Source organism: Cynocephalus volans, chromosome 6 (assembly GCF_027409185.1).
Source record: "Cynocephalus volans isolate mCynVol1 chromosome 6, mCynVol1.pri, whole genome shotgun sequence".
NCBI lineage: Eukaryota > Metazoa > Chordata > Mammalia > Dermoptera > Cynocephalidae > Cynocephalus > Cynocephalus volans.
In genome coordinates this window covers 60648072-60784449 of record NC_084465.1, presented here as the reverse complement: position 1 = coordinate 60784449, position 136378 = coordinate 60648072, and the positions used below count along the sequence as shown (strand labels likewise).

Sequence of the window (136378 nt, the reverse complement as noted above, 5' to 3'; positions counted from 1 at the left end):
CAATATACCAGGGAAAAATTGGTCAACTTTTGGCATAAGTCCCAAATCTGGCATGCTGTGGTAACCTCTTCTGCAGAGAAATAGAGTTCTTTATGTTGTGCCCAGTGTAGAGCAAACACATTGTTATGTTGGGCCGGATCCATTCATGCAGAATTTGCAAAAAGTTTGGTGCCTACACATAGTGCAGTCTCTATAAGCAGCTTGATTCTATTTGATTCATCTTTTCATAGGATGGGTCCCTATTGTGGGCATCTACATGAGTGACACAGATGATATGATCAGGAGCTGAGATTTATTTCCAGAGCTGTGGCTCCAAAGAGGGGTGATTTAAATATGACAGTCTGCAGTTTTCCAAGTGGCAAACAAAATAGCTGGGCCATTGGTAATAAATAGCTCAAGAGTTAGAAAAATATAACAAGGCTTACCAAGAAAAGTATTGTTCATATCTATGAGAATGCCTTTGAGTTCTGTCCGCTGAGGTGGGCAATCTCACTGGTTTTTAGTAATGTGTGCATGAGGCTGGGATTGAACATCTCTAGCAGCCAGTGGACATCACTGAGTTTCAGTTCAACCAGTCGTCAGTGAACCAGGCCCAGGTGTGTAGTAGAACCTTTATGAAGAAAGCCAGAGGCTCTGTTATGGGCCATGGAGTAGGGGATAAAGTTTCCCTCCAAGGGTATACTGACATGTTTTCCTATGAGACCGAGATGCCACTTGGGCAAGAACAACTGCATTCTCAAATATATGCCATTTAAATATGACAAGTGAGGCTTATGGGGCCCTTCCTATCTGGTTGACACATCATAAATGGAACTATCAAGCTATAGAGTTATAAGGTCTACAGGGGAATGACATTCAGTTTTGACTAGAACTCAGTAACAAGCTAATAACTGATTTTCAGAAGGGCCATACCTGGTAGCCATGTCAAGGAAGTGATGAGTCTAAAACTCCAAAGGTTGCCTCTGGGGTGAGGCTGCCTCCTGTTGCCAGAGTTTTCAACTGGCAAAGTCATTAATCACAGAGGATTATAGCACAAAGTTAGTTGTCATTAGGGTTGTGAGGGTAGAGAGTGTGCCTCAGCTTTCTGAAGAGCTTTTAACATAGCCAGTTAGTTTGGGCCCAATTCAAAGGATACCATTTTGTGGGTTAGCTGATATATAAGGAAAAACTTCAGAAAGTTTGTGGAAAAATATAGTTAAAAGATAATGCAGGTTTTTCTATGAACTTTTTGAAGTACCCACATAACAGAGCTAGTAGAATATTCAAGTGAGGCCAATACTGTCTCCAATAGCAAAGAGTTAAGTAAGGTGCTGGCCGTTTTTCCTTGACTGCCGGGTACATTTAGTATCACAGATCTGCCTACGTAGTCCCAAGGAACTTTTCTTAGTTAGCAGGTCCCTGAATTTTGTGGAGCTTTATCAGCTACCTCTGCTCGTGGAAGTTTGATAACACAGGCAGTGCTCTTGAGATGAAGGCTTCTGACTTGACTCTTACAAGACGTCGTTTATATAGTGACCTCTTTGGGCATCAGAAGGTAGATGAACTTGTGTGAAATCCTGACTCGCCCAATTGTTGCAAATGGAGGAGGAGTTAGGGACCTCTGGGGTGTTCCAGCCCTTCTCTAGGTGTGTCTGTCCTTGATCAGGGAATCTCCTGTATGAGGTGGAGAAGCACAACATCAATTCCTGCTGTATATTCAGATGCAGAAGCAACAAGACAGTATCTCGAAGGGGCACACAGAACCCCTCTGCAAGGTCTCATTATCTTCCCCTCCCTGCTCTAAGCCATGCTCAAACCCCATTATTTACATGCCCCTCTCTTGAGGTTCAGGTAGAATGGTGACTTGTATGCTGCAACCAACACAGTCATGCATGTTCGAGAACCTCTCTCCAAGGTTCCCTAGCACACTCAGATGGGCGTATATGGTCTTCAGTCTCTCTTGGTGACGGGATAAACTTTGGTCCCTCTCCTAGTCATCTCCTTAAAGCAGCTGAAGTCCAGGTAGACGGGGAGAGAGGGAGTAAGAGTACAGAGGGAAGGAAAATCTCTGTCTTTTGTATCTGTTTTTGTGTTCAAGCAGCACATCACTGCACATGATCCAACCAAATTTCCAATGTTTTTGGTCCACACAAAGTTCTATATTGAATGGCAAGGTTATCATTACTGACATCATCTATTTCAGTTTTGGGGGCCCCTTGACTTAGAGGCCAAAGCAAAATTGCTTTCCACTGAGACTGCAAGTTTTGTGTTCTTTTGTTGATTTGGATTTGACTTACGTATTGGCCCCCCCTTTTTTAAAAATAAAGAATCCATCTTGAGCCACAATTATTTCTTGCTCTGTTGTCATGACATCTTAGTAATGTCTAGTTTTAACATTAGTTTTAACATAAAGGATAGAGGAAATTTCCATGATGGAACTGACCATACTAATTTATCTAGATTCCTTTGGGTCAATTTCTCATTGTCCAGTGACCTTCTTCCACCTTGTAAACCCAATCTGGGGCGATGAGAGCTCAAATAGTAGTCAAAGCCTCACTAAGTTTTTCCTGTGGGAATTAGTCTCAGGAAACTCTCCCAGAGGAAGCCAAAGCTCTGTTATTGTAGTCAGGACCCACTTCAAAACCTCTGAGACCTTTTACTGTCGTCTTTGAATGGCTCTAAAATTGGCATGATAGATTGCAAGATGTATTGAGCCCCAAAATGGCCCAGCTATTGCCATTCTTCCTTAACAATCAGAGTCCTGCCACATCTCCAAAGTGAACCAGCCCAAATTCTAGCAATTCACCAGTTTCTGATCATAAGTGGTTTCCATTCTCTCCCCTTAGTGCTTGCCCGTACATGTCTCTGTAACCTTTGTTTGAAAGAGGTTAAAACTTTCTTTTACTATCAGGATAAATTTTAGTAGTAGTTATTACCATCAGGCATACCTGAGGCGAATTGCCTGGTTAGCTAGGAAGTCCTCCTGCCCAGGGGAGAGTTAACAACATTCAGGGCACTGTTCAGGCAGCTGAACTGGGAACTCTTTAACCCATTTCCTAGTACTCAGCCTGCAGCTACCTCTCCAATTCCTCTTCATTACCAGATAATAAAGTGGAGAACTATTTATTGCTTTTTTAACCATATAATTTGGTCAACATGTTTGCCTCCAGTTCCCATGGAGTCTTTGTAATTCTTGTTGCCTCAACTCTTGTTAATCACCGTGTGAATCTCTCACACCTCCTCTCTCAGAAAGCCGTGTCTCTGTCAGTTTCCCAACCTTATCAAGCAAAACTGTGAAGAACTCTGAGTGTTTTGAAATTTCACTGTACTTGTTAGCCAACAAATTGGCCTAACATGTTTCATGGACATGAGTCTCTTGGGTCAGAGACGAAACAGTTTATTATTCACAGCATTAGCGTTAACCAAAATATCAGTGTTTGCTTGTTCCTCAAGCCCCACTTTCCACAGAATGAAGAGGACTAGGTAACATCTGCACACACAGTGGATTGCATTATGAAAGAGCAACCCTTAGCTTAGGGAGCCTGAATCTTTTGTAACAGGCAGGAAGCACGTCTACCGTTTGCTCCACAGGGAAGACTCTATCTCTAGCTTTCAGGTCTGTTTCATAGTGAAGGGAGCATTTAGGTGCCAGGAATGATTTGTAAGAGAAAGTGATTCCTAAGCTGAATCTTAATAAGTGGAATTATTCAAGGAGAGAGAGTAGGTTAAAGTATTACATAAACTTTTGTTTCTTTATATTACAGTACCTCCTCTGTTGTTATATTATACAGACCATTGAAAACTTGAAAAGTTCTTGAAAACAATCACAGGGAACAAGATAGAGGATAGAGTTTTTCTCCCTGAGAAGGATCAGTGTACCACATTTTGATTTAAATAGCAATTTTAGTCAGCATATATATTTTTTTACTTTTTAAAATAAAATTTTGAAATATTAAATTGAAAGAATTATACAGTGGTCCAGCCATACTTGCACAACCTACATTTTACTATATTTGTAATAAAGAGCTCTCCTCTTCATCTCTCTATCTTTTTATAAATCCATCTTCTTTTTTTTTTTTATATCTTTCAAAGTAAGTTGTAGACTTCAATACACTTCACCTCTAAACACTTCAGGGTACATATCATTCATGGGAATTCAATACTTTAAGGTTTTTTAAAGGTGAAATACACACATCACAAGTATACAATTGGATGAATTTTGAGAAATTTGTATACCTGTATAATCCCAAATCCTATTAAGATATAGAACACTAGCATCATCTCTGGAAGTAAACTCATGTTCTTTTGCATATAGTTAATCCCTTAAGTCCTAATGGAAACTATGATCTTTTAAAACCACAGATTAGTTTTGTCTGTTTTACAAATTCATATAATTGTAATCACATATAGTATAGTAATTAGTGTAAGTTTTCTTTCACTCAGAAACATGTTTTTGGGATTTATCCACCTTTTATGGTAATCAGTAGTAGATTTCTTTTTATTCAGGAGTTGTATTCTATTGTATGGACATACCAAAATTTGTTTATTCATTCTCCTGTTGAAAAGATACCTATGCGATTTCCAGTGTTTGACTGTAAATATCATTGTATAGTCTTATTGTGTGTTCCATTTTTTTAAAGTTTGTTATGTATAATTTTACAGAGCAAAAACATTTATAAGTTTCTTGACTGCTGTGTTATGTAGGGTTTGCTTTATCTTATATATCTCCATTCATGTTCTAAAGGCCATACCTTATTTGGTATTTCCCTAGCACTGCACTGTGTTTATGGGGTTTTATTTATGGATCTCAACATTAAAAACAAATCTTCAATTGATTTTTAAAAATTCGTTTCTTTTATTTGTTTATTCCACAGTCACTTATATGAGACACTTTGCTAGGTTTTGAAGATACATCAAATTAGACATAATTTATTTTGGGGGAGGACATACACACGCGTGCGATCATCACATAGTATGGCAAAAACAAGAGTAGGGCCTCTTGGAGCTCAGAGGAGAGGCAGTACAGCAGGCTAGGTAGTGACAAGGTAAGGAGAAGCTTCTGGGAGAAGTTGGATTTTGAGTAGATTCTTGAACTTAGAGCTTAGAACGATCTCCCTGTGTGGCATCATTTATTAATGCATGAGTAAATGAGACCTAGAGAGGTTCACTTATGTGTCTAAGGCGGCGTAGGTAGGGATGAGAAGCCACATCTCCTAAGTTCCAATCTAATATTTTTCCATCTCCAATGTGGTGTTTCAGTCCATTTTTATAACCATTGATTGACAACTTCCCATGTGCTAGGCCTTATGTTGTGTGTTGGGAATTAAAAAATGAATGAGATACAGTTCCTGTCATCAGGAAGTCCCAATTAGTGGCACTACTTACCTTACTAACTGTACATATACACATACAAATACCTGTAACATATGTGTATGTCCCACTATACCAGCAAAAGGAGCAAAATTCCATGTGAACCTATAGGGCATGGAGACTAAAACACTGTGATCCCAACATGATTTTATAAAGCGTTTTCAGTGTTTTATTTTAAACTTGTTGAATCAAATCTTCTCAAGGAAAGGTCGCAAAAATCTCAGATTTCCTTTATAGGTTATTGCTGATACCCTGAAGTTCTTTCCGTTAGCATGCTGTGAGCTCCTTGAGGGAAGACATTCTTTTGTACTCATTTTTGTATTCCTAAGGTTTAGTCCTATTCCTGCTACACAGTGGGTGTTTAATAAATATTTGAATTATCAATGATTATTCTAAAAAAATTGTTAAGGCTGATAAACATGAGACCTCTGAAAAATTCTTACAGTGCCAGTCAGCTAGAGCGCTGAGGACATCTACATCTGTGCTCCCAGAGGTTTGTCATCTCAGCAAAGGCAGGGGAAAAGTGGTATCTTGGAGTTTATGCTGTGATTTTTTTTCTATAACTCTGTCCCTGTAGCCCTAAAGCTCTTTGACTTCTTTGCTCAAATGAAGACAAACACAGAAGCGAACTTATCCTTTCTGACAGCTCTCAGTATGCACTTTCTGTTATTTTCTCATTTCACTCTTCTTTAGATCTACATCCATTTGTACCTAGGACTAGTTGGCCTCCTATTTCCTTTATTTATTTTTATTTTATTTTATTTAAAAAATAATTCTAGTTCTCTTCACCTTTATTCTCTTTAATAGCATAGTCCCCCTGCTCCATTTCAGCAGCCTTCAGAAAGCTTTCTCTAAATTAAAACAATTAAAAGGTTGGGAGAAATCCCATCTCCTATTTCTCTTTTTCCCCACTGAAGAAGAATTTATTTTAACAGGCTACATTTTGAATGTATTAAATGACATATACCAGGAATGACATATCTGATTTAAAATTCTGATCTGCTATCTAAGACGAATCATTTAATATCTTTAGTAGGAATATACCCCAAAGATTTTGCTAAAACACATCAGTGACCCCAAATGATCTTATATCTTATTGGTGTTCTTCTTACTTCGAGTGTCCTTTCTCTTATTATAAGCCTACGTTATCTTGAGAAGATTTAGTTTCTGTCAGTTCTATTTTGCCCACAATTAGCATGGCGAGGTCACTGGTTTCAGCACACAGGTCAGGTATGCCCTTAGGAAGGGTCTCAGTGGTTTCTTCAAAAGAATCACAGCTACATCTTTTGGTATCTATTGCAATCATGTGTTTACTTCTATTTTCGATTTGTCTGTCTTATCTCTTGGACATCAAAAGTACCCTGAAGGGTAGGCATGCTATTTGTTTTATATCTGCCATGTTAATTTAAATGTAAAGTCCTAATCACAAGTGTCAGGTATATAGATTAAAATGATTTCTGGAATTTTCCTTCTGGACATGTAAGATCCTAAAATCCTATTGGAATTTCAGTGAGTTGATTTTGTTTTTAATATTTTGTTTTAGGAAAAAGAAGACCATTTTGAGTCTGTTCAGCTGAAGTCCTCAAGATCTCCAAATATATGAGGAAACAGTCCTGTAGCCTTTGAACTAATGGACAAAGATACCTGCTCTCTATTTTTACAGGACCCCTATTTTAGGGCCTGTCCTCATCCCCGTCACGTTGGTGATCTCACAGAGGAGGGCCATGCTGCTGAAAAGGGAAGGAGGTTGAGATGTTTGATTGCCTTATTACATGGTCAAGTATCTTGCCAAAAAAAGGAAAGCAAATGATTTGGGTCTCAACTGAAGATGAAGCTCAACTCAGGAAGAGATTAATCTGTATATACACATGACTGAAAACCAAGTTTAAGCCCACCAGCACACTGCTGATGCATGCCATATAACCAATGGGTAACTTTGATTCTTTATAATGTCTACATAAAAAGTGTGCTTTGGAGGGCAGATGTCAGCATATGCATTGTGATCCCATTTTTTTTTTTTTTTTAATATATTTTGGGGAAGATCTGAAAATTTTTTTAAGGTGTAGTTATTTTTCCCATTATTTATTTTTCCTGGCAGAACTTATAGCATCTTTTCTATTAAAAATGGTAAGCAATGAAAGACAATAATTTTTTCATTTTTCCATAGGGTACCTTCTTTGATTTTAGAAGCTCAAGTAATCAGTGATATTTTAGGAAGAGTTAGCATGTGCTTGGGTTATCTAAACTTATAATTGCCTTTGAAATTCCATCCCTGTTGGAGCTAGTAAGAAGGGCTTCACTGAAAGTTTGAAGGAATCATTAAAAAAAAAAAACAAGGATAAGCCTTGACTTTATATTAATACAAACAAACTGGTACTATCATAGAACCTAAATGGCTTAAACAGTTTATGTCATGTTTGAAAGATAATTTAAAGTGGGAAAGTTTATCAAACTGCTTGCAAAATCATGAAGTAGAAAGTGGGATGGCTTGTGTGTAAGTACAGATAACTGTACAAAGAAAGGTATTGGGGTAATTTCATGAACTCCAAAACATGCCAGTGGGATATTCACCCCATGTCTCCATGTCAGGCATCAGAGGTTATATTATTATTTTCCTGATACAAGTCTTTAAGGATTATGACTTTCTTGGAATATTTTTTTAAAGCCAATAAGGCAAGAATTCACTTTTGGAAAATTTCATATAATTGTATTCATAATAAGAATGTGGTTGTAGCATAAGCAGTTATGAAACATGTGTTATTCTTATTTAAAAGTGATACAGATAATTGTTATATTTCCTATGATGGGTTACTGATATTAGCACGACTTGGATATTATTTGTTGAAAGATGTTTGAATGAAGTTGGATTTGACCAATTTTGTGTAAACTTTGTTTTAAAACTGAGAGTTTCCTGGCCATTGGTGATCTAAGGTGCTCTGGTTTGTTTCCAATAAACAGTAATCTTTATAGATCTCAATTCAGATTTTTAAAAAGACTCATGATTGGCTGACAGAGGCAGGGCATATGAGTAGGGTTTGTTGGATATTTTGCACCGAGCATTTCAATGAATTATGACTTGTAACTTTGGATTCTGCGGGCAGTGTCTTAGTTTTTGTGGAAAGTGGCAGAAAAATGAATACATAATTGCGTTTGTTTGGCTGGTGGGTAAAACACTGGACCGTTCTTTTATTGAATGAATGTTTGTTTTGTGTACATCTCCACTGTTGCCATTATTTTATTGTTTGTTGTGGGATTAAGGGATGGTGTCACTTAGCATAAATCTTTTTTTGCATCTAATTTCTTGAATCTTTTTCTAAAGAAGAAATTATTTTGGCATTGCTCATTTTTATCCCACTACCAGAGTGCTGACGAGACTTTTTCCATCTTGATCAAAATTTGAACAGAAGAATGAAAATACATTTGAAATTCACCCTTTCAGAGGAACCCTGGCAGAGTTGTGTAGACTGGACAGTCAGAAAGTTTCCGCAGAGTCACCTGTCACCTATCCCTTCATCTTCGGCTGTGTTCAACATGTATCTTCCAAGCCATAGAGATAATTGGGATTTGCACCCAGGTAGCTTCTTTTTTCTGCTGTCACTGGACTAAAATCTCTGACATGTCAAAAATGCCTTAAATTTTAATGAACTCTCTGAAAATGTAGTTGATATTGAAGAATTTATTTTATTTCTAATTTTAGATATTAAATAGATTTTGTTAGCTCAGTCACGTCTTTGGAAAGGAGCTGCCTTTTTCCTTTGGATTTCAGTGGTTTGTCATTTATTCCAAGCACTGAAGAAGTATGACAGAAAGTATATTATGAGGAAAATATTCAGACCAGTCCTGGCTATAATATTCACTAGTTTTATGTCTGGCCTTTGCAAAGCTTAGTGAAATATTGAAAGTCATAAACAAATTAATCATGTGTATGTGACTTTTAGTTGACATTTGTTGTTCCTTTTAGCCCCCAAAAGTGGTATGAGAAGAGGTTATTTTTCTCAAAGTCACAGTTTTGAAGCCTTAAATACTTCATTAAGTCAGTTGTCGCCTATAACATCTCTCAGCACTCTGCCAAAACATATTTAAGTCAGTTTTCCATTGGATGAGAACATGTCTTCTGTGGATAAATTATGTCATTTGACAGTGTTAAGCAATTTGATATGTGTTCACTTAATTAAAAATACTGAATTTTATTATTGATTATTGACTTTCCCCCTCTTCAGCTATTAGTAATCAAATCCTTTCTAGGATTAAAAATATTTCATAGTATTTTTGTGTAGACTTTTGTCATTATTTTATGCCCCTAACCTCCCCCTCCCCCACCTCAAAAGGTGGTTTAAATTGGTTATGTGGAAGAATTACTTGGGTCTGGTCATTTATCATCTGGGGTATCCGGGTCCCAAGGTGGTGGGTGATGATTGATGGGTAGATCATTTCTCTCTTCCTCATGAAAGTAAATTTCCTGGGGGTTGGGGTGGGAAGATGACTCCACAGGTCGAGTTTAAAGTCAGCATATTGCTCACATTTATCTTTTTATACTAATGACATGTAGAGTAAATCTACAGAGGACCTAAAGTTCCCTCACATCTATTTTATAGTAATCATGAATATCATCCCAGGTTTATAGGCCCAAGTCCTAAATTAAGTTTGCCCTAAAGAAGAGGTCCTAAGCAGAGTAAACTTAAAAAAAAAATCTCAACACCTGAACTCATTCCTTGGAAACTAAAATGGAGTTCACATTCATAGTAACTGGCTGGAGATTACTTTCTTTTGGATTTTATTCTTTGGGGCTAACATTTTTAGATGGGTTCAGTTTAGGATCATAAATAGAAGAAGTAAAACTTCAAGATGGTGATGAATAATTGAAAGGAAAATTAATTACTATAAATATTGCAATTGATATTCATTGGTTTTACTATTGAAATTGTCTAGATCAGAGGCTGTTGAGCTTTTTTTTTGTAAGGGGTCATATAGTACATGCAAGAGTACTTCAAAAAGTTTATGGAAAAATTAAATTGAAAGATAATATGAATCTTTCCATGAACTTTTTGAAGACCCCTTGTATTTTTGGCTTTGCATGACTGTGGTCTCTTGCAACTGCTCACCTCTGCCATTGTAGTATGAAAGCAGCCGTGAACGATATGTAACAGGTGGGTGTGGCTGCATTCCAATAAACTTTATGGACACTAAAATTTGAATTTCACTTAAATTTCATGTGTCATGAAATATGAGGGTACTTCAAAATGTTCATGGAAAAATAGAATTAAAAGATAATACAAATCTTTCATGAATTTTTTCAAGGACCTCATACTCTTTTGATATTTTTCCAATTATTTAAAAATGTAGAAGCATTTTAACTCACAGGCCTTATAAAAACAGGTGTAGGCTAGGATTTGGTCTGTGGGCTATGGTTTGCTGACCCTTGGTTTAGATCACTGCAACCGACCACAAACAAAACTGTTCAGAAGAATCTGGTTTTCACACAGGTTCTTTGTTCTTTAGGAGCTTAGCACCTTGAGTTTGTCAGGACTCTAGAGATGTTCAAGAAGAAAATAACCCATCACCTGCCCTTGATAATTTAATCATCTACTTGAAGACAGAGCCAGATACTCTCCTGACTTGTAGTTCTGGTACTCCATTATGGATATTGATTGGCAAATGATAAAACCAAATCAAGTGAATTGGCTCAACATAAATTAGAAAGATTGCTTTAAAAGCCTTCTCTCTTTGGGGTTTACATAACATTTATTGCTAAGGTAACTGGATTTGGAGATAATATTCAATCTTATATACAAATCCATTTAAAGTAATCATGTGGAAATAGGGAATCTTGATGCATAAAAATAGATTCAGTATAAATTCTTGAGACCTAGCACTGGAGAGGGTCCCCTGGTCTATTTGCATTCATTCAGGCAGGGCATATCTCAATCCACACACATTTACCAAATCCTATTTTAAGACTTATTGAGCTATAAAAGATGTTTAAGATTCCTTCAATGATTGGTGGTTCAAGAAACAGATTTCCAATTTCCTTGAACAAATTGTCCCAGTAAGGATTTTAATTTGCAGGAATTTTCTTCATTTTATTAATGACTCCTGGAAGGAGAGTTCTGTCTAAAATAGCTTGTGAATATCAGTAAATTTGGCTTGGAGGGGGGCAATATTTCCTTTATCTCAGATGACTGTTTTCAGATTACCATTGGTTGCATTTCAAACAAAAGAATTAAACCAGTGGGAATTATGCAAATCTAAACCTCTGTTACAGACCAGTGATAATTGCCTTATTCATGGGTTCCTCCTTTGTCCTTAGAGCTGTGTTTATAATTCATACTGTTGTTCCATCTCCTGGCACCTCACTTTTCTTGGCTTCTCCATGTTCATAGCCCTTTACTGAAGAGCAGGTGAATAAAGCAGGGACTAGCCAAGAGAAAGTATGGAATTGAAGACTGTAAAGATATACTGGCTGAATTTCCTCCTTTATCATTCTCTCTTAATATGCCCTCTGAGTGGTCTACAAGCCAGCTTGACTCACAGTTTAAAAATGGGGACTGTTTTATTTTACTGTGATAAACCTAAATGTTCAGGAAAACTATTAATATTTACATTAGAGACGATACGGAGCACTTCACAAGCTGTGAACACTCAAAAAACCAAGGATAATCAGGCAGATAGTTAGGTTCTGATATGTTTTCTTATGAGTAAGATATATCATTCTGCTTGGGTTCCTTAAGTTCAGGAAGTTTTTGCAAAGATGGATTGGCTTAACCAGTTTTATATTCTGGAAGGATGAAATGTTACTGGCTTAAAAAAAAATTAACTAGAAACCTATTTGTTTGAAATGGCTTATGTAAAAAAAGGATTTTATAGCTGCTGTTTTCCATACATATGTTGGACATTTTTTAAAGAATTATTTCTAGGGATCACATGTCAGATCATGCATTTTCAAATGGGAAACAAGGCTTGTGGCAAGGAAGGAGAAAATGATGCGAGCTGTCAGTTAATGCATTTTCAGTGTGCTGGCAGGACACGAGATATGGTGGTCATAGATCAAAACCCAGCTCTCCAAAACACAGTTTTCTCAAGATTCATACGCAAGCCTAATTGTCTTGTTTAAAAAGATCCATGATCAATTTGATTGTTTGAGGCATCAGCTGTGTCTTTGCACAACCCATGTGATATTGTTTTTCTTAGACTGTCAGATTCCATCAGTGGATTGTGTTTATTTTCTCTCCCATCAGCCTTGCCTCAGCCTATATCTTGAGCAGATGCTCATTCTGAACACGCTAATCTAGAACCCCTGCCAGTTTCAGTCACAGCAGAATTCGTTTTTGATATTTAGTGCTGTTGAATCTATTACCCAATCTACCTCATCTACTCCCCGAATTCCAGGTTCTTATTTGAATATGAAAATTCAGGGACCGGTGAGCATTGTTGTCTTTGAGCATCTGGTGGGTTTTAGATTAATTGATTAGGTTGCTGATTCAAATGCATCCAGAAAGAAGAGAAGAATTTCTAACAACTGACTTCTTTATTTCCTTCAGTCCTGTTGGCCTTTGTGCACCTGTTTGTGACTTTTGGATGTTTTAAAAATAGCAGCAGTATGTCTCGATTATTCAGACCCTGACTATTTAGCCTGTGGGTCCCTCATATTCTCAATTCTCCACCTTTCTTTTCTTTGTCTTTCTTGCTCACAATCTCCTCATTAAAATGTTTTCTAGTCTTTATGCTTGTTAAAGGCAGGGACTACATCTTACTCATCTGTCATGGGCTGAATAGTGCTCTCACAAAATATATTCACGTCTTAATCCCTGGAACCTGAGAATGTTACTTTATTTGGAAAAGGGGCCTTGACCAATATAATTAAGGATCTCAAGATGAGATCATCCTGGATTATGCAGGTGGGCCCTAAATCCAGTGATGAGTGTCCTTGTAAGAGAGACAGGGCAGGACAGAGAGGAGAAGGGGAGATGAAGATAGAGGCAGAGACTGATGTGGCTCCAAGCCGAGGAAGGGGACAACCACAAGACACTAGAAAAGGCATAACTAATCCTCCCTTGGAGCCTCTGAGGGAGCACAGCCCTGCTGACAACTTAATTTTAGACTTCTGGCTTCCAAAAATGTGAGAGAATCAATTTTTGTTGTTTTAAGCCACCCAGTTTGTGGTAATCTCTCGTATCAGCCATGGGAAGCTAATGCACTCTCTATCCGTGGTACCTGTCAGAGGATCTAGCAGATAGTTATGTTCTCAGTGAATTTTCTTACATTAATAAATGATTTGTGACTAAAAGGTTGACAGAAACATTACAGTATTTGGTAAGACTAGGCCAGTTTTAGTTTATTCACACGTTCTCTGTTCACTTCTTTATTTGGGTTGGTAAAATAATTCCAGTTTAGTGAGAAGCCTGTGTGCCCAAGCATGTTACTGGGACTTTGGAAAAGCACTGGAAAATAAAATGTCCTGCATTTTTATTGCATCATTTGACTATAAATGGTGAGAGTGATTTTTCCGATGGAATGACATGATGCTTTCCTACTAATTAAGGTGGTTTTTGGAAATGAGAACCACTACACCTTCCCTGGCAGGCCATAGTCTTTGCCTTTAGAATGTAGGCACTCTTTCCTTTCTGCCTCAGAACCCTATCTGGACAATTCTGGGCCATCATACAGATGTGGCTTAAGAAAACCAATATGTGTATTGTCATCTGGCCACTGAAATGTCCTGATATTTACAGTGTCACTGCCAGTCAATTTCTGGTCATTGTGATCTGTGAAGAAGTCTGGCTCTGCTCACAACTCTCCAGCAGGGTAACAACTTCAGTTCAAAGTGTATAAGGATATCAAGAGAAGCATAGTTAGAAAATTTCTTCCAACATTAAAGGTAAAAATGATTGGAAGTCCACATATTCACATTACCTTGAAGGATTCAAAATGAGCAAACCGTTATCCACCATGCTGGAAAACCTTGACGGTTTTATTCTCAATATCTTTACATTAATACAGATGCTTTTATTTTGTGCTCAGAAAAACAATCTGTTACACGTAATGTAACTTTAGTATACAACATAGAAACTCATCCTAAGTTAGTTACAACAAGGACCTACAAAAAACTTCATAGGAAAAAAAGTTACCTAATATTGCCACCGTATTTTTTTAGTAGACTGATCCTGTCACACCCTGTCACCAATGCTCAGCTCTGTAAACAATGGTTATTTCCATGTTCTGGGGAATTGTTAGTAATGGGGGCACTAAAATCAGCCTAGAAAGTTCTAGCACGTCACTATATACTGTACAGTCCTCAAAAATAATTTATTGTACTGTTTCTAAAAAAAAGGTACTATGGTTCTTTTGTTCTGTTTCCATATTCTGGAGCTGCACGCGAATACTTCTGTCTAACAGTCTAAAAACACAAGAACTGAACTGCATTTCACAATCACAGAGATGAGGTGGTGGAGTCGAGGACTTCCCGCCCATTGCACACTGTGGGGACATACATGCTTGCAGAGGCTGGAAAACAAAGTAGGACAGAAAACATAGAGTTAGTCAAATGGGTTACATAGGTAATGGAATGAATAATCCTAGACACTTGATTAAAATTAAGTGAAAAACTCATTTTAACTTTTTTCTTTGGAAAATTCTAAATGATTTAATGCTATAATAAGTCAACTTTCTAAATACATTTGGCTCAAAATTAGTTTGCATCCTGGAACACACCTCCACTAATGTCATATCTCTTGGAGAGAGAATTTATAACCATAATTGTTGTTTAAAGAAGTCACGTGTGTGGAAGATTAGATTTGGTAATCTGTAATCTGGTTAAAATACAATGTGCAGAACTGAAAGCTCAGTCCAATTTTCTTATAGATTGCTAAATTATTTACCATTTTGATTACTTTAGTTTTGTTTTTATGGTCAGTGATGACTCTTATGTAGTCCCATAAGTCATCTGTGAACTCCACTGCCTTAAAGAATGGCTTGATATATTTTCATTGTTCAAGTGGATAACCTCAGTAAAAATAACAGCAAGGGCTGGAGTGCTGAGAGCTTCAATTTTATAATATTTCTCAGAAAAGAAGACATTCCAAAGTGATGATGCCCTTGTTAATGACAACAGTGGCAACAGGGGCATGATGTGCATATAGTATGGGTATGTGTATTCATTACTTTTATGACATAGTTTTCCCACATACAGTTCTTAGCTATTAACTTGTTAAAGTTGTGTTTTTATGAGAAATCTAGACACAGATAAGTTACGTCTATTTCACCCTTAATGCTTTTTTCCCCCCCACGGAATGAGGAGAAAAGCAAGGAGCCCCATGCTGCATGGGATGAAACCTTGTAGACAAAAGAATAGGTTAAAGAGATGGCCTTACATTACCTTTAAGGCCTCTCCACATCCCATCACTTGGCCTGGCTATCTGGGCATCCTCTAATAGTAGGAGCTGATCCCCTTGGCCACCTGACCACAGACAGCCCAGATCAAATTGGCCAGTCATCTGTCCCATTCTTTAATGGCATATCTCTCAGTTAATAAGCAGATAAACTAATCTTATGCTGAAGTGTTCATGCCCGATAGTGGATGTAGTCTTGCCCCACAAATTTGCATTTTGCATAGAAGTTTCCTTAAACACAAAGGAGTAACTATGAAACTTGAGATTATGTGGGGGAGCATTCACTGTATATTTCAGGTGCTGAAGTCTTTCAGTAGGTCCACCACTAGGGAAATGACAGTCCCTTACTTTTGCGTTGATTACTTGGCTAGGTATGTGAGAAAATCTATAAAGTCATGTCTGTGTGGCTTCCTAAAGTCACATGTGACATGTTGACTCTTTTGAAGATTTTTGTTTTCCTTTTATAAATGTTAGGATCAGATTCAATTTTCTTTACAGTATGAGCACTTTAAAAGCCATAATACCATTGAGGACATAGATGAGATAATCTACTTTTCTTGAAACTTCTACAATGAAGAAAATTTTAATACAGGATGTGCAGGTTAATACGTGATGGGAAGTGGTCATGATGATAATTCCAAATGTGAGGCAGGGTTTAATTTTGTTCTTTGAAAATGCTGTAATTAGATAAAGTATTTTCATGCATGTTATCTAATTCCAGACTTGTCAAAGCTAGGTAAGAGCAAGAACAAGGCAAAGTGCAGTTCAAAACATAGGTCACTGGAAAGCTAGGACAGACCTCTAGGCCAGTCCATACATACAGCAGTCCCCCTTATCTGTGGTTTCAGTAACCTCTGGTCAACCATGGTCTAAAAATATTAAAAGGAAAATTCCAGAAATAATTTATAAATTTTAAATTGCTTGTTTTTTTGAGAAGAGTAATGAAATCTTGTGCTGTTCTGCTCAGGATGTGAATCATCCCTTTGTCCACTTTATCCCCACTGTAGATGTTCCCCGCCCTTAGTAGTTCGTCAGCAGGCATCCTGGTTATCAGGTCAACAGATCACAAGAAGAAGGGTGAGCACAGTAAGATGAGAAATTTTGAGACAGAGACCATATTCACATAGCTTTTATTACAGTATAATTGTTCTATTTTATTATTAGTTATTGTTCTCAATCTCTTACTGAGCCTAATTTATAAGTTAAACTTTATCATAAATATGTATGTATCAGAAAAAACATACTATATGCAGGGTTCATTACTATTTGCAGTTTCAGGCATCCCTTGGGGTCTTGGTATGTATCCCCCATGAATAACAGGGGACTCCCGTATGTGTTCTTTCTGCAGTCCCCTTATACCCAACTTGACATCTTCATGTGGATGTTTAATAGACATTTCAAAATCGGTAGCCAAAGCAGAATTCTTGATTCCCTAATCTGTCCCCATTTAGCCTTCCTTTCCTCAGTGAATGGTCTTATCATCTGGCCAATCATCCAAACCAAAAATCTAAATTTTATGCTTCATTCCTTTTTTTGTCCATCCCCCCCATGTGAAACCTATCATCAGGTTCATTGAACTCTGTCTCCACATCCAAGAGATACTTCTATCTCTGCATACACCACCCTGGGCCAAGCCACCAATATCCTCTCCTGACTCTTGCAATAGCCGCACCACTGGCATCCCTGTTTCCACTCTTGGCTCCTGGCAATATCTGTATATTCTCTGTACAGCAGTGAAAGTATTTTAAAATATGTCACCTATGTACATGCCTCCAGTGGCTTCTCTTTGTGCTCTGACTCCTGACTTTGGCTTATAAATCCCTGTGCGCTTGTCTTTCTGTGGTCACCTCATTCCACATTTTTCCCCTTTTTACTTTTGTCCTCAAACGCAGCAAGTCTGCTTCTCAACTTTGCACCTTTGCAGTAGCCATTTTCTCTGCCAGGAATGCTCTTTCCCCTGATCATCACATGTCTGGCTTCTTCTTATCATTCACATCTGAAATGTCACCTCCTCAGAAGGGCTGCCATCAGGCCACCTAATCTAAAGTAGCTGGTAACTTATTCTCTGTCACATCACCCAGTTTTAAAACTCAGTTTAGCCCAACTGTGCTGCCTGCTTTTTTTCTAGCTTATTTCATTTTTTTGTTGTTAGTATTCTGTGTTTTTGACCAGAACATATGCAGAGGCTTTGCTTGTCTGTTTCATTGTTTTATCCCTAGTAATGGTCATGTAATAGACCCTCCATAAATATTTCCCGAATGATCATATTAATGTTTGCATAGAGTGAGGAAATGAATGGAAGTTTTAAGAAGGAAAATATCTTTTAATCTATAGAAATGACCAGCAAATGAGAAGGATGCAGGCACCTTGTTTTGGGACAGGTGGGTCTTTCTGCTTCTCAAGCCACATTGTGGCAATGGCCATCAACTACTCTTGCGAAGAGAACTGGCTCAGGCTGTGAGCTTCCCAGAGCAGGCATGCTGCCTTTGACATTTTGACTAATCTCTTTATCTTTTCCAGGATCAAGTTTTATTATTTCTGTGTGGGTTTTCATTTTCAGAGATTGAAGAGGAAGGACGTGTCATGGGGGTAAGTCTAGCAGAACGAAGGGCTGGTAGGCAAATGCCCCTCTCTGTCTACCTCGGACTAATACCCTCCCTGTCTGCATTTATTAAGGTTGTATCAGAAACCTACTCTGATGCTCCCCATACTAATGTGGAACTTGGTGTGATGCTATTCTTTGAAGTGTACTCTTACACTGTGTTGCTCACTGCATTCTAATTTCTTAAAAATTGGACATATTTTTACTAAGAAGTACAGAGACTGCAAAGGCTAACTGCATGGGAAACCTCAAGTTCTAGTTTAACATAGTTTTCTACTATGCACCCCATAGACATCTTTATAAAAGTTCATAGAATAACTTTGAGTCATCTGCCTGCTTCATAGAGACATTAAGGGGAATACCCTATGTCAGAATGTCTGAACTCACTGAGGAAGATAATACAAATTCAAGTTCTCCTTACAAGAAATAACAACACCAAAAACACCCACAAGATTCTTTCTGCAGCTGTTTTCCCCCTAAACACTTTTTAGCATATAGAAGGGAACTCTAACTTGTATTTTTCCACTTCTCTTTTACTATTTCACCTGGAGCTTTTGCCAGTGCATTTTATTATGTAAAAAATATTCTCATTTTTGCACATGCTGCTGAATATAGTAGAGGAAATTATTGTTTTATGAGTTTACTACCTCAATTACTCTGCTTTTCATAAATATTTTACATATGCCCTCTGGATTAGCTCATCTGTTATTCCCCAAGGTGGTAAAATATGTGGAAGAGCAAAGTACTATCATTTGTGCGTGTGTGTGTTTGTGATGAGCTTTTGCTATTAGACTGATGAAATTCTCACGAGATTTTTAATGGTGTAAGTTTAGCCCACTTTCTTAAGTGTGGTTAAGCAGATTTCCATAATCATCCTTTCTGCCAGAAATAAGAGGTATGCAGGCTTATTTTTGACTTTTCTGGGACTTGGGGTAAATAATATTTATTAGTTACTGTAGGCTAAGGTGGTGCTTTTTGCCCTTCAAAGTGAAAACTGAAGACAGCTGAACAAGACCTCATAAGTCCCACTATTGATCACAAAAGGGCAATTCACATCCATCAAAAGGCATATTTTGCTTTACAGACTTGGTGAAGCATTGGAGATCAACGCAGTCCAAGTGGTAGCTTTGTCTTGCTCTGTGAAATCCGCTTCTTTTTTACCAGTAATTCACGGACTGGCTAGGCTTTGGAGAAAATGACCCTCTTTTTTCAGGTAACTGTGCCCTCAGTCAATGCTAAACATATTTATTTAATAGATTCTTATGGATGCCAAGTCTGTTAGTCAATTTAGTGGCTGAGACTGGATCCTGAGAATCAGTGTGTTACTGTAACTGTGTAATACATAAGACTCGGAGAAAAACATTCCAACAGAACAGATGTTCCAGTTTGCCCCCATCTGTTCCATTTCCTTGCTCCTGGTGACCCCAAATAATTTTCCCCAGGATGTATGCTTGTTGAGATATTTTAATGTTATGGTCACGGAGTCCGGTTTCCACCAGCTGGTTGTTGCCCTCCTGCTTTGTCACTCAATCTCTCTTCTTACTCATCATCTTAATTCTGCTTGTGTTCCATTCCAGAAGTTCATCAGGTGATTAATATATATTGTCTGGGCAGCTGATGACACTGCTATGCACTGGTTTGGTAGTCTTGCCATGTCAGAGATTTCACAGTGGGAGGCAGAGAATTCATTATTAAGAAATATAGACTGACTTCTCAACAACTGTTTCTCCTTTATGACCCAAGTAATGGTCTTGAACTCTTCAGCAGACTTCATATAAAATCATATTCATTATGCTGTGGGATAAAAATCTACAAACCCAATATTTAGTGTCCAAATGTGGAGTTAGAACTATATGAAAGAAAAGATTTCCTCATTCAGTGATTCTGTTCTTGTGAGACAAAATTCATGGAAAGAGAAGATACAGCATGTGTCTTTTTTATGACTCATAATACAGCTTAATTACCTTATTAACATAAATTCCACTTGGTCTTCAACAAAATACCTCACTGCATTGTTGCCACATCATTCATGCTGTTTTTTAAATCACGTTCTTTTACTCTCTCTTCCCTCCCTCAGGAGGAATAAAAGTGGATGCTCAATAAATAATTGGTAAATGAAGGGACTCAATTTTGGTACTAGTGTACTGATTTTGCATTCTTCTTACTGTCTCTTAGTTGCCCCAAATTTCTGGTTTCTCCTTTTTTTCTATCCAAATGTGGTTTCAGACAATGATCAGACACTCATTCACTTTGAGGCTCAGGTGACTAGTATGAGCCACACATGCTACTATGCCTAGGGCTCAAGGTCTGAAGCTGAGTGTTAAACTCTAATAAAATAATGTCAGGCATTAGTCCCCCTTTCTAGTGGAGTTAATCCTGTTAGCTTCACCTTCAAATTACATACAGCATCTGAACTCTTTATTAGCTTCCACTGCTACCACCCTGATCTAAGCCACCAACATCTGGACTGTACAATAACCTCCTAAGGAATCATTCTGCCTGTCCCTGTGTTATATTCTGCCCACACAGCCAAAATGATGCTTCTAAAGTCAGGTCATTCCACACCTCTGATGAAATGCTTCTAGTGCTTTCCCATTTCTTTCAATAGAAAAGCAAAAGTTGTTACAATGATCTCCAAAGTCCTACATGATCTGTTCCCCTCTCTGTCCTCATCTCTTCTCACTTTCACCCTTATTCACTTTCTTCTAGCCACATGGCCCTCTCATTTGCTGTTCTACGGCTTGGTGTGTCTTTCCCTCAGATGTCCTTTCTTCATGTCTCTGCTCAAATGTCACTTTATCAGAAAGCCCTTTCCTGGCCACTCTATAAGAAATAGTAACTCTCTCCATTCCTAGTGTGCCTTATTTGTTCATTCCCCATGTTAGTTTCTTCACATCACTTGTTGACACCTGATATGTTATCTGTTATTTGTTTGTGTGGGCCCCTCCTCTGGCCCAATTAGAATGCAAGCACTATGAGTGCAGAATTTGTTTTGACACATCCCTGGTCCTAGAGCTGAGCCTGGCTCCAAAATTTCTTCAATGAATGAGTGAATTGAAGATTGGTCACATTTACTTGGTAAGAAGGTCTTTTCCCAAAGCCTCCAAAATTATACCAGGTAGGGCAGGCACCCCCACCCCCCAACTTTTTTTTTATATGGATAGGGATTTTAATGTTACATAGGCACACAAATCCCTCCATTTAAGGCTGTTCTCCAGGGAATGTCACTTAAAGTGAAAAAGAAGTAGGGAAGAAAAATAGAGTATAATAAGTTGATGTTAGACCCTCTGCTTCCTTTTTTTTTTTTTTTTTTTTTTTTTAAGATATTAAGCATCTGAAACCAATGTATGGGCAATAGTTGATTATTTACATATTTCCTTTCCAAAATAAGTACATAGTTTCTGAGCATAGTACCATATTCCCAAAGACATTTCATACATTTGGGGTTCCAGGGAAATGTGTAAGACTGTAGGTATCTCCCATACGATATTGAACTCTTGGTTTAGAAACTCTTTATGAATTTGCATTCTATTTAAGTGTATAAGACAGAAGGAGGAACTATGCACTGTAATTTAATTCAAAAAAGTCATACTTGCTTTTAAAGAACAACTTAATAAAAATTATGTCTTTCACATAAACATTTAGCCAGTTACCACTAGCAATATTCCTTTGTCTTCATCATATCACATTTTCTGAGAAGTTTTGTGGGAGCACCTCTGGAAGATCATGCTTTCTCTGTGTGCAGCCTGGTTGCATGGATCACTAGTGTCTCAGATGGACATGATTTATGCTGTTGAGCTCCCTGGCATGGGACACAGTCTGCAGCCATGCTGATAGAACAAGATGCTGTTGGGTGTGGCGTGGAATCGAATTTGCAGATGCTAAGATTCTCATTCTCAGAATAGTCTGAATCGAATTTTGAAACTGAGCTAAGGCGGAAAAGCCAGAAGCTGCTTTTGAGGGCTTTGTATCTCTATAATTTCACTTACTAAATTCCTTAAAATATATAATAGATAGGGCCCTAGTTTTCTCATCTAGAAATACGGTTATTAGAATAAATGATCCTTAGCAGCCTTTTTAGCTGCAGTCCCTGTGGACACATTTTTTTCTATTTTTTTAATTGTGGTAATATATATATAAGATTCGCCATTATAACCATTTTTACACATACACTTCAGTGGAATTACTTACATTCATGATGCTTTGTAACCATCACCTCTATTTCCAAAAACTTTTTCATCGTCCTAAACATATGCAGTCACTGTTATTATTGAAGGAGGGCTATTATTCATGTCCTGATTAAACAAACATGTCTATGATAGTGCCCCCAGCAGTATCTACATTATTGCATGAAAAGTTTCTGAAAATTTCCCAGTGGTCAGATTCCAGTTGCAGACAACAGAATCCCCTCTGTCTTAGCATTTTTTAAACCAGGGTATGTCTGCTACTCTTTCCAAGACATGGAAAGTTCTAAGGGAATCAATGGCTACTTTCTCATTTTCCATATGTACTTTTGTAAAATTGATCTACCTGGGGTTGTGGTGTCCATTTCTACTTTCTCATTTAAAACTGTTAACTACTTTTCAAGAGAAAATCATAACATTTCATGCACCAGTGAAAGGTACAAGTCCAAATGTTTGCATCAGGAAGCCTCCTTAATCCAGGGTATATCAAGACTGATACTTCCCATCTAGCAAGTACATCAGATAAGGGATGACTGTGGCATTAGAAATAAGTATTTGGCCTGTGCTGAGGTGCTCTCATATATTGTAGAGTGGGGAGAAGTGTCATCACGACCTTACTGCTTGTATTCCCTGGCTCTTGGTAAAGAATGTATCAATTCTTACGGAAAGTGCCATGAAAACAAAACAAAGAGCCTATATGAATAAGAGTTACGAAAGGTGGAGGCATTTGATTTCACCTAGGTGGCAAGCTCCCAGTGAGGATCCATGCTTTATGCTACCTTTCCGTGTATCTTAGACATAGAATTCAGAAGTTAAATGGCTGTCATAGGGATGCATAATAAAATGCTTATTTGAATTGCAAAAGTCAGTATTTCTGACAGAAATTAAGCCTGTAAAAAAAAAAAAGAAGGTGGACTATATTTGCTTGGGGTGAAACTAGCAAAATATTAGAGGTAAAGAGAAAATGATTTAAGGGTCAGAAAAGAGCAGTTGTAAGACAAGTTCAATGGCAATATTAAATAGACGAAAGGAGAGGTACTAAGCATCACTTCTCTAATCCAGGTAGGTTACCTGTTACAGCTGGAGACTCTCCTTTCTCCATCCCCAGTGAGGAAGGGAGTGGAAGGGAATGGAATGAGGTTCTCAGGAGTGCCCTGCTTTCCAAAGGGAAAAACAGATTGACATCTGTCTGATTTGGAAGCATTAGGTATATTTTGCCTGGAAGCAGCTGACTTCACTTATTCCTCCTGCCTTGTCCATTAAGGACTTATGTTTATAATGTACTTATGCCTGTGGCCAAAGACTGTCAATTCAGTCTGTGTTACCAAATAACTTGCTAATTTGCCTGGCCAGACTAGTACATAGTGTCAGTATGGGAATCCTTGAGGTTATAGTACAGACATAAGCCTATAATATTGTTTCTCTGGAGATGCACTGTCAATAAGAAACTTGGGCATTATGTGGTATTTTTTTTTTCTTTTATAAAGTCATATTCAGACTTCAACAATGGCTTAACCCCTGCTAACTAGGATATATTCAAAGGCTCGGCTCTTGATAAGTGCAAAGTCTGGTCCTCATGTGCTTGCTTTCTGTTGCTGTAGCTCTGGGGAAAAATTATGCCACGACTCTAGAAGACTGTTCACTTGATCTTTTTGTACTATTGTGTAGTGGATTGAATTATGTTCTGCCAAAACTCATTGAAGCTTGAGTCGTGTCCCCCAAGTTTTATGTATTAGAAACTTGGCCCCACTGTGACTGTTGTGAGAGTGGGAAATCCTATTATGGTAAATGAAAGGTGGAGCCTTGAAGAAGTGATTAGATTGTAGGACCATGCCATAGTGAATGGATTAAAAATGGTGGTCAGGGGCGTGGTTCTGAGGGCTTTAAAAGAATAGGAGAGTCTGTTTTTCTCTGTCTCTGCTCTCTCTGCTTCCACCATTTTTACAATGTGATACCCTGCTGTCACTGCCACCACCTCCAAGGCTCTCACCAGAAGTGTTCCCTGGACTTTGGACTTCCCAGCCCTAGAAACCATAAGCAATAAATTTCTTTTTCTTTATAACAAAATATCTGGAACTGGGTGATTTATAAGCAACAGAAATAGACTAATACATGTTGCTTTCTTTTTATAATGTGGACGTACTCCGTAATAAAGAATAATTCTATTAATTGAGCAGCTCACACACTACCACCTAGACAAGATCACCATCAGCAAGAGAAACACGTATCCCAGTAAGAGCAAATCTAGGTCCATAATGGCTCTGAAGACTATGGGGCATACTTCATTTCTCACCTCTCTCCTCAATCTGTTCTGATATAAAACCCACATCAGTGCCGACACTCTGTCCTGCATGTAATCTCACATGTACATCCAGCCTGTCTCCTTCAATGATACCAGTTCCACTTGCATTCCCAGCATATATTCTTGATTGCCTGTCCTTGGGAACCAACTCATTGTTTCTAAAGCAGAACAGTATAAAGAATGACCTGTTTTCTTTTTCATCCAAAGACAAAGGACGTTTGCTTATGTGTGTGGGTGTGGGAGCAGCACTACAAGTATGAATTTAGGATTTTAGGATTTTTACTGCCATTGGAAGAAGCACGTCCACTTTCAGCAAATATTTTCTGAACGGCCAGGTGCTTCTATACTGGAAATGCCTTCCCTGGAGGGTTCCAGGGGGAGCTTGGGAAAGAACTGCACAGGATGTGGCCATTGGCATCATGAGGCAAAGGATGGATGTTCAGAATACCACTACCTCTCTGAATCCCACGTCTCCTTCCTCTGTGGTCATTAAGAAGACTTCCCTGCACTGATCTCAGTGGATGACATAGACAAGGATGGTTTGTGCTGAGTTTCTCAAAATGTTTTCCTTGGATCTCCATTGAATCAGCTGGGGTATCAGTTATAAACCAGATTTCTGGCCTTTGCCTCATGCCATAGTAATCAGGGATTCCCTTTTCAAGGAGGTTATTTCTTTGTACACAAATATTTGGGAACCATTGGCCTATGGCTACACTCAATGGAGAAAAGTTAAGGTGTCATTTATCTTTATTATTCTGACTTCCATTGTATATAGTTAATCAGACACAAATTGAATTTTTCACTTTTCCACATAGCAATGTGTAAAACATTTCTCAAACAATGAGTCTTCTAAGATATCCTTAACCACATGTTCTTTCTTTCCTCCCCGCTTCTGAGTTTTGTCACACTTTTCCATCTTTTTGGAGGAATTGCTCAGCTTTAAAATCCAATTCCAGTACTCTTTCTGCTACCAACCACCTCAGCTAGCATCAGGAAGCTCACAGAGTCTCCAAAGTCATGTGATATTTCTGCTGCTCTCTGCCAGAGGATTAACTGGGAGTTAATATGCCTGCAGACTTCTAGTCTGGATGACTTCTTGTTATCACATGGAATTAAGTGTAAGTAACTGTAATCCTTGATAGGGGTGTAGTACTGGATTAATTTAGGATTTGGATACTGTGGTATAATAAAAATGGCTACGGATTCTTTGAGAGGTGGATCTATGTCCCTTCCCTCAAATCTAGGCCAGCTCTGACATAACTTTAATGAATAAGTATGGTACCAGTCACACTGTATCAATTTTCTGGCCAGGCCTATTTCTACTTCGTCTTTTATGAAGCATGCTCTTTGGGAGCCCATATGGAGAGGCTTCCTGCCAAGGTGTAAAGAATAAGAGTGAAATCTCTGTGGATCTTTTAGATCATCTCAGTCTCTGCTGAAAACCACAGGAAGACCCCAGTCAAGGCCTCATGGAGCAGGTGAACTGCCCACCCGAGCCCTGCCTGAATTCCTGACCCATAGAACTGTGAGAGATAATAAAAGGGTTGTTGTCTTAAGCCACTAAATTATGGGGAAGTTTGTTATGCAGGATTAGAGAACTAAATGTGAAGAGGAGGAGATAACTCTGTTGCTATACTAGCTTACTCTCATCTGTACATGCAGTTTTTGTTTTTACCTCTTGAGAGAACAAGTCGGAAAACCAGCAGAAATATCAGTAACAATCACTTAATGGAATAAAGTGCCAGCATAATACTTACCAGAAGAACATAAATTATGTACAACCTAAGTAAAACATATGCTTAATCTAATTAACTCGCATTTAAGGATTTTTCTTGATTTATAAAACAACATACTCACCTGTATTTAGGAAGAAAGTGGATACAAATTGAGCTGAATATATAATGGAGGAAAAAGGCACTCAGATATTAAATGAGTTGTGTAAATTCTGACCACAGTGGGTCAGTAACATGTTCAGGCATAGAACTAGATCCCATAGACCAGTGGCTTTCAAGGTTGTTTCATTGTGATTCATAGTAATAAACACATTTTACCTGGACTGGGTGCATGCAAGTGACTCTTCATGACTTACCCTTATTACATGTAATGCACACTAAGGTTTTCTATTCTATTTTCTTCTTAAAAATACTTGTCAAACACACTAAATGAAATTTATGACCCATTAATGGATCAATGGATTTTAGGCCATAAGTAAATCAAGGATGTTTCTTATTAATCTCTACTTCTCAGTTATGTAAACTAGGCAAACTATACAGTATGAAAACCACTGCCCTAGACACTAAGCTTTCTGGGATCAGGGACCCTGTACTATTCACTACTGTGTACACATTGCTTAGAAATTTCTGGTGTATGGTAGGTACTCAAAAATTTAAGGAATGAATGAATTTCATAATAGTTCCAATTTATTAAAGTGGGAAGGATATTAATCACAAGTCAGTAAATCCAGGGTCAACTCTTGACTCTCGAATCATTGAATCCTGGACAAGTAACTTCAATTGTCAATTTTCTTACCTAAAAAACAGAACTTGTGATATCTCGTACTCGTGAGGATAAAATGAACCCACAAATATAAAACACTTTGAATAAAAGATATTGAATTACAAATAACAGATGAATGTATTTGTTACTTATGCACTTAAAAATGTCTAGAGATATTGTATAAATTCTTCACTTTGTTATGTAATACTATTTCATTTCTTTGGATTAATTAGGGGAATAATGCTGAAACAATGAGGTCTGAATTTAGACCTTTTTAGAGAAAGAAAATTTAGTTAAAATTTCATTTAGTAACAAAATAGTCCAACTTTGTTGGGTTGGGTAGACACTTTGAAATATTAATTGAGCCACTCTCAAATTAGCATAGTGAACTCCAGTTTAAGCAGGTACATTGTTTTTGTGTAAATGGATATTTCAAATATTCTGAAGAAACTTCATTGGGTAAAGTGTCTTTGTTATCTCTTCAGGAATTTATTAATTCCTAACATATGTATTATAAAATACTGCCATTTCTAAATTACTGAGGTCTAGAGATACACAATTTGGAACAAGGTCAGCAGAAGACATATGTACTTTGCTAAATTGTTCTAATAACAACTAAGAGCTCTGAGCTATCAACAGGACACTTTTTGCCCAGAGGTAAATCTTATTGCACAGACTAGGGTAACCTTCCTTCTGTTCTCCCTGTAAAGCCCAGCAAGTACCTAGTGCAATGCGGACTTGCCCAGCTTGCTTTCTGCTAGATGTAGTGGTTATGAGCACTGGCTTTGAAATCAGAGGAATTCTGGTTCTTCCATTTTCAAAATGTGGGACCCTAGGCAGGTTTCTTCACCTCAAAGTTGTGAGCATTAAATAAGATATAGCACACGTGTACATGCGTGCACACATACACACATAAAATACTTAGCACAATGCCCAGCACATAGGAAACATTCAACAAATTATAGTTCCTGTTAGCTGTTATTCTTGTTGTTTTTATTAGTTATTGCCAGTTCTTTCTTGTAGCTCCCCCACCCCATAGCTGCTTACTGCCGAGGAGCAGCACATACTGCCGTTCAGCATCACTGAACACATGCTCGCAGCCTGTCAGTCTTCCCTCTGCTCGCTGGGGGAAGGGTTGCCCTCTTAAATTCTGTACTTTGTTGGAGAAACTGGGGCACTAATGCGATTGCTCACCCCGTGATGCTGAGCTATTTTGAAGTATCCTTTCTAATTGACTCGAGGCAAAATTGTGAAGTAGTCATTTGTCTCTGTCACTTTCAGTCCTCCCCCCCACTCTGGTGGCTCCACACCCCCACATCTCCCTCATCCTTCTGTCAGTGAATTTCTCCTACTCCATACCACAAATTAGCTGAGAACAGCTTAAAAGGTTGTCCCCTTTAGGTATATTTGTGCTTTAGGGAATTCTAAAGAATCAAATCAATGATTCTCTGAGGATAGTGTTTCAGACATTTGCAGGCCAGGAAGAGAGAGAATTTTAGACTGGGAAGTTATCCTAGAATCCTTCAGTCTACACTGCCTCCTCAGCTGGTTCTCAGTTGAAAAAACATTGTGTCATTGAAGTAGTAAGTACTATTCTAACATTTTCCAAGGTGCATTCCATGAGATGTTAGTTGGTTTTCCTGTGATCAAAGACTTCTAGGAAACTCTGTGAAGAACAAAGTTAGACAGGATTCCTTGCTGTAGAGATTCTCAAAATCTTTAAATGCTCATGTTAAGGGAAATGCTTTAAACTTCTAAGGAGGTATTTAGGATGTAACAATTTTCATCTAAATATATTTGATTATCTTCCCCTTTTAAGTTCTCATGAAGTACCTTCAGCATCTGTGTAACACAGAACATACTGTATAGAACACTAGTCTCATTCAACCCTCTAGTCAGATGAGTAAACTGAGGCAGGGAACAATAGAGTGACTACTTAAGATTACTTATTAAACTGATTATAGAACAGGACTAGAGACCAGGTTGTCTCACTCTACATCATGGTAAAAACCCTAACTGCAGTTACAAATTTGATGTCTTTCTTCCCTGCTAGACTTCATGTACTGCCCAAACAAACTTTGACTCTCCTGCTCTCTGCTGTATCCCCAGCACCTAGCACAGCATCTAACACACAGTGGTTGAGCAGGTACTAATTAAAATTGAATTGAGATTGTTCATGGGGACAGGTGTGTGTTGTCTGTCCATCCCAGCTTGTCCCTACTACAATGCTAGGTATGATGGAGCCCACTGCTTCCCCTCCCAGCCTGTCCCTATGTCAATGCTCGGTATGAATGAGTCAGTGCTGAGTTCCATACTTACACTGAGAATATGTGGTCCCAGTTCCGCTGACACTGAACCTGTTGAGGTGCAGTCTGTGTGTGACCACATTCTTCTGGGGTTGGAACAGGATGATATGCACTTTGGGTGCAAACAAACAGCCCAACACCACAAAGCCGCTCAGGCTGACGGAGATGCACATGGTTGTGGTCTGCACCTACAAGAAAAGGTTGCCTAGTAAGAGCTGGGCTATAAATTCAGTAAAGTGGCCAACTAAAGAGAGCACTGAAACAAGAGCATACTGAAAAATCCAGAATCACAGCCAAATCAATACAGTAATTTATTGAGTCTTCTGTGTTTAGGATGTCCATGGAAACATTGCTCAGGGTTTGCAAGCAAACACCATTTGTGTGGGGTACTTCTGAATGCCTGCCAAGACTTCATATGGATTTTCTTGTTTGTTTTCTTTATATTTGTGTAAAGATATTTCTGCAGAACCACTGAAGTTGGAATCTTAAATAGTAAAACATAAATAATTCAGTGATGAAGTGGCCAGACTGCTGATGGTTTCAGTCAATGAACTTGTCTTGTTTAAGATTCACTATATTATGAACAAATTTGGGCCTTTTACGTTTTTCCGTCTCCCTTTCTTGCTAGGGGCTCTGTCTATCAGCTACTGGCTTCTCTGCTCGATACTGGGGGGCATCATCAACTTTATTCGGTGGTATTTTTTCTTATTTTGTTGGGTTCTCTCTGGAACTTTGTTACATCTGGTAATCACCATCACCGTCCTTGACAGAGAACTTTCGCTTTCTCCCTCTGCTCCTGAAAGTGAACCTCAGAACTGGGGCTGATCATCTCTTCTCATTCTCTTGTTCTCCCTCTTCTCTGATCTCATCATTTGTCCTGGCTTCAGTTCCCATAGATTTGCTGGAAAATTCCAAATTAGACTCTACATATTTTATCACCTTCAGTACTGAAAAATGGAAGTTAATGATCTCTTCTATCAGTTTTGTGAACATTTACTGTAGATACTTAGAAGCTCCTTGAAATCCTATAGTAATTTTAGATTTTTTTTCCTTTCCCTCTAGGCAAATGCTATTACCAAATAGCATCATTTTTAATGCCCGAAAGTCTCTTATCTTCCTCTCTCATCAAAAAAAGCTGAAGACTAAACAATTAACTGTAGCAGCCACAGAACTTAGGAACGCTTCATTCTATTTTTGGTAAGAAAATTCAGGCTACACTTGTGGCGTGATTCTTCAGACCCTAGTTTTATTGTAAGTGCTAAAACCATCATCTATCCTCATCATTGTAAAGTTTTTGTCTTCCGTAACTAATCCGGTGCCCTCCAACTTGGGCACCCAGTTGCAGGCTCCTTTTCCTTTTTTAGCTTCTCAGAAAAGAGGCTACTATCTAATCCTATCATGTAAAAGCCTTGATAAAGCTGGTATAATTTGTTCTGTGTGTGTGTGTGTAATATTATGTTAGAATTCTACTCTTCCTGTCTCAGTTTCGAGTGAAGTCAATAGAGATATCAGATACAGTGGGGATGAGAAAAGTTCAAATGTGCAAATTTTCAAGGAAAACTTTTCTGAAACCATTTCTATAACTTGAAACTCCTCACATACTTTAAGACAGTATAAGAAGAGGAGAGGAGGGAAGAGGATTTGGGGAGGAAGGTATCTTGGAAAAAGCTGTACTCATGTTCTATCTCCTCACTTAAAGCCTACACAGGAGTATTTCTATGGGGCTGTTCACAGAAAGTTCGAGGTGTTTCTACAGGAGGAGGATGCCCCGGATTGGGAACTGATTTCTGCCTTGGAAATCTAGATGGTGAAATGTGCAATGCTATTAAAGCAATTAACATTTTGCAAAAAGCAAAATGTGGCACTGCACAGAGACTTACTACGATATTCAGATAGTCCTTTCCTCCAAGAATTAATCAAAGCAAATCATATTTGAGTGGCATGCATGGACGAGATGGGCCACACAAGGGCCTTCCTGGGTAGTCTTGGGCCTACATGGAGGAGCCTGAGACCCTCACAGAAAGGGGCTGGAGGGGTACAGTTCGGTGCCCTGGGACTGAGCATAGAGAACAGAGAATTACCAGCCAACGCACTCAAGGACCTGCAGGAGAAAAAGACCAAAGGGGAACTTCTGAAGATTATATGAAAACATCCTTTAATCATCTTCCAGGCATCCCAGGGATGTATCTTTAACCACTTGTGGACTTCGAAATCATAAAGCCATCCAGCCACATAAGAACTGTCCTACCTCTTCCTTATTACTCTTTAATCAGAGATGAAAGGGAAATAGCAGTAGGTGGGTCGGGGAGCATGAACAAGGAGGAGGGAGCAGCCAACCACTGCAGGCTCTCAGCCCGAGGCAGGCCAGACCTCAGGAGGAACGAGATTTAATGTTAAGACACGGTTTTGATAATTCCATAGAACTAGACATTTCAATTTCTTAATAGAGAAGATTATCAATTAAAAATAATTGTAGGACCTTATTTTACCTAAGAGCATACAAATTCTTGAGCCTACAAGGTCATGAGCATTTTTGTTCATTGCTTTATCCCCTGCGCCAGAATGGTGAATACTCAGTGTGTGAATGTGTCTTATGGAATTTCTATAGGGGGGGAGGGGATGGTTACCCTTACTAAATATACTAAAGGGATAATGGGAGGCAGAACTAATTTGCATTTTGATCATAGTATATGGACCATATGTATTCAATATACCTCTTATAAACTTGAAACACTTTAACCATTTTTTCACAAAGCCCAAGTCATAGTCTCACAGTTATTTCAGTAAGTCACACTACACACTAGTTCGCATATATCCATAATTCTGTGTTCTGATGCTTTCCACACTACTGCTCCATGCTGCTCTGTTTTCATTTTCCTCAAACTCCCAGCAACATGTGACATGGCTAATTATTTCCTTCTTTTTGGCTTCTTGGACACATCCTTCCCTCACTGGTTATTCTCTGTCTTAGTTATCTCTTCTACCTGAGCTTTACATGCTGGATGGAGTGTCCCACTCCTCAGTTTTGGACTCTCTCCTCTTTACCATCTCATTGAGCTGCATGGCTTAAATGCCTCCTTTGTTGATGATGTCCGAATATTACTAGTTCTGACCTATCCTTTGGGCTTCTAAACCTAAATATTCAACTATTACCATGACATATTCTTTTGGGTATGTAATAGGCACATCATAATTAATATGTAAACAAAACTTGGTCCCTTTTTCCAAGTGTCTCTAATTGAGGAAGTGACACCAAATGGCATCCAGTTGTGCAAACCAAAAACCTGGGAGTCATCCTTGATTTTGCCATTGCTTTTATACCCACACATCCATTCTAATAACAATTTTATTGGTTCTGTTAGAAGATAATTGTCTTTGGGTCTCTCATGTTATCTTGCAAACAAGGCTCTGACTGCTTTTGTTCCAGACTTTCTTTTCAAGGGTATTTGTATAGCAAAGAGTTTTAGAAGATAGAGATAGTGCCTACCTCTAGAGCAAAAGGCCAGCATACCATCCATTATGAAAGATTCAGCAGAGTTCCACTCCTGTAATGTAGCCCACTGACTGTGCAGGGGTCACCTGGCCCACCTGCATAGGCCTGTGAGAAGTGGAGCTCAGGGAACCAGGGTAAATGCTGACACTCTGCTACTGCTGTTGCTGTGAGTCACCAAGTCCTTTTTTTTTTTGTCAGCATCAGTAAAACTGTTGCAGGCTAACTTGGTACCTTGCAAGTAAAATAAAATCTCAAACAAGACAGCCTTTGACAGTTTTGGCAATGAGGATGGAATGCCAATAGAGACACGGCTTTTTCAGAAAGGAAGTATGAGGGCCTCAAGGGCTGATTAACGAGGCTCGAGGGAAGTCCATGGACATTTGGAGCAAATGTGTTAACCAAACTATATGGCCAACCAGAAATAAATAGTGCTCCACTTTACTGCCTATTAATGAGGAGGATTTGGGGAGGGGCCTAACGCTGCATAATAGTAAGTACGTTCAAAGAGAGTTGCTGAACTGGTGCTCTGATCATTGCTAAACCTCCTCTGGTGGGCCAGGGTGGGCAGATTTCTTCCCCAATCAGATTTAAGCCCACCTGATTCTAACAACTAGTATTAAGATTTGTCCTGAATAGGCAGAAAGTTCCATTCCCTTTCACACAAAATTTGTAGAGACATGCACCTACACTGAGCATGAAAAGAGGGACTTCAGAGAAGGCAGAAACCAGCTGAATCATTTGAACTTGGGCAGAAACCAGCTGAATCATTTGAACTTGGGCTGGTTTTCTCGGGAAGTTGAAGAGGCAGGGCACACAATGCTGGTGAAGGAAGAATGGCAACAGCTGGGCCCTCCTAGGGCTCATGCCCTGCTGAAGTCTCTCATGCCAAACTTAGATCCATTTCAAGATGATAGTTAAAGTATCACACTTTTTTTTTTTTTTTTTTTTGCAGTGGAACCTGCAAAAAATAAGAGCTTTGCTCCTCTCGGTGAGACTTCCCTGAGACAGAAAGACTCTGGGAAACCATAGATGAGGCACTGACTAGTGTTTGGGTGCTTACTCACCTGGATTGGGTTTACAATGCTGACAAAGGTGCTGTGTTAAAGAATGAGAAAATGATTCAAAGAAGTCTAGATAACTTCTTGCAATTAGCAGCAACCCTGGAAAACTTCCCTATCCCTTATATTAAAACCAAGCAAGACCTTGAGACATATTACCATGATGAGATAGCAAATGCTGGATTAAGGTGGACTTCTTTAAAAAAAAGTTACTGTGTGTGAGTGAAGGCCAAGTTAGTTGAAGTGCACAAGCTGTGAGTCCCAGCCAGAAAGCTATAGGCTCTGGCTTCTGAGTTAACGAGTTGCCAAAGTTGAAATGAATGACATTCAAGATGAGCTTGTTGTCTGATTTAGGCTTTTGGGTGCACAAAAGCATTGGACCTTGGCTTGGTTGAGCCAAGAGTAGCTGCTGAGTGCTTAAAACTGAAAGCAAATGTGTGTTGCTTACTGACCTGGAGCTGCTCTCTCCTTCCATACTGCCTGAGTCCTCCCTCACTCTCCACCCAATTTCAGCTGCTTTAAGGAGAAAGATGCTCAAGGTTAGGACCAAGGTCTCCCTATCCTTAAGGGTGGCTGAAGTCCATGCACACCAGACCAAGTATGCTGGGGAAATTTAGAGAGTGGAGAAACTCACATTTTTATGCTCTGTTGGTTACAGACACCCAAATCATCATCTATCTAGAGTTGTCAGAGGGAAGGCATGGTTGGGAATAGGGTGAGACAAGTGAGGTACTTGCCACTGATGCAAATTTTAAGGGGGCACCGAAAATTCAGTAACCAATACAGATAATATTTTAATGCAATATTAATGCACAAATAAAAATTAATGCTAAAACCCATGATGAACCCAATATCAACATTTAAAATAAGGACAGGATCAGTAAAAGTGCTGTGTGTGGCAAATTCGATGTTAGGGCAAAGAGAAAAATCAGTAATACTGATCCTGTCTCGATTACTGCTTATGCAGGTGTTACCTAGCCCACTTCGCATTGCCTTGTGGAAAATGGGACTTGGGGAACCGACATGAATGCTGATCCTCTGGTTACTGCTGTGTGGCTGTGAGTAATGAAGTCCTTTGTCTCTGAATCAGGAGTCTCGTATCTTCTGCCAACATCCCCCAAAATGTGGCAGGCTAACCTGGCAGATTGCAAGTAGGGTAAAAACCTTTCACGGTTCTTGACAGATTCTATCTCTACTTCTAATCATTTCCACTGTTAACATCCTATTGCAGCTGTCAGAGGTTCTGATCAGAACACCTACCACAGCAGCTTAGCCAGTCTTTCCATTCCTACCTTTGCTTTTCTGTCATACAGAATCTTTATAGCAGGATTTTTTTCCTCTCTAAAGTGTGAGATCATAATCTCCTCTGCTTAAAAACCTTTCCATCATTTCCTTTTCTATATAAAGTAAAACTAAACTCTTTGCTATAGCCTGTAAAGTCCTACATGACCTAGCTCCCCTGCCCATCTCTCATATCAAATGACTCCAAAGTTGCTGCCTCCTGTAGGTAGTATATTGCTTCACCTGCCTCAACCGCAGTAACAATCCAGAGTCTTGACACTCAAAGTGTGGTCCTTTGTGTGTCAATTAAAAACAAACAAAAAAAAGCCAAGAATCTAGATATTTACGTAAAATTCTCTATTTTCTAACTTTGACAAATATTGCAAAACATTTCAAAACTGTACAGGCCAGACTAATCATATCTGTGGGACAAGAAGAACATGTGATTGTTGAGGGCAGTGGTTTTCAATCTTTGTTGCAAATTAGAGTCACCACAGACCAGGCCAATTAAATCAGAATCTCTGGGGCTGTGTCCCAGTTATCAATATTTTTTTATTGCTACTCAGTTGATTCAATATGTAGCCAAATTTGAAAACCACTGTGTTGGAGGCTCAGTCCACTTTCTCACCTTTCTCATTTCTTTTGTAAACTTAGGATTGGCTTTATTTGTGAGGAGTGAGGCCTTAGATGATCTTAGAGTGATGGATACCTTAATTAGCATGGACCTTAAAAAACACAATTCCATAACCTCTTCCCCAATTATTTCCTTATGACTTCTGCCATGTTTTGAAACCTCTGGAATCTTCAGTTAATTCCATTCAATCAGTTGCTCTACTATATTACTAGTATGTAAAGAGAAAAAAGTCATTTTTTAAAGAAATGAATGCCAATTTACTCATTAAAAATTGTTTTTATGTTATTTATGTTTATTCTCAGTAGTAGTTTCTGCTCTATTTTTGATTCACCAGCTCTTTTGAGAATGAATACTTTCAAATAGCATCCAGGGCAAAATAATTACCATTGCAACTGCTTTGCAGTCCCAATACTCCAAAAATCATGTCTTCTAAGGTTGGCTTTCTAAGAAGCAAAAAAAAAAAAAAAAAAATCCCTGCTGATCTATGGGCCTGGATGTGTATATAAAGACAAAGGATAGAGATGGGGCATTAAAATACATTAACTATAGTTCTCCATTTTAATCCCCATCCTCTAAAAGTTCAAACTCCTCTGTTGTTCATATACCTTTGATTTTGCTTATCCAGTTCTGATGCTACCTGTTCTTAAAGATTTTGAAATTTCTTTTACAGGTATTCTTACAATGCCTGACCATTACCCCAGCATTGAACTTATGTTCTTCCTTTTAATTGTTTATCACCTAATGTAGCCCATAGTTATCAGTCACATGGTCGTGAATAATTTAAATAGACTAAATACAAGCTTTGCCAGTCTCTTGATCCCATGCTTTAAATAGCCTTCTCTTTTATAAAAAAAATTATTTAATTCACAAATAAAAATTTTATGTCTTGTGTACAACATGATGTTTTGATATATGTATATACATTGTGGAATGGCTGAAGGAGATAATTAACATATGCATTACCTCACATACTCATTTTTTTGTGGTGAGAACACTTAAAATCTCTTAATGGTTTTCAAGAATACCACTACAGTCACCATAATGTATAGCACATCTCTTGAACTTATTCCTCTTAACAAATTTTGTATGTGTTTCATCTTCTTTTTGGGCTGCAATTTTCTAGATTTTGGCACTTTAGGAATTGCTGGTAAAGAGAAGGTTTGGGAATTTTCAACCTATGGAGGCTCTTCATTTTGTGAACTTATGCTGTAACAAGGAAACCATTATGCCTCTGGAAAACTGTTATCTATGACCACTTAAGAAATGTACAGAATAAAAACCATTTTTTTTCTGACAAGAAAATAATTTTATACTCACTCATTGTAAGATACTAAAGTCAAAAACATAAATGCAAAAATACCTGATAAATGGTTTTAACAATTTGGGAAATTGTGATGGAATGATGAAGTCTCTTTCAAAAGAGATGGCAATTATGTGGAAGCCCAGAAATTTGAATTCTATATTATGAAGACTTTATGAATAATGACTTAATTAGGTTACTTGGATATGTACAGTAAAATTTAAATAGTTCAAGGACTATATATATATATAATTAAAGTTACAGAAAAGGCATAGCAAATTAACATTGTATTTTAATCTGTTTTAGAGAAGTAAGAAAGCATGAATGAAATTTTTTAGATCTTTAAACAAATCCTGACTTAATGTTGCAAGTGTATTTTAATTTACAGATCAATCTGTGGTAGCCAAGTCCTCTTGTGTCTAAGTTGAAGTATTCTCATTAGGTTCTTACAGGTTTATTCTCTTGTCAATCACTTTTTAAATTAAATTAAACTTTTTTATAATGTATGTGTGTGTGTATTACATTTTTTCTCCCATTAGATTATAAATCGCTTGAATGTCATTTACTTTTATCTTCCTCTCTGTGCCTAGCACAGTGCTCTGCACATGGTAGGTATTTAAATGATCTTAAAACACTGAATTCATTTCTACATATAATACAGAGGTTCACGATGGCATTTGTAATTACCCAATCATTGCTGAGATGAAATAAAAGGAATCTATTTTAAATCCTACAAAACATTAGCAGTTCACACAACAAAACACTGGCAGGATAAAAGAACAAGGAAAAGAAGACACCAATCAAAGACTTACTCTGTAATCACTCGACGTCACATAAAATATAGGGAGGAAGGCCAACCAGATGATGCACGTGGTATACATGGTAAAACCTATGAACTTGGCTTCGTTGAAGTTTTCTGGGCACTTTCGCGTTTTGAAGGCGTACACAGTGCATAAGATCACCAGGATCACATCATAGGTGAGAGAGATCAACATGCTGGAATCTTTGACATTGCATTTTAAAATGACTGTTTCCCGCTTCTCTGGAAGGGTGTACCTCCTGGTACCTGGAGCCTCCAGGATGAGCCACACAGACACCACCACAATTTGCACCAGTATCAGACCCAGGCAGATGAAAACCTGAGAACTGGGGCTGATGAATTTTGGCCTCTGAGCGCCATTCTTGACCCCATCAAAGATGCGGGCAATGCAATTTGTCTTGGTCAGCAGGGCTGAGTAACAGACAGCGAAGGAGGTCCCCAGTCCAAGTCGGCGCAATGCACAGATGACTGGTGATGGCCTGGCAATGAAGAAGAATGTCATGCAGTATGACAGGCCAACCCCAAACAGCAAGATGTAGCAGAGTTCCCGGCCTGATGCTTTGACCAAGGGTGTGTTGTTGTGCTTGATAAAAACAGTTACAACAGTACATGTACACATAAAACCCAGGCAGGCAATAGTGACTGGGCCAATGGCCCAGGCATCTTCCCACTTGATGTAGTCCTCAGGAAGGTCAAAGCATCCAGATAGGTCTGTAGTGGGCCACTGCCCAGGTCCACAATCCATACAGGTAAATTCATCAGCCAGGTATTCATAGGGCTCACAGGGAATGCAGATCCAGCAGCAGACATCCCCTGGCTGCATGTTCTTCATTTCATTGGGGGCACAGGGGTCACTGCACTGGGAAGTAGGGATTGAGTTCCGGGACCAGTGGATAGAGTCGACATCTAGTGATAAGGCTTCAGACCAGTGACCAACCTTCAAGTAGGAATACTTTCCACCCACGTACTGGAAATTGAACACGTTGTATCGCCCCATTCCATCTCCAAAAGTGTCAAACTTGACAATGCTATCTGCATCTTTATTTGGGTTGAATGGAGCTGTGATATGTAAAGTGAAAGAAAAAAAACACAACACTTGTTTAGGTGTCTTATGTGTCATCAGTCAATTACTTTATGTCATACACTTAAAAACTGAAATAACAGGCAATGGGAATTTAAAGGCTGAAATAATTTATCAGTTACCATTGAAAGTTACACATCAAAAGCTTCTAGAGTACTCATGCATTTATAAATTCATTCACTTAACATTACCGAGTAGCTACTACGTACCGAGGACCAGTGATATAATCATGAGCACAATTCAGTGCTGCCTTCAAAGGAGCTTATTATGTAACAGGGGTACTTGCAAACATGTAGTCATATTCTACGTGGTGTGTAAATATTCTTTTCTTGAAAGATCTCATGATAGGAATTGGCAAAACTTTGTGTCTTATTCTCATTACCTATTTATGTACAGCCACCAAAATATTTCTCATCTTAAATATTTTCATAAAAATATAAAATTAACGGAAAGAATTTTTCTCCTTCAAACTAAAAAAAATTCTCATTGTATATGTGTGATATGCTTCTTTTAAACAATTCAGATGACTCAGAAAGAAAAAAATTAAAACCTACCCATAATCCTCAACCCTGATATTTTAATGTTTTAAAGGATGTGTTCTGACTGTATATGCATACATCTATATATTGCATACTCTTATCCACATAAACACATACAACTTGGATATCTTCAAGGAGGCAACACTATGTAGAATCTAGGTAGATATGCTTTAAAGTTTGTTCCTAAGTGTATAGGGTCAGTAGTTCTCACTCAAATGGCCCGCCCTCAACCCTGTCTTTTTCTTATCTCTCTCTGCAGGTCTCCAGGAACAGCGGGTCTCTGAGCATCTGCGCTTCCTCTCTTCCAACTGCTGCTCATCATATCTCTCTTGCCAATGTCTGCTGCCACTCTGATTAACCCTTTAAAAATTTTTTCTCCAGTATAATTTATTCTCATTCCATCCTAGTTTACATTTATTAAGTGCCTTGTAAATATGACACCCAAGGTAATAGAGCTCCAGAGAGAGACCCTTAACTAAGAGAACAGTCTTACTTTTTTAGTGTGTCAACTTCCTGGTCAGCCAGTTCACCTACCCCTACGGATGCTTGCTCTCTTGAGGTTATTACTGTATGATTGTCTTCAAGATGTGACCGAAGCTTGAATTTACATTTGGTATTGAACCAAGTCTGTGAATCCGAGATCAACCATTATTATCCCACCTACTCTGGTCTACTGTGTGCTTACTATTTCGCACTGGCAGTCTTTACTCTTTCCTTAGACCCAGAAGAAGAATGTTGCTGATGTCCATGTGATGCCCAACAAACTCTATTAGTCAGGGTAGGCTGGCCTGTGCTGTCAAGTAGACCCAGAATTTTAATAGTTCTATCATAACAGAAGTTTATTTCTCCCTCATGTAGCAGTCTAAGGTCTTGGTTGGTGGGTGTCTTTCTCTTACATGACAATTCAAGAACCCAGGTTCCTTCCACCTTGAGGGACTGCCAATTCCTAGGGCCTCCTTATCAGCAGCATCCATCAAATGGAAGGAGAGAGTAGGAAGGACATATATCTGCTGCTTAAAAGTATAAACATGGAAGTGGCACATATTTTCATTCACATTTCATTGATTAAAAATTAGTCACAGGGCTACAAACAACTTTAAGAGAGGCTGTAAAATGTACTTTAGCTAATGTGCTCAGCTACTACCATGATATGGAATGAAAGACTGGAATTCAGAGGACACTGAGGTTTCTGACCCTGTGGGTATCTGCTGTCTTTGTTGTCTCCCCAGTGGCTCCACTCCACCTTATCTCAGGCTCATGTTGCTCCAGGTTACAGGGAAATACTGTACTCCTCTTGGGTCCAGTCATTTTATGCAAGAAAAGGATCCCTCAATGAATTACTTGGGTCCTTGGTAAAATAGGACGTCACATTTTAGAAAATAACCCTCTCCTTCTAAAGCCCATAGGTGCCCCTACAGGGCTAGGTTGGGTAATTTATAATAAAGCCACATAACACATATGTTGCAAATGTAGTGTAAAGTGCCCAATTTATTCCTCACTTATTATGACTTTTTTTCCTCTTAATGTTCTTATTACCTCAACCTGCAATGTGACATTACCAAACTCCTCCTCCTTTCTGCCACATTCCACAAATCCATCACATATGCATGTGTGTGTCTGTACTCCAGCTGTGGATTGGTGTCAAGTTCATTGTAAGACAGTAGTACTACTACATATGGAAGATGGGTGCACAGCTTTTGAGTTAGGTGGATATTGTATGATTCTCATCTATTTTTAATAATTGTGTTTCCTTGAGCAAGTTAACCTTTCTGACTCTGGTTTTTAATTTGCAAATTGGGAATAAGTTGTTTTGAAGATTTGATGAGATAAGCCATATAAAATCCTGACCACAATGCCTGGTACACACTGAGCACTTAACATATATGTTAGTGATAATAATGATGATGATAAAAATAACAAGATAAAACAACTTTATGAAAAAAGGAGAGCTACTCATAAAAGTGAAATATACTGAGTGATGGAGAGAGTGAAGATGAGAGGGGGGAGATGTAATTCAGTTCTACCTACTGCTTTATCTAAACCTCACTTCTGACCCATCCCCTTCCGTGCACTTCCATTAGGAAGCAGGATTAAACTTACCTATTGCTTTGTGATGTATAATTTTACTTAATGAGGTTCTGAGGATATTTTTCTCTTTATATTAATATATATCTTTTTTTAATGGCTACATACTATTTATACCAAGCTACTTAAGCATTTTTATGATTTAATACTTAGGTTGTTTCCAAGGTTTTGCCTTTATAAATCTCATTATCTAAGTATCTCCTTAGAGCAAATTCATAGAAGTAAAATTGCTGGGTTAATCAGTATGTTCTTTAAAATATTAGCTACAGAGTACCAGGATGCCATCCAGAAACGGTTTTTTACCAACTCACCCTCCCATGAACATTGTACAGGAATGCCCATTCTCCACAATCTTACCAACTGTGAGGATTATTGATATTTTTAATCATTGACAAACCGATAGGCAAAAATATGATCTAATTTTAATTTGTATTTCTTTAAAATTTAGAGTGACTATTTTAATATTTAAAAAATTGTATGTATTTATTTTGTGAATTGCTGGTTCATGCACTCTTCACTTATTTTGGGGGGGGTTTAATGTTTTTCTTTTTAGTATGTAAAAGCTGTGTATAGATTGAAGATACAAATCACTGAAGATACATACATACATTTCCAACATGTCATATATGTTGGAAATATTCATCTCTTTTAACTTTGTTTATGCTATCTTTTCCCAAACAGATTCTTAAAATTTTGGGTAACTAATACTATCAATCTTTCCCTTGTAATTTCTTGTTAGCAGCCCAGAAAATCATTTCTTACTCCAAGATTATTAAAGTATTCTTTAATATCTGGTAGGACAAGCAAACATAGGAGTTGAAACATTATTACTATATTTTCAGGTGTAGAAATCAATATCGCAATTCTTAGGTCACTTAAAACTTGAATAAACATAGAATAAATTTGTTTATTCTATGCTGTAAGAAGACTCATTAACATTTTAGGAACGCCTTTCATATGTTACAAATAAGAAAACCATTTGGTATTTTATCACAATTTATACAAGGTGCAAGAGCCTGAGATGTGTTATTAATTTTGCTATCCTCAAGTAGGCAACCAACCTCCACCAATATTCACTTGATGGTAGTAGATAATTTCTGGAGAGTATTTCTAAAAGGAATATGTTTTATATCTTTAAATATTTCAATATTTTCACAGCAATTCTTGAATATAAAGTTTCTTATAACTGATTGTTTTGTGTGTTTTGAGTTTGTGAGGGTTATTGATAAAGTTATTGGCATGTGAGCTAATAATATTGACATTAAAAATGTAAAACATATTCCTTTATAAATCTTTTTTGGAAATCATTTAATAACATCAATGGAGTATTGATGGAGACTGGTTACTTACAACATCAATGGAATATTGATAGAGAATAACAAAATTAACACATCTGAGTTTCTTACACTTGATGTACTGTAATGGATAGATTCCTTGTCCTTCCCTTTCTTTAAATCCTTATTTTTACCTCTGATTTAATTATGTTAGTTAATATTTGCCTGTATGTAAGTTTTATCTGCAGTGTGTTAAGTGTTAAACAGCTAAATGCATTTCCGCACTCTGTAGCTCTGTGGTCACAAGCTCGTTCTTGTGTTAGCAAAAAATCACAGACTGCTAGCTCTTTCTTAAGTAGATGAGAGACAGAGTTACTCTCTAAAGCAAGCCCCTCCTCAAGTAACCACACTTTCTGCCCTTGCACCCAGGTGTGATAAAGACCCTTACTCAAAACTACGTACCCACTGTTTGGAAACAGTCTCGCTCCTTGACCATGCTTCCTGTTGTGCCCAGCTGTCAAATGGTTGGGCCAGATGCAATCAGCCCCTTACCCAAAATAACCACTTGCTTAAGACCCCTGATATGGGCGACTCTGCCTAAAGACAAACAGAAGAGCCAATAGAAATGCTTGCTGCTTACCTACCCAAGAAGAGTATTTAAGGCTAGTTCTCCTTACGTGTTTTGCTCAGGATTTGGAGCACAAGTTCCCCTGAAGTCTGCTGGCAATAAATTATCTGACTTTTCCTTCTCTCTCAGTGACTGCGTCTCATTGGCGACTCCTTCCCGTAACAGTAAAGTATGTTAAAATGGGCAACATTTATTTATTTGTAATATATGAAAGGAGTCCCTAAAATTTTAAATTAATTTTTTAAAGCATATAAATGTATTACCTACTCAAAAGTTAAATAATAAAAGAAGAAAACATAAATCGACAACTAATTATCACCAGACATTTGAATAAGGTAACTTGAAAGAGAGAGACTGAAACAACTAGAAAAGGAAACTTGGAAAAAATAGAGACAATGCAGGGAGCAAAAGACAAAGGATTTTGCATTAATATGCTCAGAGAGATATGTGACGATATTACATCTATGAGATAAGCACAGGATATTCTTTAAAAAATATTTGGAGAACAAGACTGAGCTTTTGGAAATGAAATAGCAGAAATAGAAATTCAATGTAAAGACTGAAGGATAAATTTGAGAAAACTCTCAAAGTCTGACCAAAATGCTGAACGGAAGGTAGAAAGTATAACAGGAAAAGGGTCACTCTGTGGAATTTCAATGTTCAATCAACAGGTGTTCCAGAAAGAAAGAAAAAGAAAATAGAGAAAGGACATTATCAAAGAATCAAGGTGAACAACTGTGGTGAGTGGACTTGGCTAGGGGAAGGGTGAGGCAAGAGGCTTTTGTTCTTTCTCATGTCATATTCATGTAAAAGTTATATACGTGCAGTTTTTGCTAAAAGTAAGAAACTGTAAAGTTAATATAAAGATAATTGAGCAAGTTCAGGCAGAACTTGTGAAGTAAATAAATTATGAAAATAATACTGTTGCAAATGTTAGAACAAGTGCCTAAAAGTGGATGGTAAATAAAAAAATAGTACTTTTGGTGGAATTTAGTTTTTTAATACAAGTTTGCCTTTTACTAAATTTGTTTTGTTAAACGTGTAAAAAGGTAACAAAATACAGTCTAATGTCTAAAAATCCTTTAAATACATGAAACACATTGAAGGACTATATTTCAAATGAATATATTACAAATTCTAAATGAAAATCCATTGTTAGAAGAAGTGCCCTGACCTTCAGCTTGGCATAAAGGGTTGCTGTGTCTACATTAGAATGAGAAAGAACGAAAGGAGATCCTAGAAGAAAAAGGTGACCATGTCTGTCCAGTATTCCACTTGTAAGAATAATCCTGTTCTTGATAGTTATTCCAGATACAACGCTGGCCTGGGGAGGAGGAAGCAAGTAGGAAAAGTGAGCACTCAGGAGCTGCTGGAGTAACTCTGAGGGGCAGAGCAGCTTGAGGCCCTACTGTATTAATCCTGTTGTCTTCCCGATGCATTTAGAGTTGCCTCTATGTCAAATGACTCATCAGGGAAATAGCTAAAGCCCAGTGAACCAGAACCATGATTCTCCAGCAGGCAGTTGTGTAGTTCTTTACAGTGAGAAAACTCAGGGGAGTTTGCTATTTCTCAAGTTGAGTCTCACCAAGGGAGCAAACATCATTCAAAATGGAAAAAATAAATCACTTCACCTTTCACTGGTGTTGCAACAGCATGAAAGAACCCTAGCTAAAAGGGGGGAAAGAACAACCAGAAAGATGGCAGAAATTTTAAAAAGACATGCAACCTTCTTCAAAATCTAATTTCAAGCCCCTCATCATTCTAGTTCCTCAAAAGCAGGTCTTCATTTTTTGGAAGAAGCCACATTTGGCCTCAGGTCAGAATAGTTTCTCAGCTTAGCTCATTATCTAGTTAGTTCTGACCCCAGTTTCAAAGGGATTTATCTAAGAGGATTAATACTAAGGTGACCAGACCTCCCAGAACCCATTTGGTAGAGATGAGGCAAGTCTGAGTCTTAAAATTCTCATAGGTTAATGGCAGGAGAGAATTAAATTGGTTCTTTATTTTTTTCCTCTCAAACAGAAGTCCAATTAAGGTAAGACAATAATGTGGCTCTTAACAGGCCTTCAGTAATGGGAATATTACCTCCACTGCCTGCGTTCACATTCCTAAATACTAAGAAAGATCACAGAAGCTCCATGCAGGAGTTGACCGCTTAGCTCAGCCTTGTAACACTACGGTCAAGGGTTTGGATCCCTGTATGGGCCAGCCACCAAAAACCCCCAAAAGCTCCTAGCAGCAACAGGCCTCACTAAAGTTTCTGAAAACTAATCTGCTGAATTGGAATAAAGATATAGGTGAGAAGACAGAAAAATGGCATCCCCCTTGATAGCTCATGTTACAGGTCAAAAAGGTGAAGAAACCAAAATCCTTTGGCTACAGCAAAAAAAAAAAAAAAAAAAAAAAAAAAAAAATCTTTTACAAACTTCATGCAGCAAGAAGATAAAGAATATGAATCTCTGGCTGTCGGTAATTAATTCACCTACTGATTAGGAACAAAATTGCTGAAGCATTTCTCACAGTTATCAACTGACTGTAACAGCTGGGACAAAGCACCAATTAGATGTCTTAGATCCTCAGTCTCACATGTGAGAAATGCTCCATAAGTATCTAATGTGTACAGTGAACGTGAGTGTTGAGAAAAGATATTGAAAGAGCATTTTTTTTTTAGGGTGTTACGACTATTAAAAAGGACTCTCTTTAGTTTGCCTGAAAAGTGAGCGTAGTTAATGCTTCATTATAGGTCTTACTGGTTTCCATATCTAGATTCTACATATTACTGCTGAAATTTTCAGCACTCAAAGCAACTCAGAGAGGAACAACCTGCTCTTAGACTAAAAGTGAAGGACGGGGAGGCAAGACAGAGAAAATACCAGTGAGTAGAAATTGGTGAGATTATAGTCCCTCCACCTCCAATCCAGAGGACAGGGCCTGCCTGATTTATTTTATTCATTTTAGCTGGCAGTCACACAGTGGTCACTGAAGCTTTGGTTAGGGACCCTCTTTATGTGAACTAATGCTGCTACCACATTTTTAAACCCTCTTTTCCTCAACTTCTGCCCTCTTCATTACATACTGTACTGTTATTTCTCTTATCTGCTCTAATGAGTGTTTAGATTTTTAAAAACTCTTCATTGGAATATAATATATAAACAGAAGAAGTATAAAAATAAGCAAATTATCACAAAGTGAACATATACATGTAACATTATGGCTGCTAAGAAACAGAAATTACCAGTTCCCGTGTTCCTGTCTGCAGTGGATTGGATTGTATTCCTCCAAAGTTTAATGTGTGGGAGGCTTGGTCCCCACTGTGATTGTGTTAAGAGAGTGGGAAATTCTATTATGGTAATTGAAAGGTGGGGCCTTAAAGAGGTGATTAGATTCTGAGGACTAGGCCTAATGAATGGATTAATAATGGTGGTTATGGGCGTGGTTCTGAGGGCTTTAAAAGGAGAACAATTGAGAGTCTCTCTGTCTCTCTGCTCCACCATTTCTGCCATGTGAGACCCCCCCAGGTCACTTTTGCCACCACCAAGGCCTTCACCAGATGTGTTCCCTAGACTTTGGACTTCCCAGCCTGTGAAACTGTAAGCAGTAAATTTCGTTTTCTTACAAATTACCCAGTTCCAAGTATTTTTATTATAAGCAACACACTGTCCCTATTCTACTCCTCCTTCTCCCTAAAGGCAACCACCATCTTACCCTCTACCACCATTGCATTAGTTTTCCAGGGCTGCCATAACAAAGTACCATGCAGTGGGTGGTTTGAAATGACAGAGACTTATTGTCTGACAGTCTGTCAGGAATAAAGGTGTCAGCAGGGTTGGTTTCTTCTGAGGACTGTGAGGGAAAATTTGTTCCATGCCTCTCTTTCAGCTCCTGGTGGTCTGCCAGCAATCTTTGGTGTTCCTTGGCTTTTAGATGCATTACCTCAATCTTCTGCATTCACATGGCGTTCTCCCTGTGTCTCTGTCTCTGCTTCCAAATTTTCCCTTTTTATAAGAACACCAGTCCTGTTGTATTAAGACTCACCCTAATAACCTCATTTCAACTGTGTGAAGACCCTATTTCCAAATAAGGTCACATTCAGAGGTGCTAGAATTATGATGTCAGCTTATCTTTTCTTGGAGGAACATAATTCAACCTATAACAACCATGGACTATTTTTGCCTGATATTAAACTTTATATTAATGAAAGTATAAAGTATGAATTATTTTGTATCTAACATCTTTTGCTCAAAATTAAGCTTTATGAGATTCATCCATGTAGTGATGAGATGTTATAGTTGGATCATTTTTATTGATGTATTAGTATTTTATCATAAGATGTGTCACAATTTATTTATCCATTCTTCTGTTGGTAAATTTGTGTTCTTTTAATTTTTTCTTCCATTGTTTAGTTTACACAAATAATGTGCCATCTTTAGCTGGCTTATTCCAGAAACAAACCCCAAGACTAAGTTTGAGTTCAAGTAGTTGATTTGGGAGGTCATAGGGAAGTAGAGAAATAAGATAAACAGGAAAGAATCCAATATAGGGTGCATTGGTGAGCAAGTGGGTCTCAGTTCCACTGGGGCTCTGTGGGAGACAGTGTAGAAGGCTTGGATGGAACAACTCTTGTTCTTCATTGGTTGATGGCTGCCCAGGGGTGGCAACTTCATGGCATTTTTGGTCTGTTCTAGCTATAGGTAGAGCATGCCCCTGTGACCAGATAAAGCCCCATGGCAGAAATTAAAAATGCTTATATTAAGAGGGTATTGGCATGTATAAAAAAGTGGTAAGGAGTTATGGGAGAGGCACTGATGGAATCTGCTACATGCTGCTGTGAAGACTCTTGTATGTCTTTTGGTGTAGACACAATGTTTTTTGGTGTAACAATTTTTGTTATACAAATGTATATGTGTGTGTAAAAGCATATATATATATGCGCAATATATGTACATAGTAGTAAAATTGTCATGTATGTGAGTTCCAGTTGCTTCACATCCTAAATGTTGATGTTGTTTAGTTTTAGATATTCTGGTGGAAATGTAGTGGTGTCACATTGTGATTTTTTTGGTAGTCAATTTACATGTTTCAGACACCTAGATGATAAGTGCCTTTTCATAAGTTAGTTATTTATTTACAAATACTCTTTTACAAAATGCATTTTCAAGTCTTGCTTGCACTGGATTTTCTTTTTTAAAATTTTGATTTGTAGGAATTTTTTATATATTCTGGATATTAGTCCTTTTCAGATACATGTGTTGCAAATATCTTCTCCCACTCTGTGGCTTGCCTTTTCACTTGCTTAATTGTGTTAATAAACATAAACTCTTAATTTTAATGCCCAATATGTAATTTATCAGTTCTTTAAGATTAATACTTTTAGAACTCTATTTAAGAAATCTTTACCTATTCCAAGATCATGAGTATATAATTCTAAAATGTGAGGATTTCAGTGGAAATCCACTGAACAACAAGTTTCAGAAGTGGACAAGTTTCAGAAGAACATTGTACCGTGAAGCTACCAGGTCATCTTCTGTGCTGTCACAGTTTTCTATGCATTTAGCATTAAGGAAATTGACTATAGTATATTGAAAAAGTATCCACTATGTGTCCATCTTTTTACTTATTTCAAAGCCTCTTTAAAACAGGGATAAATAATGTCTCATTCATCTTTGAACTCTCTTCATCTAAGGCAATGCTGGCCACATAGTAGGCATTCACTAATTGTTTCCTAAACTGATCACTGGACTCATTAGAGAATAAAAATCATGTTAATGCCTGAGCCATAATGCAGACCAATTAAATATGAATCTTAAGACATGTGCCTTGACACTAACATGAGGGTACTTCAAAAAGTTTGTGGAAAAATAGAATTAAAAGATAATGTGAATCTTTCCATGAAACTTTTGATGTACTCCCGTATTTTGACAGTGTTCTATATTATTATGTAGCCAAGGCTGAGAAACACTGGTCTAAGGGGAGGAATGTACTAGTGGCATCCAGTGGGTAGAGGCCGGGGATGCTGCTAAACATTCCACAGTGCACAAGACTCACCCTCAGAACAAACAAGCATCTGGGCCAAAATGTCAACAGTGCTGATGTTGAGAAACCTTGTTATAAATGTTGAATTTCTAGATAAATTTTGAAAATCTCAATTCCCTTTGTACATCAAAAATAGCTACATAAATTCTTTGTGGTGTTACCATATTGAGTTTCCTACTACCTAGTCTTTTACTCCCTACAGTCATTTTCAGCTTATACATTTCCTCCAATATTCTTCTTCACAGTCCTCTGCTTTCCCCATTCATCAACAGCTTCACTTAAGCCTGCTCTCACCTTACCCCGCCTTTACCACACCCCGTTTCACACAGATCTTTATGGTTTTCCCATTTCACCCTTTTGAGAAACCAGTCACAGCTGGACAATTCCTTCCTGTCAATCACCTCCTAGGAAAGAAGCAAATTCTTGTCTGTAGCAGGAGTAGGATGTACATAGTCTTTTGGAGCTGACTCACAGCAAGAATATCTGTTATAAGACAGAGTTAAGTGAGGTCTCTGTGGGAATTTTCTCCCATTTGATTTCTATCCCTGGCACAAACTTGAGCACCCAAGAATACTGTGTGAGTTTGCAGCACTCCCCAAAGGTTTTCAATTTTGTGAAGAGAGATTATGAATTCTGAAGACAAATTTAATCTGTCCTCATGTTTTTTAATGTGATTATCATATAGTGGAGCATAGATAAAAAGTATAAAAAGAAAAGAAGAGAAAAAATCCTTGTCTAAAACAAAGTTGGATAGAAATACATATCCATGACTTTTAAAAAAAGAAGGCATAAGCTTCCCGTTGCTCTGTCCTGAAACCACTTCTCTACCTGCTGTGCTACAGATCTAAGTGCTGCAGAAGAGTGAAATGTGATATGGACAGAAGGTGACAATGGCTGACAAAATCCCATTCAGAAATGCTCCAGTAAGTCAGCAGGGCAAACTCTAAAAAAATTATTTGAAAATTGGCAGCAGAGCTAATATTCTGAAAAGTGTAATCAAAGTAACAAGAATACTTAATAAAATGAGCTTTTCCATATTTAAGCAAACAATAGACTTCTTTGTGTAATAAGCAGAACAGCAGAAATTTTATTCAGCCTATGAGGATGAACTTTCCAAAGATAAGCACAGCAGCTTAGCATGCAGTAACTGAAATTTCTATGGGTGAAACAAATTAATTTCTATTTTCTTGCCTTATGCATGCATGGGCATGCATTTAGTTCTCTGTGTAGTATCATGTAAGGAGCACACAAGGGAAAATAAATTACTTCTCCTGCCAGCACGCTGGTCTATTGTTAAGTTGTCATGTGTTTCCTAAGCCACTGTAGCATAGCTCAGGCTTCTGTCTTCACAGAGAAGAGCTGCATTATTGAACCACAAGATTTCAAGTGACCTTGTCAGATCATTAAGCATACCCACAATTGCTAAAAAGTTCCAAACCTACATTGTCCTGAAGGGGTTTCTATCCCTCTGGAAATAATTAAGGTGACAAAATAGAAAGTTATAATTTTAAAATTTTCTCCTCTCTTTGCACCATAATTTCTATTTTGAATTATTCTAAAAATAATGGTGATAGGGGTATCATAAAACTGGTTATTTTATCCTTTTTTAGAAAATATTACTGTAAACTGATCGATCTGGAAATCATTTAGTTCATATGAATCTTACTTTCACTAACTCTCCCCTCAATTGTGTTAAATTAATAAAGTAGATAAAATTAACTTGGTTATAGCACTCTAACATATGCCCTAAGCATAACAATTTTATTTACATACATACATACATACATACATACATATATATATATATATATATATATATATATAAAACTTTCTTGCATCAACTCTCACATTTCCCCCCCACGTGGTATTTTACTGAATAACCATGGGATAAGGCAATATTAACATCCAGAACTTTACCCACAGTCATCCTTGAAATAGATGGAGAAAGTTAGTAGTTAGTAGTGCATGTGAGAATTACGGTATCCACATATTAGCATCCAACCAGGTGTGATGTTTTGCAGTACACACACTTATCCTTGGGGCTGTTCTACTTCCTTTTTCTCTCTCCAGTTTTTTTTTTTTTTCCTCTGCATACCTTTTTGTTCCTAATACCCATTTCTCCCATGTAGCCCCAAGAAAAACCAATTCTCATCGAAGTACCCCTTTCAGGGACAATCATATTAAAAGAGATCACAGTTAAAGGACAATATCAAAGGTCATCATGGGTAAATTATTGATGAAGAAATCTGATATCTCAGTGGAGAAATAATTTTGGGCAGGTTTGTCCAGCTTTCCTAAGATGATATCCTTTGGCTAATGGGGAATGATTTTGTTCTGAGATCACGTTTTAGCCTCAGCCTTAGGAAAATGGAACTTCTGCCCCTAGTTTCCATCACTGTCCACCATCTTATTTTCCTCCCCCTTGGAGGAGAAGCTGCAAGATCTGATTGGTGGAGTCTGACATTCCCTAGGCCTTCTTCCCTAATGGGCAGGATCACAACAGTTAAAAGGACAGACATCTGTGAACAGGAGTTCTACCTCCAGCAGCTGACTGACAAAGGGCCAACTTCTTAGGACTGACCTTGACCATCTTCTTGCCCACCTTTGCACATCCAGTTTCCAGGCTGTACAGATAGGGTGGGATTGCCTCAGCAGCTCTGATCCTCCTCCAGGTTCTCCATTCCCCCTGTAACAGGTGGGGAAGGAAGACCTACCATTGACTCCTCATCTATATGGATGTTTAGGTAAGTAGGCTTGGAATCTGTTCTAACGATCCAGCTGTTTAGACAGGGGTTGTGGGAAACCAAAGCCTTTTTGGTTTCTGGCCTATTTCCAGAGGTCTAGCTATAGTATCAGAGAAGTCTTTTAAGGGAGGCTGGTGGGAGAGGAGATCAGGCACTTGTTCAGTTATTAACAAAGATTGAAATTTGTTTCCTCTTGATTATTGATCCTTATGTGTTTAGAACCCAGGAAAACAAAAGGAGAAAGTAGGGTTTATTTGGGCACAAAATCCCATCCCACAGCCCCCCTCAAAACCCACAATGCTAACCACCTAATTTGTTAGTTCTAGCTAAAAACATATCTTTTTTTTTTTTTTTGTCCTTTTTTGTGACCGTGCTCAGCCAGTGAGTGCACCGGCCATCCCTATATAGGATCTAAACCCGTGGCGGGAGCCCGGCTGCGCTCCCAGCGCCGCACTCTCCCAAGTGAGCCACAGGGTTGGCCCTAAAAACATATCTTAAAGAGACGGGCAGAGAGCACTAAAGAGAGGAAAATAAAACTCAATTATTCAAAAAGTTACTTAATGGTAGCATTCACAATTCTGGTTTGTTTTCTTTCAAATTGAAGTTGTAGGGCATATGTAGCAGTGCTAGATGACAAAAGGCAGGTGGAGTAGAAAAGAGAGAGGAAGCTGGGAGACTGGGAGCAGAAATGATGAATGCTGGCTTGTCTGTCTTTGCCCCTCAAATGGAACTTGATTGCTGCTCTTATTCCAATTCTGGTTCTCACAACAATATGTTTACAATATGAACAGCATCTCAAATGATGTCTGGCATATAGAGAGTGCTATGCAGTAGGAAGCCATTATTATATCTATGGACTATTGTGGAAGCCTTCTAGCTGATTTTCTGTACCCAGTCTCTCCCCTTCTTTTCTGGTTCACACTTCTTTTAAAACGTCCTTAAGGCACCACAGCCACAAGCATCCCATCACTCCATTGCATGAGGGCCTAAATGGCTTTCCTATTACATTTAGTGTCATCGACTGAAATTTCTGGTCTTCTTAGGGCAAAAAGAAATTTTCTAAGAAAAAAAAAAGTTCTGTAATCAAACAAGCTGGATTAACAAAGCTAAACAGGCTTCATTACTGTAGAGGTTCCTTCTTAGAGTATCAAATTTGTGAATCTGTTTTGAGCATCATCCAGGGATTGACTGGTATATAGCTTTCCACCAATTTTTGGACTATCAAATTTTATTTTATTTACTTCATTTAGGGATACCTAACATCTAGTGTATTGGTGTATCATGGAGATACATACTACAGAATAAAATATCACCATGAATTTCAGAGTTCTAAACAATCTGGTCTACCTCACCATTCCTGTCTTTCACTCTGTCCCTTCACAGTCCATGATGGAACATAACCGTGCCTTTCCTCTTTGCCCATGTGCAACCTGCTCTTCTCCACCTGTGCGGCTTTACTCATTTCTTTCCTGGGTCTTACATGCCCTTTCTTCTCTGTAACCCTCGTATAGTCGTTGCTATCCTTCAAGGCCAGCACAAATATTTGCTTCTGCTGCTCTTGTGGTACCTCAGCTGAAAGTGCTAACTCCTCTCTGTGATCCCATGTATAATGTTCCTTCTCTTTGGCACTCAGTCATCTCTGTCTCACATTATATATTTTTTCTCTATATCTCTTACCATTGTTATCTTATTATCACTAGGCTGTGAGCTCCTCTAGGGCACAAACCAAACTTTATCTTCCAAACAGGAATTGTGACCTGGGTTCTACAGGTTAAATTTAGCCTGAGACATGTTTTGTTTGTCTTGAACTGTATTTTCAAAATATCTAAATTAGCATCCTTTAGAAAAATATTGAGAGAAAAAATTAGATTTCCTCTTCTCTTGAAACACAGAAAGATCTGGTGCCAGTGGGCCTTTATTAAACATACCTACATAGTTTGTCTGGTCCCACCTGGAGCAGACCAACCTGCTTGATAATGTTTTTGAATTTCTATCCCAAACAAACAATGTTGTATAAAGAAAAGCTTTGAAAAACAGTTGTTTTAAGCCTGATGTAATTATCTGATGTAAAATATCAAGGGATAGGGAAAAAATCCCACAAGTTAGAAAGAAAATTGTGGAGGGAAATATTTTAAATGAGAAGAAAATGATTTTCTTATAAAAATGAGGAGAGGGAATAAGGGAGTGTGGTAGTGAAAAGTGCAAATAATCAAGTGACAATTGACCATAAATGACCTCTCAGTTTCCAGAACCCTCGTGTGCACTCTGCTCCCAAAATATGATTCTCCCTCAATAAATTGTTCATTTGCCTGGTTCTAATGTCTAGACTGTGAGCTCCTTGAGGGCTGAGGCTGCCATGTGTCACTTTTCCCTGGAGTCTGACTGCCTGAGTTGAGATCTCAGGTTCACCACTTACTAGTCATTTCACTTTTTTGTGTCTCATTTAACCATAGGGTTATTGTAAACACTAAGCTGAGTATGCTTAGCACAGTGTGTCACATATAGAAGGTGTGATTACTGTTGGCTTCATTGTTATGGTGTCTGCCATCTGTTAGGCATTCAATAGATGCTTGCAGAATAAATGAGTTAATGAATGAGGGAGCAAGTGAATTTGTGTCCACCAATGTGTAACCACCATACAGTCAGTCAGCTGGTTTTCTGACCTTTGGTTAAATGGCTTAGGTCTGTTCATAAATTGTTATATGAATCATAGCTGTTCTTTGGGTTGCAGACTTCATTACCTAAATTAGACTAAAACCACCTACATATTTATGACATAATTTATTTCTTTCTAGTTTAAAAAAATCTTTGCTCTTTATACAGCCTTTTTCCATGGAGTACATTATCCGCAATATTGTCCTCTTTTCCAACTTTGCTAATCACTTGTGAATTAACTGAGCCCCACTCCACCCCCAAATCTTGTCTGACTGCTTCTGGTAATGCTGGGTATCAACACACATACACACACATGTGCACACACACACACAGCTAGAGGTAGTGAAGAATGTTGGACTTGGTCTGCAAGACATAATTGTGGAAATAAAGTACCTGTGACTTTACCCCTTGACACCTTCAGGGACATCTTTGCTGGAAGGTGGACATTAGGTGATGTTAAAGGGGAAACAGGCTGGAAGCATTTACTTTGGAGAGCTTGTTCTGGTCTGTAGAAGCATGGACTTGCTTTTGTATTCCTGTTCTTTCCTCCCAGGGAAACTATAAGATGTTTGATAGCAGGGATTTTTGTTTTACTAATTGTTGTAATCCTAGTGCCTAACATTTAATAAATGTGTGCTGGAGGGACATGTGCTTTTCCCTAAAAGATAAAGAATGACTACTACGAGGCAGAAAGCAAGAAATCTCCCTAAATATTAGCTGATATTCTAAATTGATAAAATTCTTATAAATATATAAGATAATAGAATATTATTACATGGTGCTAGAAATATGGTCATAACACTCTGAAGGAACCTGGTATATGTAGGGTTAATACTTCAAACTTTTCATCTGAAAATTAAAAAACATTTGGAAGTGAAGTAGATTGCTTACAAAAGGTACTCAATACATACTACTTGCTGTATATTTTTGAAAAAGCCAACTTAAGGTATTCATTTCTATTATCTATTTAAAGAGAATGCCTTAGAGACAACAGTAACACCTCCTCATCTGTCTACCCAAGCACCATCGTTGAGATCCTCATGCAAGTTTGAAACTGCACCCTGTAATGCTGTTAATGCAAGTCTGTTCTATCCCAATCATCATGAGCCACACTCACAGCTATTTCTAGTCAAAACTATTAGGTGTTTGAGTTTTGACTACCCAGTCTCCTTTTCCACCGCATTTATAACTTTTCCGTTTGCTATGAGCCAGATGCCTTCTCTATATAAAAAATAGCCCACGGAAGAGGGTGTGATTATTGGTTATAGAGACCACAGCATACATTTACATCACTGTAAGAGTTTGCTCACAGGTTCATTTTATATAAGTCCAAATTCATATTGTAGAAAATGCAAGTTTTGTTCTAGTTAATAGAATTAACTGATAGCAAGTACTTTCCACTTCAGAAGTAGGTACAGACAACGTTGGAAGGAAGTGGAGGTGGTTTGTGATTTTGGCATTCACGGGTGAACATAATACATCTTGGATCAAATGCCCCTGAGTTATTGCACTGCAGAAATTACAGTTTTGAGGCGAGTCCATTCTTTGGTTGCTGATCATAGTCATTGTGATATGCTGTGCCCCGAGGCCTGCTGTGCAGCCCGGCATTAACTTCGGTTCAGCCTCTCCATCTCTTATAGTTGCTGCTACGGTGGTCAGTTTTCAATACCTTTCTTCAAAGTTTTAAAATTGTCCTTGGAGCATTTCTTTTGTCTGCTTTAGGATGGATGATTGTATTTCATGAATGTACTATATGGTAAATTATTTGAAGCACAAGCAATAACAATATTAAGGTAGCAACTGGGAAGAATGTAAAATCCTTTTTTTCAAAGCTTTTCCTTGATAATGTGTGATTTGACAAGGAAGGAATTTGCAAAAATTTTGTTGCAGAATAGAAGGAAAAGGTAAAAAACTATTTTTTTTCTTAGATTTACTGCTTTCCACACATGCATAAAGACGTACAAACAATGACAGCTATTTCTTTTTTATTTCATCCTATGAATTCAGCAAATGGCATCGAGACTCTCTGGCTGTGATAACTGCAGTGTAAAGGGAGGCACTTTTTCAGGTGGAGTAGTTGGAGCTGTTTCAGAAGGCCCAGTGGGGATGCATTCTATAAGTGGATATATCTTACCATGAAGATTTCTGAGACAGAAGCTTGGGGTCATTGTGGGAGGACTGGGGGAGACTATAAGGCTTCTTCACCCAGTTCTGGTCAGAGGATTGATCAGTGAGGTGGGAATCTGATACCCAGAGGAGAAGTTTACAGTCAACAGTGTACATCTGCATGCCTAGGAAGTTGACCCACATCAAGAGGCATTACTACATCAGATTTCCCTCTTCCGTTGGTAATTGTTGTATTCAGTTTCTGGAATTTTGGGTGCTGCTAGGAAATGACTAAGCCTGTAGGCATCTGCTGGACGTTGAGGCATATGGCATATATGCGCTTTCCCTACTGAATAATACCCTTGCTCTATTCCGCTGGACACCTCCCCAACAGTTCCTTCTTGTAATGAAGAAATCACAAACTATATTTATTATTATTGCTGCATAATTATGTGGAAAGAGGAAATATATGAGGTACTTCAAAAAGTTCTTGGACTTTATTATTCTTAGATCCCCCAGTCTAATTTACATATCTGTTTGTGTTGTTTCCATATGAGCTAAGTCATTTCATCTATCATAGTCATTAACACATGCTGATTTAGGTGTCTTGAAGGCAGAGATCATGTCTTATTCATCCTTAATACATAGCACAATAAGAGGCCCATAGTAAGCATAGAAATAATTGCTTGGTGAGTGAACCACCAGGGAATGTGTGTACTGCATGGTCTAAATTACATGTAGGTCCAAATTCCCTTTCTGGCTCTATACTGCACGCTAGATAGTTGCTTTTATGGTATACGTTGTTTCTGGGTAGTTTCAGTGTTATTCCTTTGAGCATGTCATTTATTGATGATAACTTTTGAGACCATATTTGTGAGTTATTTTTGGAGATCATATTTGTGAGTTTTAATTGTGAACAATTAAAAAGGATTGCATTTTCAAATTTAGGGTGAAGGCGGAAGTTGAAAAACTAGAAGACTCTAAGCTTTCTCCCTCTTCCCTAAATCACATATACTTATATTAGTTCTTTTACTTTTAATAGCAACCCCATGAAGCGAGTTCCATTACCATCCCATTTACTAAAGCACCTCAGAAAGACTACATTAATGTATTTCTAAAGAAGGAGATTTTTCATCCTGGTAACTGATTTTCCACCTTCAGTTGAGGAACTCTTCCCCCTGCCTTCCCAAATCCATTCTCCATGTGGTGGCCAGAACAATTTTCCTAGAACTACATTTGCTATGTCATTCTCTTGATCAAAACCTTTCAGTGTGTTTTTGTCTTCATGAAAAGTAGTCCAAACTCAACAGAAGACTTGATGTTGCCTCGATAATGTGATCCTCTTACCTCTCTAACAAAGGCTCCCTCTCACTCCTTCCTTCTTCCCAACAACTGTACCCACCCTGGTCCCCAGACCATCCTTCTCAAGCTTGTGCTCCAGGAGTACCGAACAATCTTCCATTCTCTGAAAGTTGCATTTTGTTTTGCCTCTGTTCCTTTGCACATGTAATATTCTTTGCCTGGGTCACTGTTCACTTGACTAATTCTTATTTACGTCTCAAGACATGCAGTATTTTTTGCTGACCATCCAAAATTAGGATAAGTGACACTCCTTTACATCCCTATCTATTTTTTTTGTCTGTATAGATAGGATTATTTAATTTAATTAATTAGTGTATTTATTTGTGGTCCTGAAGAAATGTAAAAAAACCCCCCAAACATCCCTATCTATTCTAACCTCCATTCATTCATTCATTTATCTAGCACCTAGTAGCTACTAGTGCTAAAAGAGTGAACAAAACCGCCATGATCTTTGCTTTTGTGTAGATTAGATTAGTGAGCTACAAACAAATAAATAAAGAAGTTCAAGTTGTGATAAGAGCTATGACAAAAACTAAAACAAGGTAATAGTATGGAGAGTGACGAGTGGTGGTGGCAGCTGGAGGATTCTTTAGATAAAGTGGTCAAAGAAGGCTTATCAGGGAAATAATATTTGAACTGATGTTAAAGATAAGAAGGAGCCAGCCATTCCAAGCTCTGAAGGAAGAATTTTCGAGATGGAAGAAACAGCACAGAGTTTCTAAGGTTGGAACATGCTTGGTGTGTTTGGCGCCTGAAGAAAGCTCGTGTAGTTGACGCACAGAAAATGAGGAGAAAGTTGTGTAAGATCTGAAGCTGGAGTGGCAGGCAGGGCACCGGGTCACACAGGCTTACAGACTCTGGCGATGTGTTTAGATGTCATTCTCTTATCAATGAAGAGTTCAGAGGATATGATGACTAAACTTGCATTTTTAACAGCTCACTTTGGTTACCATGTAGAGAACGAACTCTAGAAGCATAAGACTGAAGGCCAGGGGAACCATTAAGTTGGTGTTTCAGAAACTGAAGTGAGAGATGAGGACGGATGGCTTGGAAGAGGAGCACAGATGGTAAGAAGTGGTTATATCAAGGATAAACCTTCTGAAGTGTTGCTCATGAACAGGACATTGGGAGTGAGGAAAGGAGAGGAATCAAAGATGACTATAAACTTTTATTTAAATAAATGGATGCTGGTGCCATTAATTAAGATGTGAACGATAGGTACAGGAACAGTTGTGTCCTACTCCCCACCACCAGGTGAAAATAAAGAGCTTTGAATATTTTAACTTTGAGTTTTTTTTTTTTTTTAAATATCCAAGATGAGATGTCACGGACTTCATTAAATATATAAATCTAGATGCCAGCACAAAGGTCAGAGATGGAGATAAGAGATTTGTGAAGATCATGTGGTGTTCCGTGTTAGGAACTCTATGAGAAAAGAACACACAGAGATAGCAGATAGGATGGAGCCTTGGGGCATCCAGCATTTAGACTTTGGACACAGGATGAGGAGGAAAAACCTGCCAAGGAAACTGAGAGATAAGGGCTGAGAGATGAAGGGGAGAAAGATGAAGACAGTGTAAATCATGGATGACTGTAGAAGAATCCAATATTATGAAAAGGAATACAAGCCGTGGAAAACCTAAGAAGAATGAACAAGGAAGTGAACAGTCAGCTGTGTCCAATGTGGGTTAGATTTATCACACTGTTTTGAATGACCTCTTCATGGGTGTGTATTCTCCAGTAGATTCTCACTTCCTTTTGACAGAGACTGACAACTTTCTAACCTCAGTGTGCAGGTATGGAACCTAACATGTAGTAGGTACTTAATAATTATTTACTGAATGGACTAACGAAAAATGAATTCTAAAGCCTAACAAGATGATACCTGAACCCTGGCAAGGCTCAGAAAATCCAGGAAACAGTTTTTGTTCCTTGCACTGACCTTCAGCCTAAGTTGTGCTTTAAATTTTCTGTAATAGTTAACATAAAAAACCATCAAAAGCAGGCCCCAAACAGCTCACTGAATTGCACTCATTTAAAAATGATGGACAGCATGACATAGTATACTATACAGGAGGGAACTGGGAAGAATGACTGTGCTACATTGAGTTAATTTTATATTCATAAGAAAGATTGGAAATATAGCTCCACTTTGATTCACCTCGCTGAAAGTGAAAAGGGAGAACTGAGTACTTCCCCACAGGAAATCTGAAACTGAATATAGCATAGATGGTAATGGTGTTTTTGCTTAACTTTCAATAATGTATCATTTTATAATTTAATAAAAATCCTAAGGAGATACATTAGAAGGAGCACATAAAGCATTCAGGGTTCCTTGGAGAAAGCTAGTCATAATTTTGAAATTATTGTGATAATTATTGGATAATGAAGGAGCTTAAAGTTACATCTAATCTACACCTTGACAAGCTTCATTTCCTCTGAGCATTCCCATATTTCCAAATTGGAGAAAATACGATTTTTTTTTCTTTTTGTTTTACTCTTACCTTACTCTTCATCCTAATTCTAAACATTGGAGTAACTCAAGGTTCTGTTCTGTGCCTTTTTCTCTTTCCTCTCTTCATCTTTTCCCTAAGAGAGCTTAATCTATTTCCTATCAGTTTAAATATGCTGATGATTCCCAGATATCTCTAATTCAGAAATGACCTCTGAAATACAGACTCTCAAATCCTACCGCTCACCAAACTGTAAATTCTTTTTAAAATTTCATTTTATCATTACACAATATAAACATTTTTTGTGGCCCTTTACCAATTTCTCCCTAACCCCCCTAGCCCCCTTCCCACCTCTGGTGACCTCAGTCAGGCTGTAAATTCTTAAAGGTAGGAATTGATGTCTGTTTTATCCATCAATGTATCAAAACGTGCTTGATGTTTAGTCAGCCTCAAGAAATGTTTGTTGAAAGGCAGTGACAGCAATGTGGATGGGGCAGTGCTATACTTTTCTTGGTTTGTCCATTTAATTACTGAACGCTTTTGCCTTTCCTGAAGTGCCCACTCCCCAAATCCCACCTCTCATCCATGCTTAATTCAAATGCCACCTTCTCCATGCAACAATGTATGCTTCCAGCTAGAACTGACTTATCTTTTCTAAGTACTCACCAAACTGTATCTGACCTTTCTTATCGTACTTAACTATGGAGGAATTAATATGTGAATAACAGAATCAATTAATCCCAATACCGAGCATATCTATGATGAAAACCAAGTCTTCCTCCTCACTGCCCCAGTATGGAATCTTTTGACACTGGATCGTTTCATCTTTTCATGTTTGTACTTCTCTAGCATGAGCTGGCAGTACATACAGAGAGATGGTTTTTGTTTGTAAGGAGATCTGATTACCTATAAATAGACACATTTTATCCTGGTTTGCCCAGGACAGTCCTAGTTTATGCATGTTCTGACATAATTTTTCATAATGCTCCTTTTCACTCTTAGAAGTGTCTGGGTTGGATGAAAGATTGTATGTTCTGCTAATCTATAAGGGTGTAGGAAAGCACAGCCCTTGATAAACTTCAAAATGCTTTGTGTACAGGAAAAAGAATAGTAATATAAAATTGCATTTAATGTAGATAATTTCTCCCAAAATTTATATTTGGGAAATATCATGGTGGAATGGATAATGTTACATTTGACTAATGAACACAGCTCAAAACCAAACATACCAAACAAAGACTGTCTCTTGCAGGAGTTAACAAATTATCAAAGGAAGCCACTGGTATTTGGACATGGTATAGGGATGTCCCATAGATGAGCTCCCATATACATCTTAGCTCTCTAATTGGTCTTGTCCTCTTGAGGCTTCTAAAGCATTTTCCTAATGTGAAGGCAAGCTCCTAAAAGTATATACATATTCTGTCCAGCAGATGGTGTATTTGCAGCAAACTGTTTTCTTCTCTAACCTCCCTCCCCTTCCTCCCCGCTCAACCACTCTACCCTCTTAAGAAATTAACCAGGTTTCTGCCAGAACCTGCCATATTCAGGTTGATATATGATGCTGTTAAAATAAAATATAAAGGTTATAGAAAGATCAGTAATAAGTTCTAAATTGAACATAGATTTCAAGAAACCACCTCCAAAAGAGTCTAGAAATTAATAGTCCATAATATGATGAAAACCCCAGCTGACATCAAAGGAACCCTTGCCTTCTTTTTAAAGAATTCTATTTAATGCATAATTCACTGAGCCCATGAAACATTCTGGGAAACTTTTGGATGGATATCCAGCCTTTTAATTCAAAATTATGCACTCTGGGAAATGGCTGGCGCTGAAGGTGGCAAGCCTACTAGGTAATTTATACCAGCAATCAAATAGCAATTACAAAAGAGATTAAAACATGACTTTAAAGAGCCTAACTCCACCCTCAGGGCTACTAGCTACTATGTTTGGTAAACATAGCAAGGGAGCCTGTAATTAAAGGAAACCCGTAATTAAAAACTTCGACCCTCTTTAGCTTTGTTAGGGTGACACTATGAAATTCCAAGGGAGAGGAAGAAAGCTTCATTTCAAATAGTCTTGGGCAGGTAGTTTTATATCTTCAAGAGGATATATTTCTTCTGATATTTTCTACCACATCCTCTACTAGTCTTTTTTTTCAAGTTTATATTAATTTTGTTTTTTAAGAATAACTTGAAGGACTTTCAAATCTATCGCTGGAGGCTGCAGAGGAGGCGAGTACATTCAGAACATGACAGTGACATAGCCGTTTAATTTGGGGTGCTAACTCCAAGGCATAGGCTTTATAAAGAATTGATATCATCTGGAGAGTCCTTTTGATCATGCTTAGATGGCTTATAGTCTATTTCCCCTGAGGATTTTTAAAAAGTTATCTAGTCTGAAAAATTAAGGGGGTAGAGGGGACAGCTTCAGGAAGGAGGCTAGCCTGAATGATTTAGTAAAGATTATCTTAGCTTTTCTCCTACTTCCTGGGTGCCAATTCCTCTAGATCCCTCTCCATATTCATTCCTGTTAGGATCTTGCCCTCAGCAAGTCATGACCAATTAGGGTGTTAGCTGATAAAATGTCAATCTCTTGGGAGGTCTTGAATTGTCAAAGTATTTTCCTTAATGAAGGAATAAAATTAATATGATCGTATGACAGGTGATGTGGCCCAAGAGTCCTAGACACCATGACATGTCCATATACATCCTATCTAACATCTGGAACTTTAATAGGAACCAAGGTGTGGCCTATTAAACATCACATCTGTGTAGCATTATACACCTTCACCACAAAACGTTTTTCAGTTTTTCATGCTTTGTTACTATCGTTATTATCTATGGTCCCAACCAAGCCGATATGTAAGCTGACTCCAAATGATCCCTCTAATGCTAACAATGCTTTAAAAATGAGGTTGATTAAAAATTCAACGGGTGGTGTCTAAACCCTGAGGTGAATAACTGATTAAGTGATGAGAATATACATGCCTCATTTTAAGGACGTTTAACTTGGCTTCCTTGTAGAAACTTGACTTGACTCTAAGCAGATTGAGAGATTAAGATATTTTGGATGATGCCCAAGATGTTTCATTTCTAAAGACCCATGAAGCTGGAAAAGTGTTTTCAGAGACTCTCAGAAACATAATTAATTACTGAGTTAGACCCTTAGAGACAGGAACTGCTTAAAGCCTGATATGGACCTGTTTACCTACTTAATTAGTTTTATAGGGAGAATTTTGCACATTTTGCAGATGAATATAGATTTTATTACTTGGAACACAATATAATTTATTTTTATGTTGTTCTTTTAAGTTTGGAGGAAAAAAGAAAAATAATCTTGGAACTCTGTAATAACTCTAGAAGTCCTGATAATAATGAGGGGCACTGTGGTTAGACTTCATTCTCTCATCCACATTATATCTCCAAAGGAAAATAAAAATTTAAGTGCCTTCCAAATACACCAAATTCATTCAAGATAAGGGACTCGCCGTGTTACTGAGAAATTTAATTTTTCATTATATAGAGCAAACTTGTTCTCTACATATGAAGGAACTAGGCTCCAAAAAGCTATTCATAAATTCCTTTGCTTCTAAGTCCAAAGTGACTGAGAGGAGTTTGTGCCTATCGTTCCATTGTTTCCATATATGACGTGGTAAAATGGCATATTATTCTCTTACCAATTAGACCAACTTCTTTTTTCACATTAAAAATCTTCTGAGATGGAATTACCCTGATGTCCCCTGCAAATGCTGTGGGGAATTCCTCAGCAGCTGTATTCTCCTTCACAACCTTGATGCTTACTTTCATTCTGTTTAAATTCTGATGGGCTTTGAAACCATCGAGCCCTCTGTGGCTTGGAACAAAAGGTTTCAGCAGTAACGTTTTTACTGAGAGTAGATTTTTAAGTTCTTGAACTTACCTCTTTCTGAATTAACACATGGTTGATAGGCATCAGACGTAAATACTGATTCTCTAGCCCCATACTCCAAAGTTCCCCCCTTTTCTCAATTACTTTTCCTGTCCCTTGAAGCTCAACCACCTCAGCACAATTCCATAGGAATGCCCCCACGTATTCTGGGGCAGTCTTTGATAAAGAATTGACTGAACTCTGCAATACTTAATATTACACGTGCATTGCAACATTAGTCACTTGAAAAAAAAATTTTATGTCTTTTATTCTTTTATAGTCATAAATGTTTTCTTATTAGTCCTTTTAACATTCTCACTATTTTTCCTTTCCAAATGTGGTAAATAACTTTCGTTAAAATATTTCAAACTAGGGCTGAGCCCGTGGCGCACTCCGGAGAGTGCAGCGTTGGGAGCGCAGTGACGCTCCCGCCGTGGGTTCGGATCCTATATAGGAATGGCCGGTGCGCTCACTAGCTGAGTGCCGGTCACGAAAAGGACAACAAAAAAAAGAAAAAAAAGAAAAAAAAATATTTCAAACTAAAACTCTAATGGTTGTCTGCACATGATTGCTCATGCCCTCATTTGGCAGAGGTAGAATTTTTGTTCTAGGTCATAGCTTTGCTAAACTGAATAAAAATCAGTAAGTTTAATTTCTGTAAGTAGAGAAACTTCTAGTATATGAGGGTACTTCAAAAAGTTCATGGAAAGATTTGGATTATCTTTCAATTCTATTTTGCCATGAACTTTTTAAAGTACCATCATATAACTTCTATTATATATACATTATATAGTATATATCAACAGAGAATTATATCTGTATTATATAAACTTTCTGTTCTATGGATAGAAATATCCCTCTGGCTTCCTTGTCCAGCAAATGAGTATAATAGACTGAGGAGGGGCAAGAGCAGAGAAGAGAGCTATATGGATGGATGTTAGGGTTCCCAACACCTCCTGAGTTCAACCAAAGTGACTCCACCTTGATCTGCTTTAAATATTGTAATTCTTAACATAATATTGTTTAAGAAATAGTTATGTTACTTAAAAAAAAGCTTGAAAAATTTTGGTAAGTAATCTCTAAGGTTCCTTCCCATTTTGTCCAAAGGATCCACTCAAGGAGGAGCTCTCTGGAAGCCTCTCAGGGTATGGGGTCAGATGGAGATAGCATCAGGATTTGGAAGATATTGCCATGGGCACATCAGCTAGGGAAAAGAATGTCATCCGAGCCGCTGAATCTCTGTTCGTCTACCTTGGATGGTCCCCAGAGATGATACTTTCTGATGAGTGGAACCACTGCAGGAGAGGAAAATCATACATCTATAATGGAGAAACCAAAATGGTTCATGGAGTGATTTACTTGCTTTTATTGCTTCATTTAGGACTGAGCTAAAAGTGGCTTAAAGTTCAAAAGTTGATTCTGTATATTAGCAACCTGAAAAAGAAATGTGAAAAGACATAAAGCTTAATGTTTTTTTCCAGCCCTTCAGCAAACCTTTATTGTTATCCCTTATCATGAACTTTTACTCTAATGATGGCTTATGAGGCAAGTGGATGGCACCTCATGTGCTGTAAACAAACACTTAAGGTCCAAATGAGTTGCCTTCAGTTCCTGCTCTCCCTTCCCTGCTTTTTACCTGATGTTTCCCTTATGATGAAATTCACACAAAAATAGATGTTCTGGGTAATTTTATTATGAGCTCCAAAGAGGAATGAGACTCTGGCTTGTATTGACTAAAGATGCTCCCACAGGTCAAAAAACAGTATTGATTAGATGAAATTTTCATGAAGTGGGAAAAATAATCCATTGTTTTAGTGGTAATGAAAGACAAAGTGAAGAAACTATTACATGATGATTTTGTGAAAAAATGGGATTTATCCCAATGGGTATATTTGTATGCAATGTGTGTGTAGGTGTGTCATCACAAATGAGTGCTTTAATTAAAAAATTCTCAAGAAAAAACAGGTCTTTTTCAGAAATATATTTTCACTTGATAGATAACATAACTGAAGCCCAAAGAGCTTGAATACCTTGCTCAAGGGCACAGAACTAGTTATTGGGGCAGACCTCACATCTCCTGATTCTCTGTCCAGTGTGTTTCATTTATATCACAGTACTTGGTTGTATGCAAGTTACTTTGAGTTAGAGTTACCTTCTATGACAAAGTCATTAAGCAAAGATTTGCTTCAGGAAAGAACACATTTCCAAACTTACAGAGGAAATGTTTTCACACAATACATTATCTGAAGTGGTTTTCAACTTGGAATAACCAAGGAAGATTACCTTGTCATTTTCGGTGAAGTAAAACCAAAGTATAAAACTCCTGATGTCATGGAATATATCAACATCATTTTTCTTCAGAATATAAAAGCGTAACTATTTGTGAATTGTTAGCAAAATGGCATCTTTACATTTTGGGTTATACCCATGTTATTCGTGAAACCAAAGTTTGTGCTTGCTAGGTTCCCAAATGTTATGATGACCACAATTGTATAATGGGTTTCAATATTTTCTTTCTTTAGCAAAATTGAACAGAAGTTTCTAGTTTCTTGACCTTTTGACAAGGTATGAGACTGAGTAAACCATTACAGGACAGTACCTAGGTGAGTTTTTTCAGAAGTGAAAAAATCTAAGGTCATCACAAACTAAAGAGCAGGAGACCCTACCCTTGGGTGAAAAGGCAATAGTGCTAGTTTGGGGGATCATTAAAGTTGTCCTACATATTACACTTATGCAATTATTTACCCAGTTTTAAAATGTTTTATACTTCAAGTTCCTCTTAAGAAGACTTCTTTGAGCTATTCCAGCCCTTTTCCTCAATCCCCAGTTGAAATCTGCATTCCCTTCAACTATGTTTAAGGAGTATAGTTTGGAAATGGTATAAAAATCAAATGAGATGCTGCATGTGAAAGTATATTTTTAAAATCTAAGGTACAAAACAGGTGATGCTATTGCCGTAATACTTCTGTTATAGCTCTTCATGTATCCTGCCTCTTGTTACGTTTCATGATACACGTATATTTTTGCTTTTCCCAGATTAGCGGTTGTTTGAGGGTAGTCTCCTCAACAACCTTTTTCTTTGTCCTCTTTTCAATGCCTTCAGTAAGAAAGATGCTTCAATAATTGTTGCAGAAATGACATACACATTGATCAATGAAGCCCACAACATTTTATAATGGTCCTATCATTAATAATAAATTATTATGGGGATAGAAGTAGACCATCCTGACTGTAAATTAGTGCAGTCATTATGTAAAACAGTATGGAGATTCCTCAAACAACTACAAACAGAACTACCATACGATCCAGAAATCCTACTGTGGGGTGTATACCCAAAGGAATAGAAATCGTCATATTGAAGGGATACCTGCATTCCCATGTTCAGCGCAGCTCTATTCACAATAGCCAAGATATGGAACCAACCTGAATGTCCATCGATGGATGTCTGTATAAGGAAAACATGGTATATATACACAATGGAATACTCTTCAGTCATAAAAAAGAATGAAATTCTGCCATTTGCAGCAACATGAATGAGCTTGGAGAAAATTATGTTAAATTCAATAAATCAGGCACAGAAAGAGAAATACCATATGTTCCCTCTCATAAGTGAGAGCTAAAAAATAAATTAATTAATAAAAAAGAAAGAAAGATACAGTGATCACAATAATACATTGAACTCTCAAAAGGAGAGAACAGAACTATGGATACTAGAGGTGGGAAAGTGGGAGGGGGAAAAAGGGTTAGCAAAAAATTAGTTAAGGGACACAAAGAAGGATTACATTTTGTAATGAAGAATATACTAATTATCCCGATTTGATCATCACATATTGTACACAGGCATTGATATTCAGCTCTGTACCCCACAAATATGTATAACCAATTATGTTTCAATTAAAAAAAAGTAGTTCACTCTGCTATCCCTACTATGCACAGGACATGCAAGAGACCAGAGCAATCTGAGGATTGCCTGAAGTCACACAATTAGATTAGGGGCACTCTGCTGTGGGGAAGACAGACTTACATAGAGAAGAATATCCTGTTATCACCATATATAGGACTAAGCAAACATCACTCAGTGATTTTTTTCTTTAGACATAATTGACAATTGTATGGTAGAAAGTCTGGATGGTGAATGTACGGATTTCTATAGAAACATTGTTATTTTGGTAAATATTTCAGTCTTGAGTACAAAAATTACAATTTACTATGACAAGTAAATTCACCTGTGCTTAACTGGTATTGTATAATAGAGAGTATTGACTCTGGTTCTGGTTGAATATCTTGGAGATTTCAACAAATAGTTTACTGTTTAGAAATTAAAATGTCTGAGACTCCTCGGTATTTACAGACAATATGTATTAGGAGGTCAACACTGATGGGTCTCTTTAGGTTTCTTTATTAGCTTCTTTTTGAGATGTAACCATACTTTTAAAGTGTGCTTTTTTCTAAATCATTGATATTGTTCCTATCACTTCTCAGAGCCTCCCAGTGGCTTCTAATCTCATTCAGAGGAAAAGCCAAAATCCTTGCGACGTTCTACACAGTCTGGACCTGAGCACCTCTCTGACCTCACTTTGTCTATGTCTTGCATGCTGTCTCCACCCAGTCACGGTGGTCTCTCTGCTTCCACTGGAACACATCAAGCAGGCTCTTGCCTCAGGCCTTGTTATTCCCTTGCTGGGAATGCTCTCTTGCATATTTTCCCATGGCTCGCTCCCTCACTTCCTTCAGATCTCTGCTTATGGGTCAAATTGTCAGTGAGGTTTTTTCCTGACCACCTGATATAAAACAGTGATCCCCCTCCACCCCCACCACACACACACACACACACACACACGCACACACACAGTACACACCTACCAGGGACTCCATAGTCCTCTCTGTCTGCTTTACTTTTCTCCATAGCATGTATCAGCATGTGACATGCTATATATTTACTAGCTTATTTGTAGAAAATAAACTGGGGTGGGGCCGGGGCTTTTGTCAGGTTTCACTGCTTAAACAGGTCTAGAGCCGGGACCAATGTGGAGAAGGTCTGCGAGAAATGCTGAATGACTACATAACATTTTCTTGGTTCTTCAAAGTCCATAACTAATCGCATTTCCTTCAGGAAGTCTTCTCAGTGTGAGTAGAATGTATATTACTATCCTTTTTAAGTACAATCAGCAATTCTAATCCTCCCAGAAACAGAAACACCTTAGTCATATGAAAGTAAGGACAAAAACACCATATGTTCTAGCTCTGTTTGGCACTCAGCATATCTGTTGTGTTTCTAAAATACTAACAAATGAATTTTGGATTGGCTGTGTGATTTGCCCCAATCCACAGAGCCATGTAGTGGTAGATCTAGAATGAGTATGAGCTTTGCTTATTCTCTTATTATTGTCTCTTATTAGCATCAGTATTTTCTCAAGACTCTTCAACAACAACCATAACCAGGGGAGTTTTGCCTCCAGTAGCATTTTTCTGCTTTATCCGATGGGAATCATTATAGTGCCTGTTACTGTGGAAGTCGAGGATAATCATCAAAGGACACGAATTCTACTTCAGGAGGGGTTCTTTTCCTTTGATGTTGGACGAGTGGCTTCACCTCTCTCAATCTTCTATATTCTCATCTATAAAATGGTAAATAATAACATCTACTTGGTCTAGTTCACAGGGTTGTGGTAAGGATCAAGTGACAGTATACTTAAAAGTGTTTAAAAAACGATAAAGTGAACATACATCTTCACAACTATCACTAGGATTTTAGGATTCTGAATTTTTGGCAACATCTCTGTTTTAGCTTCTTGGCTAAGTGACTCTAGTGATGGGCCATCAAGATGAAGGACAAGAAAATAAACTCTTTGCTACACTGTGGCTTGGGATATGGTAAAAACGGATGAGACTATGTACTCAAAGAATCATATTAATTAATTCAGTCTCTGACTGAGTAGCTTGGATGACTAAATTTAAACTGTAAATGGCAGCAAAAGAAGTAGAAGACTGGGAATATAAACCTCTTGTTTTCTCAGTTCTGTTGTAAAATTAATTAATCTTTCCTTTAAAAAGTGTCTATCAGAATCCTAAATATTGCTACAATATTTTAAATAAAATTATGATATAACGTTTCCAAGAAAAATAAAGTATACTTTGCTTTTACTTTTCCATACTGTTTAGCTACTAGCTTAATTCAGCCTCAAATGACCCTTGGAAGACAAAAGGCAGAAAAGGAACTTAATAAATTTCCCCACTAAAAAAGGAGGAATTAAACTAGGGAGGGATTAACCACAGGATACATTTTTAGGGAGAATTTAGGTAGGCAAAGTTAGTGAAGAAACTCAACTCTGGAATTTGGCACTCTTGCTTTCCTTTTAGAAATATTTTACATATATATATATTTTTTCCTCCCCCCCTTTTAAATTTACTTTTCTTAATTGACCCATGACAATTGTATATATTTCTGGACTACAATATAATATTTGGGTACATTCATACTGTATGCAGTGATCATATCAGGGTGCTTAGCATATCCATCACCTCAAATGTTTGTCTTGTTTGAAATACTGCAGAAGATGCTGCAGAGTTCTTACTGAATAATAATAAAGAGGATATTAATATGTACATTATTTAAAGGCTTGATTTTTGATGATTGAGAAATGATAAATTTTCTGTTTTCTAGTTTTGTTAAAATTGAGATCATCAACGTTTGTGGTTTTATGAGACTTATAAGCATTTTAGAAATAGACATATCTTTTTATAAGTACCCCAAGAAGTTGGGGTAGTGCTACCATGTGATTATTGGTGACTGGATAACGTGTAAACAAAATTTTTGATAGAAAATTCTTAACAAACTCTAATTTATGAAAGTATCTATGGTATTTTTAATTTTTTCAGGAAAAAAAGTTGATTTGTGATGTGTGCTACAAAACAAGCAACTACCAGTGCATCCCCTAACAATAATGAATCCAACAAGAAAGATTTTCAAATACACCAAAGAAACCCACAAAACTATTATGGTCTTGGACAGAAATTCTGGAATAGTTTCAGGCCCTGTATTTTTCCCTTTTCTTTTATCAATTTAGTTTTAATTAAGTATGGAGGACTGTTAATTAGAGTGAGAGAATGGGGTGATTGGGAAGAAAAATGCAGTCTTAAACAGCAGTTAAGACTTGGTGAGCTGTAGCCTACTTTTTTTTTTTTGCAATTTACTATCGATTCTTGGAAATAACAGTATGATATTGCAAATATTGATCTAGTGCAATTTGATGCTCTCAGAGGAAGGAGTAAAGCATATAATTGGAGGTTTTTGCTATGAGTCATTCTTTTTTGAAAACACCACTATGGCAATTAATGCAAGAGTTAACAAATATCTTTTTGGATAATGAGCATTTGGGGCAATCGTTTATTATTACTGCAACTGCACAAAGCAAGAGGAGCCAACTGACAATGGGACTACACCCATTTTTCTTCCTAGGTACCAACCTATTTTTTTTTTCTCCTTAGAAAGTAGTAGTGAAAAATAATATGTGATTAGGGAACAGATAGACTTGGGTTGGCTTTGGAGGCCACTTAGCTTTGAAAATTTGAGAAAGTCATTTAACTCCTTTAAGCCTCATTTAAATCTATAAAATGGAGGAAAATAATATCTACCTACCTGACAGGATTTTTGTGAGGATTATAAATAAAATATATATATTGGTTATTTTCAGACTGGTAGCAATCAATAAAGGTTAGATTTCTTTCTTTTTTTCCTCATCAAATTAGAACTTTATTGGTTTCAGCTGAAGTTTATATGGTTTCAGCTGAAGTTCATGGTGATGATGTTAGGTTAGTGATTATAATCAATATGATTTTGGAAAAATTTTTATATTTTTATACAAAGAGACTAAAAATGTACATTTCAGATTTAATCCACAAAATTAGATCAATACTTTACTATTTCAATTTAATTTTAAGGAAGATGGTGGACTAGAGGTACCCAGAGCATGTTTCTCCTCCCACAGAAGACTGAAATGGGCCCACCACCACCACAGTCACTGGGGCCACTGTCTGGTTCCAGAACCACTGCTCATCACAGAGCAGTTCCCTGCAGAGCAACAGTCCTGTCTGTGGCCCTTCACTGCAGCTGTAGACACCAGAGATGTGAGGGAGGCAGTTGCAGCCACCCCCACAAGGTAACTTTACTGCCACTAAGGACTATGCAGACACCAGGGAAGCAGTAGCAGTGGCATTAGCTACAGGCCACTGCTACAGGCAGCTTCTGCAATGGTCATTGCTGCAGTTGCCACTACCACTAGTGCCACCAGGCAGCCACCATCATCATGCAAGCAGCCTGCTGCTCCTGGAGCCACCATTACCATGTGGGAAGTCTTCCAAAGCCACTGACACAGCCACCACTGCCACAAGTATGGCCTGCTACTACAGCAACAGCTGCAGCAGCCACTTCTGCTGTGCAGGTGGACTAGTGACAACTCAACTGCATTGACACAAAGAGGGTCACCAGTAGAGTCCAGGGAAGGAGAGTAATAAAAGCAGCAATTGCTCTACTAGATGACCAGATATCAAAGTAGAGATACTAGAAATATGAAAAAAAACAAGAAAATACAAGTCCACCAAAGGAATACACTTATTCTCAAGTACCAGACCCCATACAGCAGAAAAACATTGAAATGACTGAAAAGGAATTCCAAGTAAAAATCTTAAGGAAACTCAATGATCTACAAGAAGACACAGTTAAATGACACAATGCACTGAGCAAAACTATCAAAGAAATGAAGGAGGAAATATACAAAAAGATTAATACTTTAAAAAAGATTGTAGCAGAAACCATGGAACTAAAGGAGTCACTCAATGATATAAAAAACACAACTGAGAGCTTAAGCAGCAGGCTAAAGCAAGCAGAAGAAAGAATTTCTGACCTTGAAGACGGTCTCTTCAAAATAGCTCAAGTCAACAAAAACAAAACAAAACAAAACAAACAAAAAAAGGAAAAAGAAAGAAGAATGAAAATGAAGAAAATCTAAGAGAGACAGCAGACAACCTTAAGTGCACAAACATCTGAATCATGAGTGTTCCTGAAGGTGAGGAGAGAGGAAAAGGCATTGAGAACATATTCAATGAAATAATAGCAGAAAAGTTCCCAGGTATAGGGAGAGACATTGGCCTTCAGATTCAGGAGAATCAAAGATCCCCAAACAAATTCAATCCCAAAAGGTTCTCTCCAAGACACATTATAGTCAAACTGGCAAAACTCGAAGACAAAGAGAGAATCCTAAAAACAGCAAGAGAAAAGCATCAAGTCACTTATAAGAGAGTCCCCTTATAGACTTACAGCAGACTTCTTAACAGAAACTCTACAGGCCAATATAGAATGGGATGACACCTTTAAAATACTAAACCAAAAATCTGCTAGCCAAGAAAACTATGCCCAGCAAGGCTATCCTTCAGAAATGGAGAAATCATATATTTCCTATACAAACAAAAACTATAGGAGTACACCACTACACAACCAGCCCTACCAGAAATCCTCGAGGGAGTTCTGCATCTAGAATCCAAAAAAACAATAGTCACTACCATGAATACCCAAGAAAGAACAAAATCCACTGGTAGAACAAAAATGCAAACAAGAAAGAGAAAGAAATTGTATCTCACCACCTCCAAAAACCAACAAAGACCAAAGACAAACAATAAAAGGGAAAGAAAGAAACAAGATATTTAAAACATCCAAATGAAAATCAACAAAATGCCAGGAGTAAGACAACACCTTTCAGTAACAACCCTAAATTTAAATGGATTAAATTCCCCACTCAAAAGACACTGACTGAATGATTGGATTAAAAAGCTAGACCCAACTATATGCTGTTTACAAGAGACTTACCTCACCTGTAGAGACACACAGACTAAGAGTGAAGGAATGAAGAAAGATATACCACACAAACGAAATCCCAAATGACTTGGAGTAGCTATTCTCCTATAAGATAAAATGGAATTTAAACAAAACCCATAAAAAGAGACAAAGAAGGCCACTGTATGATAAAGGGATCTATCCAGCAAGAAGACATAAAAATCATAAATATATAAGCACCCAACATCGGAGCACCCAGTTATATAAAGCAAACACTATTAGACCTATAGAAAGAGATAGACCCAAGTAGGACCATAGTTGGGGACCTGAACACTTCTGTCTCAACACTGGACAGATCATCCAGACAATGAATCAAGATAGAAATACAGGATTTAAACCACACCATAGACCAGTTACACTTGGCAGATATCTATAGAACATTTCATCAACAAAAACAGAATATACATTCTTCTCATCAGCACACAGAATACTCTGTAGGGTAGACCACAACTTAGGTCACAAATCAAGTCTCAACAAATTTTAAGAAACTGAAGTATTTGCAAGTATCTTTTCAGATCACAATAGATTATAACTAGAAATCAACAACAAGTGAAATTCTGGAAACTATACAAACACATGGAAATTAAACAACATGATTCTGAATGACCTATGGGTTGAAGAAGAAATTAAACAGGAAATCAAAAATTTTCTTGAAACTAATCAAAATAAAGACACATCATACCAAAACCTGTGGGATACTGCAAAAACAGTACTAAGAGGGAAGTTTGTTGCAATAAATGCTTACATAAAAAGAAGAGAAAGATTTCCAATAAACAAACTAATGCTATACTCCAAAGAACTAGAAAAACAAGAACAATCCAATCCCAAAACCAATCAACAGAAAGAAATAATTAATATCAGAACAGAACTAAATGAAATATTGAAACCCAAAATATGATACAAAAGATCAATGAAACAAAAAACTGATGTTTTGAGAAGATAAACAAAATAGATAAATTATTAGCCAAGCTAACTAAAAAAAGAAGAAAGAAGACCCAAATAACAAAAATTAGAAATGAAAAAGGAGACATTATAACTGATACCACAGAAATAAAAATAATAATTATGAGAGTATTATAAAAAAACTATATGCCAACAAATTTGAAAACCTGGAGGAAACGGACACATACTAACTACCAGCACTAAATCAAGAAGAAATAGAAAACCTGAGCAGATCATAACAAGCAATGAGATAACAAGCAATGAGATTGAAGAGGTAATCAGCAGTCTCCCAACAAAGAAAAGCCCAGGACTGATGGCTTTACTGTTGAATTCTACCAAGCCTTTAAAGAGGAATTAATACCAATTTTCTTCAAATTATTCCAAAGAATTGAAACAGAGGCCATTCTCTGAAACTCATTCTATGAGGCCAGCATTACCCTGATACCAAAACCAGACAAAGATACAACATAAAAAGAAAAGTATAGGCCAATACCTTTGATGAACATAGATTTGAACATTCCCAATAAAATATTAGCAAATAGAATATAGCAACACATCAAAAAATTATACACTGCAATCAAGTGTGAGTTATCCCAGGGATCCAAATATGATTTAATATATGCAAGTTAATAAATGTGATATACCACATCAACAAAATCAAGGACAAAAACCATATGATTATCTCAATAGACACAGAAAAAGCATTTGACAAAATTCAACATCCCTTCATGATAAAGACTCTCAGCAAATTAGGTATAGAAGGAAAGTATCTCAACACAATAAAAGCCAAATGTGACAAACCCACTGCCAATATCAACCTAAAAGCTTTTCCCTTAAGAACAGGAACAAGTCAAGGATGCCCACTCTCAGCACTATTTAACATAGTATTGAAAGTACTAGCCAGAGCAATAAGGCAAGAGAAAGAAATAAAGGGCATCAGGATTAGAAAAGATGAAGTCAAACTGTGCCCTTTTGCAGATGACATAAAACCATAAATAGAAGAGCTTAAAGACTACAAAACAACTCTTAGAGCTGATAAATTATTTTGGTAAAGTTTCAGGATACAAAATCAACACATAAAAATCAGTAGTGTTTGTATTCTCCAACAATGAACTAGCAGAAAAAGAAATCAAGAAAGCTAGCACATTTACAACAGTCACCAAGAAAATGAAATACCTAGGAATCAATTTAATGAAGGAGGTGAAAGTTCTCTACAATGAGTACTCCAAATCACTGTTATAAGAAATTAAAGAGGACAAAAAAGATTGAAAAACATTTCATGCTCTTGGATTGGAAGAATTAACATTGTGAAAATGTCCATACTACCCAAAGTGAGCTACAGATTCAATGCAATCCCCATCAAAATTCTAAAGACATTCTTCACGGAAATAGAAAAAACAATCCTAACATTCATATGGAACAACAAATAGCCAAAGCAATCCTGAGCAAAAACAAACAAACAAACGAACAAACAAATAATAATAATTTTAAAAAAAGACAGAGGCAAAACACTACCTGACTCCAAATTATACTGCAAAGCTATAGTAAACAAAACAGCATGATACTGGCATAAAAACAGACACTCAGACCAATGGAACATATAGAGAACCCAGAAATCAACCCACATACTTACAGCTAACTGATCTTTGACAAAGGCACCAAGAACATATATTGGGGAAAAGAAAGAATGCCTATTCAATATATGGTGCTGGGAAAACTGGACATCCACAGAGAGCAGAATGGAACTAGACCTGTACCTCTTGCCATATACCAAAATCAACTCAAAATGGATTAACAACTTAAATATAAGACGTGAAACTATAAAAACCACTAAAAGAAAACATATGGGAAACACTTCAGAAAGTAGGACTTGGCAAAACTTTATGAATAGGACCACAAAAGGAAAAATAAGCAAATGGGATTATATTCAACTAAAAAACTTTTGCACAGGAAAATAAACAATTAACAGAGTGAAAAGGCAACCTACTGAGTGGAAGAAAATATCTGGAACCTATGTACCTGGCAAACGGTTAATATCCAGAATATACAAAGAACTCAAACAACTTAATATTAAAAAGCAAATAACCTGATTAAAAAATGGGCAAAGGAGCTGAATAGGCATTTCTCAAAGGAAGATATACAAATGGCCAACAGACACATGAAAAAATGATCAAAATCACTCAGCATCAGGGAAATGCTAATCAAAACTACATTGAGATATCATCTTACCCCAGTTAGACTGGCTATTATCAAAATGACAGAGAATTACAAATACTGGCAAGGATGCAGAGAAAGTGGAATCCTCCTACACTGTTGGTGGGATTGTAAATTGGTGCAGCCATTATGAAAAATGGTATGGAGTTTCCTCAAACAACTACAGATAGAACTACTATAATACAACCCAGCAATCCCACTGCTGGGTATATACCCAAAGGAAAGGAAATCATCATGTTGAAGGGATACCTGCACTCCCATGTTTATTGCAGCTCTATTTATAATAGCCAAGAGTTGGAACCAACCTAAATGTCCATCGCTGATGACTGGAAAAGGAAAATGTGGTATATTTACACAAAGGAATACTCTTCTGCCATAAGAAAGAATGAAATACTGCCATTTGCAGCAACATGGATGAACATAGAGGGAATTATGTTAAATTCAATAAGCCAGGCACAGACAGAGAAATACTGCATGTCCTCACTCACAAGTGAGAGCTAAAGAAATAAACAAATAAAAACAAACAAAGAAAGACACAACAATCACAATAGTACGCTGAACTTTCAAAAGGAGAGAACATAACTGAGGGTTACCAGAGGTGGGAAAGGGGGAGCAAAAGGGGGTGTAAGGGAGGAATTGGTAAATGATTACATGAAACATGAAAAACAATTACATTGTAAAATGTTGACTATACTAATTATCTTGATTTGAACATCACATATTGCACACAGATATTGATATCGAACTCTGTACCTCACAGATATGTACAATCAACTATGTTTCCATAACAGTTAAAAAAATTAATTTCCAAAAGAGCTCTGAATTTTGATGCCAGTGAAATAAGAATGAAACATTTGAAAAGTTATAAACATGTCTGTCTTGAATGAGTTCTCAACCTGAAAAATCTTCCCCTGCCCTCACTTCTAAACTTTTTTTTTTGTGTCTAGTTGGTAAGCAGATCTGAATCCTTGGCCTTGATGTTATCAACACCTACCTGCTCACTTCTAATAAAATCTTAGTCATATCCCATGTTACATTATTTAGGGAATCTTTTCTGACCCCCTGTTCACTGTGATCTCTTCTTTGTATCAACATACTATGCAACTTATACCTCTCTTAAGATGCCAATGATGAACTGGTGTAGTGTGTAAAAGTCATATTCTTTTATTGCCCTTACTAGTTGCTAAGCTACCTGAGGAAAGAAAAAAATTTTTACTTTTTTTTTTCATCCTTTGTCCTAGTAGCACCTGACACTGATTAACAGTGAATGCTAAATATTCTCTGGAAAGTCTTATAATTATGTCATGAGATGTTGTATTCACTATGTGCACATGTCATCATTATCCACAAATCCTCTCCATATTTTAAAAAGGGTCTTTAGCAGCACTAACCTTATAATAATCAACTCCCAATTCTGTCTTTGCTTTATCATAAAGAACAGATTTGTAAGAAGTTGACTGTGGTAAAACATGAGATCTGTTGCTAGCGAACTGGCTTACTACAGGGATGGAATTTTCAATGTTATCTCTAAAAGGAATCTAAATAATCTAGACCAATAGCTCTCAACACTTTGGTTCTGTATGTAATGAGCCCATTCTACAACTAAAGCACAAATAATGATCTTTTTCAAACTGGCTGATTAATTAAAATAATACATTGAACTGACTTAATTTTATTTTTTACTACATCTGAAAAACTTTTGTGACTTTACTGATTACATGCTAGAAGGAATGAATAAATAAACAAGTAGCAGGTTAATATTAATGGCCAATCTTAGAACATTCAGTCATACTTGGCTCAGCAACTTAGCGTGTACAAGAACATAATTTCATACTTAAGATGTTATTTTGCAAATTTAAGATATGGTCAACTCTGTATTAGTAAAATTGTTTGTGGTTTTTTTGATAGAATTAAATCTTTGAATATTCTGAAATGTTCTTATGGTAACTTCTAGGAACTCTGCCACCTTAACAAATTCTAATTTAGATAGTGGAATGAATCCATTGACTATCACAGTTTCGAAATAAACCAGACACAAATGGAGTTCCTACATTGCCCCAGGTACAGTGCTAGGGGCTTGGGGAAGAAACGTTAAGAATGACAACGTAACTTTTCCTGCTGCTGTCACATGAAGTGACTAAAGAGTACTATGGACACTTGTTAAATGTTTCAAATAAAAGAGAAGTGAGAATCGTGACCAGTCATCAAGTTCTTTAGCTGTCCTTCTTAACGCCTACTCCTCAGGGCATAACATCAGCATCCTTTTTTTTAAATTGAAAACTTGATTATACATATCTGTGGAATACAGAGTTGACTATCAACATCAGCATTCTTAATTTTCAGAAGTTGTGCTCATTGCTGAGGTATTTTAAGAATTTTGCTAGTTTCCTAGGAAAGCTCACTAAACGACTTTGGGAAGAATTCCCATACTCTTGTTTATCATACTCCTGTTCCGTCAGATGGTATTTTATTCTTCAAAAATTCTTTGGAAAGAGTTGGAACCAGCCCAAATGTCCATCATCAGATGAGTGGATATGGAAAGTGTGGTACATCTACACAATGGAATACTACTCAGCTATAAAAACGAATGAAATACTGCCATTTGCAACAACATGGATGGACCTTGAGAGAATTATATTAAGTGAAACAAGTCAGGCACAGAAAGAGAAATACCACATGTTCTCACTTATTGGTGGGAGCTAAAAATTAATATATAATTCACACACACACAGACACACACACACACACACACACACACAAAACCGGGGGTGGGGGGGTAGAAGATATAACAACCACAATTACTTGAAGTTGATACGACAAGCAAACAGAAAGGACATTGTTGGGGGGGAGGGGGGAGGGAGGAAGGAGGGAGGATTTGGTGATGGGGAGCAATAATCAGCCACAATGTATATCGACGTAAAAAAAAAAAAATTCTTTGGAGAAAATGCCTCTATTTCGGTATGTGATTGCTGTCCTCATCAGGGATTTTTTTCTGAACCCACTGAAAACACCTTCTTTCTCTACGTTGGCTTTTCAGTGTCCTGCTGAGGATGAGCAGTAGCATAAAAGTATGCGGAAGTGGGAAAAACATGTGTTTTTCAGTTTTCAGTTCGACAGTGACAATGTTTCCAGAGATTAGAAACTGTTAGAAGACTAGGTTGTTATGGGATAATACAGGGTGTCCAAAAGGTTAGCAAACTAGGGCGAACTGACTTTTAAAGGGTATGTTAGTTACATTGGTAAAAATGCTCAAAAAATTTTCTCCAGTCTCCAGACACCTTTGCAAGTGATGTTCCTATAAATACAACACAGTGTCCAAAAAGTCAGGAAACATAGAGGAAATAGTATATTTATTGTACGTTTTTTCCAATTAGCAAGATGGTAGAATTCATTTCTTTCATACTTCGTTGGGGATGATTACTTTTTTCTTCTTCATAGACAAAATGTCTCTTCAAATAAATCAAGATAAGTTAAGGCTCATGAAATAATACTATTAATACTAATAATAGCTATAATGATAATAGTAATAATAATGAGCAGCAGGAGCAGCACCAGAAAGCACAGGCCAAACACAGAAATTAGTTTTCCTAGAGGCTCCTGTCCTCCACTGCATGACCTTAAAATGGGAATCATTTCTCAAGCTTCTCAGACACCAAAGCACAGATGCATGGCGCATAAACAAATAAGTGACCACATTAGTGGTGCCCTTTGGGGGTTTAAATCTTATTCTTGTGCCCCCAGGAAGCTGACCAGAGAGAAAAGGGAAGAAAGAAGTGCAGGATATTTATCTTTACGATTTAGAAATGCTTTTGATCAGCAGAGCTGGAGCAAGTTTCTGTGCTTTTGTGGGAACTACAAATGTTCCAGGGGAGGAAGCAAGATCAAGAGCAGTTTGCTCTTTCAGGGACTTCAAAGACCATTCATCTAAATATGTGGTCATTACCATTTTGGCTTCCTTGCTGTGCCTTGGATGGCCCTGTACTTGTCAAGAGGAGAGTCTTGCTGGGTTGGGGCCAGCTAAAACGTATTCTTCGGACTGTAGTGTCCCAGAAAATCTGCCCTTCCTGGCCTGTGCTCTGTGATTACAGTCCCAACCAAGAGTGATCCGTGTTTCTACTGGATGAGCCAGATACAGAGGTGAGTGGGGTAGTGAGGCTGGACTTATTTTTTTTGCCTCTTTTCCTTTTCCAGGTGTGTAGAGTCGTAAACATAAGAACAAGGCTGGACCATCCCCACCAGGCTCTAGGTCTCTGATCTCTGTAGTCTATCTCTTTGCTGGTACCAAGAGATGAGCGAGGGGGGGAAAAAGCAAGCAATCAACTAGCTAAGCAAACAAATTAGAAAAAAAGACAACTGTCATAGCTGTGCATCCTATCCAGTCCAATTATGACCAAAGTCCAGCAGTAACAGGAGCTGTCTTCTCTGCTTGTAAGTCAAGCCTGGGAGTCATATTTGTTCAGGAAGTTTAGATCTTTTCTGGGCATAAGATACACAATAATTTTCCAATCCAAAACCAAAACCAAGAACAAAACAGAATAAAAAACCTAGGGCAACACCTTAATATTGCAGCCCCCAATAATTCTGCTTCTATACTTTGGAGTTGTTCTGGGGCTTAGATGCTGCTGTGACTTCCATGAAGTGGGGACTGCATCTGTCTTGTTCACCATTGCGTTTCCAGGTCCTGGCATAATGTCTAAACATATCTATGGAAGGAATGACTGAACCAGGACCTTGACGGTTTGCTCTGTCACCTACTCTCCATGTGATCTTGGATACATTTCCTCTTGTGTCAAGTTCTCAATTTCTCCATTCTCAAACATTTTAGCCCACCCCTGAGAATTACACAGAGGAATCTTATCAATGTTATTCCTGAGATAATGCCTACTCGACACTGGATGTGTCTTGGGGCACCTCTGGCAGTATGTTCAGTAAATGGGAGCTCTTTCTTTTTTCTTTTGAATTGGGTATACTCCGATTACCACGTCACCCTGACAGTTGAATTCACTTTTGTGTGCTTCAGTGAAGATAATAATGCTGACATCTTGAATTTCCACCTCTGTCAAGTGAGGAGTGGGGGCAAGTTCATCTTTGAGGAAGGCCTTTTGTAATTCAATGCTTTTATTCTATCCTGCTTTCAGGAACTGGTCTCAATGAAAAGTGAGAGATGGTACTGTACTGTGAACACAATGACAGTGACATTGCATTTCTTAAAATGTTAATAGGCCTTTCTGTTTCCTCTGTTCTTCACTGTCTTGGGTAGCTTAAGCCCTTCTTTTACATGACTAGCATGTGAGATTTTACTTAAAGTAATTTTGAAAAGTCACATGACATCAAACATAATTCTCATTTACTTTAGAATTCTGGACAACAAGACTCTTTCACATGGAAAATTTTTACTGACTAATAAAACACTTTCAAACTTGAAAAATTTTTCTTAAATAATATCCTAAGGTTTGGAATTTAAAGCTCAACTTCCAAAGTTTGGGTGTTTGATGAACCATGTTTGCTCCAATTAATTGAGAAAGTGGCCCAGGAACACTAAATAAATCATAAAAGGAACACAAAATGAAGCATATCTTAAACTTATTGATTATCTTTCATTCCTTCAATAAGCATTTCATTAATACCTGGCATGTACCAGAAGCTGTTAGGTGCTTAGGATTAAAGACCTCAGCTTCTAGAGTCCTGGTGTATGTACAAAAGCAGCACTGGATGCAGCGATGTGGATTTCAGTCCTGGTCCCCGACACCAACCAGATGAATGGCCTTGGGCAAATCACTTCCAGTTTTGGGGCTTCATCTATGAAATAGTGTTGGAGCTCTTCAAGTTCTAATAATATTTGGTTTCAAATTTATCTCAAATGAAATGATAGAACATAACTAAAGGAGAGAGCTGAGATAAAAGCAAAGCATTCTAAAGTCATATACTTTTCTTTCTTGAAATTCATTTGCTAATAAAAAATACACATTACATTTTCACAAAAAGAATTTTATTATAAATCAATTGACTGTTTTTATCATTCCTAATTCCTTAAATAAACATTAATATAATGCCCATTCTATGCCAGAAACTGTTGGGTATCTGAGATCCGAGATGGAATATATGTTCTGTGCCTTGAAAGAGCTCACAATCTAGTAATGGTGACAGAGAAGAAAATATGAGTTGGGGCATTAAGTGCTATTCATAATGAACTAATATTTACTGAGTACCTATTATGCTTGGGACATGTTAGTCAACAGAATCGATAATGATTTCTGTGCTCATAGAACATATATTCTAGTGTGAGGATCAAACAGTAAAGAATAAACATGGAAATAATGAATGATGTGGTATGACAGGAATAAAAAAATCATGGTGTAAAAAAAAAGTAGAGCAGGTTAAAGGGAAATGGGGGCACCTATGGTGGAGTTTGGGGGGAAATGCATGGCAATTCCAAGGATGGCCAGAGTAGGTCTCAGTGAGAAGGTAATATTTAAGTACAGGCTTGAAGGAAGTAAGGGAAATTATTAGCCACAGGGATATCTGGAAAAGAGCATTACAGGCAGACAGAACTGGTGGTAGAAAAGTTCTAAGGTTGGAAACAGGGTGGCTGAAGTGAAGTGAGAAAGGGGGAGAGTAAGAGGTGATGACAGGAGATCAGTAAGGATAGGGAGAGGCAGATCAGGTAGGGCACTGGAGGGCACTGAAAGGATCTCAACTTTAACTGTGAGTGAAATGGGGGAACTCCTTATGGGGTTTTGAGCAGAGGAGGGACTAGCTCAGACTTACATTGTAAAAGGGCATCCTGACTGTCAAGTAGAGAGTGGATTGTGGAGGCTGGATTGGAGGTGGGTAAGAGTAAATCAATTCAGAGGGTATTACAGAAATGTAAGCTAGAGGTGTTGGTGGCTTGTACCAGGGTGGTAGCAGTTGAGATGATGAGAAGTGGTCAGATTCTGGATCTATTTTGAAGGTAGAGCCAACAACACTTTTTGGTGGATTGGATGTTAGGTAAAGCAAAATTCCAGAATAATATGGGAAAAAGAGGAAGGGCACTTATCTCAGTGTGAAAAGTCCAAGGAATGCTTCCTAAGCAGGTATCAATCAAGTTGAGTCTTGAAGAGACACAGGAATAAGTGAAGGTGCCAGATAAGGCAGGTAGGAGTGGAGTGAGAGTGTTCTAGGTGGAGGACTTAGCATGTCCAGAGAGGTCAAAGGCAAAACTAAAGTCATAGCATGTTTGGGGAACTGCAAGTAGTCTTAATGGAAGGACAGGTGAATATGGGGTATACAGCAGAAGATGTGTCTAGAGAGGTGGGCAGTGGTTAGATCCTATGCCAGGATCTAACCACTGAGAGTTTACTATTTAGAAGAATCTTTAACAAGGCATGTTTTTGAGAAATCTGTTTTGCAAAACTAATACTCAAACTGTATTAGCTTCAAACAAGACTCATATTGGCCAGTGCTGGAATTAGCTAATAGGAATGCAACAAAACACCAGGGAGTATTTTAATCTATTTAGAAATTCTCAGGAGGCCCAGTTCTTCCATCCTGTGAGGACTAGTGCTATTAGGGAATCGGCTACAACTATTCCTTATTAGAAAAATCTTAGAATAAATGCATTGAGTCCAAGCAGATGGTTGAAAGAGGACTTTTTCGACCCAATTGAGCAGATTGTTTTGTGTCTGCTAAATGTTTACTACGGTGCCTAGTCCATTGCCACAATACCCAAGTTAGAAAAACAGGGATACTATTTCAGAAAAAAATGTAAAACAAACCTGCATTCCAATAGCTAATTAGGAAAAAAATTTTTTTTCATAGTATGTCTCAATCTTAAGGCAATAGCATGGCATACATAGTAATAATCTTTTACCTACTTCAAATTAAAAAATATACACATATTTAGTCATATACAAGTTACTATAAACTCAAATCTGCATCCTATAAGCATTCTATTCCATATACATACATATACATACATATATATATATTCCATATTCCTCCTAGCAGAGTGGTAGATTCTTATATTCAATTCTTTGGTTTATTTTTTAAATATATTATTTAGCTAGTTTAGCATCTTGGTATGGTCTCATAGTGATGTGTTTTCTTGTCCAATTCTCACAGCTAAGAATATTTACCTTCTGGCTGGTCTAAATTCCCTCTCTTTTCTGTAGTTTAAATTTGTTTTTCTCCCTCCTACCTTCTTCAGAGATGGAGAATGACTGGTAATGTCTGACAAATTGAGAATGCTAAAATAGCACTTTGTGGTCAGGTCTGCACAGCCAAACCGAATTGTAGACTTGGAGCCAGTAATTGAACAAGCCAGACAAAAAGAAGATACTTTTGTCTTATTTATCCAAATAATGGCCTTATTTCTTTACTCTTCTTTGCCTTTTCAGATCCAAGCTATCAGTGAAATGAAGGAAAATGCTTTGGTTACATAAAACACCTTGCAAATGTTCTCTGAAATCTACGAGCTCTCTTTATTTTAGCTCTTGATGAGTGGATATATTTATATATTAGCATAATAAGGAGTAAAGAATGAACTAGAATAACAGAGTTAATTAATATGTATGGTGAATAAAGATAAATATGATTGCCCCTTTGGGCAGTCTGAGGGGGGAGTGCATGCTGAAGTAATTTTTAAGAATTAAGTGTATTGTGGATGCTATTTATGGATATCGTCGAGTTCATTTATTTTTAGAATAAAGATACTCTTTTTTTACTAACTCTGGGGCCCATTTTTATTTTCTGGAGATATCAATAGGAACTGATCTGGGATTTTAAGATGGATGCTGATTGCTGTGGATTGACTGAATTGTGTTCCCACAGTTCATATATTAGAAGCTTAATTTCCACCGTAATTGGTGAGGGTGGGAAACCTTATTCTGGTAATTGAAAGGTGAGGACTTGAAGAGGTGATTAGATTGTAGGATGATGCCATAGTGAATGGATTAAATATGGTGGCCAGTACGTGGTTCTAAGGGCTTTAAAAGAAGAGCACATGAGAGATTAGTCTCTCTCTGCCATGTGAGACCCCTGGGTCACTGTTGCCACCACCAAGACCCTCACCAGACGTGTTCCCTGGACTTTGTACCTCCCAGCCTCTGAAACTGTAAGCAATAAATTTTGTGTTCTTATAAATCACCCAGTACCAAGTATTTTGTTATAAGCAATAGAAATGGACTAATACATTGATTTACTACTGTCTTTATATTTTTTAATTTTTGTATGAAATACGCCTGTGGGAATACAGAGCACAAAAAAATTTAAACTTTACCACTTTTAGTAGTCATTCTGATTGTAAGAGGTGGTATCAGGCAGATGAATGAGGAGAATACTGACATAATTGATTTCCACTATCTTTGGCCCCCTTTGGAGAGAATGAAGCAAGGAAGATATGCACAAATACAAGCTAGTAATTGTGCTTATTTTCAAGGCTGCCTTAGGGTTGAGAATTCTCGAATAAGAGCCAATGGTTATGGGGTCTTCTCTCAGTATTACCAGTGATTTTGCAGACCACTTGACTTCTGAGTAACTATCTGTAAGGAAGATGTGAGAACTGCCACTTGCTCCAATGATTGTATGATTTGAGCATCCAAACTTTCAGTTCTTAGAGGGTACGCTAATTAAAACAGATGGTGCAGACTAGAATGATGACCTAGTGGCATGGGGGATTAATAGCAATTTAGGCAAATGAAAGCATTTTATCACTGTGATATTTTTGACATCAAAATCTCTTGTGCCCAGTAATATTACTTACCATTTTATGATTTGGGATTAAGCTATATTAACCAGAACCAGTACTTTAATGAGCTGCTATCACAAGTACGTTAACAGAGAATGCAAACCTAAAGATTTTGTGCTGTTTATATGTTAGTAATGCATTAAATGCAATACTATGTTTAGACCATGTGAATTTAGAAATAAATGAAGCAGCAGCAAAAGCCACTTTGAATGCCCCTTTGCATGTTCACTGCTGTATCAGAATGACTTCCATCAGTCTTCAATTTGCTTACACTCAGTCTCACAGAGAAAGAGTTTCATTTCATAACATAACTTGAGAAAATCCACAAGTCTACTACCCATATGGAAATGTTTCTGCGTAGCAGAAGAAATAAACTCGAATACCTAGAAATCACCATGGTCTGGGTAGCTTTCCCGTTTTGACCTTCATTAGACTCTGGGAAAACAGTCACTTTTCCCCCTCTCATCCACTGTTAAAGTTATGAGATTCTTTTGCTCAAATCACCCACAAGAAAGGCTTGGAAGTTTATGTTCCTTACAGAGTTGCCAATCCTGCTAAAGAAGATTAAATGCCTCTATCATACGTGTCATACTCTGCATCTAATAAGAAAGAGAGCAAATATAGCATGGCCCACATCTAGGCTGCTCCCCACAGTGGGGCGATCAGCTCAGCCCAGGGGGCCTTTCATTTCATGTAGTGTACCAGCCAAGATATTCACTCAGAAATGAGCAAGAATATCAAAGAGCCATCATATTGCATCTTGGAATATTAGTTTAACAGTTTGAACCCTTTCTGTGGCTCTGAAACAATAATTTCTGGGTTGGGGACAGAAGTATTTGATTTTTGTTTGTTTGCACCTGTTTGCACCATAGAAGATGATTTAAAGGCTCCTTGCTTACCTGTGAAGTTGATTTTCAGCAAGTAATCCTTGTACAACTTCTTCCCATCCAGGATTTTCATAGCATCACAAAGCTTGGTAGTGTTGGGACAGAGGGTGCGCTGCATTTTGTGCAGGGCGTGGGCCATGGCATACACAGCGTTCACCACGAACATGATTTTGGATTCTTGCTCATAATTGCTGCTGTCAATGGCCAGGTGCTTGTCGCAAGGGTGCCTGTGGTTCTGCTTGTTCTGGAGGCTGCACTGGAACTTCTGCTCCCAGAAGTCCCGGAACCAGGGGTTGCGGTGGTTGTTGTAGGGGTTGAGGCTTTGGAAGTAGCGGTCGAACTGGCGCACGGGCTGCGAGGCCAGCTCCAGGGTGATGGCGCCGTCGGCCACGTGCTCGCTGCCCCTGACGATGCTCTCCTGCGCGCCCCAGCCGTCGCTGGCCACCCAGGTGAAGGAGGCGTTGGCGCGGCTGGCGGCGGCGATCAGTTCGCGCGAGTCGTCGCTGCGCATGAAGAGCACCACGACGCGCGCGTTGGGCTTGTGCAGCAGCTCGCGGATGACGCTGTCGTAGGACTTGCGGATGTTGGAGCGCCCCACCTTCTCCGCGGTGGCGATGCAGATGTTGCGCAGGCGCGCTTCCTGCTCGAACGCCTCGATCCCTGTCTCCCCGTAGTCGCCCTCGGAGGCCACAGTGGACACGTAGGTCCAGTTAAAGAAGCGCAAGATCTCGGCCATGGCTTTGGCCTGGTAGAAGTCGGGGGGCACGGTCCTGGCGAAGTAGTCGTAGCGCGACTTGTCGCTGAGCTTGGCGCTGGTGGACGCGTAGCTGATCTGAGGGATCTGGAAGAGCCTTAGCAGGTTTGCAACCTGGGGGAGGGAGCAAGGGGAAGTTCTTAGCAATCCGGAGGTAAATGAACGGACTCGAAAAATGAATCATGCCATCCGTATATTTAACCCGGCTTCCTTCCACCTCTACGTCACTACACTTTTTTGATAGTTCTTGAGATGACTGCCAGATGAGTCCCTGGATGTTAGGAAGCAGGTGGCGTAGGCTTTCGGAAAGGACACAGAGACATGAGAAGGGCACCAGGACCTTCTAGACTTTGAGCTAGACCCTAGACAGGGGTAAATTCTGTTCGGGTGCCCTCAGGGTGGTCGTTTGAGGTTTCTGGGGTCCTGCTATTGCTCAGTAAAACAATGAACTCCAGTGAACTGGCCATACTCGGTTTTTAGCCATCTTGGCTGTAGTCGTATACAAAGAGCCGGGGTGGTGTCTCGTTCTCACTTCCCCCTCTTTTGCTAAAAACGGTGATCTCTGAAAGAGTTTAATTTGGGAACTGAATGCCACATGGACAGTCGAAATTAGACATTTATTATCTAGGTTAAGCAAAAAAAAAAAAAAAAAAAAAAAAAAAAGAAAAAAAAAATCAAATGAATTCGACTGAAATTCTGTTTGGTCCACCAAAATGTTAGCATGCACTTTCCTAAACTGAAAATCTTGACTAACATTTTCTTTGCTTTCTTTTTCTTTTTAAAATTTGTTTCCGCTTGGACTATATGAAAAGAAAGCATACAAGTATGCTATTTCTACGGTATTTTTGATTAAAAATCAAATATGGAAGTATTGAGGACCTTGTCAAGAACAAACAACCTACTTCAAAATACTCATATTTAAAGCTTATTCTGAATCAAAAATTTAAATTTCTTATAATTCAGCTACAATCATATTTCATTATTTTTATTTATTGTAGAGTAAAAAGGAAAGTGACACTAGTTTATTAAGGAGCATTTTATGCATAGAGTATTTACAGAAATATGTATTTACAAATATCTAACTGATTATATGTATATCTAATAATGTTTGTTTTTATTTTTCCTTGCTACCTCACGTTCTGAAAACTTTTATATCTATATGGACTTTAGCTAAATTATATAATATACTAGCAGACTTTAATCAGAAACATTGAATATTTCCATATACTCTATGTACACTGGAATAAGTTGAGTACTTTGAAATTTTCCCTCTGAAAATTGTGGTTTCACGTTTATATTTGACATGTAGGAAGCACAGCTTGAAATAGGCAGCTGTTAGCAAAGAGCACAAGCAACATAAAACAACTGACATCTGAGTCCTGATTAATCATCATTTCATCTGGCAAAGGAAACCAACAGCCAAGTTCATACACAGCTACACAGCATGTACTTGGAGATCTGGCCTGCTATTAAAACCAACACTTGATATAGCCCAGAGCTATCAAAAATGTTTTTAAAAAAATGTTTTCTGTGTTTTTTCAAATCCTGGTACTTCTTACTTAGCCACAAATAGAACAGCTAGAAAATCTGAGTCTTAACACACATTATAATGAAAATTTAAAGCCCCAAATCTTTCTTGCATTTGGTATTCTATGATATAGGTGAATTTTAGGGAATGGAGGTGAATGGGTGAATGAAGGTTAGTATACCATGTATTTCCTCTCTTCTCAGGACCAAAAGACTGGACAAAATGGCCTAGACTGACTCATTTGAGCATAGTAGTATTGCTTGTTTACTCAGCCTGATTGAAATGGCAGGTGGCACTGAGCTGGTACTATTACCTCTAGAATGAGTAGCTGGCTTCCTTTGGATTTATGTACCGGTATGGTAGGCTTCGTGATAAGAGCCGTGTCTCTGCATAGGCTTGCCTTGATTATGGAATGTCTGGTTGGCACCGGAGAGCCATCTCTCTCTTAATGCAAAAGTTTTCCTATCTTCAGGTTATATTCATCAGAACCTGAACCCCTCAGGGAGACAGAGAATGAACGGAACTATCCAGAGAATATCCAGAGGTGTTATTTTCTGGCCACTAGTAACCACAGTGGAAGGATCCTAAACTGTTGAAACTTTCTTCTTCCAGAGCGGTAGGAGTAACAAGAAGCTGCTCAAGAGTAAAAGTTCTTGTCTTTTGATAAGATCATGTGGCTTCATGTCTCCTATCCAGTATACCTGAGAACAATTTACAAACAAGGCAGTCTATACAAAAGAATAATCGAGGCAGGGAATAACAGATTCTGTGCACTGGGAAGGGGGCACAATGAGCTATATAGCCTGTTTGGGAAGGTGGTGGGATAGAAAAAAACAGCAATTATTACCATCATTTTAAGGACATTTATATATAACTCTGTGCCTGTGTGTTTAATGAGGCTACAACCAACTCTAGAAAAAGAAGGCACATTTGACAAGTTGAAACATGAGAATGAACACTAATAAGTACAATCTCAATTGTATCACCTCTATTGAATAATACGGAGTAATAATTTAGTCCAAAGTTATGATATTCAGAGTTACGTTAAAAATGCATATAATACAAATGAATAGTAGAGCAAAGCGAGCTCTTCTTTTTTAATTGGTTTCCTTAGATTATAAGGGCAAAAACGTTTAATTTAAAAGTAAACACTGCAAAAGCAGTAGATTGTAAATATTTTTTCCCTACTGAGGACACCAAAAGTGAGAAAGGGGAAAAGGGAGAGGGAGTTAGGGAGAAATTGGTAAAAGACCACAAAAAATGTTTACATCGTATAATGATAAAATAAAAAAATTAAAAATAAATAAAAAAATTATTTTCCTTTCTCTTTTCACCCACCCCAACCTGATTTCTAGAGAACAACAGCATTCATAGCTTAGTTTATGCATTTAAAAAATGTGTTTATTCTATTATAAAACCAGTTACCAAATGCACTGGGTGTTTCTATATTATTATTATTTTATATATATAAATTTTTTTCTCTTTTGATATTCACAGTAGTATTTTATGGTGAACATTATTATCTTCAGTTTAGAGATGTAAAGGCTGAGTTCTGCTAGGTAAGGAAACTTGTTCATAGTCTTACAGTTAGAACATGGGGGCACAATCAAGATGTAAAACCGGGTCTCCTGACTTCTAGTACCATGGCAATCCCCTCACAACTTCCTCTCTACCCTCTACTGAGTGACTGTGAACTGAGGCCTGAAGCACAGAAAGGCACCAGGTAGAAAGAAAAGGAGAGAGAAACAGAAGCAGTGTTATGGCATATGCCATAGATTGCCTAGTTGCTGTTAGTAGGAGCTTTCTTTTTAATATAAAACTTAAAACCAGGGTTGGGGAATATCCAGGTGGTTGTCAGCTGGGTTCCTGTCTCATTTATTTAAAAGCTGGGCATTTGAAACATCCCCGACTTGGTTTGCTGGCCGTATGATTTCTCTGAGAAAGCATGAGGAAATAAGGGGAACCCCTACACCGGACATTGTTTTGAACGATAAAAGAAGAATCATTTTGGGAAGTAATGTGACATTTTGGAAGAAAGGTACTCAATTATGTTACTATTAGTAGGAGTGGAGGAAAGAAAAGTAGGATCTAGTTATGTATGTTTTAGAAAAGCACATTTTAAAAGTAGAGATATACGTCACATAGGTACAGACTCTAGAAAAGGAATATAACATAAGAGAGAGAGGAGGATTTAAAAAATAATTAATACAATACGGAATAGTTCCAGCAACGCAGAGGGAACAAGAACTCTAAAGAACCCACTGGGTTGCTGGGTCACCCCGGGGGATCTTGGTGTTAAAAGAACTAGGGACAAGGGTGCTGTATTGCTGTGGGCGTGGTGGGGACGTCCCCACGCACAGTGTAAAAGATCAGCATGAACAGGTGAGGATGAGGGGCAGTAAAGCACAGAGTGTGAAAATAGAACAAAGTGATTTTTGTTGCTTTTGTTTTGTTTTGAAATTATGTTTTAGGAGAAGATCTGACAGGAAGAGGTAGATCCACTGGATGGGGAAGAGGGTTCCATATGAGTCAAAGAAAGACACTGCTCAGGGTCTCTTGCTTTCTCATTCTCCCCATTGAGAATGTATCCTAAGGTGGAAGTGGTAGTACAAATAATATGAAAAAGTTATCTTACACCAAGGTAGAAGACAGAAAGACAAGCCCGTAATCATACTGAGTTTGCCTCCAGGAATGAGTTCTGGAAGAAACTGCAGATTAAATTATGGAATCACTATCAATAATCTTTGAGAAATCAGTAAGTGGGAGGACTTTCAGAAGGTGAAAGGGATGAGGAAGGGCAAATACAGGAAGTATAAATCAAGAATAAATACAAATCAATGGGGATGATGTATTTTGGTGATTTTCTAGAATGGAGTTTTCTAACAGAGCTCATGCAAACACTTAGAAATGAGGCGATTACTAGGAATCAGCACAGGTTCACTGAAAGTAAATTTCACTGAGATTAGTGCCAGGAGAGAAATATACAAAGGAGTGAAAGAGGCTCAGAGAATGAGCACATGGCTCAGCCTAAGTGAGGCTCGGAGAAGAGGCCCTTGAATGGATCAGCTGAACAGACAGGTAGTAAAGGTCATGGAAGGCAGAAGGAACAACATGTTCAAAGGCATGTAGATTTGAGAATGTGGTAAATCAGAGAAGCTGTGTAGAATTGAGTTCATTTGGAGGGGAAAATATTGGGAAAATAGTGGCAGATGTTCAACATTGGTGTTTTGGTCCACTATGGCAGGTACAACCCATTCTAAATTATACCAGTTTACAGCTACAAAAATGGGAAAAAGACAAAAATATTAATTTTAGATCGTGGCATTTGCTGGAAAACATAATAGTAATCTGGTCAAGTCCAGCATCCCAAGCATTTCTTCTTGAGTTCAAAAAAGTTAAAACCATTTGTGACTTGATAGGCTTCAATGAAAAAATTGCAATACCTAGCCCTGGATAAATTCAAACCACCAAGAAAATGGATACCCCAAAATATTTGAACATTGAATATAATACAGTAGTACATGATACTCTTGGAAAGGGCTCCTGCTAAACGTTATTTACCTGCATGTAGCCTCCAGGACCTAGGAAATAACAGATTCTTCTAAAAGGTCATTGTGTTTCTCACATAAATCGTAAAGCCAAGCCTGATCAAGATATTTATAGCCTGAAGCTTTCACCCTCCCAGTGGAAATTTCCCAGTAGATTCTCAGATGGTCATTGTTAGCTGTATAGATGGTCAGTCAGTAAACAAATGTTTATGGAGCCACCACAAAGTACAAACTGATGAATGAAAAAGTATGCTTTTGTTAACAAGGAATGACGTGGTCCTCAAATACAGGAGTTTATGGCTTCAGAAATGAAAACAGACAAACATGTTATGACTTGAAATATATTTGACTGAAGAGCCCACAGGTGGTAAAGACTGGATTTGATCCAAGGAATTCTGGGACCATCCACTATACTCACTCTTCTCAGATTTACTCAATCTGTTCTGCAATCCAAGCTCTTATCTCAGTCTATAAAATGGGATAATGGTAATATTTAAAGAAGAAGATAAAACAACACAATAGTAGCTGACACAAAAATATTATGGTTATTAAAACTATAAGGAATCTTTAGAAGGCTTCCCAAAAAGGATAGTCTGAGAACAGTAACTTACAGAATGCTAAGACTGAAATAGTTCTTTTCTGTTCACTTTTGAGGAATTCTGCTTTGGAATCTAAAGAGAAAAAAACACTTAATAACCCCTCTTTGACTTTAGCTGCCCTTGGATTTCTGGTGCATGTCGAGGCTGCAACATTCAACTTTGCCTTTGTAACTTCATTTCCTAGTTTTCTTCTTTCCTCCCTTGTGTAATTTTAACTTAAATCTGGAAACTTACATCTCTCCGTATGTAATATCACCTTATTTTCAGAGAGGAAGTCTAGTCCTTTGGGAAAATCAAGGGACTGGGTTCTAATCTTAACTTTTCTGCCTATTGGTTGTGTAGAGTTTGGAAAGTCACTTCATCCTGTGAATTTCCATTTCCTCACCCATAAAGCAAAAGGCTTAGACCACCTTTATGGTTCCTTCCAGTTCTGAAATGTGATGATGTTGTAGCTTATTTATATATTTTTTTCAACAGCACATTGATAAAAATGGTACTAACCAAAGTATGTGGTGATTTCTAGATTATTCACTAATTCTTCCACCGGAGTGAGAACTCTTACAGGAAGGGGATGTGCATTGTTCATCTGTGTATTCTCAATGCCTCAGAGAGTATGGAGATGCTCCATAATGTTTATTAAATGAATGAAATGATGAATGAATTGATGGTTTACTGCTGTACCATATAACCTTTTCTAATAATAAACTGACCACCAGCAGGCAATGTAAAACTACTCTCAAACACTACTGATAAGCAATTTGCTGTGCAATGTTAATCCTTCACTAATCATATTCAATTTTTCATCAAAATGAGATGACACATAATACAAGAAGTTGGTTTAGACCTTTAGGAGTCTGCAGCCAAGGTTATCATACAGCAAATTTCTCCAAATTATCTCTGTATAAACTAGGAGTATACAAAAAGAAGTCAATATTATATCAACTGGATCTGGCCATTGCACCAATTCCCTTAAGGCTAGAAATTAATTGCCTTTTTTGTCTGAGGAAAACAGACTAAGGGTCTTATCCATGTAGAATTAGTTCTCAAACCCTGTAAACCTACAGTAGGATTCATAGAAGCATACAACTAAGGTAGGCTTCACCAAATGAACTGATACGAAGGTCTGCCGGTAAGGTAAGGTTTTTCTGGAGACAACTGCATCATGTACAAGATACATAAGCATCCAAACATAATAAGCTCATATCAATTGTTTGCTTATTATTCTTGCTTTAGAAATATGTAAAAATTTATCTTCCCCATAATCACAATAGCTGATTGGGGCGTGATGCTACTGTACTCATCCAAACCCTACTCATACAGGTGGAAATTTTGAGTTAAATAACAACTTATTTGGGAGTTTTACTTCTCTTGACATTTTTTTTTAGCAAGTCATAGGGACTCTTCTTTTTAGGATTCCAGGTACCATGTTTCATTTCAATTATGCTCTGATCATGGGAGCAAAAGAGTATAAACTGTGGAAAAAGCCTTAGGCAGTCTACTACTGTTCATGTTGTGATCACAGAGAATGTGAACTGGGGAATTTCAGAGTCAGCTATGAGGCCCCACATCAGTTCCATGGTCACTGTTCCCACTCAGGATTTTCACAATGTACCCATTTTAAACATGAGCTTTGTGTCTTCTGTGGTGACACAATGCCAAATATTTTTTTTTTTTTCAACAAAAAGACAAAAAGGACTATGCATGTTTGGAGTCTTGTAGAAATAAGTTTCCCACTGAAGTGACTTTCTATCATGATGATTCTTTTCAGAACTTTCATAGTTGTTGACTTCCAAGGCTGTGCTAATACATTAAAGGGAACAGTAAAAACTGGCTTTTATGTGAACCAGTGCTTAGCTACAAAAATTCCAGATGGCATAGAGGCATCAAATGCTTACTTCCATGAAAAATGCTATATACAGACTTGAACTGTATACATTTGAAAAATAAACCATTGCTGCTGTGCGGAGAATCTGGAAACTCCATAATAACCTCCATGGGTTTGCCTTTGTAGTCTGTGCTATTCACATATCTCTTTGGGGTTGTTTTGTAAGAATAAGCCTTCACTTTTAATTGTTGTGTCACACATGCGGTGCTGAATGTTTTGTTTAGTTCTTTTAATTAAATGGTTGTATATGAGCCTAGAAGAGAACCACTAGCACTGCACTTTTAGCCACCTGCTACTTCATAGCCCAGGTTATTGCAAAACACAAGTCCTGGAAGTCGTGATGTTGAGACCTCAGTGTCTCTCCTATTCAGATTATTCAAGTTGCACTATTAGATGTACAAAATCCCAGATTGGTTTGTATTTTAAACTAGAACTGGAGGTGGTATATAGTTGAGAAACAGCCTGAGGAATTCAAGCTGTGCACATCACATGAGATATCTGCCCATAGAGGATGCCGATCATATTGTTATTACAGAAAGGATTAGTCACTTGTTTTTTGGCCACACTACCTGCAGCACATCTGGGAACATTTTGCATGAAAACAGTTAACTGGAGCCCATTTCTGAAGGTCAGGGATTAATCTTGACTTAGGAAATTATATAATGGATAATAACAAATGCCGATTTACTCAGTATAATCTGCAAATTCACCAACTCTTACATGCCATGGGCACAAAAGAATACATCGGTCAAAGATCCATTCCCATTTAACAACATGACTCAGTCTTGAAGATTTCCCATGGACCTTCCAAACAGAAGAATCCTTAATCATGCAGAAACCCTCAAAAATGGCACAAAGTCATCTTTATTTCTATTCTAAATCTCTCCTGAAATCATTGCACTCAACACCTGTGGATTGCAACCCAGATCAGACACTTTTGCTTTCTTCAGTTGAAACTAAGGGATTTATGAATAGTAAGGTTATTCATTTTGGCATTCTCATAGCTTATCATTGAGGCTAAAATGATATGCAGATCACAAAGGATTCCTTGAATCACTTCATTTCAGGAGACTGGCATTATAAGACATGTCAGGTTTCTCACCAGTTTCTCACCACAATAATGCCATTCCACAATTTAACAAGTGTCTGTCTCGATCCCTCACTAACAGGACCCTGTCTAAGGAATAACTTTGTTTCCACCCGGGCTCAGCAGGTACTTACAAGATGAACTATAAGGCATTTTGCCCACTGAATCAGTCTGCATCTGTTCTTTCCCCCATGAATAATTTTTCAAGAGAAATAATGGAACTGAATTTGTTTGGGTTCCAATCACCAATAGTAGGATCAAAAGGACTATGTCATCTTGGGTCCAGAGTATGTTTGTGTTTGTCAGCAACACCTGGAAAAGCATGATGCCCAGTGTGACTTGACAGCAAAATCCCTGTTAGAAACACATCCTTTGATGCCTTAAATATTGATTTTTGACAACGATTTAACATAACTTAAATTAATCCATATTTTCCTGTGGCCCATGAAGTCACTTGAATAATAATAATATGGCAAATATAATAGCATTATCAAGTAAAAAAGACATTCCTATCTTTGTTGGTTGTTAACCAAAGGGTGAAAGCTGTTAGTATGCTGGAGGGGAGGTGAGGGCAATAGCCTAATGTTTCTTTAAAGGATTATTATTTAATTCTGAGGTCCTGTGGAAATAATTTATGGCAGAGGGATGTACACTGTATTATTTGTAGCAAACGTAACTGTGTTATTCATGGTTTCCTTGTTAAGTGTTCATTTCTTCAACATAGCTGTCAGGTACAAAAGAAGCAAATAGGGCAGGGTTTAGGGTTTAGGGTACAGGGCTGGAATCATTTGGGCCTGGAATCCCAGCTCCTCTAACTAGCCGTGTGATTTTAGGCAAGTTATTTTAACTCCTTAGGCTCCAGTTCCTTCATCTGTAAAAAGGGAATAGTAGTCACCCCTGGCTTATGAATTAAGGATTAAACAATAACATATGTGAAGCACTTAACTCACTGGCTGGCACATAATAAATGCTCAAAAAGTGATAGGAATGATGATAGTGTCTAATTCAGCAGACGTTCATTCAGCAAACTTTGATTGATGCCAATTATATAAGGCACTCTTCTAAAGTCTAGGTTGTTCAAGATGAGCAATGTACCACCAGTGTCCAGGAAGTTATAGTCTGGTGGGAAACAAAGAAACATAACCAAGGATAAAATTTTGAGGTACATGTATACAAGCTTATACAAAAACACAGGTGAAAAGAATGACTAATTACACTCAGATGAGTCATGGCTCCCAGGTGGAAGTAGCACTTAGGCTTGATCTTGAAGAATTAGTGGAAGCTTTCCAGGCAGTGAAAGAGGAAAGGAAGTTTTTAGGTAGAAGAGAGAACACAAAGACAGAGATGAGAAAGTGCATATCTGATTCAATGGTGTCAGATAGTTCAGTATTATCAGGGTACCCAGTACCTGGTGGGGATTAGCAGAAGGTAAGGACGGATAGAGGGATTGTGGTTAGACTGCTAAGGATTTTATATGCAATTGAAAGTACTTTTAACTTTATTCTTTAAGAAGAAAAGCCATTAGATATTTTTAATTAAGGGAATTGCATGACCAAAGTTATGTTTTAAAAAGACTACCATGGATGACATCAAACTTGAAAGAGTCAGGGAAAGGTAATCAGACAAAATTCCTTCTTGGAAGAAAGGTCATAAATAATAGTGGTTGTTGGAGACTGTAGAAAAGCTGAAGAACTTTTAAATTCCTGGAAGCACCTCAGAAAAGATAACATTCTTTAACACAGAGGAGCCGAGAATCGTTAAACAGCCATTGGTAAGAGTTGAAATTCACTGTATATCACCAACGTACTTTATCGGTGCATTTCTTTAAATCTTGTACAAATGATATTCCTTAAAACTGCTTTGTAAACATAGGTAATATGTGCTTAATGCACACATGCATTTTTTATTTTGATGGAAAGTTACATTTTTATAGAAAAGTTTTGAACAAATTATAGATCATGTGTTCAACCACATCTGTTTTCCACATTGGGAGAGCTTAATTGCCTGGTTTATATTCTATGAGTCCTCATTGTGAACCTGATAGCATCTACCCAAATTGTTGGCATAGTGCCTTGGAGGAACCAACTAGTCCCTGGGATGCACACCCTGCAATTCAAACCTATTAAGTGATGGCAGATGTGTCAAGATGCTTTGCCATTGTAACTACTTGGCAAGGAAACCTGGTCTATGTTTGGAATATAATTTTGAAGGTGTTGATTCTATTGTATTCTCTCCTGCAGAATTGGAATCTCAAGTGAAAGAGCTGGCAAGAATCAAGACTTTGTCGCTAGTAATAGAGGGATTTCCATAATGTACCAGGTGGTGATGTCAAAAATAATGACACCACAATTTTAGTGTTTGAAATCCCACTGATATACCTCCTGGAGCATCAATGTTTGCTTAGAGTTTGACTGCAGGTGTTTTTGGAACACTATTCTTAGATTCCCAAAGTCCACTAATTAGAAAAATATTCTGACTTTTCAACTGCATTTTTTTCATAGATCTACTACTACATTAAGTCAATGGACTTTCCTTATTATAAACTGCCAAGAGTTGGCTCTTTCCGTATTGAAATACTGAGCCCTGTACACATTGATCCATTAAAAAGCCACATATTTGATGGTAATTTGGAAAGAGAGCTTTGTGGCGTTAAAGTAAAATCATATCTTAGGTTTCACTAAAAGTGTCAGGAGTCTTATTTCAATTAGCTTACCTATTGCTCTATAATCATAGCATAAGACACTTGCTAATATTTCAGGAATGTCTGTATTCCTGGCTTTTTATCCCATGACCTCCATCGTAGGTGTGTGACCTCCAAGATAAGCCTGGTTCACAGCCACGGGCCATTCTATTTCCCTGTGAACTGATGTCCTGTGAACAGTGTTCCTGATGGTAACCTCTAGTTTTTCACTAGAGTAGTTTCCAAATAAACACATGACAGAAGGGTAATTAATTAAGAAACAAATTAACTCGAAAGCAAAACAAACATAGTGTATCTTAGATAATTACGTCCAGTGAGAAACTTCTACAATGACAGAAACATTTTTAAATTGCTCTTGCTACAATGACAAAAACATTTAAAAATTCCCTCCCTGTGATAAAGTCCTTGAACAGCATTGCCTATTCTGGAGGAAAAGCAGCAGGAGCAATGGAGGAAGGTTTCAAAACAACGAGCTTTGTGAGACTGCTTTAGAATGAAAAGTCTCGGAAGAAATAAAGATTCTAACTTTTGAGTCAGGTTTTTCTGAAGCTTAAACTCTGTGAGGGGGTTATCAGGACAGCAGTGTGGGAGGCAAGCTATCTGGATTCTAATGTTGATTCTGTTACTTGCAATGTGATAGAAACTTGAACTTGGTATTTGGCTTTTGCGAATCTCAATTTCTTTTGGAATTGTTTCTCTTGGACTGGAGATAGTGAAAAAAACCCTGATAGACAATAATATCTACTAAAATGTTGAATGCTTATTATGTAAAACACCATTTTTTAATCACTTTTCATGTATTTTCTTATTTAATTCCCACCATAACCCAGTGAGAGAGGTACTTTTAATATCTCCATCTTAGTCATGAGGAAAGAGACAGTGAAAGGTTAAGTAAATCCTAGTCAGTCTGCACGCACTGTTTTAATCACTGTGCTGACATTTTTCATGAAAGGCACATCAAAAACTTATAGTAACTTACCTCTGCCATGGTCATTGTATGTGTAATATTAAACTCACTAAATGCAGCTATCATTTTTACTTTTTGAGTGATAGACGCACTAGTGATAGATTAGTAAATGGATTGCTAATGCTGTAACTCTGCTTTCCTTTAGGACAGGATGATGTTCTCTTCTCCTTTGTGTTAGCTACAAGCACAGCATCTGGCATATTGTAGGCACTTTGCACATTCTTTCTGTGGAGAAACTGAGACAGGAGGTGCTCAGTTTCCCTGGGCTCAGGTAACAGGACACACCTCTGGGTTTCAAGCTACTCCCCAAGGTCTCAGGCCCCCCCCCCTCCCCAAGTTACTGGTTAGACCTATTTTCAGCACTGACCAGGGAAAAGAGACCACAAGGGGCTGGCTTATGCAAATCCAGTGGCCGGGCATGCTCAGTAGAGAGGTGTTATATAACCCTAGTAGCTGGGCATACTCAGAAAGGTGGAGTTTATCCTCTGAATGACCTTCCACTAGAGGTGCTAGAGAGCAAAGAATATTCTTGACTATGCCTGGTGCATGTGATAGGATTTGACCAATGAACATGTTCCAAGAAGAGACCAACTGAGCATGTGCAAGACTATGTTCAATATTTGGGAACCACCCTTTAATTGAATATGCATTAGATAGTGAAACTATAAAAGCCAAATCCTAGCAGAAGGCAGGGTTGTTGGTCACTTTCCTGGGGCCAATCCACACTTTGCTGGTTGAAGTGTGTATGCTTTACTTTATATCAAACTTACTTTCAGCAAATGGCTTCTCACTTTCTTGAGCCAGCATGCACTCTGTACTGAACTTTAAATGTGTATTTCTTACCTTTGTGTTAAACTTGGAGTGGGCCCTGCTCAGTCTGTTGAGCTAGGCTGTACACTCTCTGTGAAATCTGTATTTCTTATTTGTTACATTAAACCTGTTGTCACATTCTAGTGACCCTGCTCTATCCTGTGGCAGAGTAAGGAACCTGGTAAGAGGATGTGATAGGATGAGGCTGGCTACCAGGCATCCACAGACCCTTCGTCTGGCATCAAGACCACATAGAGCTATATTACAGTAAGAACAAGGATGAGCCCTAGCCTTGTGTGGAATGGCCCTGGGTGTCTAGCTGTGTTGAGTCTTGGCTGTCTTCTCTGGCATAGTTGGTCTAAGGATAAATGGAGTAGAACCCTTGGAGCTGCTCTCAATCCAGCCATCTTGTGGCACACATGTAGGCAGTGAAGGTGGGGGAAATGGGGGTAATATTGTCCCACACGCTCACCTTGCTACCTCATCTTTCTTTTGTGTCAAACCCTGTTTTCCACTGCAGGAAAATGCTTATTTCTTATTCATGAACATCCAAGCTGATCTGGATTAGGTGGGTCATGGTTGTGACCCCCAATTCAAGATTCTTTTAGGGATTTTCAGCCTTCTGGAAGTGTAGCAGGTTATTGTCTTGTTAATTCTTTCAATTCAATCAAGCAATATTTACTCTCTACCTGATAGGGTGCCGGCAACACAAAGACAAAAAGATGTGATTCCTAAACTCAAGTGGCTTATAGTTTGGTGGAATAATAGACATGCAAATGAACAATTATATTTAATAAGATGGTAATGAAGTTTTATTCTTATGTTGTGGGAACCTAGGAAAGTTTTCTCAAAAGGGAAAGGGTTTGAGCTGAGGACTGAAGGAGAGTAGGATTTTGCAAGGCATACAGGCATCTAAAGGACATTACATTCTAGGTGGGAAAAACACTGCACTCTTTCTTTTATGAAAGATTGTGCAGAGACCACCTTGTAAACTATCAGAAAGCAACTTTCCTGGGAGACTTTCAAAGGCAGGTTTTCTGTTTTTTCCTGTTCAACTCCATTCCTTTCTGCTCATTCTATAATTCTTCTGGTCTCCTAGTACATATGTTGTCAGTTGATACTGAGATGCTACACTTGCAGCTGTTTTATGTATGGACTTGATATTTCCTAAGTTGCTTACACTTGTCTCAGGGGCTTGTAAGATGTCTACTATTTAAAAATTTTATTTTATAGTCTATCTGCCCCATATCATTAAGACTTTGCACAATAATATTCTTGCTGTACCTAAAATATATATGCTTAAGGAAATGCTTATTTTCTGATGAAAAATCATTTTATATTAGTACGCAAGTTATAATATATAGGTAATTGAATGCCAAATTCACCAAATTCACAAAAATAGTACCATAATCAAGTGAAATAACAATTGGCTGGACTTCTGCTTCCAAGTGATCATGAGAAAAACAGAACCTGTTATTTATTTTGCTTCATGTTTTAGGTATTTCCTTTGTAATCACTTACACCCTAATAATAGAGTATTTTGATTGAGAAACATGTAATAAAATTAAGAAATGTCCTTAACTGTCATATCGTTCAAATATTAATATGTTGCTTCAGTCTCCTCAATAATCGGCCAGATTTTGCTTGAATAACTCCAGTGACAAAGGACTCACTTCCTTTCACTCCTTCCTTCCAGGCTATCTATTTCACTTCTAAGAACTCTTACTTATGTTAGCCCTAAATATGCCTTGCACTAGATCAGTGACTCTCAGAAAGGAAAGGGAATTTCATAATTTGATAATGTATGAAAACATTTTTGGATGTCACAAGTGGACACACTGCTGGCATCTGGTAGGTAGAAGCCAGGGATGTCATTAAATATCCTACGATGTACAGGACAGCCCTGCACAACAAAGAATTATCGAGCCCAAAATGTCAATAGTGCCAAGATTGAGAAACTCTGCTCTAGATGTAATCTGCTTATCCACAAAGTATAACTGTTTCCATTTCTCAGTGTAGTAGATACTTAGAGATAGCTAACTATATGAAGGCTTTTGCACCTCCAAATGCTTCAACTATTTTTTTGATGCTCCTATTATAAGACTAGCAATCCATGTGTGATTCTTCCCAAAGGCATTTGGATTTAAAGAAGTGAATCATGGAAAGAGGGCAATGCTTAATACAATTGACTAGTGGTGGTCCACTTTAGCACTGTGAAATGGGGTAGAGGAGGGAGGTACAGTAGAGTGGGGTATGTTTGTGTGCCCTTTCCCTTACCCCACATAGCTAAAATCTATGAAATTTACTGCAAAGGATTTAGTTTCAAGGGTTACTGTTCTCAGAGATACGATGTGAGCAATTCAGGGCATGTCCAAATCCATGTCATGTTAACTATGTCGTAATGACCATCTCCCAGAGTTAGAGAGTTCCTGAGGTAAGCATAATGCTAGAAATTTTGAAAAAGGGTCCTGACTATGCCAGGAATGGGAAAGACATAGTAAAATCTTTTTAAGGTTCTCTTCTGCCCTTTCTGTTAGCTCAACCTTTAGATGCCGTCTAATCCTATCCCCATTTATGCTGAGGTCACTTTAACACTCAGGGACAAAGCAATAATTGGGTCAACTTATACCTGCCGTGTTTCAGCTAAAATGTGCTCCATCTAGGCAAGACAGACTGAAGAAATGATGCATTCTCTGAAAAGAGTGAGGAACTTTTCTGGAACATTTAAAGGAACATTTTTGACAGGACAAACTTAGGAGCTCACTGCAGTCTATTTGAAAAGCACAAGCATAAGCATTGCTTCAAAATAAGTACTATGCAGACAATTGCTTAGCTAAAGGCGACCAACCTGATTCTCTTCTTGAATAAATACTGTTTTCCCTGAGGTGGGTAGATTGCAGGCTTGTAGAGAAGAGCAGGATGCAGTCTTAGAAATGCTTTGAAAAGAACTTATTTACCAGATGGAATGAGTAGATTCCATATATTTGCTAATATAGAAGGATTTTGATGCTAGCTGTCATTGATTACCAAATTAAAAAGTCAATACTGTTGCTTTATAACAGGGACCACCACAGAGTGGTTTGTCATACTGAATAAAAATGTTGGGTAGATAATTATCCAGGTCTTCATCAGTGGTGATACAGCTCAACCCAGGACGTCATTAAGAATTCCCCCTTTCTTATTTATTTTTAAATGGCTGAGTAGTATTCCATTGTTTGAAAGAAAGACCACAATAAAATGTTGAACTTTCAGAAGGAGAGAACAGACCTACAGTTACCAGAGGTGAGAAAGGGCGAGTAATTGGGTAAAGGACACAAAAATAATTACAATTTGTAATGATGAACATACTAATAATATTGATTTGATCACATACTGATAGTCAACTCTGTACCCCATAAATATGTATAATCAATTATGTTTCAATAAATAAATAAAGAGGATCAATGAACCACAAAAAAATCCCCCTTTCATGAAGTTTTCACTCTCCACAAACACTGCCTACTGTATGAACTAACTTCCAGAATTCCTCTCCTTAGGAGAAGGTGAGGAAAGTAGAGGAAGGTGGACAGAAAGCACTGCCTGAAGCAATCCAGCCAATAAAGCAATCAGGCTCAAATGGGGAGATCACAGTGTCTAAACTGACCCACCACAAAAGAGAAGATGCACAAATTTATCATTCTCCAATGTTCTCTCTCAACAGGCAATTTTGTGACTGAAAACTCTGGGCTGTGGTTTCAGACTGGATGTTACAATTAGGTGGTGGATATTTTTAAAATTATGTGATGGATTCATACTCTTATTTCTTCTGCAGCCTCACCCTTTCCACCCCCCTGCTCAGTTCAAGCAGACACTTAGTCAAGAGTAGTTAAAAATGGATGGCAGTGCAACCAGCTACACGCTGCCACCACAGTTGCCAGACACCAGGGTGTACGACCAGAATCAGTCACAGGAGCAGGTGTGGGTGAGTATAAGATGTACCCGGAAAAATCTTCTCTCCTCTTTCCCTCATTAGTGTATGAGAGTGCCCTAAATTCACCACGAGGAATGCATTGCTTTGAGTTGCCACTGATTGTTTTTTAGAATTTTTATTAAAGTACAGATGTGTTTCAAAGGGATAACATACTTTAATTCTTAGCTATATAAGAGCCCCCTAAAACCTCTTTTCATCCATGATGCCAAGATGAAAGCAAGCCCTGTGCTGAGGGTTTCTTTGGAGGGGTGCCTGGAGGTCAGTGCATAGACTGACTGCTCCAACTCCAGCTTTACTTTGGCCTTGAGCAGTGTGTAGCCTGATTAGAGAATGAGTAGTCAGGGAACCTGGGAGCCATGTAGGGGGCAGTGGAGCCCCCTCCTTTGTCCCTTCCTCTCCAGCTCACCCTCTTACTCCAGTTTCAGGTCTTTGTCCCTTGCACATGGACATCTGCCACAACTTTCTGATCAGACTCTTCAGATCCAGCATCTCATTCACACTGTGGCCTCATTAGCCTTTCTCTAATGCAACATTCATTCTATCAGTCATCCTTAGAGTTAATATTTGTAAAGGTTATTTCTTACCTTGTGAGCCACACAAACACATTTTGAATTATAGTCACTGTTATTTCAGAGTTATATTATACCCACTGCCAGATTTTAAGTTCCTTGAGGTCAAGGCAGTGTTCTCTCTAACCCCTGTCACAGTGCAGTGCACACAGTAGGAGCTTAATACAGATTGACTTGCCAATTAACCATATGGGGGATGACTTCATGGGACTGGTTGGCCACTGGGAAGGCCACAGAGTTGGTTTTAGATGTGACTCTTCCACTGACTTTTCCTGTAATTTTAAGGACATAATAGTTACCATTTATTGAATCTGTTAATTTTTTGGTGAGGCATTTTTCACAGATTTTTCTCAATTCATTCTCCCAACAACTTTCTGAGGTAGATACTATTTTCTTCATTTTATAGTTTAACCAATGAATAGTGAAGTTGAAATTCAAACCTAGGTCTTTCTGATGCCAAAATCAGCACTCTTTCCATTATAGCATGATAGTTTTGGTTTCTTTATTTACATTGTGGAGACAAAAACCGTATCAGCATTTATGACTTTATGGTGATATTGACAAACTAAATGAAATGATAAACTGGGTCCTTTGATGAATAAGAAGTGGCTTCTTCCCATGAAAGAAAGTACAGCATTTTAGTAGTCCACATTTTTTCCCCCTAAATCAATCTGACATCTTCCAAGGAGTACATATGTAGTAAAAGAGTAAAATTTGACTTAAAAAATCTATTTGCAAAACAGTTTGTTAGTTACTTTGGATAAATTGATACTTAACACATCTGCTGTAGAGTACCATTTACTGCACTGGGAGAAACTAAGGTCAGAAAAATCATACATGTAATCCTTACTAGTGATAATATTGAGTATAATATAAATATTTATGAATTGATTGACACTCATCTCATGAAATTATTATTGAACTATGGCAGATATATATTTTAAATTCTCTCTTCTCAAATAGCAAATTCAATCTCTCCGGATCCAAGTACAGAAATAGTGACAAAATTAGCATGATGTGCTTTGAGATGTGCAGTATTTTCTATCCATCTAATGAAGTAAAAGGGTGTTTATGAAAAACCAATTATCCTAATTACTTATAATATGACTGTGTGCTCTGAAGAAGGAAAGAATTTGAAATAGCTCATTTAGAACAGTACAAAATCCTATGTAGAATTTTAAATGCTGCAAATCTGGGATATAGAAATAAGGTTATTCCAATGCAAATAGAGCCAACTTAAGTGGTTTGTGACATATAAAGAAAACATGAGTGTAATATGGCTTCCTTTTGGGTTTGGGGCTTTGAATATAGTAATTCGGTAGGAGACAAATTGTATGACTCTTAGAATTATGGACTTTTATTACTGTGACATTAGTGCTCTCACCAGAAAAAATACCAAATTTCAGGTTACTTATAGAAATCATATGGGGTAGTTGGAAGAACACAAAGGTACAAAAGCTGTATCTGAGTTCTAGTTCTTGTGCTGCCTACCAGTGTGTTTTCATGAAACCAATCTTTCTGGGGATTGAGAAATAAGAAGGTTGAACTAGATGATTTCTCAGCTCTTTCCCATCTCTAAAGTTCTGTGACCCGAGCATTGTAAAAGTTTGAATAATATGTTTCTTCTTTCCCTAACAAAATTATGTGAGCCAATTATCAGCTTTTATCTAATTTAAGTTGTGTGCTAAATTAGTCCTTTTTCTTTTGGTAGTAATCATCTGGCTTCTTTATCCACATTTTAGGTTTACATCCTGAAAAATTGTTCATATTGTGTCTCTAAAAAAATGATGCTTTAGTAATAATAGGAGTGAAAAAACACAGCTCAGGGATATTGTACCTTCTTGTGGTTGATTCTACCAATGGTTTCAAATCATTACTTCATCTTATTTGGTCATTCTATATTATGTAACTTTGCTTCACTTGTGCTATGGACAGGGCATACTTCCCTGCTCCTTGACTCTGGGCAGTGCCTTGTCCATTGCTTTGGCTGATGGGGTATGAGCAAATGTGATGCATACAGAAGCTTGAAAGTGGCTTGTGCAGTTGAGTTTGCATTCTCTTGCACCTCTGCCATTTCTGAGAAGAGCGGGCCTGGGCTAGCCTGTTGATTCCAGGAGGAAGATAAGAGACAACTTCGAGCAGAGCCACCCCCAGCTAAACCCAGCCTCCATCAGCTCATAAGAGCTGATCTTCACACTTGTAAACTACTATTTTAAACCACCAAATTTTGGGGCAGTTTGTTATGTTGCAACAGCTACCTGATATACTTCTAAACAATTTTCATTGGTAGAGAAATGTTCTGTTTGAAAACGTTCATTACCAAATATCCATGGAAATTAACAATTACATCGTTAATGTCACCCATTGATGAAGTTATTAGGATATTGTCTTTTTGTTTCCCCAAGACATAAAAGTAAGGAGACACGGCCTTTTAACAATAACATTGGCCAATCTTACCTGTATAGAAACACTGCTGTAGGAGCCGCCAATGACCCCTGCAATGAGCAGAGGGATGTTTTCTTGAATGGCATAGGATCCATCAGGACACATGTACTCAGCTTCATCCACTTTAGTCAAAGATGCTCTGACAAACTCCAGTGATTGCTCTAATGCATAGGTATCCCTTGAACATGTATCCAAAATGTGAACGCCCAATTTCACTCCTGGTAGCAAGTGGTTGTCTTTGTTGATTTCATCAATAGCAAACAACATGGCTTCCAGGCGTTGGATCCCTCGGTTTTCATTGATTCGCCCACATTCTTCAGTTCCAGTGCCTTTTTCATTAATAGGAAATAGGCCCCCTAAAACAAGGTCACCTTCTATTTTAATCTCCCTCCTCATAAAGTTATGGTCCCCTAAAGAGAGTAAAAATCCCTTTGAAAACAAAGCTAAGGTAAGAACTTGGAGTCTTGTCAACATCTTCATGAGTCCCGTTTCTGTACCTCTGGGAGATATCAACGGATGGAGCCAATGTTGCCCGCTAGTCTTCCTGTCTCATTTCCAAACTGGATCTTTGGCCAGTCCTTCAAATAAGGGATGGACAGGCTAACAGAGCCTGTCACCAAATTCCTAAAGAGATAAAAATTATATGAACAAAAATGGTAAAGAAAGCAACAGTGATTACATCAGTGACTCCCGATCAGACCTTTGGTGGGATACTGACTCAAATCACCATTTTCTGCACCACCACACCAGGCACTCTCCCACAGGTATTCTTACCAGTCCTTACCACACACTGCGATGTAGATCTTAGTGGTCTCATCTCACTGCAATGTCCACTGCGGACTAAAGAGGTAAAGTCACCTGACAAAGTGTACTTGGAATGGAGGTAGGGTTCGAACTCCAGTTGTTCTAATGCCAAGTCCAGTGTTCTCTGTACTGAGTCATTTCATTTGTTACTGGTAGGGCAGCAACTTAATATGGGTCTGTATCCACACTCGTTCAGCTACATTTGTAAGCTTACCCTTTATAAGGGCTCTTCTCCTTTGCATTGGAAACAAAACAAAACACAATTAACTCTGTCACCATATCTGCATGTCTACTACCAATTCTTGTCCTTTGCTTTATAGGTGAGTTCTCCAAAACAGTCATCTGTGGCATTATCCTATTTCCTGTCATCCTGGATGCTCTCAGCCACTGCAATTAAGATTCTGCTTCCACTGCCCCAACAAAATGACACTGGAGAAAGCTATTCCTTATTTGCTAGTGTCTAAATCAAATCCGTTGCAGTGCTTATTTTCCTTGACCTTAATTAAAATCTAGACTGTAGGCCGGCCTGTGGCTCACTCGGGAGAGTGCGGTGCTGATAAAATCTAGACTGTTCTCTAGCTGTTACAACTTCCTAGGTGTCTGTTTTCATGCTTCATTTTTGACTATATCTCAAATTCTACTGTTGACACCTCTCCTCCCCCATTCTCCCATTCTCCCGACCCCCCATTCCTGGGCTAACTCATCTATTTTCATAGTTTCAACTACCCCTTAAATGAGCTCCAGGTTCCTAGGTCAACTGCCTGCTAAACAGCTTTACCCACATGTCCCTCAGACACCTCAAGGTCTACATGTTATAAACTCTGCCTTTTCTCTGTGAATGGATCTTCTCTGTATCCAGGTTCTCAAGTCAGAAATCTGAACTCGAGTCCTCCCCAATTCATCTCCTGCTGCCCTCTTCCAATTAGCCACTAAGCCCTGTAGAGTCTACCTTCTTAACATCTCTCAAAGCCACTGCCTCTTCTCTATTTCCACAGTGCCTTATTCTTGTAATCTGTAGCAGGACCAGAGCAACAGGTTCCTATAGAGCTGCTCCCATCCCCAGAGTACTTTTTAGTGAATTAGAAAAAGATAAAAATTTAAAATTTTATTATGTAACATGTACAACTATAGAGGATGGGGAAAGTGTGGCGCCTCCTCTAGCCAGGATAAGGCAACAGCTGATGTGGCCTCACACTTCGAGAAGTGCCATGAATGCTGTTGCTAGGGTTTGCACAGTAGATTGTAGCTTAGGACACTTCCATAATTCAATCTTCTTTTTACATCATATGCTAAAACATATGCATCCATTAGGAATCAGGCAAAGTCCTACTGTGAGGATCATGTTTTTGACAGTTGGCTGGTGTCTTCCCAGGGAACTTTCCCAAACTGTGATGTGGAGCAGTCCAGTTGCACTTACACATAAACCCTTGGACCTACTGTTGTATAATGACACCCAACTTCCCAGCACTGGGGCAAACACTTGGGCAGCACACTCACCCTGCTTCTTCACCTCCCTGCCCCCCAGATACACTGAGCTTATTATCTCTAGGGTTAGGTAAAAGATGTGACAGCATGGGACTCCTGGAACACTCTTTTGGCAGGGTGCAGCCACATGCCCCTGTGTGCATAGTTGAGTGTTCCTGTCTGCTCTCCTACTTTTATGCATGATTGTGTTTTGTTGGGGTTTTATGAAAGAGGGGGCTCTCCTATCTGCTCCCAGACTCAGTCAGGATGCCTGAAAGCCACACCACCTGTGTGCTGTCAGACAGATTAGCAAATGTTAACAGTCTGAATGATGTCCAATGGATGAGACACTCTAATGCACAATCTTAATTCCTGTTCAGAGTGACCGATCTTGTCAATCTATAATGACTTTCTCTTGCCTACAGGTTTAAGAAGAGACTTCTTTTCACAAAGCTCTTCTCATTTCTCATGATCTTGTCCTGGATTGGCTCAAGTCTTACTGCTCACCATACCGATCAGCTTCATCCCACCTCTGCCTTCAAACCTTAAGCTCCAGACATACTATGTGCACTTCAGTAGATGCCCAGGAGGTCAATGACCCCTTGCTTCTGTTCATGCTGTTCTCTTTGCTGGACATGCCCTTTAATACCCATTTCTCTGGCAAATGCCCACTTATTTAAGACTCAATAGTCACTACCAGGAAAGTCTGAAGTTCTTCCCTATCACTCTTCCCAAGTCAAATTGTTTACTTTCTGCTTTATATTCCTGCTATAGCTTGTTCAAGAAATGTTTGCTATTGCTATTTTAATTCATATTTGTTTCCTTGTGTGCTCATTGGGAATAAATGAAATGGCACAGCATTTAGGAATTTTTTTTATTGTTCATCTTTTGTTTGTTTGTTTGTTCTAACTTTTCAGTATACATTGTAGTTGATTTTCATGTCCCTTTACTCGTTCCTCTTAAGGCACCAAAACAAAAAACAAAAACAAAAAAAAAAACCCCAAACCAAAACTCAACAGAAAAATCAAGACAGGAGCTAGTCTAGTTTTTACTTCACCATTTTTGACATTTCTCCCTTCTCAAGTTAGCAGTGCCCTTTAAACCCAGCTTTCCATGTGCTTTCTGTTCCTTTCACGTGGAGCAAGTGATGGGTTGTTTTCTTGAGACACACAGTCAGCTGGCTTTGGTTTCATTTATTTATTTAGGTGTGAATCTCTGCAATGACGGCAATAGTCATCAGAATGCTCAGTGTTAACCCAGAGCCTCTCAGAGAGATCTGCCATGGGGCACCAGAAAGTCTAATATTATTAATTTTTTAAAAAGTTGATACTGCAGTGGAGACTTTTTTTTTTTTTTTTTGGTTTCATATCAGTTTTTGGTCTTTGATCTTTGTGTGCAAATCCCTTTGAAGCAAAACTGCCGTGGAAGGAAGGAGACACTGCGATCATTACCGCTAACAGTAAAGATGCAGAAATTGCTCTATAAAATAATTGTTTTATGTGCCTAAAAAAAGAATAAATAAAAAGAGGCCATCAACACAGGCTTAACATGTATTTTTATATTAAAAAAATAGACATCTCTTGAATGTAAAGGAAGTTTGTCTATTGAAAGAGTAAAGATGACCTTACAGTCTATAGAAAGCTTAATTCTCTGTTGGAAAAGTGTTCTTAGCCGAAGACTTCAAATGTAACATCACACTACACTAAAAGTAATCGTATACATCAATCTACCAGTTTCACAGGTAGGGACTGTGTTTTACTTATCTTTGCCTATCTAGAGCCTGCATAGTGCCTGCAATCCAGAAGATATTCAACAAATGTTTCTTGAAGGAATGCAGACATCCATGACAACTATGTTTGCAAATGACTCTTTACCATTTTATTCATTGCATGAGAAATGGGAATTAAAGAAGAGAAATAGGTCATTTTATTTCATTACCTGCCTAATCACCCCAGATGCTCTTTTCCTATTGTACTCTTTGATGATAGAACTACCAACAGGTGGAAAGATAGGAATTACTTTGTATATATGCAAGAGAAAATGCTGTCTTTGTATTTGGAAATTGCAACTTAGGTGGGTCCCTATAAAGCCAGGAAAGATGTGATCCCAAACTAACCTACATTTATTTCTGAAGTTTTTGGTCAGGAGAATACTAAATAAGAAACATTATATTATTCTATTTCAAAGCCTCCGGATGCATTTACTCACCAAATACTTATTGAACATCTATTATGTGTGTGCTAGACTGTAAGCTGGATACCTAGGATGTATGTTTTAATTGTAAATAAATGGACATTATTTCTGCTGTCAAGAAACATTTTAAGTGCTTAGACATTTTTATATAGAGAATGATGGAAAAATACTCATCTCTTTTTCTACCAACTATCTTCATCATTTGTGAAAATCTTGAAAGTAACTATACCATGGGTTTCCTTTAACATGATAATTATTATTAAGTGCTTGACTCAAAAAGCAATACATTCATCCTACATATATTAATTTAAAAATTAGATATGCAGACCATAAAAACAAGTTGTGATAATAATGTTAGTCAGTAAAATATTTTTTTCTAAGCCCTCTGTCAGAGCATCTTTAAGTAACATTTAATGTAGTCTTAGAGAATTACAAATCAAAAATCAATTATAGTAATGTTTAAATACACTGTCTTAGTATTTTCTTATTTACCTTTTCCTTAAAGCAAAATTTATAGTGATTAAGACTGTAGGGACATGCATAATTTAGAAACACTTAGCATTATTTAAAATGAAGCCCCAAGAAACTGAAAGGGGAGGAAATTAAAATTTAACATTGAAATATAGACAAACATGCTTAATTCAGTGCAACTGTTTATCTCTGTGTAACAGCTTATCGGATTGCGGGAAAAGGGCACCAATCACTTCTTTTCAGGTTCCTTTCATTATAAATCAGCCAGCAGCACATTCCCCAGATAAATAGGCTCCCTACTGCAGCCACATTCATATGCATCTGGAGAACTGCTGCTCTACAGTCAAAAGTTCTCCACTCAGAGATGATGAGTGATGTGTCAACTATAAACAAGCACGTGTAGCCCTCTCCACAGGCAACCTGCTCACCAATGTTTTATTAATCAGTGCATTCATAGAATCTCAGAGGTTTGCTGTAAATATAACCCCTGGAATACGTGGGCAGGAAGCATTTCTATACTCTGCATATGGTAGCATGTATTTTCCTCTCTCTCTTGACTTTGCCCAGGGACTTGTGAAATCCATTTTGACTCAATGAATAAGTAGTTTATCCAGGGAAAGGGAAGGATCAATCTAGGAGATATAATGCCAGAAACCATGCTCACTCTTTCCCAGAAATAAACCCTTGTAAGGGTGCTCAAAGCCTGAGCACCCAACCAATCTGGAGCCAAGTTAGGTAAGTACTAGCATGTGCAATTTAACCATGACTTTATAATTTTTCAGCTGACAGAATTATAGGCAACAAAGGCCATGGCCCTGCTCTTAGACTGCCATTTTCAATTGGGTAAACAGAGGCTGTAGCTATCCTGGCATTTTTAATAGCAGAATATGTCATTGCATGATTGTAATTCCTTTTCTCTTACTGGGGAAAAAGGCAATTTTTCCCCCCAGGAGCCATAAAGAAGCTATTCTGAACAACTATTTAAAACACAGTTATTTCTAGCAGGCCTAGCTTAAAATTTCTCCTACATGTAGTCTTTCATATTACTTCAGCTGTAAGGGGTCCCTCCATTTGCTGAATTCCATATACTTTGTGCTTTGTTTATCATGAGACTCATAGTTTGTTTTATAATTTATTTACATAGTTTTTAATTGAAAATTGCTTTTTCTTCCCCATTAGAATGTAAGCTACTGTATATCAAGGACAATGCTTTAGACATTGTTGTATTTTTCATAGTGCCTCATACACAGTTATCAAATGCTGGTTAAATGATAAATTCCAAGTAACATGCAAAGTTTTGAGAGATTAGTCAAGAGATTTAAAATGTAATTTAGAAATTCCATTTAGAGAATAAAGAAAATAGCTAAAAAGAAAATGATGTTATAGTAGGTCAAGATTCAACTTTGGCACTGGAGAAATTTGGCCCATATATCTATGATCTGACTTTGTGACATTAAATTGTTGGTCAATTTTTAGGACAAGAAGAGTAAAAATTAAAACTGGAAAAGTTGAGAGCACTTGGAGAAATTGGAAATAGAATACATAGGAGGGTACTTCAAACCGCTGGTGGAAAAATAGAATTAAATGGTAATACAAAGCCTTCCACAAGCATTTCGAAGACCCCTTGTATGGCTGGTCTGAGAGATTAGAAAGAGTAAAAAGCAACACATCAAAGGACAGGTTAAGTCCCCTGAAAGCATGAATGGCAGGGCAGAGTAGTGGAGGCCAGGCCTATGTACTAAGATTTGAAGTTGGGAAGAAGACTTCTGCTTTCCCTCAAATTTCTTGAGCTTAAGATTGTTTGACATCCCATAATGTACATAAAATTTCAAATAACCCCCAAATCAGTTCAAATAGTGGGAATTACTTGATGAGACCCTTTCCTGTGAGTCCATTTTATTCGTAGAGAAAATGGGAGAAGCCCAGGAATCCTGGGTGACTACTCTGAAGAGACGTCACTGCCATTTGGGAGGATGGAGCCAAGAAAGGGATGTAGACGATGCCAAAAGGAGAAAAGCTCACAGTGTTTGGCTTTGGACACCTCCCCGCCCCACCAAAAATTAAAAAATAAAAATCACATCTCCTATTTCCTTTATCTTCTGAAATTAGAGGAAAGTGTTTTTATGAGGTCGGCAAACAGATTTACAATTGTGCTAAAGTTTGGGCCTTAGGGTGATTGTTGGTAATTTACTTCCAATCGATAGTATTAACTTGGTTGGGTCACTCAGTATAGAGTACATGAAAAACTTATTCACTTCCCTTCGAAGTAAATATTTTTTTAAACACCAAAAGGCACAGTATTTTCCTCTGTGTGTGTGTGCGTGTGTGTGCGTGTGTGTGTATGTGTGTGTGTGTGCACGTGTGTATGTGTGTGTATGTGTATGTGTGTGTATGTGTGTGTATGTGCATGTGTGTGTGTGCGTATGTGTGTGTGTGTGTACGTGTGTGTGTGCACGTGTGTAAGTGTGTGTGTATGTGTATGTGTGTGTGTATGTGTGTGTGTGTATGTATGTGTGTGTGTGTGTGTGTATGTGCATGTGTGTGTGTATGTGTGTGTGTGCGTGTGCGTGTGTGTGTGTGTTGCCATTTCAGCTGTTTTTTTCATCCTCAAGTTTCCTAATCTCATTACAAAGCCTGTGATTTGGAGCCGCCCCAAACTCCCTGCAGTCAACCTTTGTCCTCTTCCTCTTAGGAGCTGCCAAGTCTAATAGATGTTACAGGTTTGTCAGCATGAACAGAGAGTATAGAAACTGGGTTTGTCAAAAACTATCCCTCTAGCTGTGGACAAAATGGTGAAGGGGCAGAAATTCAGGAATATCATTTATAAGAAAACATTTTTGCCTAGTGGCAATATGATCCATCAAGAGCCATTATTAAGAATGTCCTGTGTGTATACAGTCTCTTTTCTTGTATAATTTCAAAATGTTCTGCATAGTGAATTTACCCTTACTGCTTCCTACTGAGAAAGAATTATATTATCTGTTGCTAAGTGGAGAGAGAGAGAAAGAGAAAAGCAACCTGTTCAAGGTTCATAGATTTAGGATTTAGGAAAACTTTTCCATGCTTGCCCAATCAAGTCTACAAAAGAGAACACATATTATTTGTGTTTCCACAAAAATATCATCCCCATCTCTCAAATATTCATCAGTGCATAAATGGTGAAATGCTTGAAACACGCCATCTTTGCCTAGCACTAAATGAAGTCTTTAGAATATCTGTAGCTGGCTTCTGTTTGTCGCCAGGTCAGCTGGTATTGGACTTGCCCTCCAGATGAAAATAACTATAACATTGGATAAACACAGAAGGCAAACTATGATCCTTGAGAGAAAGAAAGACATGAGGGAAACCTCATGATTCCCCAGTATTTTGCATGGGGGCACTTTCCTGCCATGGAGCAGTGGCAGTTTTACTGGCCCAAAGAGGCAGAGACAGAGTTCTAGGCTGTTAAAATGGTTGCAATTTTCAGGGAAGACAGCTGTGTGGAGGTGGGGGACTGATGTGTGTGGTGCAAGGGTTTGGCTGGTCACACACAGGGTGAGACTCAGTGAGGCCTGGCAGAGCCAGCATTAGGGTTGAGAGATAATGTTGATATCAGTGGTCATGTATCTGAGAGATATTAGAGTTCCAACCGAGCTGGAGTGGAGAGACCAAACTAGACACTCTATTTTCCATTAAAACCCTAAAAAGCCTATAGTCTATGAGTAAGAGCTGAGCTCTGGAATAAGGGGCCTGCCATAGTACTAAGCACAAAATAGATCTGCCCTAATAAAGAATAAAACTAAGCCTAGAAAAACTAAAATGATTTGCCAGTTATTTGTGTGCTGCTAGGACCAAACTCAAAACTTTTAGAGGAAAATGACATAGGGCCGACCCTGTGGCTCACTCGGGAGAGTGCAGCGCTGGTAGTGCCAAGGCCGCGGGTGCGCTCACTGGCTGAGCATGGTGCAGACAGCACCAAGCCAAGGGTTATGATCCCCTTACCAGTCAGGAAAAAAAAAAATGACATAATTGAGACTGCCAACAAATATACATTCCACAATAATCAACATACAATAAAAATTTGTTTGACATGTAAGAACACAGGAAAATATCACCCAGAGTAAAGAGAGAGAAAACATCATTAGAAATAGGCCCGAAATGACCCATGTTTTGGAATTAGCAGACAAGGGCTTTAAAGTGACTGTTATAAATATTTTCAAAACCTTAAAGAAATGAATGAGCAGTTTTGGAATCTCAGAATAGAAGGAAAACTATTTAAAAATGCTATAAAGAGATTTGAGAACTCAAAAAGCACAATATCTAAAATAAACTTTTCATTGGGGAGTGGGGGGTGGCCAGCAGATTGGAGATGTCAAAATAACCAGTAAACTTGAAGATAGATTAAAAGACATTATCCAGTCTGAGCAGAGAGAAAGATTGAAAAGAAATTAAATACTCAGTGATCAGTTGGACGATATTATGTGATCTAAGCAGAGTTTCAGAAAGAGAGAAGAAAGAATGGGAGAAAAAAATACTTGAAATAATGGCTAAAAATTCCCCAAATTTGATGATAAGTGTAAGATTATAAAACCATGAAGCTCAGGAAACCCTAAGCAGGATAAATATAAGCAAAATCATATATAGGCAAATCGTAGCCAAATTGATAAAACCAAATATAAAGGGAAAACCTCATGAAAAGTCAGAGTAAAACAGCGCATGTTTCAATGATATGAATGATTGTTGACTTATTTTCAGAAACTGGCAGCCATAACCCAAGTGAATGGCATCTTTAAAGTTCTGGAGGAAAAAACTGGGCAAGCATCACAGAATTCTATTTCTGGTTAAACTATGCTTCAAGAACAAGGGTGAAATAAAGACACATCTTAGGTACCTATAGTGGAGAGGTTTCATCATCCATGGAGTTACACTATAGGAAATACTAAAGGAATTACTTCAAAGTAAGAGGAAACGACATCAGACAGAAAGGAATAAAGTGTACCAAGATGGTACATGTGTGGGACAATACAGAAGAATATCTGTAAGTCTAGCCATGAGGTATTGTTGGGATAATTTCATGAAAACCACATTTGTCACAAATGTAAAAAAGTAAGAAAAGATGAGTTCCACTACCATTTTGTCTATTTTTGTGGTTTGATTTTGTTTCTTTCTGTATGTATATGTTTGCTTGTCTCCCAAATTCTGTTAGCTAGAAAACCTTTCGGCCTTCTAGAGTTCTCCTACTAAAAGAATAATCCCATAAATCAAAGGCCATGCTTCTGAAAGAAAGATAGGTAATGTCCAATAGCACATTCCTCTTTAATTACCTAGCTGCTAATAGATCTAGTCATGGCTGAAACCCAGCTGGTACACACTGGTACAGTAGTACTAGTTGCTAAAATATTGAAAAACTTTCATTCACCAAGCCTTTCAATATTCCTCCACTTTCTGGGCTATTTTGGTTCCTTCTCTGGCATATCTCCACCTTCCCCCTCCCACCCTCACCCTGAAAAGTTCCTCATGACCCAGCAACTAAAGTGTCAAATTCTGGCACAGTAGGATCTTTAGGTTCTACCTCCATAGTTACGGTTGCTGTCCGTTTTGATAGCTTGATACTAGTTGCTAACCCTTTTAAATATCACTCCTGAATTGACTTGCTGAATAAGATGTTGGAAATCTGGGGAAAGCTTCACTTACAAGCAAAATCCTCATTGGCTAAAACAGATCTGATTTTCCCTTTTAGTTTGAATGATTAGCGTCCATTTTCCATTTTTCTGGAAACTACGCCACAATTTTCCTTTGGGAACCAACATATATGTTCCGAAGGTGAGATGAATCCATCCCTAGTTCGATAAAGTGGCTGTGACACACCTGATTAAAGTGTCAGGTGTCCCTGACTCCAGCAATTGGTTCAGGGATGAGCCTGTGACCATATCATTGCCTAACAGGCTAATTTAAGAACAGTTTTTTAGAACCACCAGGAGAAAAGCATCCTCTTTCTGTTACATTGACTTAGAGGAATGGATGTAAGCCTGGAGCTGCTGGCAGCTGTCTTGTCACCATGAGACCAGAACTTGTCTGAGCATAGACTCAGAGAAATGTAGAGCCAAGATATGGGGTAATGGTGAGAACTGACAATATTTTATGTGATGCTTAATCCAGCTAAGATTTCCCAGTTATGTGAGACAATGAACTCCTCTTACTGCTTGTCAGTTTGAAATCTATTTTATGTCACTTGCCACTAAAAGATTGCTAAATAGCATCTCTCTGCTTTTCTTATACTCTTTCCATTAAAGATAGTAAAACTGATTGAGTACCTATTATGTGCTAGAATCAATGATTATGTTCTATGTAGATAATTTTATTTAATCCTTCAACTTTTCTTCTAATTGTGCCCTTCCACAGGTTCCCAATGCTGTTGTGAATCTTGTGTGGCCCCTGGATTCATGATGGTTCCCATCATGTTACCTTTTTTATAACGGGCCTTTCCAGAAATGCAGCTATTCCAAAGTCATCTCTTCCTTCATGCTCTTATCAGAATTTCCGTTTTGTCATTCTATTACTTATCACAAATCAAATCCTCTGACATATCAAATCATCTGACATATATTCAGCCATGAGTTTCTAGCATATTAATACAAGTTAATTTGTGACTGACGTACGGATGGTCAAATTTTTAAATGGACCAAAATAATGGCTTAAAAAAAAACATATTTAATCACAGAATTATAGATACCTCACTGTACAGATAATTATCAGGGCCTAATTGTTGTCCTTCAAGTTATAGCACTTATGAACCCCATGCTCAAATAGAAGCCAACTTGTGCATTTCAGACACTGTGAGATTTCAGGCTTAGAATAATCCTGACTTCATCAAATAGGCAATTAAATGTCTTTGATAAGTTACCTCTGGCATGAGGGAACTCTTCTGGTCACTTACGGGACTGTAAATCATATTTTTTTCATTTCTGTTTGGTTGGAAAGTGTTGGGACAAATCATTGGTGTGCTATAGTTGGCTGGAATGGGCTCTCAAGAGCCAGTTATATGTATCTCTTCCCAAGTCTGTGTTCGGTGGCATCATGTTGGTAGCTTAAAATTGGCCATGGTGGAGTATTTACATCACAGAAATCAGCAAACACTAAATATCAGTCCCTCCACAAGTCCCCAAGATCTGGTTGTTAAATATTTACCAGCACACCACTGGTGGTAAATTCAACAATGTGCTCTTAAAATGCTTTCCTAGAGAATCACGTACGAAGATCCTGGGAAAGCAATACAGCATAGTGTCTTAGATCAATGTTTTTCTAACTGCAGATCAAATTTTTATAACTTTTACATTCATGTGTCATAATCTGTATTGGTAAATTGCAATGAACATTTTAAAAGGAAGTAGATGAGTTTAGAATATAAAGGTGAATATCAAAACATTTATCTAAGACGTTTATGTACAAAGGGTGAGTATTAATTTCTAAAACTTTTTTTGGGTTGTATGTATGTATGTATGTATGTATGAGTGTTTGTTCTGGGTTACAATGTAAAATAATTCCTTACTGAGTCATGGTAAAAAAAAAGTCTGAAAGCCTTTTCTTATACTCTTTCCATTGTTTTAGAATGTGGGTTCTGTAGTCAAATGTTTGAAGCTACTTCATGACTTCAGCATATGGTCACCTCTCTGCGTCTCATTTTACATATGTGTAAAATGAAGGCGATATTAGTATCTATCTCATGGGGTTATTTTTAGGAGTAAATGAAATAATACATAACATTAACTCAATAACTGTTACCTCTTATTAAAATTGTTGGTAGTGAAGATACTTTGTCAGTGACTCTAATGAAATTGTGGGGTATCTGGATTCTCCACATAACCACCAGTGAGCCAAAGCCACCATTGTTCCAGGATTGGATAACTCATCTGGCCTTTAATTGTTTGTTAGTGAATGGAATCACCTGGTGATAATCCTTTAGCATCCTGCCTTTCTTCTTGCTGATGTGTAGGAGCTATATGATCTTGAGGAATTGCTGGCTGTCTGAATGATGCAAGAAGGAACCCAAGTTCTAAGATGTCCAGCAGATTTTGGATTGTTCAGTGTTTATGGGTGGTAAATACCATAAAATGTTGGGAGAAGATGGAAAGTGATCACCTCCCCAAAAGATGCAAGATGCTCATAGCTAGTTGATTTATTCTGTCTCTCTGGAAAATGTTTTCACCTCTGTTCCCTTGATCCCCTCCTATTATATTGAGTTTCATTGGGAGGGGGCTGGGTAACTCCTGCTCTGGGTTGGCCTGCCCTAGGACATTAACTGCATCCTATGCCAAGAGCAGAATGTTTTTTAAGATTCTGCCAGCCAAACTATCTGTCTTGATTTTTATTATCCCAAGGCACCAGGGGCCTCAGCTATAGAGGGTTTGAGCCCTGTGGCTGTAATAATTATTAGTCTTTAAATTCCATGGCAACTACTATGCTTGTGCCAACAGGTCCAGGTTGCCTTCTGCCCTCTTATCCTCTCCCTGCATGCATTTTAGGGAGAATTGAGTACACATCCAAATGTAGGGAGCTCCCAACATATAGCCGTAAGTTGGGACATAGATTTTTAACTAGCAGGACTAATGTGTCTCTCGTATAGCTTGAATTTTTACACTGGTTCTGATATTATCTGTGCTTGAAAAATCCCAACTATAACAGGAAGACCTCATGTAACCCAGCCTCAAGGTTTGTTTTCCTTTCTTTGTATTACACCCGAGTTATCAGCATGAAATTGTGGCAGTCCTGTATTACACAAGGGCTCATTTTCTCAAATAATAAAGGGAAGGACACATACAAAAGAGTGCATACTGTATGAATCAGTTTATATAAAATCCTAAAACAAGCAAAAGTAATCTATGGTATTGGAAGTTGGGATGGATTTTACTTTTGGGGGTGTGGGAGGTAAGTGACTGAAAGAAACCCGTGAGGGCTTCTTGAGTGCATGTAAATTTCTGTCTCGATTAGATTTTTGTTGCATGGGGGGTGTTCAGTTTATGAAGATTCATCAAGCTGCACAATTATGATATATGCATTTTTCTGTATGTATATTACAATTCAATGGAAATGTAAAATAATAAAGCAGAGCTGAAGTGAAAAATAATGGCTAGTGTGGCTGTGTATTTTTTAAAAATTGTTTTATATGACAAATTGGCCACAGGGGTATTGACATGAACTTGATGAGAGAATCCCCTAATGCCTAGTGAGAAGCCCTGGTGTAAAATGAGGTGTCTAACTCATTGCGGGTGAGTGATGGCTCATCATAATAGTAAGCCAGCCACTGTGTTTTCCTCTCTGCACTTAAGCAGAAACCAGGAATCTGGGTGTAAATGACAAATACACCAGTCACACACAGCCTGACATTACGTGCCTGCAGCTTTATAGTTTAAGCTGGATGGGAATAGGAAGGTGAAGAGCAAGTTCCCATCAGAAGAGCCGTGCTTCGGGCCCACTGTGAAACGTGAGGGGACTGTTGCTGTCACAGCAGGAGTTCTGAAAAGTGAATGAAATTATTCCTTGGCCTTATTATGTTCCAGTGTTCAAGGAATTCTGTTCAATAATTTTTTAAAAAATTGCTTATTGTACCTATTACGTGCCAGGCCCTGTGGTAGGTTCTAAGGATAGAAGGATGAGGACAGCATCTCTGCAACATACAGTAAAAATATGGGTTTGAGGGATTCTGATAATCATCAAAAGCTACGTAGGAAATATAACTCAAGTTTATTTTGGCAGTGCACTTCAAGGAGATAAATCTGAGGAGGACAAAAAGATTCCTCCCCTTGTTGCCGTACTGGGTTGCTCTACCCTACAGGTTGGGATAGATTACCGTTTCAGGTCATGGCAGAGTTCTAAGGGCATTAGATCACCACTGCTCTTTCCAGATGCAATTAACCTTTGAGTGTGTCTACCTTGTTCACTGTGATGCCTGATGCCATTTTAGACAACTGGGAAAATGATGCAAGCGGAGATCAACTCACTGGCCCAAGATCAAAATATCAATAAGTAGCAGTCCTGAGAATATATCTCAGACATCTGCTTTGATTATTTTCCTTATGCTCCATATTTCTGGTTATAGTGGACTCTTATTTAAAATGTTCACAGATAATTGTCCCGAAGGTTGGTTTTACTTACCTTCCTATCCCAATCTTTCAGGTACATGTTCTTTTCTCTGCACACAAGCTTTTAGCAAGTCCTGATTGTTGTTTTGCTTACAATAGCTCTAAATTTGGCTTTCTTTTCTCTGTTGCTATTGTTGGATAACATCAATCTTTTATTGATCTTTGTTTCTGACTGCTGCAGCCTTCTTCTATTCAGATTTCACATAACTTTCTTCTCTCTAGTTTATTCAAAATACTGCTCTAAATTTGTATTCTTTACCTGTGGTCACTTGAGCAGATTTAAATATCTCTTGTCTCTCTAAATTTAGTCTTAGCACGACCAGTTCCAATTACTTTATCCATTCACCTCTTTTCTCTTTTCTTTTACAGCCCATTTTCTTTAGCTCCTGGGAAACACAAAGATAATTCCTTGTGCTTTTCCTTTCATTCCTAACTCAGTATATTTTTTCAAGTCTGGACAAGTTAATCCTGTTGGTTAACTCATGGAACTAGTAAAGTCTATATCATTTGATTTGTCCAAGTTGCATCATTCCAGAGAAACTTGTGTTACACGTTTGGTGTTAGTCTACATTACAAAGCATGTATTTTTCATAAAGTGAACTGTGGAACAAGTTACCTGGCAAGCTTTGCACAAGTTATCATCATAGCTAAACTCGTGAGTTGCAGCAGATCTGCCCGGGTTAGCAGGATCTTTCCTTGTGATGGGTAATGCACTGCTGGGCATACAGTAGGTATGCAATAGCTATTTGTTGACTAAGTAAATGAATGTGTATTTTCTCCTTTTGTTTTGTACTTTATAATAAATCTCAGCTTTCTTTTTCAGTAGGTCCTTTATTTTTGAATGGGAAAATTAAGTAACATTTAAAAAAAAACTCACAGGCAAGTTAATTTACATATGCTCATTTACTCTTGCCAAGATTTCTGTTGTAAATAGATAAGTAAAACTAGTTGAGGGGCAAATTTAGGTACTGCTTGCTCAGGATACCTCAGTCCCTGAGTAGTAGAACAGATCTGTATGATTCCCGGGACTTTGACCTTCCTTTTATAACTCCCTTCCTTTGAGAATTGTGTAGTAACATCACAGAGAACTCGGAAAGGCAGATGAGAACATATGGCACGCTAGGCACCTTCAGTGACTTGTTCATGTTTCTGGTGTTTCTCTTTCCTTGGACACATTCGTGTTGGCTTCACTTAAAATTCCTACAGTATTACTGCCTCAACAATATTTTGTCTCAAGTCTATACATGTTCCAGTTTAGTTTCAGCAGACCTTTTCTTCTAGGCCATGACACTTGGAAATGATCCTGACTAGGAAGGGAACCTTTGAACTTGGATTTGTTTCCACATCTGGCATCCATTAGTCTTCACATCAAGGCCATTTGTGGAGGCAACTCCACCCAGTCTCCAGATGTTTATTTTAACTCGTGGCTTAGCACAAAACATTTACACGTGACTGTTTAGCATATATACAGGTTAATATCCTAGGAGTATTTCAAAAGCCCTGAACTACAATTCCTGGGAAATCGTAAGCAAAATTATCCCAGTGGTGTGGATGCTGAACGACCCGAGTCCTCCACAGCTGCCAGTGGTCTGTTTCACAGTGGGAGGGCCACCACTTTAAGTGACCTGTGGTGGGGAACATAAGATGTTACCCAAAGGATGATATTTCACATGACACCTGGAGGAAAACTGGATTCCCAGGGGAAAGCAGATTTTGTTTAAAAACATTATTTCTTCATTAGGTAGAAAAATTGTAGTGGTAGAAAGAATTAGATAATGAGCCCTAATTTTTGGGGAGTGAAATATCACCTTATACCTTATTTTAAACTGCACAAAGAATGAGCACAAAGGTTCCCTCAAATATTACTAATGTTGCCTGAACCTTGATAAAATCCTGTGCTAGTATGTTAGCATCTGAGTGTGTTTTGAATGATCCTTGTATGTTGATCTAAACACGTTCTTAAACATTTGCCCTCAATGACTCTTCTGGAATGCATTATTATTAGATGTGGAGGCTTAACATATAGGATGTCAGGAACAATGGTACTCTCTTTGACATGGGTGAACCAAAAAGAGAAGATAAGTATTCTTTTGAGGCTTTTGAGTTGATTTTATGGCAATCAGTGAACAACAGGACAATAGCCAAACTCTATGAAAAATCTCACAGTCTACCTAATCCACTGTCCTTTATCCAAACAGCCACTCTCCCTTGCACCACAACTAAATTTGTGTTCTTGTTTTTAAAATGTGAGTATATATAGATCCTACAATGTTTTAGTAAGAAAGCCTCAGAAATCATCCAGCCTGACCCTTGATTCTCTCAATTTTCATAAGAATCTGAGTTCCTGGGGAAGGGGTTATTCAGTAGTCCCATTTTAGGGTCTTGCTTTACAACTTATTTAAGTTCTCTTACCCTGAAAGGAATCTAGTCTGCACGTGGTACCTCTGTGGGAACATCTGTGGACGTAACAAACTGTGCTTGGTTCTTCCAATATATGTTCTTTTTCTAGCCAGAGACCTGTTACTTTTCTCCAAATGGTCTGGAATTCCTGCTGACATTTTCCTTACATTGGATGATATATCCTTTCTTGAAGGGACAGTTAGTCAAAGAAAGAGTCAGGGGTACTGGTGTAGATGAGCCAAGGCAGAGAAAAAAGTATTCTCTTGTTTAATAATAGGGATTGATGGCAGCCAGCTGTAGGAGACACAAAGTGTGTATCAGCCACATGCTACTGCTTTGAGAACAATGGTGAACAAGTGAAAGGTTGAAACAAAAGCAAAAAGCAAAATAATAGGTATAGCCACAGGCTATCTCCTGCCAGGTGAGGGGGGAAAAATGTTTCCTTGTGGAAGGCAACTGCTTTAGTCCACTGAGCTTTTGAAAAAGGAGATGTTAACCACAGGGAGACAGGAAAAACAACAGTGGAGAGGGCTGAACTACAGAAGGCTAACTGTTCCCTGCACAAACGTTAGCTCCAGGCTGTGCTGTTTAGTGGGGTGTGAAATCACAATTAACAGAGCAAGAGTTTTGTAAGTGAGCCGAAGCTGCTTGAAATTACATCCTGCTATTAGCTGCTTTTAGAACAACCACATTGAACAATTCCATGTTTATTGGACTGTGGATATGTTCTTGAAGAAATCATTAATAAAAGTAGTTGATTATAGTTACATTTACTGTGTTGATATTTTAGATCTTAACCATTCAGGACTTTTATCGGTGTGGGATGCAGAAGCAGGAAATGGGTTCAGTTGAATTGGCAGCCAGAGCTAATGGTATCAAGGTATTTCAATGGAGTCTTTCTGAGGTTTTTATTCATTTGTTTTTGCACTTCTGGTGAAGGTTATACCTGGTCTGTTGAATGTGGTTTAGGCTAAAACTCAGTACCTGATGGTGTAGACAAATGAGTGGGAGCTCAGACCTATAAGGAGAAGAGAGGCTTTGATTTATGTGGAAGATTAAAGATATTAAATATCACAATTGCTCGTGTAATAGCCTTTTCATGAAGTAAAGTAGGTTCATAGAAAATATGGCTTAAAATGTAAAAAATAAATCCTCTGTCAATTTTCTCCTAAAATAATGACTTTGAAATCCTTTTTTATCTCTAAGATTTAGAGGGTCTGTTATCATTTCTGTTTTGATACATGTTAGTGAGGGTTTAGAAGAGTTTAGTGAGGGTTTATCAATAAAATATTGTTTTGTAGAGTATACTGAAACTTAGTTAAACTGATGTGGCAGCTAACTTTCATGGCATGGCTTAAAGGATTCCTTGCTTAAAATTTTTCTCAGGTTGTTTGGATGTGTAATGGGATCATAGACACTTACATGTGGAAGGGAACTTATAAAATGTCTCTTCCAACCCTTCTGAAGGCCTAGAGCAGTGGATGGCTTTGTCCACGTTATTAAGGCACTTGCCATCAGAGCCAGGACTGGAACTAAGTTTATGATTCCCAAATCCTCTTTGAACTTGGTGTCTGCACTGAAAGCTATCAATCATCTTTGCTATGCCTGATCTGCAAAATCAGCAGAGTTGACATTAGAATCTGAAGCCAGTATGAGACGATTGGCTCCTTCCGCGTTTTATCAGGCCAGAGTTGTGTGATGTTTGCCAAACCTATTATTCAAAGAATCTTATTTCAAGTGGTCTGCTTTACCCAGGAATCACTAAAAACACCACCAGATCTCTGTCCAATATTGCTTTTGAGTAAAGTGATGTAAGTCCTGTGAAATCAGCTTTCCCAAATTTTGGCACTACAGAATGCATCAGGCTAGCAATTTATACTGGTTTAGAAGGAGAGACAGAGGTGAAGACGGCCATGGCAGGATTCTGATGAGTTTTGTGGCCTTGGAAAGTCTCTGAGCTTTAGTTTTCCAATTTGTAGAATAAAGGGGTTGTTGAGCTGAATGATCTCTAAGGTATTCTCCAACTGTACATTTTTTTTTTCCATTCTAAGTTCAGCGTTGACAAATATTCCTGGAATTCTAGCAGTCTATCTGCTTAACTTCACACATTCTTCTCTCCTCAAATCCAGCATAGATTTCTATTAAAGTGTATGGAATATGCATATGTATATGCGAGTCGTGTCCTTGTATTTGGTTTTGTTTCCCATTGGTGAGGATATATTTGGCCCATCCTGCCACCTTTCTTACCTGTCCATTGCTCCCTGCCTCCCCTTAAGGATGGAACACAAATGAAGTAGTCACAAAGTAAGGATTAGGGAGCCAGATATGGAAAACTTTAGAAAAATATGCTCAAGAACTCAATACTATTGAAAGATATTTAAATGCTTGTTGCCTACCTGCAAGAAGCTTTGTATCTTTGTCAAAGTTGGAAGAAAAATGGAGAAAGAGGAAAAAATTAAAAAGGAAATACTTATTGAGAGCCTACTTCATTCTAGGCATGGGACTAAGCACATCTATTTAGTTCTAATTCTGTCCTCTCCATCATTCCCTCATTAAAACAAATATCAGGGCCGAGCCCGTGGCGCACTCGGGAGAGTGCGGCGCTGGGAGCGCAGTGATGCTCCTGCCACGGGTTCGGATCCTATATAGGAATGACCGGTGCACTCACTGGCTGAGTGCTGGTCACGAAAAGGACACACAGAAAAACAAAAACAAAAAACAAATATCAATGGGTGTACTTACATGCCAGGCACCCAAGATACAGAGGTGGATGAGACAGATATAGACTTTGTCCTCACTGAATTCATTTAATCAAGTAGGTACTTTATCCTCAACTTCACACAGAAGGAATTCCTATGCTTTTGTAAAATTATAGATTTCTTTTAGAAACTCTGGAAATGTGGCCTTTCTTTTAAAAATTCCTCCTAACCATGAATGACAGAAAAATTGGGTATGTATACATTTTAGTATAGTGATGATATACATAGTCCACCTAAATCTTCCCACTCCATAGACCCAATTTCTTAGCATCCTAAGCTCCTGGTGAGCATCTCTGCAGGCAGGCATTCACATCAGGTTGTAATTGGAAGCTTAGTGAGACTGTGTGACTTCTACAAGGTCATAGAGTGAGGTGGCTGTGAACCCTGAATCTGAGGTATCTGCAGGTGTCTGGGGGAGATTTTTAGGTATATTGTTTTCACCATCCTGACTGTTTAGTCAGAGTTTTGAATGCCCAAGTTTCCAGGTTTGGAGGGTGGTGTTCTAAACCTGGGCCTTCTTTCTCCAAGGAGGGCCAGTGCTAAGATGATAGAGAGACCCCTCTCTCTGTCCTTTGGCCAATGCCACATCCATTCAGCCACATGCTGTGAATAATTAGATAAAGCATACCTTCCATTGCCCTCAGGGGCTTCTGGCACATATGCCAAGTCAAATAGACTTTATCTCAGTCAAGCAATGCCTGCCCCTCTACTGTGGCCAAGCGCCCAGACATTTTGCAGCTGTTTTACAAAGCTAACTATAGAAAAAAAAAATGACCCACATGCAAGCGCTGGGAGACTTATGAGATGGAAGGGAAATTTCCATAGGGTAAAAATGCAAATGAGAAAGCCTGGCTTTCCTTCTCATCATAAATCAGCCACTTATCACACTGGACCATGAAATGCCAAGAGAGCCAAGGTACCCAGATGTGGCTTCAGCAAAGGGAACAAGCATGAGCAGTTGGCTGGGAGTCCAGGGGCCGGGGTATGAGCAATAAAACAAAGGCCATTTCTGCTTCTGATGGTCACTATTCTGTGTACTTCCAAGAGTGCTTTTCTTGTACCTTTTGTATGGCACATCATATTCTGTGTGGTAGAGAATCTATCTCAGCATTTGTTTTAGTCACCATGCGGGAGTTCCTGAGGGTTCCTCAGTAGCACATTCAGCTCCTTATTCACCTGATCCTGCACCAGAATGCTGACACACTGCCTGGCACATAGTAGGAGTGTGACGCTTACCTGTGAGATGGTGCAGCTCATCCACATCAGCCTCACATTGCAGATATGGAAACAGGAGTTTGGAAGTTCCCTGATGCCCTAGTGGAAGCGCATGGCATGTGGCCTGTCGGGAAATCTTTGCTACTCTTGCTTCTGAGCCTCAGGCTTTTGTGGGCAATATTTCCTCTTGGTCAGGCCTAACAGTGCAAAGTTCTTCAGAATAGAGTCAACAACATAGCCTTTTGCAATTTTTTTCAGCTCCCCAGAATATCTTGGAGAGACACCAATCTTACACCAAGCTGCTACAGAGAGCAAGAGTTTCTGGTACTGCATGTCTGCACCCCTTCAAGAAAAGCTCTAGCATTCACTAATGCAGTGCTTGGGTCTGCCTTAGCCACAGCAGACTCTTAGTGGGAGTTGTGCTGATGGTTGGGCATAGAGGGGGCAATGCCTAGAAGTGTGGAGGAAGAGAAACTTTTTGTAGCGGACTTGTAGGGAGAAAAGCCAGATTGGAGAGCTAACATTGCCAGTTTGTTTTAGGATCTTGGTCAACTCTTTGTGCCTCTGTTTTCTCATCTGTAAGATGATGCTAATAGTACCTATCTCAGAACGTCATTTGTGAACCTAATGCTTGTGAATGTGCTTTGTAAATGATAAAAAAAAAATAACTTTCAGTGGAATATCTTACTGTCATTGTCTCATATAGCTCTCTTCTTGAGCAATTACATATGGAAGTGGTTTGGGTCAGACTTGAAATTAATTAGTGCATTAGTGTATATAAAATTACAAAATAGACTTGGAGGAGGGGCTGAACACTCCCTTCTAGCCCACAAAGATCCTAGTCTGCAGCCTCTCGCTCTCACTGAGCCTGAAATCCTACTATTCTTTATACCCATGAGCCACTTATTATAATATAAATTCCAGTGGCAAGAGTAATGTTATCAATTTTTTAAAAAAATCAATAAAGGACATTTTATATGCCTAGGGGTGAATGGCTGCTACAAAAGTTCAAAAAACAAATGTTGTCAACCTTCTAATTTTTCCCTGGACACAGGGATGGGATGGGATTAAGGTTTCCAATTGAATCTCAGAATAAGAACAGTATATGCAGCTTCAAGGGAGAAGAAATATAAAACACAAACCCTTATTAGATAAGTGTTCTTAGATAGAAAGGGAAGAATGAAGGACCATAAAATCTCCACAAATTTTCCCCACTTTATTGTGTTTTTCTTTTGATTTCTGGAAAAACATGCCTTCCTGAGTTGTTCAGATGTTTTTCTGTGTGTGTCTGGGGAGAGGATGTATTATAGATAGGATAGTTGGTATTATGGAATATAGCTCCTGCCTTTCCAATTTCCCCACAAACATTCTTATTTCAAGCTCAAAGCAAATAATTTTATTTGAATCTTCTTGTTGCTTTCCTTTTCTATTACCTGACATTAAAACCTATGTAGAGAGGGACTACTACGTTATTTATCTTTTGGCATAAAATATATAATGTTATATAGTTTTCATCTTCAAAATGATGAGGCCGTGTAACATGACATAGTGAGAGGAGTCCTCACTTTGTAGTCAGATAAACTTGAGTTTTCATCGTAGCTCTGTGAATTACAAGATATTTGACTTTGGGAAAGTTATTTAACATTTCTGAGCTTCAGCCTCCACATTTGTAAAGTGGGGATAATAATACTGGTATCTGTTTGTTCTTGCAATGTTTAAGTAAAATAATACATTCAAAATCTCTGACATATTGTAGATACCTCCAAGTGCTCCTGTTGTCCTCCTTTTAAAACTTACAACTGTGGAAACAATGAGTGATCACATTAGAGCTCAGTTCTCCAGGCCTATAAAATATTTTCCTAAGTACTTTGTGAAGATCACTTTTAATCACAATATACATCTCTTATCAGGATAGAATTTAAAGAGAATGCTTTGCTCAAAGAAATTTTTGCTCAAAACCTTCAGTGGCTCAATTTCTACCTAAACATGTCTAAACTCTTCTGCCTGATTTTCAAGTTCTTTTGTAATCTTGTATACTGTCCCTATCCAGCTCAATTACTTACTATCCTCTACTATTCTTCCTCATACATCTTCTGTTTTATTCATTGGTAGGGCAGACTGTATTTCCTTAAAATACTTCCGGTCCTGCATGCTCTTACAAACCTTGCCACTCTCTCCTCAAGAGAAGTGGTTGCACAGCTTAATGTATATATATGTTATATATATGTATTAATTGTCAGTTATAGCTCAATAAACTGTGAAAAAAATTAAAAAGAGGTGGAGTGTATTTTCCCCCTCCTTGAACCTGTGTGGCACTTTCTGACTTCCTCAGGAATAGAAGGAAGTAGAAGTGCCAGCTGAGTGTGACCTAATGACATCAGGTTGTAAGCAGAGATGAGGCTCCTGGTCCTGCTGCTTTCTCTTTCTGGGGATGTTCACCTTTGGAACCCAGGCACCTTGTTGTGGAGAAGCTAAGCCGCACATGGAAGGGCACGTGTAGGTGTCCCAGCAGGCAGCACTGGAGAGGTCCCAGCAGACATCCAGCATCAGCCACCAGCGTGTTAGGGGACAAGCCTTCAGTGGACAAGCCTCCAACCCCCCTGACCCCCACCCTGTCTAAAGCTGCCCCAGGTCACGATGAATTGCGGGAGGGATGAGTTGTCTCCACTGAGCCCTGCCTGAATAGCATATTCATGAGAAACATTAATGCTATCATTTTAAGACATTAAGTTTTGGGATGGTTTGTTACTCAGCAATTGATAGCCAGAACAATTGGGGAGTACTACTTTATATGAGCAATTAAAGTTGTTTGAGGGTAGAAATAATATATCCTCTGTCCTTTACATGGAAAACATACTAATGCTGTGGACACAATATGTACAATAAAAATGGTCCTTAGCAATCACCTGATGCAGCAATTTACAAACCATTCCACAGCTGATTTATTTTTGAAAATCGATATCCTGGGCCCTATTTCTTGTGATTCTGATGAAAAGGGCTGAGGTGGGGCCTAGAAACCCGCTTAAAAGCCTTTGATGAGCATTTAGATTTGGAAACCATTGATATAGTTTCTTCTTCTAAACTTAAAGATGCAGAAATAGGCCCAAGGCAGGAATTGACTTGTTTGAAAGAGCAAAGCAGGTTAGAAGAGCTGAAACTGGAAGTTAACCCTTCTGTCTCCGACCTTGGCTCATCTTCTAAAATACTTTCTTTAGATAACTCAACATAGTTTACAGGAATATTACTTTTTGCACCACCTGTTCTTCAAGGTAACTCTATAGTACATTTATCTCTGCTCCATCACACAGACGCTTTCTTCAAGTAAATACAATTTTTTCATACTGTCACAAGGTTTGGGTGGAAAGGGCCTAGGAGAACATTGTAGGAGGGGAAACATGCTGGGCTAGAGATAACTGTTTTCTCTTCGCCTGACTGCCGAGGTCAATCCAAACATATACAAATGTTTCTTCTTTCATCTGCCTGCAAAGGTTGAATTAGACATGAAGTGCACAGGTTTACCTGTACATCTCCAGCTGACACGTTCCACAATGTGCTAAAGAATAGATGGCCACAGGAAAAAATGGATGTGGCGAAAATCATTGTCATTATTCTGGGAGGAAGACGACAGATCAACCAAGGTAAGCTCTGGATGAAATGAAGTCAGTGAGTTAGAAGTCTTGCAAAGGACTTCTTTCTGCTTTTCAGAGTCTTCAGCCAGTTACCAAATTACTTTTTGAAATGATCCAAGAAGAGGATCTTAATTCACAGAAATCACCTCTCAGCCTGCCTCTGCCATAATTTGATTTTTAAATCTTTACTTCTTAAAATTTCCTTACGGACTTTTTTTGAAATTCAGTTGGTTTTGGGGTTCAAAACATTCCTTTGAAATTTGATTTTGAATTGGTGGAGAGATTTATCTTTTAATTCTGGTTAGGTCTTGTTTTACATTTTTTACTGGTAACAAAGCTTGCTGTTTGAAAATTTTCTTTTGTCAAAAACTCTTGCCTTTTACATTGACTTGACTGACATTTTTGAACCCAGAGAGTATAGCTGTGTGATATTGTATTGTCTCATCTTTTGCTCCCAAGTCTCGATTTTCCAGGTTAAGAGAGCAGGGGTTACTCCCAGAATGAGTGACTTTAAGGACAGGTTACAAATACTCGTTCCTCCTTAAGATGGAAATTGGACCTACAGAATGGATATCAGATCGCATTAACTACCTTTCTAGATGTTACTTCATAATTGGGAATTTTTCTTTTTTTTTTCTAATTTGTAAATTTTCTTATTTATATTTGGTTTGTAGTATTTCCTAATTTATATTTGGTTGCTTTTTCTCCTGATTTGTAAATTTTCTCATTTACATTTGGTTTGTGTAAGTTTGATTATCTCTTTGGGCATTTTGTTGAAGTTTTTTACGTCTTGCCTTTGGTGTTAACTTGAACTTATAATTGATAGCTAATATTTTTGCTTACAGTTGTGTCAGGCACATCTTATTAATACAAGCGTTATGTTTTTAATCCTCACAATATCCCAATGAGTTAAATGATATTATTACTCAAGTTACTATATAATATCAATCAATTAAGGGATTCTCTTTCTTTCTTTCTCTGTCTCTTAGAAACAGAATTATGCATGACTTACATTTTTTTCTTTTAGCTTTCTAAAGCCTGTTGCAATGTTAGTCTCATACTAAGGCTGTTTCCTCGTTTAAGTGATGTCTTTGGCTGAATGGGCCATAGGTGACACACTCTCAGAGACCTGGGAATATTAATACCTATATGTCTGTGATTGGGCAAACAACCAGCAGCCCATCAGTCCAAAGAAGTATCTAATCCTAGTGGTTCAGGAACTACAGGCTCTGCCATGTAGCCTTAGAAATTTGCTAGTTCTTTCATTATGGCCCTTAGTTATGGCAAACATTTATGGGTAGAGAGGGTCTGATTTTTGTAGGACGTAAAGATTTAACAGCCTTTCTATCTTTTGTTTTTAGTTCATTGATCATTCTCATTGCTGGTAGTCAGTTTTTATCAAAGCCAGCTATTCTTGACTCACTGTTACATTGGGTCTGTTGGTAGAACTTTGAGTTGGCATTAGTTAAACAATTTATTATGTGAATTGCTGAAGAAAGATATGAGAAGGCAGGGAGATAAAGAAGATCCTGGAAGTGTCAACTACATGACATGTAGGTAGGAAGACCTATACATTGGTATAAGAGGTGGGCAAAGATGCCCAGTGGGCATCTCAGAATGAAAAGGCCCAAATGTATCTCCCTGAGGAATATTACCGCCCTTCATCTACAACTCCACCATCTCATAAATGTGGAGTCAGGAAATGATGATATGATTTAAACTGT

General features: G+C 38.1%; 1 protein-coding gene across 2 annotated transcripts; it reads right to left on the bottom strand.

Annotated features, from left to right (window-relative positions):
* Positions 1–14735: 14735 nt before the first annotated feature.
* GRM3 (glutamate metabotropic receptor 3) lies at positions 14736–110081 on the bottom strand. 2 transcript variants are annotated; one of them, XM_063100923.1, is made up of 5 exons: positions 109614–110081; positions 88751–89606; positions 38203–39269; positions 29638–29812; positions 14777–14850 (listed from the first exon to the last, which is right to left on the bottom strand). In XM_063100923.1, exons 1-5 carry the CDS (start codon positions 110079–110081, stop codon positions 14777–14779), a joined length of 2640 nt encoding a protein of 879 aa, XP_062956993.1. The 2 variants fall into 2 exon arrangements, with proteins under 2 accessions (XP_062956994.1, XP_062956993.1); XM_063100924.1 differs by lacking the exon at positions 38203–39269 and having other exon boundaries at positions 14736–14850.
* Positions 110082–136378: the final 26297 nt, after the last annotated feature.

Coding starts and splice junctions, on each gene's coding strand:
- GRM3 (XM_063100923.1), bottom strand. CDS start 110,081: ATGAAGATGTTGACAAGACTCCAAGTTCTTACCTTAGCTTTGTTTTCA. Junction 89,607..109,613: donor ACAGCAGTGTTTCTATACAG/GTAAGATTGGCC, acceptor TCCCTCCCCCAG/GTTGCAAACCTGCTAAGGCT. Junction 14,851..29,637: donor TGGGACCACATATTCTCAGT/GTAAGTATGGAA, acceptor TTTGTTTTCCAG/CCTCTGCAAGCATGTATGTC.